Raw genomic sequence first — 144,179 nt, 5'->3', positions numbered from 1 at the left:
ATTCCACCATTTCAAGAAGAGAAATGACTATTTGTGCAATGACATTATTCATTGATTTTAGCCATTGAAAACCGTCCTGTCACTCATATACCAGAAATGATTGAAGGTATTGGCTGAACGCAAACAGATAGCAGCTCACCCTCTTTGAATCTTCTTTAGAATGCTAAAAGTAGCAGGAAAAAGCAAAAAATTTCAGGTTTCCACCTTTCCAAGCAGAGAAATGACTGTTTGTGCAATGACCTTATTCATTGATTTTAGCCATTGAAAAAAGGCCTGTTGCTCATATACCAGAACTGGTTGAAGGAATTGGCTGAACATAAAAGGATCAGTTCACGCTCTTTGAATCTTCTTTAGCATGCTTAAAGGAGACGGAAAAATCACAAAATTTCAGAATTCCACCTTTCCAAGCAGAGAAATTACTGTTTGTGTAATGACATTATTCATTCAATTTAGCCATTAAATACCGTCATTTTTCTCATATACCCGAAATGGTTTTAAGGTATTTGGCTGAATTCCAACAGTTAGCAGCTCACCCTCTTTGATTCTTCTATAGCATGCTAATAGGAGCCAGAAAAAGCAAAAAAATTCAGAATTCCACCTTTCCAAGCAGAAAAATGACTGTTTGTGCAATGACATTATTCATTGATTTTAGACATTGAAAACTGTCTTGTTACTTATATATCAGAAATGGTTGAAAATATTGGCTGAATGCAAACAGGTAGCAGCTCACCCTCTTTGAATCTTCTTTAGCATGCTTAAAGGACCAGGAAAAAGCAAAACATTTCAAAATTCCACCTTTCCAAGCAGAGAATAGCCTGTTTGTGCAAAGAAAATATTCATTCATTTTAGCCATTGAAAACCGTCCTGTTACTCATATAGAAGAAATGGATGAAGATATTCGCTGAAAGCAACCAGACAGCACACACTCTCTGAATCTTCTTTAGCATGCTTAAAGGAGAAGGAAAAAACAAAAAATTTCAGAATTCCACCTTTCCAAGCAGAGAAATGACTATTTCTGCAATGACATTATTCATTGATTTTAGCCATTGAAAACCGTCCTGTTACTCTTATACCAGAAATGGTTGAAGGTATTGGCTGAACGCAAACAGATAGCAGCTCACCTTCTTTGAATCTTCTTTAGCACGCTAAAAGAAGCAGGAAAAAGCTAAATAAATTCAGAATTACACCTTTCCAAGAAGAGAAATCACTGTTTGTGCAATGACATTATTCATTGATTTTAACCATTGAAAAACATTCTGTTACTCATAAACCAGAAATGGTTGAAGGCATTGGCTGAACGTAAACAGACAGCAACTCACCCTCTTTGAATCTTCTTTAGCACGCTAAAAGAAGCAGGAAAAAGCAAAATAAATTCAGAATTCCACCTTTCCAAGAAGAGAAATCACTGTTTGTGCAATGATATTATTCATTGATTTTAGCCATTTAAAAACGTTCTGTAACTCATACACCAGAAATTGTTGAAGCTATTGGCTGAACGCAAACAGAAAGCAGCTCACCCTCTTTGAATCTTCTTTAGCATGCTAAAAGGAGCAGGAGAAAGCAAAACATTTCAGAAATCCACCTTTCCAAGCAGAGAAATGACTGATTGTGTAATGACATTATTCATTTAATTTAGCCATTGAATACCGTCATTTTTCTCATATACAAGAAATGGTTTTAAGGTATTGGCTGAATGCAAACAGATAGCAGCTCACCCTCTTTGAATCTTCTTTAGCATGCTAAAAGGAGAAGGAAAAAGCAAAAAAATTCAGGTTTCCACCTTCCCAAGCAGAGAAATGACTGTTTGTGCAATGACCTTATTCATTGATTTTAGCCATTGAAAAAAGTCCTGTTGCTCATATACCAGAACTGGTTGAAGGAATTGGCTGAACATAAACAGATAGCAGTTCACGCTCTTTGAATCTTCTTTAGCATGCTTAAAGGAGACGGAAAAAGCACAAAATTTCAGAATTCCACCTTTCCAAGCAGAGAAATTACTGTTTGTGTAATGACATTATTCATTCAATTTAGCCATTAAATACCGTCATTTTTCTCATATACCCGAAATGGTTTTAAGGTATTTGGCTGAATTCCAACAGATAGCAGCTCACCCTCTTTGAATCTTCTATAGCATGCTAAAAGGAGCCAGAAAAAGCAAAAAAATTCAGAATTCCACCTTTTCAAGCAGAAAAATGACTGTTTGTGCAATGACATTATTCATTGATTTTAGACATTGAAAACTGTCTTGTTACTCATATACCAGAAATGGTTGAAAATATTGGCTGAATGCAAACAGATAGCAGCTCACCCTCCTTGAATCTTCTTTAGCATGCTTAAAGGAGCAGGAAAAAGCAAAACATTTCAATATTCCACCTTTCCAAGCAGAGAATAGCATGTTTGTGCAATGACATTATTCATTGATTTTAGCCATTGAAAACCGTCCTGTCACTCATATACCAGAATTGGTTGAAGGTATTGGCTGAACACAAACAGCAGCTCACCCTCTTTGAATCTTCTTTAGCATATTAAAAGTAGCAGGAAAAAGCAAAAAATTTCAGATTTCCACCTTTCAAAGCAGAGAAATGACTGTTTGTGCAATGACATGATTCAATGATTTTAGCCATTGAAAAACATCCTGTTAGTCATATACCAGAAATGGTTGAAGGTATTGGCTGAACGCAAACAGATTGCAGCTCACCCTCTTTGAATCTTCTTTAGCATGCTAAAAGGGGCAGGAAAAAGCAAAAAATTTCAGAATTCCAACTTTCAAAACAGAGAATTGACTGTTTGTGCAATGACATTATTCATTGATTTTAGCCATTGAAAACAGTCCTGTTACTCTTATACCAGAAATTGTTGAAGGTATTGGCTGAACACAAAGAGATAGCAGCTCACCATCTTTGAATCTTCTTTAGCATGATAAAAGAAGCAGGAAAAGCAAAAAATTTCAGAATTCCACTTTTACAAGCAGAGAAATGACTGTTTGTGCAATGACATTATTCATTAATTTTAGCCATTGTAAAACATTCTGTTACTCATACACCAGAAATGGTTGAAGGCATTGGCTGATTGTAAACAGACAGCAACTCACCCTCTTTGAATCTTCTTTAGCACGCTAAAAGGAGCAGGAAAAAGAAAAATAATTTCAGAATTTCCTCTTTCCAAGCAGAGAAATGACTGTTTGTGCAATGACATTATTCATTGATTTTAGCCATTGAAAAACGTTCTGTTACTCATATACCAGAAATGGTTGAAGGTATTGGCTGAACGCAAACAGATAGAAGCTCACCCTCTTTGAATCTTCTTTATCATGCTAAAAGGAACAGGAAAAAGCAAAAAATTTCAGAATTCCACCTTTCCAAGTAGAGAAATGACTCTTTGTGCATTGACATTATTCATTGATTTTAGCCATTGAAAACCATCCTGACTCCCATATACCAGAAACGGTTGAAGGTATTGGCTGAACGCAAACAGATAGCAGCTCACTCTCTTTGAATCTTCTTTAGCATGCTAAAAGGAGCAGGAAAAAGCAAAAAATATCAGAATTCTACTTTTACAAGCAGAGAACTGACTGTTTGTGCAATGACATTATTCATTGATTTTAGCCATTGAAAAATATTCTGTTACTAATACACCAGAAATGGATGAAGGCATTGACTGAACGTAAGCAGACAGCAACTCACCCTCTTTGAATCTTCTTTAGCACACTAAAAGGAGCAGGAAAAAGCAAAATAATTTCAGAATTCCACCTTTCCAAGCAGAGAAATGTCTGTTTGTGTAATGACATTATTCATTGATTTTAGCCATTGAAAAACGTCTTGTTGCTCATGTACCAGAACTGGTTGAAAGAATTGGCTGAACAAAAACAGATAGCAGCTCACCCTCTGTGAATCTTCTTTAGTATGCTAAAACGAGCAGGAAAAAGCAAAACATTTCAGAATTCCTCCTTTCGAAGCAGAGAAATGACTGTTTGTGTAATGACATTACTCATTCAATTTAGCCATTGAATACCGTCATTTTTCTCATATACCCGAAATGGTTTTAAGGTATTTGGCTGAATTCCAACAGATAGCAGCTCACCCTCTTTCAATCTTCTTTATCATGCTAAAAGGAACAGGAAAAAGCAAAAAATTTCAGAATTCCACCTTTCCAAGCACAGAAATGACTCTTTGTGCAATGACATTATTCATTGATTTTAGCCATTGAAAACAATCATGCCTCCCATATACCAGAAACGGTTGAAGGTATTGGCTGAACGCAAACAGATAGCAGCTCACCCTCTTTGAATCTTCTTTAGCATGCTAAAAGTAGCAGGAAAAAGCAAAAAACTTCAGATTTCCACCTTTCAAAGCAGAGAAATGACTGTTTTTGCAATGACATTATTCATTGATTTTAGTCATTGAAAAATATCCTGTTACTCATATACCAGAAAAGGTTGAAGGTATTGGCTGAACGCAAACAGACAGCAACTCTCACTCTTTGAATCTTCCTTAGCACGCTAAAAGGAGCAGGAAAATCAAAATTATTTCAGAATACCACTTTTCCAAGCAGAGAAATGACTGTTTGTTCAATGATAATATTCATTGATTTTAGACATTGAAAACCGTCCTGTTACTCATATACCAGAAATTGTTGAAGGTATTGGCTGAACTCAATCAGATAGAAGATCACCCTCTTTGAATCTTCTTTAGCATGCTAAAAGGAGAAGGAAAAAGCAAAACAATTTCAGAAATCCACCTTTCCAAGCAGACAAATGTCTTAATGAGCAATGACATTATTCATTGATTTTAGCCATTGAAAAACATCCTGTTACTCATGTACCAGAAATGGTTGAAGGCATCGGCTGAACGCAAACAGATAGCAGCTCACCCTCTTTGAATTTTCTTTAGCATGCTAAAAGGAGCAGGTAAAAGCAAAAAATTTCAGAATTCCGCCGTTCCAAGCAGAGAAATGACTGTTTGTGCAATGACATTATTCATTGATTTTAGACATTGAAAATTGTCCTGTTACTCTTATACCAGAAATGTTTGAAGGTATTGGCTGAACGCAAAGAGATAGCAACCCACCATCTTTGAATATTCTTTAGAATGCTAAAAGTAGCAGGAAAAATCAAAAAATTTCAGAATTCCACCATTATAAGCAGAGAAATGACTGTTTGTGCAATGACATTATTCATTGATTTTAGCCATTGAAAACCATCCTGTTACTCATATACCAGAAATGGTTGAAGGTATTGGCTGAACGCAAACAGATAGCAGCTCACCCTCTTTGAATCTCCTTTAGCATGCTAAAAGTAGCAGGAAAAAGCAAAAAATTTCAGAATTCCACCTTTCAAAGCAGAGAAATGACTTTTTGAGCAATGACATTATTCATTGATTTTAGCCATTGAAAAACGTCTTGTTGCTCATATACCAGAACTGGTTGAAGGAATTGGCTGAACATAAACAGATAGCAGCTCACCCTCTTTGAATCTTCTTTAGCATGCTAAAAGGAGCAGGAAAAAGCAAAAAATTTCAGAATTCCACCTTTCCAAGCAGAAAAATGACTGCTTGTGCAATGACATTATTCAATGATTTTAGACATTGAAAACCATCCTGTTACTCATATACCAGAAATGGTTGAAGGTATTGGCTGAATACAAACAGATAGCAGCTCACTCTCTTAGAATCTTCTTTAGCATGCTAAAAGGAGCAGGAAAAAACAAAACATTTCAGAATTCCACCTTTCCAAGCAGAGAATAGACTGTTTGTGCAAAGACAATATTCATTCATTTTATCCATTGAAAACCTTCCTGTTACTCATATATAGAGATGAGCGTTGTTCTACTCGAACTGTTCGCCAATCTCAAATTCGAGCTGTTTTGGGCGGTGTTCGAGCCGGTCGGCGAACACGAACAATTTGAGAATAATTCGGCTGTTCGAGGTTATGTTCGATAACTGTTCGTGCACCAAAATCATAACTGGATTTTTTCTCAGTAATGATGAAAATTAATGTTAATACGCAGTTTGAGTGTACAGCGGGGCGGGGGGAGGGGCAGGGGATGGATCTCTGCAGGAACAATGAAGATCTCCATTTTTTTTTCTCTTTCCCGCATTTGCAGTGGGGAGGTGCAATCTGTCAGCCTATCAGCAGCGCACACACGGAGCGAAGTGCTTTTTTTCACACAAGCAAGGGCATGTGTGATTGGCAGTGTATGTCACATGTCCTTGCCCTATAAGACCAAGCCATTTTCCCCGTCGCCACCATTTTCTCACTGCTGCAGCTGCGTGTTAGACGGCACCGCTGTTGCTGTGTGCGCTATACCTTGTTAATTTCAAGCCAATTTTCGCACAAATATACAGATAGCTTGGGAGTAGGGAATAGTTGTGATTGCAGTCCTTTTAAGGACTAGGTTACAGCATTTCCTATGACTTTTATCAGGCAGGTCTGTGCTCTTAAATAGATAGATTGTGGGAGTAAAGACTAATTGTAATTGGAGTCCTTTTCAGGACTAGGTTACATCAGTTCCTATCAGTTTTTGCCAGGCAGGTCTGTGCCAGTGCTTTGCAAGTTTTTTTCACAGCATTTGGCTGAATCTAGCAAAGCTAATCCTTTTTGGCCTATTGCAGAGTGTGTTAGTCAGTGGAGTAGCCTATCTGTGTTGCAAGATATACCACCTGTGTATAGAATACCAATTTTTTTACTGCACCTAGTGAAGTAAAATCTTTTGGGCATAGCATCATTCTATTAGTCCATCTATACTGACCTCCATCAGGTTGCAAACTGAATATAATTTTTTTCTGCATCTAGCTCTGAAAAAATATTTGGGCTTCTAGCGGTGTGTGGGACTTGGTCTATTAGTCCATCTATACTGACCTCCATCAGGTTGCAAATTAAAAATAATTTTTTTCTGCATCTAGCTCTGAAAAAATATTTGGGCTTCTAGCAGTGTGTGGGACTTGGTCTATTAGTCCATCTATACTGACCTCCATCAGGTTGCAAATTAAAAATAATTTTTTTCTGCATCTAGCTCTGAAAAAATATTTGGGCTTCTAGCAGTGTGTGGGACTTGGTCTATTAGTCCATCTATACTGACCTCCATCAGGTTGCAAATTAAAAATAATTTTTTTCTTCATTTATCTCTGAAAAAATATTTGGGCTTCTAGCAGCGTGTGGGACTTGTTCTATTAGTCCATCTATACTGACCTCCATCAGGTTGCAAATTAAAAATAATTTTTTTCTGCATCTAGCTCTGAAAAAATATTTGGGCTTCTAGCAGTGTGTGGGACTTGGTCTATTAGTCCATCTATACTGACCTCCATCAGGTTGCAAATTAAAAATAATTTTTTTCTGCATCTAGCTCTGAAAAAATATTTGGGCTTCTAGCAGTGTGTGGGACTTGGTCTATTAGTCCATCTATACTGACCTCCATCAGGTTGCAAATTAAAAATAATTTTTTTCTTCATTTATCTCTGAAAAAATATTTGGGCTTCTAGCAGCGTGTGGGACTTGTTCTATTAGTCCATCTATACTGACCTCCATCAGGTTGCAAATTAAAAATAATTTTTTTCTGCATGTAGCTCTGAAAAAATATTTGGGCTTCTAGCAGTGTGTGGGACTTGGTCTATTAGTCCATCTATACTGACCTCCATCAGGTTGCAAATTAAAAATAATTTTTTTCTTCATTTATAGCTGAAAAAATATTTGGGCTTCTAGCAGCGTGTGGGACTTGTTCTATTAGTCCATCTATACTGACCTCCATCAGGTTGCAAATTAAAAATACTTTTTTTCTGCATCTAGCCCAGCCAATAGTTTTGGCCTAATACCACAGTTTGGCCACTCAGCTCTGCTCGGTTACCATCCATTGTTTTTTGTGCAAACAACTCCAGAGTTGTGAATTAGTTAACCACCAAAATGAGTGGAAAAAGGCCTGCTGCTGGTGGAAAGGGGAATAGGCGTGTTGGGAAGGGGAAAAAAGGTTGTGTCCGTGGGGTAGGTGCAGAAGAAAGACCATCTTCCAGCCAAACTAAAATGTCTACTTCTTTTAGCGGACAATGTGATAAGATCCCTTTCTTACGGCCACGCCAATTGCTACAAATTCCAGATGAGGCACAAAAACAGCAGGTGCTTCAACGGATATCAAGTGCTCCTTTAAGTGGGCTCTCCTCCACATCAACTTCAACATCACAAATACTCCAGTCCTCAAAGGTGTCACCCAAATCGCACTTGTTCACAGCTCCCAAATCTCCAGCTGCCCGTCTGAGTATGAGGTAGAACAGATGGTTGAGTCTGCAGAGCTGTTTACTCATACTATAGCCTGGGAATCAGAGGTCGACTCCAGCACTTCTGTGAATCCAGACGAGGAAATGATCTGCACTGATGCCCAGAATCTTTATGAGTCGGATCCAGGACCAGACGCAGAAGGTTCTGACCATAATGTAGACCCTCATTCCCAAACTGTAACTCCTGTTGGTGGAGACAATGAGGAAGACGATGATAAGAATCAAATACCTGATTGGAGCGACAACTTTAGTTTTTTGTCAGGGCAGGAACAGGTTGGCTCTGAGGACGACAGGTGTGATAACGCACAGGGTGATGATGATGAGGTCGGAGATCCCACTTACTGTCAACCCACAGTCAGCCAAGAGATGAGGTCAGCAGAGGAGGTGGAGGAAGATGCTAGTGACGACGAGGTCAGGTTGGCCTTCCTGGACAGAGAGGTAGTACTGGAAGCATGTCAACAACTGCATCCTCAAACACAACTCTGCCTCTCACCACAAGTCGTGGTGGCTCTTCAGGTCGCATGGGTGCTAAGCCTTGCATAGCCTGGGCATTTTTTCAGATCGATAAAGATGACCCAACTCGTGTTATCTGTAACATTTGTCAGCAAAAGCTAAGTAGAGGCCAAAAAATACATAGTTTGAGTACTTCATGCATGAACCGGCACATGGACATGAAGCATAAGTTGCAGTGGGAAGCTCAGTGTGCTACAATGCGGCCTAGCCGGCCGGGCCAATCACCGTCTGCCATATCTTGTGCATCCGCGGCCTCTTCATCCTCTGTGACTGGGGGGACAGCAGTGACACCTGTTTTGGGGCGCAGACCTGCCACCTCTTTACCCGCAACAGCCAGCGTGATTGGCAGGTCATCATTTTCTTTGGAGGTGGTAACACCAGCTGGTGTTGAGCGCTGTCCGACATCGATAGCACCACCTTTGGATCAAGGCAACCTAACATGTCCGCCTGCATCTTCCTCACAGACTGGCAGTTTGCCGGGGACACCCTTATCAACCCCGTCTAAGCACAATAGCCAGCCCTCGGTCCTTCAGATGTGGACAAGTAAAAGACCATTTCCTTGTAGCCATGAGAAAGCTAAGAGGTTGAATTTCACCATCTGCAAGCTCTTGGCTACAGAAATGCTGCCTTTCCGCCTGGTGGACACAGAGGATTTTCGAGACCTTATGTCTGTCGCAGTGCCCCAGTACCAGATGCCCAGTCGGCACTACTTCTCAAAGAAAGGTGTGCCTGCGCTCCACCAGCATGTCGCACACAACATCACCGCTTCTTTGAGAAACTCTGTGTGTGACAGGGTGCATTTCACCACAGACACTTGGACGAGTAGGCATGGACAGGGGCGTTACATGTCGCTGACTGGGCACTGGGTAACTATGGTGACAGCAGGACAAGGGGCTGCTGTCCAAGTCTTGCCGTCCCCACGAGTTGTGCGTCAATCCTCTTTATGTCAAAGTTCCTCTACTGCTTCTGCCTCCTCAACCTCCTCTCGGTCTTCCACCTGCACCCAAAGCCTGTCTGGTCATGCCACAAGCTTTCTAACTGCGCAGAAGGGATCCTGCACACCTCCTTACTATGCTGGCAGTAGGGCTCAACGTCATCAGGCGGTTTTTACATTGAAATGTCTGGGAAATGTGAGTCACACAGCTGAGGAGTTGTGGTCAGCTCTGGAGAACCAATTTCATGAATGGTTGTCTCCACTGGACCTGAAACCAGGGAAGGCCGTGTGCGACAATGCTGCAAACCTGGGTGCGGCCCTTCGCCGGGGCAATGTCACACACGTGCCTTGTATGGCTCACGTGTTGAACCTGGTTGTCCAGCAATTTTTAGCCCACTATCCCAGATTAGATGGCCTTCTGCAGAGGGCACGGTCGCTGTGTGCTCACTTCCGCCGTTCGCATCCCGCAGCTCAGCGACTTACATCTCTACAGAAGTCGTTGGGCCTGCCACTTCACCGGCTAAAATGCGATGTGCCTACCCGGTGGAATTCAACTCTGCACATGTTGCAGCGACTGTGGCAGCACCGACAAGCCCTGGTGCAATACGTTCTGACGTATAGCCTGGGCCAACGAGATTCAGAGGTGGGGCAAATCACGCTGGAGGAGTGTTCTCAGATCAGGAACCTATGCACCCTTCTGCACAGTTTTGAAATGGCGACGAAGATGTTTAGTGCTGACGATGCCATTATCAGCATGACTATTCCGGTGATTTACATGCTGGAGCACATGTTAAACAGAATTCGGAGTCAGGTGGTGGCACAAGAGGAGGTGGAGGAAGTAGAGGAGGAGGAGTTGTATGCGGAAGGGCTAACATCTGCAAGGTCCAGACGGTCGGCAGCACCAAGGCGGCAGGCATGTGAGGGTGGGGGAGATGGTTTTACCAGGGCGCATGGTAGCAGCCAAACTAGTGAGGAAGGTGCAGGAGCCCAGGAAGAAGTGGAGGACGAACTGATGGAAGACTCATCAGATGAGGGAGACCTTGATCACATTTCTGTTGTGCGAGGTTGAGGGGAGAGGACAGAGGAAGGAAGCATGATTGTTACCTCGCCACCAACACAACAGGGACTTGGTGCTCCTGGATGCGCAACACACATGAGTGCCTTCTTGCTGCACTACCTGCAACATGACCCTCGAATTGTGAGAATTAGAAATAATCCTGACTACTGGGTTGCCACACTGTTAGATCCCCGGTACAAAAGTAAATTTGCAGAAATTATTCCTGCCATAGAAAGGGATGCACGCATGCAGGAGTATCAGCAGAGACTGTTGCAGAATCTTACATGTGCTTTTCCACAAAATACCAGTGGTGCACGTAGTGAATCTCACAGTTCCAACTTGCCAACCGTGGGACCGTCAAGTGTTCAGCACTCAAACCGTAACAGAACCACAGTATCTGCTGGTAACATCAATTTTGCGGAATCATTTCACCACTTTTTTAGCCCATCCTTTGCAAGGCCACAGGAGACAAGAAGTCTGACACATAGTCAACGCCTAGAGACGATGGTACAGGAGTATCTCCAAGTAAACATTGAAGCCACGACTGTGTCACTGGACCCTTGCTCTTTTTGGGCTTCCAATCTGGATAAATGGCCGGAGCTAGCCACTTACGCCTTGGAGATCTTGTCATGCCCCGCAGCCAGCGTTCTGTCTGAACGTGTGTTCAGCGCTGCTGGTGGTGTGCTGACAGATAAGCGCACGCGGCTCTCCACTGATAATGTAGACAGACTCACGTTCATAAAGATGAACAAATCATGGATCCGAAACGACTTTTCTACCCCTGTGTCATCCTGGGGAGAGTAAAAGCTTGATGATTGGTTAAAATCACCCTACCAACCGTTTTAAGCTTTCAAATTACTAATCATGTTTATCTGTATCTTGACTGGAAAATAATTTGGGCTTTGTAGCAGTGTGCAGCACTGATCCTATTAGGCCATCTATAATAAGCTTCACCAGATTTAAAATTAAAAATAATTTTTAGCTGCATCTAGCCCGGAAAATAATTTTGGGGCTCCGAGATGCGCAAGACACATAAGTGCCTTCTTGCTGCACTACCTGCAGCATGACCCTCATATTGTCAGAATTCGAAGTAATCATGACTACTGGGTTGCCACACTCTTAGATCCCCCAAACTTTTCGATCAACCTTTTCATTTTAATAAAGACCAAAAAAATGGTCATTTTTGAAATTATAAGCATTAGCAGGTTGTTAGAAACTGAAATCAAACAGTTTTCAACTCAAAACTTTATTCTAGGTGATGTTACATTTTCACATAGGACCCCTTGTTCGAAAGGAGCTTCTGAACTCTCTCGTCCATTGAATTTGTCAGGTTTTGGATGGTTTCTGCTTCAATTGTTTTGCATGAGGACAGAATACCCTCCCAGAGCTGTTGCTTAGATGTGAACTGCCTCCTGCCATCATAGACACTCCTTTTAATGATGCTCCAAAGGTTCTGAATGGGGTAGAGGTCAGGGGAGCATGGGGGTCACACCATAAGTTTGTCCCCTTTTATGCCCATATCAGCCAGAGATGCAGATGTTTTATGTGCAGCATGAGATGGTGCATTATCATGCAGAAAAATGATCTTGCTGTGAAATACACGGTTCTTCTTCTTGAACCATGGCAGGAAGTGCTGTTTGAGAAAATCCACATACATTATGGAGTTCATCTTTAGCGCCTTCAGGGATCCTAAAGGGGCCGACAATCTCTCTCCCCATGATTCCAGCCCAAAACATTACTCCACCTCCTCCTTGTTGGCGCTGTAGCCGTGTTTGCGTGGGGTGTCCATCAACCAGCCATCCTCCACTCCATTCATCTGGACCATCGAGCGCTGCATGGCACTCATCCGTGAACAAAACAGTTTTGAAATCAGTCTTCATGTAATGTTTGGCCCACTGGAGCCGTTTCTGCTTGTGTGAAGTGGATAGAGGAGGTCGACAGGATGGCATATGCACAGCTGCAAACCTCTGAAGGACCCTGCATCTTGTTGTTCGGGGGACGTTGGAGGCACAAGCAGCTTCAAAAACTTGTCTGCTGCTATGACAAGGCTTTTTTGCCGCTGCTGTTTCAACCTGACGTAATTGCCTGTAGGAAAGAGTCCTCAATTTGCCCTTATCAGCACGCACACGTGTGTACTGTGAATCAGCTACATACTTCTTGATTGCCAAGACACTTCATCCTGATCATCGCACAATGTTGATTGTAGTCATGCCTTGACCTAAACACTCCACAATTTGTTGCTTCTCAGCAGCCGACACATCCTTTTTCTTTCCCATTTTGGCAGAAAATGTAGGCTGCTTAATAATGTGAGAGAGCCTTCTTAAGTAGTCTTGCCTTTCATTGGACACACCTGCCAAACTAATTAGCACAGGTGTCTGCAATTGCTTACAGTGATATAAAGAGCCCTGACACACATCACCATCAATGAGTTTAACTGACAAACAAACAAATTCTTCCCTTATCACTCCTAAACACTTTTTGCATAATAATTTGGAACGCGGTGTACATGTGCTTTTCCACAAAACACCAGTGGTTCACGTAGTGAATCTTACAGTTCTAACTTGCCAACCGTGGTCTGTATGGAATTGTTCAATAAAGGGCCCAAAATTAAGATAACATAGATGGGAGAGGTCTCTATGAATAGGAATTCCTAAGTATTTGATACCCTGTGAGGGCCAGGCAAAGGGAAAGTTGGACTGGATGGAATCCTATATGGATTTAGGGAGGGAGACATCGAGGGCCTCAGACTTCGCTGCATTGATTTTAAAATTTTACCATGTAACAAAGTGATCTATTTCAGCCATAACAGCAGGGATGGATATATGTGATTGAGTGATATATACTAGGACATCATCAGCAAATAGAGAGCACTTGTACTAGGTGCCTCCCACCTCAATCCACCTAATATTGGGGTTATGGCGAATTGATGAGAGCAGGTGCTCCGTCACTAGGATGTATAAGAGAGGGGACAGAGGACATCCCTGCCTTGTCCCATTGGTGATTGTGAAAGGTGATGAAAATGTTCTGACGCACCCCCTGGGCCTTGGGACACCCGGAGCCGGACACTTTTTGGTGGATGCTGGTGGTTGTAGTCTTCGTGGCGGCGATCCGGTTCCATGGCTCAGGGCGGTCAAACCAGTGGCGGAACTATTTATGTGGTTTTGATGTTTAAATGTCCGACTACGCCACCCGTGGATTGCGGTCAGAGTGAACCGCCGCTACAGGGCAGACCGCTAAGGCTGGTGTTGTGGGTGCAGCAGAGCGTAGCATAACTCCCCACGGGAGGAGTATAGCCTCAGGGCAGTGTATGCGGAGGATGGGGGTGATGGTGCAGGGCAGCAGCAGTAACGACACGGAGTCAGTGATGCAGTTCAGGGCCTTTACTCACAGTTCTTATTATCCAGACCACGTCTGCAGGTAACGGCTGCCCACGTCGTACTGTGCTCACCAGGTGAGGGGCTCAGACAACTCCCAGATAACTTTTGAGCGCTTCACAGGACCCCCTTTGTGTGTCCTTTGTCTGGCCTTTCTTACCAACACTTCTGTCCGGCTGCCTCGGGCCTCCTCTTGGTAAACTTGGCGCCAATTTCCCTGACCCTATGTGGTGCCTTCCTAGCGGGTGGAGCAAGGGGCTGCGCCACATAAAATGTCAGAGCCTCCGGTTTCTAGCTGAGGGTCGTTTCCTGCCTCCACTAGTTCAGGGACCGGTCTCCCCCTTTTGCCTGACCCCTCCACGCAGGTGGATTCGGGCGTGCGGTGGCGACTCGCCCGTCCGCACCCCTGGGATCCCTTCATTCCTCGTTCCTGGAGCCGTCTCCGCTCCTCTTCCTTCCTTCTCCCGCTTGCAGGCCTGGGCCTCTGTTACTAGGCCCGCCTCCGGAGCAGAGCTCATGCAGAGCCCCTGCTCCCTGCCACTTCTGCTCAGACTTCTCTGCACTGAACTAAGATGGTGCCCACCTTTTATACTCCCTTCTCAATGCACCCAGGAACTGCTTCCTCCCTGCTCCTGCACTGCAGGGTTCCCCTTCCTCAGTGTTCCCTCCCCCCACTCCAGCCAGGGACAGGGACTGTAGTGCCCATCTCAGGGGCATATTGGTCGCCCTGCCCCACGGCAATGTGGTGTAATGCATGCAGGTGTCGGGTCCTGATCCACACTCCATCCTTATCTGAGAGTGAGATATCACACCTCTGGGTGAGGTGCAATACGTCTGTAGCAACCGAGCCCTCGGTGCTACAGTTCCATTTATCTTCAGCCTAGGTGACGTATTGTGATACAGGGCCGTGATTTTGGCTATAAAAGGGTCCCCTAGACCCCTACCCCAAGCTTTTTAAGAGAATCATATATGGCGTGCCAGGAGACTCTATGGAATGCTTTCTCAGCATCCAACGAGAGTATCTACTTACAAATTTTTAACTGCATCTAGCCCAGGAAATACTTTGTGCCTAGTAGCAGTGTCTGCTAGTCAGCGGATTATCCCGGCTGTTAAGCAAGCTACACCACCTGTAGTTTGGACACTTAATTTTTTCAAAGGAAATGCTTCGGGACCACGGGATACTTAGTGAAGAGCATCAGGAGGCACCCCAAGGCATAGGGGCTGGGACTGGCACTAGGATGCCTTGCGGTGGACAGCCAAGCTCGATCCTTATAAAAGCTTTTTAACTGCAGCAGCTTTAGTGGACGCTACTGGAGCTGGAATTACGCGGCTGCTGGCATGAGACTTGCCCTCCAATAGATCCTTGTAAATGGATTTAAAGTGTATTCATTCAAATTAGAGGGACAATTTAAATTAAAAAGCTTAGCGCTGCCTCCACCACAGGGGGGCTCTCTCGACCCACCAGCGGACAGGCACCAGTATTGGGAGAGGGGGGCTGGCCGTCAGGGTTCACCGCGGCTCTGGCACAAACCCGGCAAAACGGAGGTGGCACGGGCAGGAGCGGACTGGCCGTCTCGGCTTCTCACTTTTTGGATTTTAGAAGGGCATGACATGCCTATATCTGTGTCTCCCCCTCCTTTTACTCCTCCACCTCTTTTCTTTTCGCATGACTATATGTACTTGTCACTTTTCCATGTGTTAGTTGTGTCTTCTGAGCAGTTTGTCAGCTTTTGGACACCTTTGAAGGTGTTTTCTATGTGTTTCTATGTGTTTTTGTTTGCCTGCCATTGGTTTTAACGGTGTTCGAAGGTGTTCGACGAACAGTTCGACGAACAGTTCGGCGAACACACGGGTGTTCGACGAACCGAACCGAACTCGAACACTACGGGGGTGGCTCAACACTACTCATATACAAGAAATGGATGAAGGTATTGGCTGTTCGCAACCAGACAGCTCACACTCTTTGAATCTTCTTTAGCATTCTAAAAGGAACAGGAAAAAGCAAAAAAATTCAGAATTCCACCTTTCCAAGCAGAGAAATGACTGTTTGTGTAATGACATTATTCATTCAATTTAGCCATTGAATACCGTCATTTTTCCCATATAACCTAAATGTTTTTAAGGTATTGGCTGAATGCAAACACATAGCAGCTCACCCTCTTTGAATTTTCTTTAGCATGCTAAAAGGAGCAGGAAAAAGCAAGAATGTCAGAATTCCACCTTTCAAAGCAGAGAAATGACTTTTTGAGCAATGACATTATTCATTGATTTTAGCCATTGAAAAACATCCTGCTACTCATATACCAGAAATGGTTGAAGGTATTGGCTGAACGCAAACAGATAGCAGCTCACTCTCTTTAAATCTTCTTTAGCATGCTAAAAGGAGCAGGAAAAAGCAAAAAATGTCAGAATTCCACTTTTACAAGCAGAGAATTGACTGTTTGTGTAATGACATTATTCATTGATTTTAGCCATTGAAAAACATTCTGTTGCTCATACACCAGAAATGGTTGAAGGTATCGGCTGAACGCAAACAGATAGCAGCTCACCCTCTTTGAGTCTTCTTTAGCATGCTAAAAGGTGCAGGTAAAAGCAAAAAATTTCAGAATCCCACCATTCCAAGCAGAGAAATCACTGTTTGGGCAATGACATTATTCATTGATTTTAGAATTTGAAAACCGTCCTGTTACTCTTATACCAGAAATGGTTGAAGGTATTGGCTGAACGCAAAGAGATAGCAGCCCACCATCTTTGAATCTTCTTTAGTATGCTAAAAGGAGCAGGGAAAAGCAAAAAATGTCAGAATTCCACTTTTACAAGCAGAGAAATGACTGTTTGTGCAATGACATTATTCATTGATTTTAGCCATTGAAAAACATTCTGTTACTCATATACCAGAAATGGTTGAAGGTATTTGCTGAACGCAAACAGATAGCAGCTCACCCTCTTTGAATCTTCTTTAGCATGCTAAAAGTAGCAGGAGAAAGCAAAATATTTCAGAATTCCACCTTTCCAAGCAGAGAAATGACTGTTTGCGTAATGACATTATTCATTGATTTTAGCCATTGAAAAATGTCTTGTTGCTCATATACCAGAACTGGTTGAATGAATTGGCTGAACTTAAACAGATAGCAGCTCACCCTCTGTGAATCTTCTTTAGCATGCTAAAAGGAGCATGAAAAAGCAAAAAATTTCAGAATTCCTTCTTTCCAAGAAGAGAAATGACTGTTTGTGTAATGACATTATTCATTCATTTTAGCCATTGAATACCGTCATTTTTCTCATATACCCGAAATGGTTTTAAGGTATTTGGCTGAATTCCAACAGATAGCAGCTCACCCTCTTGAATCTTCTTTAGCATGCTAAAAGGAGCAGGAAAAAGCAAAAAATTTCAGAATTCCACCTTTCCAAGCAGAGAGATGACTCTTTGTGCAATGACATTATTCAGTGATTTTAGCCATAGAAAACCATCCTGTTACACATACACCTGAAGTGGTTGAAGGTATTGGCTGAACGCAAACAGATAGCAGCTCACCCTCTTTGAATCTCCTTTAGCATGCTAAAAGTAGCAGGAAAAACAAAAAATTTCAGAATTCTACCTTCCAAAGCAGAGAAATAACTTTTTGAGCAATGACATTATTCATTGATTTTAGCCATTGAAAAACATCCTGTTACTCATATACCAGAAATGGTTGAAGGTATCGGCTGAACGCAAACAGATAGCAGCTCACTCTCTTTGAATCTTCTTTAGTATGCTAAAAGGAGCAGGTAAAAGCAAAAAAATTCAGAATTCCACCATTCCAAGCAGAGAAATGACTGTTTGTGCAATGACATTATTCATTGATTTTAGCCATTGAAAACCATCCTGTTACTCTTATACCAGAAATGGTTGAAGGTATTGCCTGAACACAAAGAGATAGAAGCCCACCATCTTTGAATCTCCTTTAGCATGCTAAAAGGAGCAGGAAAAAGCAAAAAATGTCAGAATTCCACTTTTACAAGCAGAGAATTGACTGTTTGTGCATTGACATTATTCATTGATATTAGCCATTGAAAAACTTTCCGTTACTTATACACCAGAAATGGTTGAAGGCATTGGCTGAACGTAAACAGACAGCAACTCACCCTCTTTGAATCTTCTTTAGCACACTAAAAGGAGCAGGAGAAAGCAAAATAATTTCAGAATTCCAACTTTCCAAGAAGAGAAATGACTGTTTGTATAATGACATTATTCATTGATTTTAGCCATTGAAAAACGTCTTGTTGCTCATATACCAGAACTGGTTGAAGGAATTGGCTGAACATAAACAGATAGCAGCTCACACTCTTTGAATCTTCTTTATCATGCTAAAAGGAACAGGAAAAAGCAAAAAAATTCAGAATTCCACCTTTCCAAGCAGAGAAATGACTGTTTGTTCATTGACATTATTCATTGAATGTAGACATTGAAAACCGTCATGTTACTCATATACCCGAAATGGTTGAAGGTATTGGCTGAACGCAAACAGATAGCAGCTCACCCTCTTTGAATCACCGTTAGCATGCTAAAAGTAGCAGGAAAAAGCAAAAAATTTCAGAATTCCACCTTTCAAAGCAGAGAAATGACTTTTTGAGTCATGACATTATTCATTGATTTTAGCCATTGAAAAACATCCTGCTACTCATATACCAGAAATGGTTGAAGGTATCGCCTGAACGCAAACAAATAGCAGCTCACGCTCTTGGAATCTACTTTAGCATGCTAAAAGGAGCAGGAAAAAGCAAAACATTTCAGAATTCTACCTTTCCAAGCAGAGAATAGACTGTTTGTGCAAAGACAATATTCTTTCATTTTAGCCATTGAAAACCGTCCTGTTACTCATATACAAGAAATAGATGAAGGTATTGGCTGTACGCAACCAGACAACTCATACTCTTTGAATCTTCTTTAGCATGCTAAAAGGAACAGGAAAAAGCAAAAAATTTCAGAATTCCACCTTTCAAGCAGAGAAATGACTCTTTCTGTAATTACATTATTCATTCAATTTAGCCATTGAATACCATCATTTTTCCCATATAACCGAAATGGTTTTAAGGTATTGGCTGAATGCAAACACATAGCAGCTCACCCTCTTTGAATCTTCTTTAGCATGCTAAAAGGAGTAGTAAAAAGTAAAAAAAATTCAGAATTCCACCTTTCCAAGCAGAGAAATGACTCTTTGTGCAATGACATTATTCATTGATTTTAGCCATTGAAAACCATCCTGTTACTCATATACCAGCAATGGTTGAAGGTATTGGCTGAACGCAAACAGATAGCAGCTGACCCTCTTTGAATCTTCTTTAGCATGCTAAAAGGAGCAGGAAAAAGCAAAAAATGTCAGAATTCCACCTATCAAAGCAGAGAAATGACATTTTGAGCAATGACATTATTCATTGATTTTAGCCATTGAAAAACATCCTGTTACTTATATACCAGAAAAGGTTGAAGGTATCGGCTGAACGCAAACAGATAGCAGCTCTCCCTCTTTGAATATTCTTTAGCATGCTAAAAGGAGCAGGTTAAAGCAAAAAATGTCAGAATTACACCTTTCCAAGCAGAGAAATGTGTAATGACATTATTCATTGATTTTAGCCATTGAAAACCGTCCTGTTAATCTTATACCAGAAATGGTTGAAGGTATTGGCTGAACGCAAAGAGATAGTTGCCCACCATCTTTGAATCTTCTTTAGCATGCTAAAAGGAGCAGGAAAAAGCAAAAAAATTCAGAATTCCACTTTTACAAGCAGAAAAATAACTGTATGTGCAATGACATTATTCATTGATTTTAGCAATTGAAAAACATTCTGTTACTCATACACCAGAAATGGTTGAACGCATTGGCTGAACATAAACAGACAGCAACTCACCCTCTTTGAATCTTCTGTAGCACGCTAAAAGGAGCAGGAAAAAGCAAAATAGTTTCAGAATTCCACCTTTCCAAGCAGAGAAATGAATGTGCAATGACATTATTCATTGATTTTAGCCATTGAAAAACGTTCTGTTACTCATATACCAGAAATTGTTGAAGGTATTGTCTGAACGCAAACAGATAGAAGCTCACCCTCTTTGAATATTCTTTAGCATGCTAAAAGGAACAGGAAAAAGCAAAAAATTTCAGTTTTCCACTTTATCAAGCAGAGAAATAACTGTTTGTGCCATGACATTATTCATTGATTTTTGCCATTGAAAACCGTCCTGTAACTCATATACCAGAAATTGTTGAAGGTATTGTCTGAACGCAAACAGATAGAAGCTCTCCCTCTTTGAATATTCTTTAGCATGCTAAAAGGAGCAGGAAAAAGCAAAAAAATTCAGAATTCCACCTTTCAAAGTAGAGTAATGACTTTTTGAGCAATGACATTATTCATTGATTTTAGCCATTGAAAAACATCCTGTTACTCATATACCAGAAATGGTTGTAGGTATCGGCTGAACGCAAACAGATAGCAGCTCACCCTCTTTGAATCTTCTTTAGCATGCTAAAAGGAGCAGGTAAAAGCAAAACATTTCAGAATTCCACCTTTCCAAGCAGAGAAACGACTGTTTGTGCAAAGACATCATTCACTGACTTTACCCGTTGAAAACCATCCTATTACTCTTATACCAGAAAGGTTGAACGTATTGGCTGTACGCAAACAGATAGCAGCCCACCATCTTTGAATCATCTTTAACATGCTAAAAGAAGCAGGAAAAAGCAAAACATTACAGAATTCCACTTTTACAAGCAGAGAAATGACTGTTTGTTCAATGACATTATTGATTGATTTTAGCCAATGGAAAACATCGTGTTACTCATGCACCAGAAGTGGTTGTAGGCATTGGCTGAACGTAACAGACAGCAACTCACACTCTTTGAATCTTCTTTAGTACGCTAAAAGGAGCAGGAAAAATCAAAAGAATTTCAGAATTCCACCTTTCCAAGCAGAGAAATGACTGTTTGTGCAATAACATTATTCATTGATTTTAGACATTGAAAAGCGTCCTGTTACTCATATACCAGAAATGGTTGAAGGTATTGGCTGAACGCAAACAGATAGCATCTCACCCTCTTTGAATCTTCTTTAGCATGCTAAAAGGAGCAGGATAAAGCAAAAAATTTCAGAATTCCACCATTCAAAGCAGAGAAATGACTTTTTGAGCAATGACATTATTCATTGATTTTAGCCATTGAAAAACATCCTGCTACTCATATACCAGAAATGGTTAAAGGTATCGGCTGAACGCAAACAGTTAGCAGCTCGCTCTCTTTGAATCTTCTTTAGCATGCTAAAAGGAGCAGGTAAAAGCAAAAAATTTCAGAATTCCACCATTCCAAGCAGAGAAATGTCTGTTTGTGCAATAACATTATTCATTGATTTTAGACATTGAAAACCGTCCTGTTACTCTTATACCAGAAATGGTTGAAGGTATTGGCTGAACGCAAAAAGATAGCAGCCCACCATTTTGAATCTTCTTTAGCATGCTAAAAGGAGCAGGAAAAAACAAAACATTTCAGAATTCCTCCTTTCCAAGCAGAGAAGAGACTGTTTGTGCAAAGACAATATTCATTCATTTTAGCCATTGAAAACCGTCCTGTTACTCATATAAAAGAAATGGATGAAGGCATTGGCTGTTCGCAACCAGATAGCTCACACTCTTTGAATCTTCTTTAGCATGCTAAAAGGAACAGGAAAAAGCAAAAAAATTCAGAATTCCACCTTTCCAATCAGAGAAATGATTGTTTGTGTAATGACATTATTCATTCAATTTAGCCATTGAATACCATCATTTTTCCCATATAACCGAAATGTTTTTAAGGTATTGGCTGAATGCAAACACATAGCAGATCACCCTCTTTGAATCTTCTTTAGCATGCTAAAAGGAGCAGGAAAAAGCAAAAAATGTCAGAATTCCACCTTTCAAAGCAGAGAAATGACATTTTGAGCAATGACATTATTGATTGATTTTAGCCATTGAAAAACATCCTGTTACTCATATACCAGAAATGGTTGAAGGTATCGGCTGAACGCTAACAGATAGCAGCTCACCCTCTTTGAATCTTTTTTAGAATGCTAAAAGGAGCAGGTAAAAGCAAAAAATTTCAGAATTCCACCATTTCAAGCAGAGAAATGACTGTTTGGGCAATGACATTATTTATTGATTTTAGAAATTGAAAACCGTCTTGTTACTCTTATACCAGAAATGGTTGAAGGTATTGGCTGAACGCAAAGAGATAGCAGCCCACCATCTTTGAATCTTCTTTAGCATGCTAAAAGGAGCAGGGAAAAGCAAAAAATGTCAGAATTGCACTTTTACAATCAGAGAAATGACTGTTTGTGCAATGACATTATTCATTGATTTTAGACATTGAAAAACATTCTATTACTCATACACCAGAAATGGTTGAAGGCACTGGCTGAACGTAAACAGACAGCAACTCACCCTCTTTGAATCTTCTTTAGCACGCTAAAAGGAGCAGGAAAAAGCAAGATAATTTCAGAATTCCACCTTTCCAAGAAGAGAAATGACTGTTTGTGCAATGACATTATTCATTGATTTTAGCCATTGAAAAATGTTCTGTTACTCATATACCAGAAATGGTTGAAGATATTGGCTGAACGCAAACAGATAGCAGCTCACCATCTTTGAATCTTCTTTAGCATGCTAAAAGGGGCAGGAAAAAGCAAAAACATTTCAGAATTCCACCTTTCCAAGCAGAGAAATGACTGTTTGTGCAATGACAATATTCATTGATTTTATCCATTGTAAAACGACCTGTTACTCATATACCAAAAAGGTTTGCAAGGTATTGGCTAAACGCAAACAGATAGCAGCTCACCCGCTTTGAATTTTCTTTAGCATGCTAAAAGGAGCAGGAAAAAGCAAAACATTTCAGAATTCCACCTTTCCAAGCAGAGAATAGACTATTTGTGCAAAGACAATATTCATTCATTTTAGCCATTGAAAAACATCCTGTTACTTATATACCAGAAATGGTTGTAGGTATCGGCTGAACGCAAACAGATAGCAGCTCACCCTCTTTGAATCTTCTTTAGCATGCTAAAAGGAGCAGGTAAAAGCAAAACATTTCAAAATTCCACCTTTCCAAGCAGAGAAACGACTGTTTGTGCAATGACATCATTCACTGACTTTAGCCGTTGAAAACCATCCTGTTACTCTTATACCAGAAATGGTTGAAGGTATTGGCTGTACGCAAACAGATAGCAGCCCACCATCTTTGAATCGTCTTTAACATGCTAAAAGGAGCAGGAAAAACTAAAACATTACAGAATTCCACTTTTACAAGCAGAGAAATGACTGTTTGTTCAATGACATTATTGATTCATTTTAGCCAATGGAAAACATCCTGTTACTCATACACCAGAATTGGTTGTAGGCATTGGCTGAACGTAAACAGACAGCAACTCACCCTCTTTGAATCTTCTTTAGCACGCTAAAAGGAGCAGGAAAAAGCAAGATAATTTCAGAATTCCACCTTTCCAAGTAGAGAAATTACTGTTTGTGCAATGACATTATTCATTGATTTTAGCCATTGAAAAATGTTCTGTTACTCATATACCAGAAATGGTTGAAGATATTGGCTGAACGCAAACAGATAGCAGCTCACCCTCTTTGAATCTTCTTTAGCATGCTAAAAGGGGCAGGAAAAAGCAAAAACATTTCAGAATTCCGCCATTCAAAGCAGAGAAATTACTTTTTGAGCAATGATATTATTCATTGATTTTAGCCATTGAAAAACATCCTGCTGCTCATATACCAGAAATTGTTGAAGGTATCGGCTGAACGCAAAGAGATAGCAGCTCGCTCTCTTTGAATCTTCTTTAGCATGCTAAAAGGAGCAGGTAAAAGCAAAAAATTTCAGAATTCCACCATTCCAAGCAGAGTAATGACTGTTTGTGCAATGACATTATTCATTGATTATAGCCATGGAAAACCGTCCTGTTACTCTTATACCAAAATTGGTTGAAGGTTTTGGCTGAACGCAAAGAGATAGCAGCCCACCATCTTTAAATCTTCTTTAAGATGCTAAAAGGAGCAGGAAAAAGCAAAAAATGGCAGAATTCCACTTTTACAAGCAGAGAATTGACAGTTTGTGCAATGACATTATTCATTGATTTTAGCCATTGAAAAACATTCTGTTACTCATACACCAGAAATGGTTGAACGCATTGGCTGAACATAAACAGACAGCAACTCACCCTCTTTGAATCTTCTGTAGCACGCTAAAAGGAGCAGGAAAAAGCAAAATAGTTTCAGAATTCCACCTTTCCAAGCAGAGAAATGAATGTGCAATGACATTATTCATTGATTTTAGCCATTGAAAAACGTTCTGTTACTCATATACCAGAAATTGTTGAAGGTATTGTCTGAACGCAAACAGATAGAAGCTCACCCTCTTTGAATATTCTTTAGCATGCTAAAAGGAACAGGAAAAAGCAAAAAATTTCAGTTTTCCACTTTATCAAGCAGAGAAATAACTGTTTGTGCCATGACATTATTCATTGATTTTTGCCATTGAAAACCGTCCTGTAACTCATATACCAGAAATTGTTGAAGGTATTGTCTGAACGCAAACAGATAGAAGCTATCCCTCTTTGAATATTCTTTAGCATGCTAAAAGGAGCAGGAAAAAGCAAAAAAATTCAGAATTCCACCTTTCCAAGCAGAGAAATGACTGTTTGTGCAATGACAATATTCATTGATTTTATCCATTGTAAAACGTCCTGTTACTCATATACCAAAAATGTTTGCAAGGTATTGGCTAAACGCAAACAGATAGCAGCTCACCCGCTTTGAATTTTCTTTAGCATGCTAAAAGGAGCAGGAAAAAGCAAAACATTTCAGAATTCCACCTTTCCAAGCAGAGAATAGACTATTTGTGCAAAGACAATATTCATTCATTTTAGCCATTGAAAAACATCCTGTTACTTATATACCAGAAATGGTTGTAGGTATCGGCTGAACGCAAACAGATAGCAGCTCACCCTCTTTGAATCTTCTTTAGCATGCTAAAAGGAGCAGGTAAAAGCAAAACATTTCAGAATTCCACCTTTCCAAGCAGAGAAACGACTGTTTGTGCAAAGACATCATTCACTGACTTTAGCCGTTGAAAACCATCCTATTACTCTTATACCAGAAAGGGTTGAACGTATTGGCTGTACGTAAACAGATAGCAGCCCACCATCTTTGAATCGTCTTTAACATGCTAAAAGAAGCAGGAAAAAGCAAAACATTACAGAATTCCACTTTTACAAGCAGAGAAATGACTGTTTGTTCAATGACATTATTGATTGATTTTAGCCAATGGAAAACATCGTGTTACTCATACACCAGAAGTGGTTGTAGGCATTGGCTGAACGTAACAGACAGCAACTCACACTCTTTGAATCTTCTTTAGTACGCTAAAAGGAGCAGGAAAAATCAAAAGAATTTCAGAATTCCACCTTTCCAAGCAGAGAAATGACTGTTTGTGCAATAACATTATTCATTGATTTTAGACATTGAAAAGCGTCCTGTTACTCATATACCAGAAATGGTTGAAGGTATTGGCTGAACGCAAACAGATAGCAGCTCACCCTCTTTGAATCTTCTTTAGCATGCTAAAAGGAGCAGGAAAAAGCAAAAAATTTCAGAATTCCACCATTCAAAGCAGAGAAATGACTTTTTGAGCAATGACATTATTCAGTGATTTTAGCCATTGAAAAACATCCTGCTACTCATATACCAGAAATGGTTAAAGGTATCGGCTGAACGCAAACAGATAGCAGCTCGCTCTCTTTGAATCTTCTTTAGCATGCTAAAAGGAGCAGGTAAAAGCAAAAAATTTCAGAATTCCACCATTCCAAGCAGAGAAATGTCTGTTTGTGCAATAACATTATTCATTGATTTTAGACATTGAAAACCGTCCTGTTACTCTTATACCAGAAATGGTTGAAGGTATTGGCTGAACGCAAAAAGATAGCAGCCCACCATCTTTGAATCTTCTTTAGCATGCTAAAAGGAGCAGGAAAAAACAAAACATTTCAGAATTCCTCCTTTCCAAGCAGAGAAGAGACTGTTTGTGCAAAGACAATATTCATTCATTTTAGCCATTGAAAACCGTCCTGTTACTCATATACAAGAAATGGATGAAGGCATTGGCTGTTCGCAACCAGATAGCTCACACTCTTTGATTCTTCTTTAGCATGCTAAAAGGAACAGGAAAAAGCAAAAAAATTCAGAATTCCACCTTTCCAATCAGAGAAATGACTGTTTGTGTAATGACATTATTCATTCAATTTAGCCATTGAATACCATCATTTTTCCCATATAACCGAAATGTTTTTAAGGTATTGGCTGAATGCAAACACATAGTAGCTCACCCTCTTTGAATCTTCTTTAGCATGCTAAAAGGAGCAGGAAAAATCAAAAAATGTCAGAATTCCACCTTTCAAAGCAGAGAAATGACATTTTGAGCAATGACATTATTGATTGATTTTAGCCATTGAAAAACATCCTGTTACTCATATACCAGAAATGGTTGAAGGTATCGGCTGAACGCTAACAGATAGCAGCTCACCCTCTTTGAATCTTCTTTAGAATGCTAAAAGGAGCAGGTAAAAGCAAAAAATTTCAGAATTCCACCATTTCAAGCAGAGAAATGACTGTTTGGGCAATGACATTATTTATTGATTTTAGAAATTGAAAACCGTCTTGTTACTCTTATACCAGAAATGGTTGAAGGTATTGGCTGAACGCAAAGAGATAGCAGCCCACCATCTTTGAATCTTCTTTAGCATGCTAAAAGGAGCAGGGAAAAGCAAAAAATGTCAGAATTGCACTTTTACAATCAGAGAAATGACTGTTTGTGCAATGACATAATTCATTGATTTTAGACATTGAAAAACATTCTATTACTCATACACCAGAAATGGTTGAAGGCACTGGCTGAACGTAAACAGACAGCAACTCACCCTCTTTGAATCTTCTTTAGCACGCTAAAAGGAGCAGGAAAAAGCAAGATAATTTCAGAATTCCACCTTTCCAAGAAGAGAAATTACTGTTTGTGCAATGACATTATTCATTGATTTTAGCCATTGAAAAATGTTCTGTTACTCATATACCAGAAATGGTTGAAGATATTGGCTGAACGCAAACAGATAGCAGCTCACCCTCTTTGAATCTTCTTTAGCATGCTAAAAGGGGCAGGAAAAAGCAAAAACATTTCAGAATTCCACCTTTCCAAGCAGAGAAATGACTGTTTGTGCAATGACAATATTCATTGATTTTATCCATTGTAAAACGTCCTGTTACTCATATACCAAAAATGTTTGCAAGGTATTGGCTAAACGCAAACAGATAGCAGCTCACCCGCTTTGAATTTTCTTTAGCATGCTAAAAGGAGCAGGAAAAAGCAAAACATTTCAGAATTCCACCTTTCCAAGCAGAGAATAGACTATTTGTGCAAAGACAATATTCATTCATTTTAGCCATTGAAAAACATCCTGTTACTTATATACCAGAAATGGTTGTAGGTATCGGCTGAACGCAAACAGATAGCAGCTCACCCTCTTTGAATCTTCTTTAGCATGCTAAAAGGAGCAGGTAAAAGCAAAACATTTCAAAATTCCACCTTTCCAAGCAGAGAAACGACTGTTTGTGCAATGACATCATTCACTGACTTTAGCCGTTGAAAACCATCCTGTTACTCTTATACCAGAAATGGTTGAAGGTATTGGCTGTACGCAAACAGATAGCAGCCCACCATCTTTGAATCATCTTTAACATGCTAAAAGGAGCAGGAAAAACTAAAACATTACAGAATTCCACTTTTACAAGCAGAGAAATGACTGTTTGTTCAATGACATTATTGATTCATTTTAGCCAATGGAAAACATCCTGTTACTCATACACCAGAATTGGTTGTAGGCATTGGCTGAACGTAACAGACAGCAACTCACACTCTTTGAATCTTCTTTAGTACGCTAAAAGGAGCAGGAAAAAGCAAAAGAATTTCAGAATTCCACCTTTCCAAGCAGAGAAATGACTGTTTGTGCAATGACATTATTCATTGATTTTAGACATTGAAAACCGTCCTGTTACTCATATACCAGAAATGGTTGAAGGTATTGGCTGAATGCAAACAGATAGCAGCTCACCCTCTTTGAATCTTCCTTAGCATGCTAAAAGGAGCAGGAAAAAGCAAAACATTTCAGAATTCCGCCATTCAAAGCAGAGAAATGACTTTTTGAGCAATGATATTATTCATTGATTTTAGCCATTGAAAAACATCCTGCTACTCATATACCAGAAATTGTTGAAGGTATCGGCTGAACGCAAAGAGATAGCAGCTCACTCTCTTTGAATCTTCTTTAGCATGCTAAAAGGAGCAGGTAAAAGCAAAAAATTTCAGAATTCCACCATTCCAAGCAGAGAAATGACTGTTTGTGCAATGACATTATTCATTGATTTTAGCCATGGAAAACCGTCCTGTTACTCTTATACCAGAAATGGTTGAAGGTATTAGCTGAACGCAAAGAGATAGCAGCCCACCATCTTTAAATCTTCTTTAAGATGCTAAAAGGAGCAGGAAAAAGCAAAAAATGTCAGAATTCCACTTTTACAAGCAGAGAATTGACAGTTTGTGCAATGACATTATTCATTGATTTTAGCCATTGAAAAACATTCTGTTACTCATACACCAGAAATGGTTGAAGGCATTGGCTGAACATAAACAGACAGCAACTCACCCTCTTTGAATCTTCTTTAGCACACTAAAAGGAGCAGGAAAAGCAAAATAATTTCAGAATTCCACCTTTCCAAGAAGAGAAATGACTGTTTGTGTAATGACATTATTCATTGATTTTAGCCATTGAAAAACATCTTGTTGCTCATATACCAGAACTGGTTGAAGGAATTGGCTGAACATAACAGATAGCAGCTCACCCTCTGTGAATCTTCTTTAGTATCTTAAAAGGAGGAGGAAAAAGCAAACATTTCAGAATTCCTACTTTGCAAGCAGAGAAATGACTGTTTGTGAAATGACATTATTCATTCAATTTAGCCATTGAATACCGTCATTTTTCCCATATAACCGAAATGTTTTTAAGGTATTGGCTGAATGCAAACACATAGCAGCTCACCCTCTTTGAATCTTCTTTATTATGCTAAAAGTAGCAGGAAAAAGCAAAAATTTCAAAATTCCACCTTTCCAAGCACAGAAATGACTGTTTGTGCAATGACATTATTCGTTGATTTTAGTCATTGAAAAACGTCCTGTTACTCATATACCAGAAAAGGTTGAAGGTATTGACTGAATGCAAACAGAGAGCATCTCACTCTCTGTGAATCTTCTTTAGCAAGCTAAAAGGAGGGGGAAAATGCATACATTTTTTAGAATTCCACCTTTCCAAGCAGAGAAATGTCTTTTTGTGCAATGACATTATTCATTGATTTTAAACACTGAAAACCGTCCTGTTACTCATATGCCAGAAATGGTTGAAGTTATTGTCTGAACGCAAAGAGAGAGCAGCTCACCCTTTTTGACTCTTCTTTAGCATGTTTAAAGGAACAGGAAAAAGCAAAAAATTTCAGAATTCCACCTTTCCAAGCAGAGAAAAGGCTGTTTGTGCAATGACATTATTCATTGATTTTAGCCATTGAAAAATGTCCTGTTACTCATATACCATAAATGGTTCAAGGTATTGGCTGAACACAAACAGATAGCAGCTTACCCTCTTTGAATCTTCTTTAGCATGCTAAAAGGAGCAGGAAAAATCAAAACATTTCAGAATTCCACCTTTCCAAGCAGAGAATTGACTGTTTGTGCAATGACATTATTCATTCATTTTAGACATTGAAAACAGTCCTGTTACTCATATACCAGAAATGGATAAAGGTATTGGCAGAAGGCAAACAGATTGCAGCTCACCCTCTTTGAGTCTTCATTAGCATGCTAAAAGGAGCAGGAAAAATCAAAACATTTCAGAATTCCATCTTTCCAAGCAGAGAATTGACTGTTTGTACAATGGCATTATTCAATAATTTTAGTTATTGAAAACCGTCTTGTTACTCATATACCAGAAATGGATGAAGGTATTGGCTGAACGCAAACAGATAGCAGCTCACCCTCTTTGAATCTTCTTTAGCATACTAAAATGAGCAGGAAAAAGCAAAAAATTTCAGAATTCCACCTTTCCAAGCAGAGAAATGACAGTTTGTGCAATGACATTATTCGTTGATTTTAGCCATTGAAAAACGTCCTGTTACTCATATACCTGAAATGGTTGAAGGTATTGTCTGAACGTAAACAGATAGCAGCTCACATTTTTTGAATTTTCTTTGGCATGATAAAAGGAGTAGGAAAAAGCAAAAAAATTTCAGAATTCCACCATTCCAAGTAGAGAAATGACTGTTTGTGCAATGACATTGTTCATTGATTTTAGCCATTGAAAACCGTCCTGTTACTGATATACCAGAAATCGTTGAAGGTATTGACTGAACGCAAACAGATAGCATCTCACTCTCTTTGAATCTTCTTTAACATGCGAAAGGAGAGGGAAAATGCATACATTTTTGAGAATTCCACCTTTCCAAGCAGAGAAATGACTGTTTGTTCAATGACATTATTCATTGATTTTAGACATTGAAAACCGTCCTGCTACTCATATACCAGAAATGGTTGAAGGTATTGGCTGAGTGCAAACAGATAGCAACTCACCCACTTTGAATCTGCTTTAGCATGCTAAAAGAGCAGGAAAAAGCAAAACATTTCAGAATTCCACCTTTCCAAGCAGAGAATTGATTGTTTGTGCAATGACATCATTCATTCATTTTAGCCGTTGAAAAGCGTCCTGTTACTCATATACCACAAATGGATGAAGGTGTTGGCAGAAACCAAACACATTGCAGCTCACCCTCTTTGAATCTTCTTTAGCATGCTGATAGGAGCAGGAAAATCAAAACATTTCAGAATTCCATCTTTCCAAGCAGAGAATTGACTGTTTGTGCAATGGCATTATTCAAACATTTTAGCCATTGAAAACCGTCTTGTTACTCATATACCAGAAATGGATGAAGGTATTGGCTGAATGCAAACAGAAAGCAGCTCACCCTCTTTGAATCTTCTTTAGCATACTAAAATGAGCAGGAAAAAGCAAAAAATTTCAGAATTCCACCTTTCCAAGCAGAGAATTGACTGTTTGTGCAGTGACATTATTCATTCATTTTAGACATTGAAAACCATGCTGTTACTCATATACCAGAAATGGATGAAGGTATTGGCAGAAAGCAAACAGTTGCAGCTCATCCTCTTTGAATCTTCTTTAGCATGCTAAAAGGAGCAGGAAAATCAAAACATTTCAGAATTCCATCTTTACAAGCAGAGAATTGACTGTTTGTGCAATGGCACTATTAATTCATTTTAGCCATTGAAAACCGTCCTTTTACTCGTATACCAGAAATGGATGAAGGTATTAGCAGAAAGCAAACAGATTGCAGCTCACCCTCTTTGAGTCTTCTTTAGCATGCTAAAGGGAGCAGGAAAAAGCAAAACATTTCAAAATTCCACCTTTCCAATCAGAGAATTGACTGTTTGTGCAATGGCATTATTCAATCACTTTAGCGATTGAAAACCGTCCCTTACTCATATACCAGAAATGGATGAAGGTATTGGCAGAAAGCAAACAGATTGCAGCTCACACTCTTTGAGGCTTCATTCGCATGCTAAAAGGAGCAGGAAAAAGAAAACCATTTCAGAATTCCATCTTTCCAAGCAGAGAATTGACTGTTTGTACAATGGCATTATTCAATCATTTTAGCCATTGAAAACCGTCTTGTTACTCATATACCAGAAATGGATGAAGGTATTGGCAGAAAGCAAACAGATTGCAGCTCACCCTCTTTGGAGCTTCTTTAGCATACTAAAATGAGCAGAAAAAAGTAAAAAATTTCAGAATTCCACCTTTCCAAGCAGAGAAATGACAGTTTGTGTAATGACATTATTCATTCAATTTAGCCATTGAATACCGTTATTTTTCTCATATACCCGAAATTGTTTTAAGGTATTGGCTGAATGCAAACACATAGCAGCTCACCCTCTTTGAATCTTCTTTAGAATGCTAATAGAATCAGGAAAAAGCCAAAAATTTTCAGAATTCCACCTTTCCAAGCAGAGAAATGACTGTTTGTGCAATGACATTATTCGTTGATTTTAGCCATTGAAAAAAGTCCTGTTACTCATATACCAGAAATGGTTGAAGGTACTGTTTGAACGTAAAAAGATAGCAGCTCACCCTTTTTGAATTTTCTTTAGCATGATAAAAGGAGTAGGAAAAAGCAAAAAAATTTCAGAATTCCACCATTCCAACCAGAGAAATGACTGTTTGTGCAATGACATTATTCATTGATTTTAGGCATTGAAAAACGTCCTGTTACTGATAAACCAGAAATGGTTGAAGGTATTGACTGAACGCAAACAGAAAGCATCTCACTCTCTCTGAATCTTCTTTAGCATGCTAAAAGGAGAGGGAAAATGCATAAATTTTTGAGAATTCCAACTTTCCAAGCAGAGAAATGACTGTTTGTGCAATGACATTGTTCATTGATTTTAGCCATTGAAAACCGTCCTGTTACTCATATACCAGAAATGGTTGAAGGTATTGGCTGAACGCAAAGAGAGAGCAGCTCACCCTCTTTGAATCTATTTTAGCATCCTAAAAGTGGCAGTAAAAAGCAAAAACATTTCAGAATTCCACCTTTCCAAGCAGAGAAATGACTGTTTGTGCAATGACAATATTCATTGATTTTAACCATTGAAAAACGTCCTGTTACTCATATGCCATAAATGTTTGCAAGGTATTGGCTAAACGCAAACAGATAGCAGCTCACCGGCTTTGAATCTTCTTTAGCATGCTAAAAGGAGAAGGAAAAAGCCAAAAATTTCAGAATTCCACCTTTCCAAGCAGAGAAATGACTATTTGTTCAATGACATTATTCATTGATTTTAGACATTGAAAATCATCCTGCTACTCATATACAAGAAATGGTGGAAGGTATTGGCTGAATGCAAACAGATAGCAGCTCACCCTCTTTGAATCTTCTTTAGCATGCTAAAAGGAGCAGGAAAAAGCAAAACATTTCAGATTTCCACCTTTCCAAGCAGAGAATTGATTGTTTGTGCAATGACATCATTCATTCATTTTAGCCATTGAAAAGCGTCTTGTTACTCATATACCAGAAATGGATGAAGGTTTTGGCAGAAACCAAACAGATTACAGCTGACCCTCTTTGAATCTTCTTTAGCATGCTAAAAGGAGCAGTAAAATCAAAACATTTCAGAATTCCATCTTTTCAAGCAGAGAATTGACTGTTTGTGTAATGACATTATTCATTCAATTTAGCCATTGAATACCGTTATTTTTCTCATATACCCGAAATTGTTTTAAGGTATTGGCTGAATGCAAACACATAGCAGCTCACCCTCTTTGAATCTTCTTTAGAATGCTAATAGAATCAGGAAAAAGCAAAAAATTTTCAGAATTCCACCTTTCCAAGCAGAGAAATGACTGTTTGTGCAAAGACATTATTCGTTGATTTTAGCCATTGAAAAAAGTCCTGTTACTCATATACCAGAAATGGTTGAAGGTATTGTTTGAACGTAAAAAGATAGCAGCTCACCCTTTTTGAATTTTCTTTAGCATGATAAAAAGAGTAGGAAAAAGCAAAAAAATTTCAGAATTCCACCATTCCAACCAGAGAACTGACTGTTTGTGCAATGACATTATTCATTGATTTTAGCCATTGAAAAACGTCCTGTTACTGATAAACCAGAAATGGTTGAAGGTATTGACTGAACGCAAACAGAAAGCATCTCACTCTCTTTGAATCTTCTTTAGCATGCTAAAAGGAGAGGGAAAATGCATAAATTTTTGAGAATTCCAACTTTCCAAGCAGAGAAATGACTGTTTGTGCAATGACATTGTTCATTGATTTTAGCCATTGAAAACCGTCCTGTTACTCATATACCAGAAATGGTTGAAGGTATTGGCTGAACGCAATTAGAGAGCAGATCACCCTCTTTGAATCTATTTTAGCATGCTAAAAGGGGCAGGAAAAAGCAAAAACATTTCAGAATTCCACCTTTCCAAGCAGAGAAATGACTGTTTGTGCAATGACAATATTCATTGATTTTAACCATTGAAAAACGTCCTGTTACTCATATACCATAAATGTTTGCAAGGTATTGGCTAAACGCAAACAGATAGCAGCTCACCGGCTTTGAATTTTCTTTAGCATGCTAAAAGGAGCAGGAAAAAGCCAAAAAATTCAGAATTCCACCTTTCCAAGCAGAGAAATGACTGTTTGTTCAATGACATTATTCATTGATTTTAGACATTGAAAACCATCCTGCTACTCATATACAAGAAATGGTGGAAGGTATTGGCTGAATGCAAACAGATAGCAGCTCACCCTCTTTGAATCTTCTTTAGCATGCTAAAAGGAGCAGGAAAAAGCAAAACATTTCAGAATTCCACCTTTCCAAGCAGAGAATTGATTGTTTGTGCAATGACATCATTCATTCATTTTAGCCATTGAAAAGCGTCCTGTTACTCATATACCAGAAATGGATGAAGGTTTTGGCAGAAACCAAACAGATTACAGCTCACCCTCTTTGAATCTTCTTTAGCATGCTAAAAGGAGCAGTAAAATCAAAAACATTTCAGAATTCCATCTTTCCAAGCAGAGAATTGACTGTTTGTGCAATGGCACTATTAATTCATTTTAGCCATTGAAAACAGTCCTTTTACTCGTATACCAGAAATGGATGAAGGTATTTGCAGAAAGCAAACAGATTGCACCTCACCCTCTTTGAGTCTTCTTTAGCATGCTAAAGGGAGCAGGAAAAAGCAAAACATTTCAGAATTCCATCTTTCCAAGAAGAGAATTGACTGTTTGTGCAATAGCATTATTCAAACATTTTAGCCATTGAAAACCGTCTTGTTACTCATATACCAGAAATGGATGAAGGTATTGGCTGAACGCAAACAGAAAGCAGCTCACCCTCTTTGAATCTTATTTAGCATACTAAAATGAGCAGGAAAAAGCAAAAAATTTCAGAATTCCACCTTTCCAAGCAGAGAAATGACAGTTTGTGTAATGAAATTATTAATTCAATTTAGCCATTGAATACCGTTATTTTTCTCATATACCCAACATTGTTTTAAGGTATTGGCTGAATGCAAACAGATAGCAGCTCACCCTCTTTGAATCTTCTTTAGCATGCTAAAAGGAGCAGGGAAAGGCAAAACATTTCAGAATTCCACCTTTCCAAGAAGATAATTGACTGTTTGTGCAATGACATTATTCATTCATTTTAGACATTGAAAACCATCCTGTTACTCATATACCAGAAATGGATGAAGGTCTTGGCAGAAAGCAAACAATTTCAGCTCACCCTCTTTGAATCTTATTTAGCATGCTAAAAGGAGCAGGAAAATCAAAACATTTCAGAATTCCATCTTTCCAAGCAGAGAATTGACTGTTGTTGCAATGACATTATTCATGGATTTTAGACATTGAAAACCGTCCTGTTACTCATATACCAGAAATGGTTGAAGGTATTGACTGAATGCAAACAGATAGCAGCTCACCCTCTTTGAATATTCTTTAGCATGCTAAAAGGAGCAGGAAAAAGCAAAACATTTCACAATTCCATCTTTCCAATCAGAGAATTGACTGTTTGTGCAATGGCATTATTCAATCATTTTAGCCATTGAAAACCGTCTTGTTACTCATATACCAGAAATGGATGAAGGTATTTGCTGAACGCAAACACATAGCAGCTCAACCTCTTTGATTCTTCTTTAGCATACTAAAATGAGCAGGAAAAAGCTAAAAATTTCAGAATTCCACCTTTCCAAGCAGAGAAATGACTGTTTGTGCAATGCCATTATTCATAGATTTTGGCCATTGAAAACCGTCCTGTTACTCATATACCAGAAATGGTTGAAAGTATTGACTGAATGCAAACAGATAGCATCTCACGCTCTTTGAATCTACTTTAGCATGCTAAAAGTAGAGGGAAAATGCATAAATTTTTTAAAATTCCACCTTTCCAAGCAGAGAAAAGTCTGTTGGTGCAATGACATTTTTCATTGATTTTAGCCATTGAAAACCGTCCTGTTACTCATATACCAGAAATGGTTGAAGGTATTGGCTGAACGCAAACAGACAGCAACTCACCCTCTTTGAATCTTCTTTATCACGCTAAAAGAAGCAGGAAAAAGCAAAAAAATTTCAGAATTCCACATTTACAAGCAGAGAAATGACTGTTTGTGCAATGACATTATTCATTGATTTTAGCCATTGAAAAATGTCCTGTTACTCATATACCATAAATGGTTCAAGGTATTGGCTGAACGCAAACAGGTAGCAGGTCAACCTCTTTAAATCTTCTTTAGCATGCTAAAAGGACCAGGAAAAAGCAAAAAATTTCAGAATTTCACCTTTCCAAGCAGATAGAAAACTGTTTGTTCAATGACATTATTCATTGATTTTAGACATTGAAAGCCATCCTGTAACTCTTATACCAGAAATGGTTGAAGGTATCGGCGGAATGCAAACATAGCAGCTCACCCTCTTTGAATCTTCTTTAGCATGCTAAAAGGAGCAGGAAAAAGCAAAACATTTCAGAATTCCATCTTTCCAAGCAGAGAATTTACTGTTTGTGCAATGTCATTATTCAATCATTTTAGCCATTGAAAACCGTCCTGTTACTCATATACCAGAAATGGATGAAGGTATTAACTGAACGCAAACAGATAGCAGCTCAACCTCTATGAATCTTCTTTAGCATGCTAAAAAGAACAGGAAAAAGAAAAAAATTTCCAGAATTCCACCTTTCCAAGTAGAGAAATGACTGTTTGTGCAATGAGATTATTCATTGATTTTAGCCATTGAAAACCGTTCTGTTACTCATATACCAGAAATGGTTGAAGGTATTGGCTGAATGCAAACAGATAGCAAATCACCCTCTTTGAATCTTTTTCAGCATGCTAAAAAGAGCAGGAAAAAGCAAAAAATTTCAGAATTCTACCTTTCAAAGCAGAGAAATTACTGTTTGTGCAGTGACATTATTCATTGATTTTAGCTATTGAAAAACGTCCTGTTACTCATATACCAGAAATGGTTGAAGGTATTGGCTGTACGCAAACAGATAGCAGCTCACCCACTTTGAATCAAGTTTCGCATGCTAAAAGGAGCAGGAAAAAGCAAAAAATTTAAGAATTCCACCTTTCCAAGCAGAGAAAAGACTGTTTGTTCAATGACATTATTCTTTGATTTTCGACATTGAAAACAGTCCTGTTACTCATATACCAGAAATGGTTGAAGGTATTGACTGAATGCAAACAGATAGCAGCTCACCCTCTTTGAATCTTCTTTAGCATGCTAAAAGGAGCACTAAAAAGCAAAGCATTTCAGAATTCCACCTTTCCAAGCAGACAATTGACTGTTTGTGCAAAGACAATATTCATTCATTTTAGCCATTGAAAACCATCCTGTTACTCATATACAAGAAATGGATGAAGGTATTGGCTGAACACAACCAGACAGCTCACAATCTTTGAATCTTCTTTAGCATGCTTAAAGGAGAAGGAAAAAACAAAAAATTTCAGAATTCCACCTTTCCAAGCAGAGAAATGACTCTTTGTTCAATGACATTCTTCATTGATTGTAGACATTGAAAACCGTCCTGTTACTCATATACCAGAAATGGTTAAAGGTATTGGCTGAATTGAAACAGACAGCAGCTCACTCTCTTTGAATCTTCTTTAGCAGGCTAAAAGGAGCAGGAAAAAGCAAAACATTTCAGAATTCCATCTTTCCAAGCAGAGAATTGACTGTTTGTGAAATTGCATTATTCAATCATTTTAGCCATTGAAAACAGTCCTGTTACTCATATACCAGAAATGGATGAATATATTGGCTGAGCACAAACAGATAGCAGCTCACCCTCTTTGAATCTTCTTTAGCATGCTAAAAGGAGCTGGAGAGAGCAAAACTTTTCAGAATTCCACCTTTCCAAGCAGAGAATTGACTGTTTGTGTAATGACATTATTCATTTAATTTAGCCATTGAATACCATCATTTTTCTCATATACCACAAATGGTTGAAGATATTGGCTGAAAGCAAACAGATAGCAGCTCACCCTCTTTGAATCTTCTTTAGAATGCTAAAAGTAGCTGGAAATATCAAAAAATTTCAGGTTTCCACCTTTCCAAGCAGAGAAATGACTGTTTGTGCAATGACATTATTCTTTGATTTTCGACATTGAAAACAGTCCTGTTACTCTTATACCATAAATGTTTGCAAGGTATTGGCTAAACGCAAACAGATAGCAGCTCACTGGCTTTGAATTTATTTTAGCATGCTAAAAGGAGCAGGAAAAAGCAAAACATTTCAGAATTTCACCTTTCCAAGCAGAGAATTGATTGTTTGTGCAATGACATCATTCATTCATTTTAGCCATTGAAAAGCGTCCTGTTACTCATATACCAGAAATGGATGAAGGTGTTGGCAGAAACCAAATAGATTGCAGCTCACCCTCTTTGAATCTTCTTTAGCATGCTAAAAGGAGCAGCAAAATCAAAACATTTCAGAATTCCATCTTTCCAAGCAGAGAATTGACTGTTTGTGCAATGGCACTATTAATTCATTTTAGCCATTGAAAACCGTCCTTTTACTCGTATACCAGAAATGGATGAAGGTATTGGCAGAAAGCAAACAGATTGCACCTCACCCTCTTTGAGTCTTCTTTAGCATGCTAAAGTGAGCAGGAAAAAGCAAAACATTTCAGAATTCCATCATTCCAAGCAGAGAATTGACTAATTGTGCAATGGCATTATTCAAACATTTTAGCCATTGAAAACCGTCTTGTTACTCATATACCAGAAATGGATGAAGGTATTGGCTGAACGCAAACAGAAAGCAGCTCACCCTCTTTGAATCTTCTTTAGCATACTAAAATGAGCAGGAAAAAGCAAAAAATTTCAGAATTCCACCTTTCCAAGCAGAGAAATGACAGTTTGTGTAATGAAATTATTCATTCAATTTAGCCATTGAATACCGTTATTTTTCTCATATACCCAACATTGTTTTAAGGTATTGGCTGAATGCAAACAGATAGCAGCTCACCCTCTTTGAATCTACTTTAGCATGCTAAAAGGAGCAGGAAAAGGCAAAACATTTCAGAATTCCACCTTTCCAAGAAGATAATTGACTGTTTGTGCAATGACATTATTCATTCATTTTAGACATTGAAACCGTCCTGTTACTCATATACAAGAAATGGATGAAGGTCTTGGCAGAAAGCAAACAATTTCAGCTCACCCTCTTTGAATCTTATTTAGCATGCTAAAAGGAGCAGGAAAATCAAAACATTTCAGAATTCCATCTTTCCAAGCAGAGAATTGACTGCTGTTGCAATGACATTATTCATTGATTTTAGACATTGAAAACCGTCCTGTTACTCATATACCAGAAATGGTTGAAGGTATTGACTGAATGCAAACAGATAGCAGCTCACCCTCTTTGAATCTTCTTTAGCATGCTAAAAGGAGAGGGAAAATGCATAAATTTTTTAGAATTCCACCTTTCCAAGCAGAGAAAAGTCTGTTGGTGCAATGACATTTTTCATTGATTTTAGCCATTGAAAACCGTCCTGTTACTCATATACCAGAAATGGTTGAAGGTATTGGCTGAACGCAAACAGACAGCAACTCACCCTCTTTGAATCTTCTTTATCACGCTAAAAGAAGCAGGAAAAAGCTAAAAAATTTCAGAATTCCACCTTTACAAGCAGAGAAATGACTGTTTGTGCAATGACATTATTCATTGATTTTAGCCATTGAAAAATGTCCTGTTACTCATATACCATAAATGGTTCAAGGTATTGGCTGAACGCAAACAGGTAGCAGCTCAACCTCTTTGAATCTTCTTTAGCATGCTAAAGGGAGCAGGAAAAAGCCAAAATTTTCAGAATTTCACCTTTCCAAGCAGATAAAAAACTGTTTGTTCAATGACATTATTCATTGATTTTAGACATTGAAAGCCATCCTGTAACTCTTATACCAGAAATGGTCGAAGGTATCGGCTGAATGCAAACATAGCAGATCACCCTCTTTGAATCTTCTTTAGCATGCTAAAAGGAGCAGGAAAAAGCAAAACATTTCAAAATTCCATCTTTCCAAGCTGAGAATTTACTGTTTGTGCAATGTCATTATTCAATCATTTTAGCCATTGAAAACCGTCCTGTTACGAATATACCAGAAATGGATGAAGGTATTAACTGAACGCAAACAGATAGCAGCTCAACCTCTATGAATCTTCTTTAGCATACTAAAATAAGCAGGAAAAAGCAAAAAAATTCAAAATTCCACCTTTCCAAGCAGAGAAATTACTATTTGTGCAATGACATTATTCATTGATTTTAGCCATTGCGAAACGTGCTGTTACTCATATACCCGAAATGATTTTAAGATATTGGCTGAATGCAAACAGATAGCAAATCACCCTCTTTGAATCTTCTTTAGCATGCTAATAGGAGCAGAAAAAAGCAAAAAATTTTCAGAATTCCACCTTTCCAAGTAGAGAAATGACTGTTTGTGCAATGACATTATTCATTGATTTTAGCCATTGAAAACCCTCCTGTTACTCATATACCAGAAATGGTTGAAGGTATTTTATTGAATGCAAACAGATAGCAAATCACCCTCTTTGAATCTTTTTTAGCATGCTAAAAGGAGTGGGAAAAAGCAAAACATTTCAGAATTCCACCTTTCCAAGCAGACAATTGACTGTTTGTGCAATGACAATATTCATTCATTTTAGCCATTGAAAACCGTCCTGTTATTCATATACAAGAAATGGATGAAGGTATTGGCTGAACACAACCAGACAGCTCACAATCTTTGAATCTTCTTTAGCATGCTTAAAGGAGAAGGAAAAAGCAAAAATCTTCAGAATTCCACCTTTCCAAGCAGACAAATGATTGTTTGTTCAATGACATTCTTCATTGATTGTAGACATTGAAAACCGTCCTGTTACTCATATACCAGAAATGGTTGAAGGTATTTTCTGAATTGAAACAGATAGCAGCTCACTTTCTTTGAATCTTCTTTAGCAGGCTAAAAGGAGCAGGAAAAAGCAAAACATTTCAGAATTCCATCTTTCCAAGCAGAGAATTGACTGTTTGTGAAATTGCATTATTTAATCATTTTAGCCATTGAAAACAGTCCTGTTACTCATATACCAGAAATGGATGAAGATATTGGCTGAGCACAAACAGATAGCAGCTCACCCTCTTTGAATCTTCTTTAGCATGCTAAAAGGAGCTGGAGAAAGCAAAACATTTCAGAATTCCACCTTTCCAAGCAGAGAATTGACTGTTTGTGTAATGACATTATTCATTTAATTTAGCCATTGAATACCATCATTTTTCTCATATACCAGAAATGGTTGAATGTATTGGCTGAAAGCAAACAGATAGCAGCTCACCCTCTTTGAATCTTCTTTAGAATGCTAAAAGCAGCTGGAACTACAAAAAAATTTCAGGTTTCCACCTTTCTAAGCAGAGAAATGACTGGTTGTGCAATGACCTTATTCATTGCTTTTAGCCATTGAAAAAGTCCTGTTGCTCATATACCAGAACTGGTTGAAGGAATTGGCTGAACATAAACAGATAGCAGCTCACCCTCTTTGAATCTTCTTTAGCATGCTAAAAGGAGCAGGAAAAAGCAAAAAATTTCAGAATTCCACCTTTCCAAGCAGAGAAATGACTGTTTGTGTAATGACATTATTCATTCAATTTAGCCATTGAATACCGTCATTTTTCTCATATACCCGAAATGGTTTTAAGGTATTTGGCTGAATTCCAACAGATAGCAGCTCACCCTCTTTGAATCTTCTTTAGCATGCTAAAAGAAGCAGGAAAAAGTAAAAATTTCAGAATTCCTCCTTTCAAAGCAGAGAAATGACTTTTTGAGCAATGACATTATTCATTGGTTTTAGCCATTGAAAAACATTCTGTTACTCATATACCAGAAATGGTTGAATTTATCGGCTGAATGCAAACAGATAGCAGCTCACCCTATTTGAATCTTCTTTATCATGCTAAATGGAACAGGAAAAAGCAAAAAATTTCAGAATTCCACCTTTCCAAGCATAGAAATTAGTGTTTGTGTAATGACACTATTCATTCAATTTAGCCATTGAATACCATAATTTTTCTCATATACCCAAAATGGTTTTAAGGTATTGGCTAAATGCAAACAGATAGCAGCTCACCCTCTTTGAATCTTCTTTAGCATGCTAAAAGTAGCAGGAAAAAGCAAAATAATTTCAGAATTCCACCTTTCCAAGCAGAGAAATGACTGTTTGTTCAATGACATTATTCATTGATTTTAGACATTGAAAACCGTCCTGTTACTCATATACCAGAATTGGTTGAAGGTATTGGCTGAAGTCAAACACATAGCAGCTCACCCTTTTTGAATCTTCTTTAGCATGCTAAAAGGAGCAGGAAAAAGCAAAACAATTTCAGAAATCCACCTTTCCAAGCAGAGAAATGACTGTTTGTACAATGACATTATTCTTTGATTTTAGCCATTGAAAAACGTCCTGTTACTCATACACAAGAAATGGTTGAAAGTATTGGCTGAACACTCACAGATAGCAGCACACCCTCTTTAAATCTTCTTTAGCATGCAAAAGGAGCAGGAAAAAGCAAAAAATTTCAGAATTCCACCTTTCCAAGTAGAGAAATGACTGTTTGTTCAATGACGTTCTTCATTGATTTTAGACATTGAAAACCGTCCTGTTACTCATATACCAGAAATGGTTGAAGGTATTGGCTGAATAGAAACAGATAGCAGCTCACTCTCTTTGAATCTTGTTTAGCAGGCTAAAAGGAGCAGGAAAAAGCAAAACATTTCAGAATTCCATCTTTCCAAGCAGAGAATTGACTCATTGTGCAATGATGTTATTCATTCATTTTAGTCATTGAAAACCGTCGTCTTACTCATATACCAGAAATGTATGAAGGTATTGGCAGAAAGCAAACAGATTGCAGCTCACCCTCTTTGAGACTTCTTTAGCATGCTAAAAGGAGCAGGAAAAAGCAAAACATTTCAGAATTCCATCTTTCCAAGCAGAGAATTGACTGTTTGTGAAAAGGCATTACTCAATCATTTTAGCCATTGAAAACAGTCCAGTTACTCATATACCAGAACTGGTTGAAGGTATTGGCTGAATGCAAACAGATAGCAGCTCACCCTCTTTGAATCTTCTTTAGCATTCTAAAAGGAGCAGGAAAAAGCAAAAAATTTCAGAATTCCACCTTTCCAAGCAGAAAAATGACTGTTTGTGCAATGACATTATTCATCGATTTTAGACATTGAAACCCATCCTGTTACTCATATACCAGAAATGGTTGAAGGTATTGGCTGAATGCAAACAGATAGCAGCTCACCCTCTTTGAATTTTCTTTAGCATGCTAAAAGGAGCAGGAAAAAGCAAAAAATTTCAGAATTCCACCTTTCAAAGCAGAGAAATTACTGTTTGTGCAGTGACATTATTCATTGATTTTAGCCATTGAAAAACGTCCTGTTACTCATATACCAGAAATGTTTGAAGTTATTGGCTGTACGCAAACAGATAGCAGCTAACCCACTTTGAATCATCTTTCGCATGCTAATAGGAGCAGGAAAAAGTAAAAAATTAAAGAATTCCACCTTTCCAAGCAGAGAAAAGACTGTTTGTTCAATGACATTATTATTTGATTTTCAACAATGAAAACAGTCCTGTTACTCATATACCAGAAATGGTTGAAGGTATTGCCTGAATGCAAACATATAGAAGCTCACCCTCTTTGAATCTTCTTTAGCATGCTAAAAGGAGCAGGAAAAAGCAAAACATTTCAGAATTCCACCTTTCCAAGCAGAGAAATGACTCTTTGTGCAATGGCAATATTCATTCATTTTAGCCATTGAAAACCGTCCTGTTACTCGTATACCAGATATGGTAGAAGGTATTGGCTGAACACAAACAGATAGCAGCTCACCCTCTTTGAATCTTCTTTATCATGCTAAAATTTCAGAATTCCACCTTTCCAAGCATAGAAATTACTGTTTGTGTAAAGACATTATTCATTCAATTTAGCCATTGAAAACTGTCATTTTTCTCATATACCCGAAATGGTTTTAAGGTATTGGCTGAATGCAAACAGATAGCAGCTCACCCTCTTTGAATCTTCTTTAGCATGCTAAAAGGAGCAGGAAAAAGCAAAAAAAATCAGAATTCCACCTTTCCAAGCAGAGAAATGACTCTTTGTGCAATGACATAATTCCTTGATTTTAGCCATTGAAAACCGTCCAGCCTCCCATATACCAGAAATGGTTGAAGGTATTGGCTGAACGCAAACAGATAGCAGCTCAACCACTTTGAATCTTCTTTAGCATGCTAAAAGGAGAAGGAAAAAGCAAAAAATTTCAGAATTGCACCTTTCCAAGCAGAGAAATGACTGTTCGTGCAATGACATTATTCATTGATTGTAGACATTGAAAACCGTCCTGTTACTCATATACCAGAAATGGTTGAAGGTATTGGCTGAATTGAAACAGATAGCAGCTCACTCTCTTTGAATCTTCTTTAGCAGGCTAAAAGGAGCAGGAAAATGCAAAACATTTCAGAATTCCGTCTTTCCAAGCAGAGAATTGACTGTTTGTGAAATTGCATTATTCAATCATTTTAGCCATTGAAAACAGTCCTGTTACTCATATACCAGAAATGGATGAAGATATTGGCTGAACACAAACAGATAGCAGCTCACCCTCTTTGAATCTTCTTTAGCATGCTAAAAGGAGCTGGAGAAAGCAAAAAATTTCAGAATTCCACCTTTCCAAGCAGAGAAATGACTGTTTGTGCAATGACCTTATTCATTGATTTTAGCCATTTGAAAATGTCCTGTTGCTCATATACCAGAACTGGTTGAAGGAATTGGCTGAACATAAACAGATAACAGCTCAACCTCTTTGAATCTTCTTTAGCATGCTAAAAGGAGCAGGAAAAAGCAAATAATTTCAGAATTCCACCTTTCCAAGCAGAGAAATGACTGTTTGTGTAATGACATTATTTATTCAATTTAGCCATTGAATACCGTCATTTTTCTCATATACCCGAAATGGTTTTAAGGTATTTGGCTGAATTCCAACAGATAGCAGCTCACCCTCTTTGAATCTTCTTTAGCATGATAAAAGAAGCAGGAAAAAGTAAAAAATTTCAGAATTCCTCCTTTCAAATCAGAGAAATGACTTTTTGATTAATGACATTATTCATTGGTTTTAGCCATTGAAAAACATTCTGTTACTCATATACCAGAAATTGTTGAAGGTATCGGCTGAACGCAAACAGATAGCAGCTCACCCTCTTTAAATCTTCTTTATCATGCTAAAAGGAACAGGAAAAAGCAAAAAATTTCAGAATTCCACCTTTCCAAGCATAGAAATTAGTGTTTGTGTAATGACATTATTCATTCAATTTAGCCATTGAATACCGTCATTTTTCTCATATGCCCAAAATGGTTTTAAGGTATTGGCTGAATGCAAACAGATAGCAGCTCACCTCTTTGAATCTTCTTTAGCATGCTAAAAGTAGCAGGAAAAAGCAAAACAATTCAGAATTCCACCTTTCCAAGCAGAGAAATGACTCTTTGTGCAATGACATAATTCCTTGATTTTAGCCATTGAAAACCGTCCTGTTACCCATAAACCAGAAATGGCTGAAGGTATTGGCTGAACGCAAGCAAACAGCAACTCAATCTCTTTGAGTCTTCTTTGGCATGCTAAAAGTAGCAGGAAAAAGCAAAAAATTTCAGATTTCCACCTTTCAAAGCAGAGAAATGACTGTTTGTGCAATGACATTAATCATGAATTTTAGACATTGAAAAACATCCTGTTACTCATAAACCAGAAATGGTTGAAGGTATTGGCTGAACGCAAGCAAACAGTAACTCAATCTCTTTGAATCTTCTTTGGCACGGTAAAAAGAGCAGGAAAAAGCAAAATAATTTCAGAATTCCACCTTTCCAAGCAGAGAAATGACTGCTTGTTCAATGACATTATTCTTTGATTTTAGCCATTGAAAAAAGTCCTGTTACTCATACACCAGAAATGGTTGAAGGTATTGGCTGAACACTCACAGATAGCAGCTCACCCTCTTTGAATCTTCTTTAGCATGCAAAAGGAGCAGGAAAAAGCAAAAAATTTCAGAATTCCACCTTTCCAAGCAGAGAATTGACTCATTGTGCAGTGACTTTATTCATTCATTTTAGTCATTGAAAACCGTCCTCTTACTCATATACCAGAAATGGATGAAAGTATTGGCTGAGCGCAAACAGAGAGCAGCTCATCCTCTTTGAATCTTTTTAAGAATGCTAAAAGTAGCAGGAAATGGCAAAAAAAATTCAGGTTTGCACCTTTCCAAGCAGAGAAATGACTGTTTGTGCATTGACCTTATTCATTTAATTTAGCCATTGAAACCCATCCTGTTACTCATATACCACAAATGTTTGAAGGTATTGGCTGAATGCAAACAGATAGCAGCTCACCCTCTTTGAATCTTCTTTAGCATGCTAAAAGGAGCAGGAAAAAGCAAAACATTTCAGATTTGCAATTTTCCAAGCAGACAATTGACTGTTTGTGCAAAGACAATATTCATTAATTTAAGCCATTGAAAACCATCCTGTTACTCATATACAAGAAATGGATGAAGGTATTGGCTGAACACAACCAGACAGCTCACAATCTTTGAATCTTCTTTAGCATGCTTAAAGGAGAAGGAAAAAACAAAAAAAAAATCAGAATTCCACCTTTCCAAGCAGAGAAATGAGTGTTTGTGCAATGACATTATTCAATGATTTTAGCCATTGAAAACGATCCTATTACTCATTAACCAGAAATGGTTGAAGGTATTGGCTGAACGCAAACAGATAGCAGCTCACCCTCTTTGAATCTTCTTTAGCATGCAAAAAGAAGCAGGAAAAAGCAAACATTTTCTGAATTCCACCGTTGGAAGCAGAGAAATGACTGTTTGTTCAATGACACTCATCATTGATTGTAGACATTGAAAACAGTCCTGTTACTCATATACCAGAAATGGTTGAAGGTATTTACTGAATTGAAACAGATAGCAGCTCACTCTCTTTGAATCTTCTTTAGCAGGCTAAATGGAGCAGGAAAAAGCAAAACATTTCAGAATTCCATCTTTCCAAGCAGAGAATTGACTCTTTATGCAATGACATTATTCATTCATTTTAGCCATTGAAAACCGTCCCTTACTCATATACCAGAAATGGATGAAGGTATTGGCAGAAAGCAAACAGATTGCAGCTCACCCTCTTTGAATCTTCTTTAGCATGCTAAAAGGAGCAGGAAAAAGCAAAACATTTCAGAATTCAATCTTTCCAAACAGAGAATTGACTGTTTGTGAAATGGCATTATTCAATCATTTTAGCCATTGAAAACAGTCCTGTTACTCATATACCAGAAATGGATGAAGATATTGGCTGAGCACAAACAGATAGCAGCTCACCCTCTTTGAATCTTCTTTAGCATGCTAAAAGGATCAGGAGAAAGCAAAACATTTTAGAATTCCACCTTTCCAAGCAGAGAATTGACTGTTTGTGTAATGACATTATTCATTTAATTTAGCCATTGAATACCGTCATTTTTCTCATATACCAGAAATGGTTGAAGATATTGGCTGAGCACAAACAGATAGCAGCTCATCCTCTTTGAATCTTCTTTAGAATGCTAAAAGTAGCTGGAAATAGCAAAAAAATTCAGGTTTCCACCTTTCCAAGCAGAGAAATGACTGTTTGTGTAATGACATTATTCATTCAATTTAGCCATAGAATACCATCATTTTTCTCATATACCCGAAATGGTTTTAAGGTATTTGGCTGAATTCCAACAGATAGCAGCTCACCCTCATTGAATCTTGTTTAGCATGCTAAAAGAAGCAGGAAAAAGTAAAAAATTTCACAATTCCTCCTTTCAAAGCAGAGAAATGACTTTTTGAGCAATGACATTATTCATTGGTTTTAGCCATTGAAAAACATTCTGTTACTCATATACCAGAAATGGTTGAAGGTATCGGCTGAACGCAAACAGATAGCAGCTCACCCTCTTTGAATCTTCTTTAGCATGCTAAAAGGAGCAGGAAAAAGCAAAACATTTCAGAATTCCACTTTTCCAAGCAGAGAAAAGACTATTTGTGCAAAGACAATATTCATTCATTTTAGCCATTGAAAACCGTCCTGTCATTCATATACCAGATATGGATGAAGGTATTGGCTGAACGCAAATAGATAGCAGCTCAAACTCTTTGAATCTTCTTTAGCATGCTAAAATGAGCAAGAAAAAAAAAAAAAATTCAGAATTCCACCTTTATAAGCAGAGAAATGACTATTTGTGCAATGACATTATTTATTGATTTTATCCATTGAAAACCATCCTGTTACTCATATACCAGAAATGGTTGAAGGTATTGGATGAACGCAAACAGATAGCAGCTCACTCTCTTTGAATCTTCTTTAGCATGCTAAAAGTCGCAGGAAAAAGCAAAAAAATTCAGAATTCCACATTTCAAATCAGAGAAATGACTTTTTGAGCCATGACATTATTCATTGATTTTAGCCATTGAAAAACATCCTGTTGCTCATATACCAGAAATGGTTGAAGGTATCGGCTAAACCCAAACAGACAGCAGCTCACCCTCTTCCAATCTTCTTTAGCATGCTAAAAGGAGCAGGCAAAAGCAAAAAATTTCAGAATTCCACCTTTCCAAGCAGAGAAATGACTGTTTGTGCAATGACATTATTCATTGATTTTAACCATTGAAAACCGTCCTGTTACTCTTATAACAGAAATGGTTGATGGTATTGGCTGAACCCAAATAGATAGCAGCCCAACATCTTTGAATCTTCTTTAGTATGCTAAAAGGAGCAGGAAAAAGCAAAAAATATCAGAATTCCACTTTTACAATCAGAGAAATGACTGTTTGTGCAATGACATTATTCATTGATTTTAGCTATTGAAAAACATTCTGTTACTCATACACCAGAAATGGTTGAAGGCATTGGCTGAACGTAAATAGACAGCAACTCACCCGCTATGAATCTTCTTTAGCACGCTAAAAGGAGCAGGAAAACGCAAAATAATTTCAGAATTCCACCTTTCCAAGTAGAGAAATGGCTGTTTGTGCAATGATATTATTCATTCATTTTAGCCATTGAAAAACGTTCTGTTACTCAAATACCAGAAATGGTTGAAGGTATTGGCTGAACGCAAACAGATAGCAGCTCACACTCTTTGAATCTTCTTTAGCATGCTAAAAGAAGCAGGAGAAAGCAAAACAATTCAGAATTCCACCTTTCCAAGCAGAGAAATGACTGTTTGTGTAATGACAATATTCATTTAATTTAGCCATTGAATACCATCATTTTTCTCATATACCAGAAATGGTTTTAAGGTATTGGCTGAATGCAAACAGATAGCAGCTCACCCTCTTTGAATCTTCTTAAGCATACTAAAAGTAGCAGGAAAAAGCAAAAAAATTCAGATTTCCACCTTTCAAAGCAGAGAAATGACTGTTTGTGCAATGACATTTTTCACTGATTTTAGCCATTGAAAAACATCCTGTTATTCATATACCAGAAATGGTTGAAGGTATTGGCTGAACGCAAACAGATAGCAGCTCACCCTATTTGAATATTTTTTAGCATGCTAAAAGGAGCAGGAAAAAGCAAAAAATTTCAGAATTCCACCTTTCCCAGCAGAGAATTGACTGTGTGTGCAGTGACAATATTCATTCATTTTAGCCATTGAAAACCGTCCTGCTACTCATATATCAGAAATGGATGAAGGTATTGGCTGAAAGCAAACAGATAGCAGCTCAAACTCTTTGAATCTTCTTTAGCATGCTAAAATGAGAAGGAAAAAACAAAAAATTTCAGAATTCCACCTTTATAAGCAGAGAAATGACTGTTTGTGCAATGACATTATTCATTGATTTTAGACATTGAAAACCGTCCTGTTACTCATATACCAGAAATGGTTGAAGGTATTGGCTGAATGCAAACAGATAGCAGCTCACCCTCTTTGAATCTTCTTTAGCATGCTAAAATGAGCAGGAAAAAACAAAAAATTTCAGAATTCCACCTTTATAAGCAGAGAAATGACTGTTTGTGCAATGAAATTATTCATTGATTTTAGCCATTGAAAAACATCCTGTTACTCATATACCAGAAATGATTGAAGGTAATGGCTGAACGCAAACAGACAGCAACTCTCCCTCTTTGAATCTTCTTTAGTACGCTAAAAGGAGCACAAAAAAGCAAAATAATTTCAGAATTTCACCTTTCCAAGCAGAGAAATGACTGTTTGTGCAATGACATTATTCATTGATTTTAGACATTGAAAACCGTCCTGTTACTCATATACCATAAGTGGTTGAAGGTATTGGCTGAAGGCAAACAGATAGCAGCTCACCCTCTTTGAATCTTCTTTAGCATGCTAAACGGAGCAGGAAAAAGCAAAACATTTCAGAATTCCACCTTTCCAAGCAGAGAATTGACTTTTTGTGCAATGACATTATTCATTGATTTTAGCCATTGAAAAACATTCTGTTACTCATACACCAGAAATGGTTGGAAGCATTGGCTGAACGTAAATAGATAGCAGCTCACCCTAATTGAATCTTCTTTAGAATGCTAAAAGTAGCAGGAAAAAGCAAAAAATTTCAGGTTTCCACCTTTCCAAGCAGAGAAATGACTGTTTGTGCAATGACATTATTCATTGATTTTAGCCATTGAAAAACGTCCTGTTGCTCATATACCAGAACTGGTTGAAGGAATTGGCTGAACAAAAACAGATAGCAGCTCAGCCTCTTTGAATCTTCTTTAGCATGCTAAAAGGAGCAGGAAAAAGCAAAAAAATTCAGAATTCCACCCTTCCAAGCAGAGAAATGACTGTTTGTGTAATTACATTATTCATTCAATTTCTCCATTGAATAACGTCATTTTTCTCATATACCCGAAATGGTTTTAAGGTATTTGGCTGGATTCCAACAGATAGCAGCTCACCCTCTTTGAATCTTCTTTAGCATGCTAAAAGGAGCAGAAGAAAGCAAAACATTTCAGAATTCCACCTTTCCAAGCAGAGAAATGACTGTTTGTGTAATGACATTATTCATTTAATTTAGCCATTGAATACCGTCATTTTTCTCATATACCAGAAATGGTTTTAAGGTATTGGCTGAATGCAAACAGATAGCAGCTCACCCTCGTTGAATCTTCTTTAGCATGCTAAAAGGAGAAGGAAAAAGCAAAACATTTCAGAATTGCACCTTTCCAAGCAGAGAAATGACTGTTTGTGCAATGACACTATTCATTGATTTTAGCCATTGAAAAACATCCTGTTACTCATGTACCAGAAATGGTTGAAGGTATTGGCTGAACGCAAACAGACAGCAACTCACCCTCTTTGAATCTTCTTTAGTACGCTAAAAGGAGCAGGAAAAAACAAAAAACTTCAGAATTCCACCTTTATAAGCAGAGAAATGTCTGTTTGTGCAAAGACATTATTCTTTGATTTTAGACATTGAAAACCATACTGTTACTCATATACCAGAAATGGTTGAAGATATTGGCTGAACACAAACAGATAGCAGCTCACCCTCTTTGAATCTTCTTTAGCATGCTAAAAGTAGCAGGAAAAAGCAAAAAATTTCAGAAATCCACCTTTCAAAGCAGAGAAATGACTGTTTGTGCAATGACATTATTCATTGATTTTAGACATTGAAAACCGTCCTGTTACTCATATACCATAAGTGGTTGAAGGTATTGGCTGAAGGCAAACAGATAGCAGCTCACCCTCTTTGAATCTTCTTTAGCATGCTAAACGGAGCAGGAAAAAGCAAAACATTTCAGAATTCCACCTTTCCAAGCAGAGAATTGACTTTTTGTGCAATGACATTATTCATTGATTTTAGCCATTGAAAAACATTCTGTTACTCATACACCAGAAATGGTTGGAAGCATTGGCTGAACGTAAATAGATAGCAGCTCACCCTAATTGAATCTTCTTTAGAATGCTAAAAGTAGCAGGAAAAAGCAAAAAATTTCAGGTTTCCACCTTTCCAAGCAGAGAAATGACTGTTTGTGCAATGACATTATTCACTGATTTTAGCCATTGAAAAACGTCCTGTTGCTCATATACCAGAACTGGTTGAAGGAATTGGCTGAACAAAAACAGATAGCAGCTCAGCCTCTTTGAATCTTCTTTAGCATGCTAAAAGGAGCAGGAAAAAGCAAAAAAATTCAGAATTCCACCCTTCCAAGCAGAGAAATGACTGTTTGTGTAATTACATTATTCATTCAATTTCTCCATTGAATAACGTCATTTTTCTCATATACCCGAAATGGTTTTAAGGTATTTGGCTGGATTCCAACAGATAGCAGCTCACCCTCTTTGAATCTTCTTTAGCATGCTAAAAGGAGCAGAAGAAAGCAAAACATTTCAGAATTCCACCTTTCCAAGCAGAGAAATGACTGTTTGTGTAATGACATTATTCATTTAATTTAGCCATTGAATACCGTCATTTTTCTCATATACCAGAAATGGTTTTAAGGTATTGGCTGAATGCAAACAGATAGCAGCTCACCCTCGTTGAATCTTCTTTAGCATGCTAAAAGGAGAAGGAAAAAGCAAAACATTTCAGAATTGCACCTTTCCAAGCAGAGAAATGACTGTTTGTGCAATGACACTATTCATTGATTTTAGCCATTGAAAAACATCCTGTTACTCATGTACCAGAAATGGTTGAAGGTATTGGCTGAACGCAAACAGACAGCAACTCACCCTCTTTGAATCTTCTTTAGTACGCTAAAAGGAGCAGGAAAAAACAAAAAACTTCAGAATTCCACCTTTATAAGCAGAGAAATGACTGTTTGTGCAAAGACATTATTCTTTGATTTTAGACATTGAAAACCATACTGTTACTCATATACCAGAAATGGTTGAAGATATTGGCTGAACACAAACAGATAGCAGCTCACCCTCTTTGAATCTTCTTTAGCATGCTAAAAGTAGCAGGAAAAAGCAAAAAATTTCAGAAATCCACCTTTCAAAGCAGAGAAATGACTTTTTGAGCAATGACATTATTAATTGATTTTAGCCATTGAAAAACATCCTGTTACTCATATACCAGGAATGGTTGAAGGTATCGGCTGAACACAAACAGATAGCAGCTCACCCTCTTTGAATCTTCTTTAGCATGCTAAAAGTAGCAGGAAAAAGCAAAAAATTTCAGAATTCCACCTTTCAAAGCAGAGAAATGACTTTTTGAGCAATGACATTATTAATTGATTTTAGCCTTTGAAAAACATCCTGTTACTCATATACCGGAAATGGTTGAAGGTATTGGCTGAACGCAAACAGGTAGCAGCTGAACGTCTTTGAATCTTCTTTAGCATAATAAAAGTAGCAGGAAAAAGCAAAAAATTTCAGATTTCCACCTTTCAAAGCAGAGAAATGACTGTTAGTGCAGTGACATTATTCATTGTTTTTAGCCATTGAAAACCGTCCTGTTACTCTTATACCAGAAATGGTTGAAGGTTTTGGCTGAACGCAAAGAGATAGCAGCCAACCATCTTTGAATCTTTTTTAGCATGCTAAAAGGAGCAGGAAAAAGGAAAAAATTTCAGAATTCCACCTTTATAAGCAGAGAAATGACTGTGCAATGACATTATTCATTGATTTTAGCCAATGAAAACCATCCTGTTACTCATATACCAGAAAACGTTGAAGGTATTGGCTGAACTCAAACATATAGCAGCTCACCCTCTTTGAATCTTCTTTAGCATGCTAAAAGGAGCAGGTAAAAGCAAAAAATTTCAGAATTTCACCATTCCAAGCAGAGAAATGACTGTTTGTGCAATGACATTATTCATTGATTTTAGCCATTGAAAACCGTCCTGTCACTCATATACCAGAAATGGTTGAAGGTATTGGCTGAACGCAAACAGGTAACAACTCAACGTCTTTGAATCTTCTTTAGCATACTAAAAGTAGTAGGAAAAAGCAAAAAAATTCTGATTTCCACCTTTCAAAGCAGAGAAATGACTGTTAGTGCAGTGACATTATTCATTGATTTTAGCCATTTAAAAACGTCCTGTTACTCATATACCAGAAATGGTTTTAAGGTATTGGCTGAATGCAAACAGATAGCAGCTCACCCTCGTTGAATCTTCTTTAGCATGCTAAAAGGAGAAGGAAAAAGCAAAAAATTTCAGAATTGCAACTTTCCAAGCAGAGAAATGACTGTTTGTGCAATGACACTATTCATTGATTTTAGCCATTGAAAAACATCCTGTTACTCATGTACCAGAAATGGTTGAAGGTATTGGCTGAACGCAAACAGACAGCAACTCACCCTCTTTGAATGTTCTTTAGTACGCTAAAAGGAGCAAGAAAAAGCAAAATAATTTCAGAATTTCACCTTTCAAAGCAGAGAATTGACTGTTGGTGCAATGACTATATTCATTCATTTTAGCCATTGAAAACCGTCCTGTTACTCATATACCAGAAATGGATGAATGTATTGGCTGAACGCAAACAGATAGCAGCTCAAACTCTTTGAGCCTTCTTTAGCATGCTAAAATGAGCAGGAAAAAACAAAAAAAATCAGAATTCCACCTTTCAAAGCAGAGAAATGAATGTTTGTGCAATGACATTATTCATTGATTTTAGACATTGAAAACCATCCTGTTACTCATATACCAGAAATGGTTGAAGGTATTGGCTGAACGCAAACAGATAGCAGCTCACCCTCTTTGAATCTTCTTTAGCTTGCTAAAAGGAGCAGGAAAAAGCAAACAATTTCAGAATTCCACCTTTCCAAGCAGAAAAATGACTATTTGTGCAATGACATTATTCATTGATTTTAGACATTGAAAACCGTCCTGTTACTCATATACCAGAAATGGTTGAAGGTATTGGCTGAATGCAAACAGATAGCAGCTCACCCTCTTTGAATCTTCTTTAGCATGCTAAAAGGAGCAGAAGAAAGCAAAACATTGCAGAATTCCACCTTTCCAAGCAGAGAAATGACTCTTTGTGTAATGACAATATTCATTTAATTTAGCCATTGAATACCGTCATTTTTCTCGAACACCAGAAATGGTTTTAAAGTATTGGCTAAATGCAAACAGATAGCAGCTCACCCTCATTGAATCTTCTTTAGCATGCTAAAAGGAGAAGGAAAAAGCAAAACATTTCAGAATTGCACCTTTCCAAGCAGAGAAATGACTGTTTGTGCAATGACATTATTAATTGATTTTAGCCATTGATAACCGTCCTGTCACTCGTATACCAGAAATGGTTGAAGGTATTGGCTGAACGCAAACAGATAGCAGCTCACCTTGAATCTTCTTTAACATACTAAAAGTAGCAGGAAAAAGCAAAAAATTGCAGATTTCCACCTTTCAAAGCAGAGAAATGAATGTTTGCGCAATGACATTATTCATTGATTTTAGCCATTGAAAAACATCCTGTTACTCATATACCAGAAATGATTGAAGGTATTGGCTGAACGCAAAAAAACAGCAACTCTCCCTCTTTGAATCTTCTTTAGTACTCTAAAAGGAGCAAGAAAAAACAAAATAATTTCAGAATTCCACCTTTCCAAGCAGAGAAATGACTGTTTGTGCAATGATATTATTCATTGATTTTAGACATTGAAAACCGTCCTGTTACTCATATACCAGAAGTGGTTGAAGGTATTGGCTGAAGGCAAACAGATAGCAGCTCACCCTCTTTGAATCTTATTTAGCATGCTAAAAGGAGCATGAAAAAGCAAAACATTTCAGAATTCCACCTTTCCAAGCAGAGAATTGACTGTTGTTGCAATGACTATATTCATTCATTTTAGCCATTGAAAACCGTCCTGTTACTCATATACCAGAAATGGATGAAGGTATTGGCTGAACGAAAACAGATAGCAGCTCAAACTCTTTGAGTCTTCTTTAGCATGCTAAAATGAGCAGGAAAAAACAAAAAAATTCAGAATTCCACCTTTATAAGCAGAGAAATGACTGTTTGTGCAATGACATTATTCATTGATTTTAGCCATTGAAAACCATCCTGTTACTCATACACCAGAAATGGTTGAAGGTATTGGCTGAACGCAAACAGACAGCAGCTCACCCACTTTGAATCTTCTTAAGCATGCTAAAAGTAGCAGGAAAAAGCAAAAAATTTCAGAATTCCACCTTTCAAAGCAGAGAAATGACTTTTTGAGCAATGACATTATTCATTGATTTTAGCCATTGAAAAACATCCTGTTACTCATATACCAGAAATGGTTGAAGGTATCGGCTGAACGCAAACAGATAGCAGCTCACCCTCTTTGATTCTTCTTTAGCATGCTAAAAGGAGCAGGTAAAAGCAAAAAATTTCAGAATTCCACCTTTCCAAGCAGAGAAATGACTGTTTGTGCAATGACATTATTCATTGATTTTAGCCATTGAAAAACATCCTGTTACTCATATATCAGAAATGGTTGAAGGTATCGGCTGAACGCAAACAGATAGCAGCTCACCCTTTTTGAATCTTCTTTAGCATGCTACAAGTAGCAGGAAAAAGCAAAAAATTTTAGATTTCCCCCTTTCAAAGCAGAGAAATGACTGTTTTTGCAATGACATTATTCATTGATTTTAGCCATTGAAAAACATCCTGTTACTTATACACCAGAAGTGGTTGAAGGCATTGGCTTAACGTAAACAGACAGCAACTCACCCTCTTTGAATCTTCTTTAGCACGCTAAAAGGAGCAGAAAAAAGCAAAATAATTTCAGAATTCCACCTTTTCAAGCAGAGAAATGACTGTTTGTGCAATGACATTATTCATTGATTTTAGCCATTGAAAAATGTTTTGTTACTCATATACCAGAAATGGTTGAAGGTATTGGCTGAACGCAAACATATAGCAGCTCACCCTCATTGAATCTTCTTTATCATGCTAAAAGGAATGGGAAAAAGCAAAACATTTCAGAATTCCACCTCTCCGAGCAGAGAAATGACTCTTTCTATAATGACATTATTCATTGATTTTAGCCATTGAACACCATCCTGTTACTCATATACCAGAAATGGTTGAAGGTATTGGCTGAACGCAAACATATAGCAGCTCACCCTCATTGAATCTTCTTTAGCATGCTAAAAGGAGCAGGAAAAAACAAAAAACTTCAGAATTCCACCTTTATAAGCAGAGAAATGACTGTTTGTGCAAAGACATTATTCTTTGATTGTAGCCATTGAAAACCATACTGTTACTCATATACCAGAAATGGTTGAAGGTATTGGCTGAACACAAACAGATAGCAGCTCACCCTCTTTGAATCTTCTTTAGCATGCTAAAAGTAGCAGGAAAAAGCAAAAAATTTCAGAATTCCACCTTTCAAAGCAGAGAAATGACTTTTTGAGCAATGACATTATTAATTGATTTTAGCCTTTGAAAAACATCCTGTTACTCATATACCAGAAATGGTTGAAGGTATTGGCTGAACGCAAACAGGTAGCAGCTGAACGTCTTTGAATCTTCTTTAGCATAATAAAAGTAGCAGGAAAAAGCAAAAAATTTCAGATTTCCACCTTTCAAAGCAGAGAAATAACTGGTAGTGCAGTGACAATATTCATTGTTTTTAGCCATTGAAAACCGTCCTGTTACTCTTATACCAGAAATGGTTGAAGGTTTTGGCTGAACGCAAAGAGATAGCAGCATACCATCTTTGAATCTTTTTTAGCATGCTAAAAGGAGCAGGAAAAAGGAAAAAATTTCAGAATTCCACCTTTATAAGCAGAGAAATGACTGTGCAATGACATTATTCATTAATTTTAGCCATTGAAAACCATCCTGTTACTCATATACCAGAAATCGTTGAAGGTATTGGCTGAACGCAAACATATAGCAGCTCACCCTCTTTGAATCTTCTTTAGCATGCTAAAAGGAGCAGGTAAAAGCAAAAAATTTCAGAATTTCACCATTCCAAGCAGAGAAATGACTGTTTGTGCAATGACATTATTCATTGATTTTAGCAATTGAAAACCGTCCTGTCACTCATATACCAGAAATGGTTGAAGGTATTGGCTGAACGTAAACAGGTAGCAACTCAACGTCTTTGAATCTTCTTTAGCATACTAAAAGTAGCAGGAAAAAGCAAAAAATTTCTGATTTCCACCTTTCAAAGCAGAGAAATGACTGTTAGTGCAGTGACATTATTCATTGATTTTAGCCATTGAAAAACGTCCTGTTACTCATATACCAGAAATGGTTTTAAGGTATTGGCTGAATGCAAACAGATAGCAGCTCACCCTCGTTGAATCTTCTTTAGCATGCTAAAAGGAGAAGGAAAAAGCAAAAAATTTCAGAATTGCACCTTTCCAAGCAGAGAAATGACTGTTTGTGCAATGACACTATTCATTGATTTAAGCCATTGAAAAACATCCTGTTACTCATGTACCAGAAATGGTTGAAGGTATTGGCTGAACGCAAACAGACAGCAACTCACCCTCTTTGAATCTTCTTTAGTACGCTAAAAGGAGCAAGAAAAAGCAAAATAATTTCAGAATTCCACCTTTCAAAGCAGAGAAATGACTGTTTGTGCAATGACTTTATTCATTGATTTTAGACAATGAAAACCGTCCTGTTACTCATATACCTGAAGTAATTGAAGGTATTGGCTAAAGGCAAACAGATAGCAGCTCACCCTCTTTGAATCTGTTTTAGCATGCTTAAAGGAGCAGGAAAAAGCAAAACATTTCAGAATTGCACCTTTCCAAGCAGAGAATTGACTGTTGGTGCAATGACTATATTCATTCATTTTAGCCATTGAAAACTGTCCTGTTACTCATATACCAGAAATGGATGAAGGTATTGGCTGAACGCAAACAGATAGCAGCTCAAACTCTTTGAGCCTTCTTTAGCATGCTAAAATGAGCAGGAAAAACAAAAAAATTCAGAATTCCACCTTTCAAAGCAGAGAAATGAATGTTTGTGCAATGACATTATTCATTGATTTTAGACATTGAAAACCATCCTGTTACTCATATACCAGAAATGGTTGAAGGTATTGGCTGAACGCAAACAGATAGCAGCTCACCCTCTTTGAATCTTCTTTAACATACTAAAAGTAGCAGGAAAAAGCAAAAAATTTCAGATTTCCACCTTACAAAGCAGAGAAATGAATGTTTGCGCACTGACATTATTCATTGATTTTAGCCATTGAAAAGCATCCTGTTACTCATATACAAGAAATGATTGAAGGTATTGGCTGAACGCAAACAGACAGCAACTCTCCCTCTTTGAATCTTCTTTAGTACTCTAAAAGGAGCAAGAAAAAACAAAATAATTTCAGAATTCCACCTTTCCAAGCAGAGAAATGACTGTTTGTTCAATGATATTATTCATTGATTTTAGCCATTGAAAACCGTCCTGTTACTCATATACCAGAAGTGGTTGAAGGTATTGGCTGAAGGCAAACAGATAGCAGCTCACCCTCTTTGAATCTTCTTTAGCATGCTAAAAGGAGCAGGAAAAAGCAAAACATTTCAGAATTACACCTTTCCAAGCAGAGAATTGACTGTGGGTGCAATGACTATATTCATTCATTTTAGCCATTGAAAACCATCCTGTTACTCATATGCCAGAAATGGTTGAAGGTATTGGCTGAACGCAAACAGACAGCAGCTCACCCTCTTTGAATCTTCTTAAGCATGCTAAAAGTAGCAGGAAAAAGCAAAAAATTTCAGAATTCCACCTTTCAAAGCAGAGAAATGACATTTTGAGCAATGACATTATTCACTGATTTTATCCATTGAAAAACATCCTGTTACTCATATACCAGAAATGGTTGAAGGTATCGGCTGAACGCAAACAGACAGCAGCTCACCCTCTTTGATTCTTCTTTAGCATGCTAAAAGGAGCAGGTAAAAGCAAAAAATTTCAGAATTCCACCTTTCCAAGCAGAGAAATGACTGTTTGTGCAAAGACATTATTCTTTGATTTTAGACATTGAAAACCATACTGTTACTCATATACCAGAAATGGTTGAAGATATTGGCTGAACACAAACAGATAGCAGCTCACCCTCTTTGAATGTTCTTTAGCATGCTAAAAGTAGCAGGAAAAAGCAAAAAATTTCAGAAATCCACCTTTCAAAGCAGAGAAATGACTTTTTGAGCAATGACATTATTAATTGATTTTAGCCATTGAAAAACATCCTGTTACTCATATACCAGGAATGGTTGAAGGTATCGGCTGAACACAAACAGATAGCAGCTCACCCTCTTTGATTCTTCTTTAGCATGCTAAAAGGAGCAGGAAAAAACAAAAAATTTCAGAATTCCACCTTCATAAGCAGAGAAATGACTGTTTGTGCAAAGACATTATTCTTTGATTTTAGCCATTGAAAACCATACTGTTACTCATATACCAGAAATGGTTGAAGGTATTGGCTGAACACAAACAGATAGCAGCTCACCCTCTTTGAATCTTCTTTAGCATGCTAAAAGTAGCAGGAAAAAGCAAAAAATTTCAGAATTCCACCTTTCAAAGCAGAGAAATGACTTTTTGAGCAATGACATTATTAATTGATTTTAGCCTTTGAAAAACATCCTGTTACTCATATACCAGAAATGGTTGAAGGTATTGGCTGAACGCAAACAGGTAGCAGCTGAACGTCTTTGAATCTTCTTTAGCATAATAAAAGTAGCAGGAAAAAGCAAAAAATTTCAGATTTCCACCTTTCAAAGCAGAGAAATGACTGTTAGTGCAGTGACATTATTCATTGTTTTTAGCCATTGAAAACCGTCCTGTTACTCTTATACCAGAAATGGTTGAAGGTTTTGGCTGAACGCAAAGAGATAGCAGCCAACCATCTTTGAATCTTTTTTAGCATGCTAAAACGAGCAGGAAAAAGGAAAAAATTTCAGAATTCCACCTTTATAAGCAGAGAAATGACTGTGCAATGACATTATTCATTGATTTTAGCCATTGAAAACCATCCTGTTACTCATATACCAGAAATCGTTGAAGGTATTGGCTGAACTCAAACATATAGCAGCTCACCCTCTTTGAATCTTCTTTAGCATGCTAAAAGGAGCAGGTAAAAGCAAAAAATTTCAGAATTTCACCATTCCAAGCAGAGAAATGACTGTTTGTGCAATGACATTATTCATTGATTTTAGCCACTGAAAACCGTCCTGTCACTCATATACCAGAAATGGTTGAAGGTATTGGCTGAACGCAAACAGGTAACAACTCAACGTCTTTGAATCTTCTTTAGCATACTAAAAGTAGCAGGAAAAAGCAAAAAATTTCTGATTTCCACCTTGCAAAGCAGAGAAATGACTGTTAGTGCAGTGACATTATTCATTGATTTTAGCCATTGAAAAACGTCCTGTTACTCATATACCAGAAATGGTTTTAAGGTATTGGCTGAATGCAAACAGATAGCAGCTCACCCTCGTTGAATCTTCTTTAGCATGCTAAAAGGAGAAGGAAAAAGCAAAAAATTTCAGAATTGCAACTTTCCAAGCAGAGAAATGACTGTTTGTGCAATGACACTATTCATTGATTTTAGCCATTGAAAAACATCCTGTTACTCATGTACCAGAAATGGTTGAAGGTATTGGCTGAACGCAAACAGACAGCAACTCACCCTCTTTGAATCTTCTTTAGTACGCTAAAAGGAGCAAGAAAAAGCAAGATAATTTCAGAATTTCACCTTTCAAAGCAGAGAAATGACTGTTTGTGCAATGACATTATTCATTGATTTTAGACATTGAAAACCGTCCTGTTACTCATATACCTGAAGTAATTGAAGGTATTGGCTAAAGGCAAACAGATAGCAGCTCACCCTCTTTGAATCTGTCTTAGCATGCTTAAAGGAGCAGGAAAAAGTAAAACATTTCAGAATTGCACCTTTCCAAGCAGAGAATTGACTGTTGATGCAATGACTATATTCATTCATTTTAGCCATTGAAAACCGTCCTGTTACTCATATACCAGAAATGGATGAATGTATTGGCTGAACGCAAACAGATAGCAGCTCAAACTCTTTGAGCCTTCTTTAGCATGCTAAAATGAGCAGGAAAAAACAAAAAATTCAGAATTCCACCTTTCAAAGCAGAGAAATGAATGTTTGTGCAATGACATTATTCATTGATTTTAGACATTGAAAACCATCCTGTTACTGATATACCAGAAATGGTTGAAGGTATTGGCTGAACGCAAACAGATAGCAGCTCACCCTCTTTGAATCTTCTTTAGCTTGCTAAAAGGAGCAGGAAAAAGCAAACAATTTCAGAATTCCACCTTTCCAAGCAGAAAAATGACTATTTGTGCAATGACATTATTCATTGATTTTAGACATTGAAAACCGTCCTGTTACTCATATACCAGAAATGGTTGAAGGTATTGGCTGAATGCAAACAGATAGCAGCTCACCCTCTTTGAATCTTCTTTAGCATGCTAAAAGGAGCAGAAGAAAGCAAAACATTGCAGAATTCCACCTTTCCAAGCAGAGAAATGACTCTTTGTGTAATGACAATATTCATTTAATTTAGCCATTGAATACCGTCATTTTTCTCATATACCAGAAATGGTTTTAAAGTATTGGCTAAATGCAAACAGATAGCAGCTCACCCTCATTGAATCTTCTTTAGCATGCTAAAAGGAGAAGGAAAAAGCAAAACATTTCAGAATTGCACCTTTCAAAGCAGAGAAATGACTGTTTGTGCAATGACATTATTAATTGATTTTAGCCATTGATATCCATCCTGTCACTCATATACCAGAAATGGTTGAAGGTATTGGCTGAACGCAAACAGATAGCAGCTCACCTTGAATCTTCTTTAACATACTAAAAGTAGCAGGAAAAAGCAAAAAATTGCAGATTTCCACCTTTCAAAGCAGAGAAATGAATGTTTGCGCAATGACATTATTCATTGATTTTAGCCATTGAAAAACATCCTGTTACTCATATACCAGAAATGATTGAAGGTATTGGCTGAACGCAAACAGACAGCAACTCTCCCTCTTTGAATCTTCTTTAGTACTCTAAAAGGAGCAAGAAAAAACAAAATAATTTCAGAATTCCACCTTTCCAAGCAGAGAAATGACTGTTTGTGCAATGATATTATTCATTGATTTTAGACATTGAAAACCGTCCTGTTACTCATATACCAGAAGTGGTTGAAGGTATTGGCTGAAGGCAAACAGATAGCAGCTCACCCTCTTTGAATCTTCTTTAGCATGCTAAAAGGAGCAGGAAAAAGCAAAACATTTCAGAATTCCACCTTTCCAAGCAGAGAATTGACTGTTGGTGCAATGACTATATTCATTCATTTTAGCCATTGAAAACCGTCCTGTTACTCATATACCAGAAATGGATGAAGGTATTGGCTGAACGCAAACAGATAGGTGCTCAAACTCTTTGAGTCTTCTTTAGCATGCTAAAATGAGCAGGAAAAAACAAAAAAATTCAGAATTCCACCTTTATAAGCAGAGAAATGACTGTTTGTGCAATGACATTATTCATTGATTTTAGCCATTGAAAACCATCCTGTTACTCATATACCAGAAATGGTTGAAGGTATTGGCTGAACGCAAACAGACAGCAGCTCACCCACTTTGAATCTTCTTAAGCATGCTAAAAGTAGCAGGAAAAAGCAAAAAATTTCAGAATTCCACCTTTCAAAGCAGAGAAATGACTTTTTGAGCAATGACATTATTCATTGATTTTAGCCATTGAAAAACATCCTGTTACTCATATACCAGAAATGGTTGAAGGTATCGGCTGAACGCAAACAGATAGCAGCTCACCCTCTTTGATTCTTCTTTAGCATGCTAAAAGGAGCAGGTAAAAGCAAAAAATTTCAGAATTCCACCTTTCCAAGCAGAGAAATGACTGTTTGTGCAATGACATTATTCATTGATTTTAGCCATTGAAAACCGTCCTCTTACTCTTATACCCGAAACGGTTGAAGGTATTGGGTGAACGCAAAGAGATAGCAGCCCACCATCTCTGAATCTTCTTTAGCATGCTATAAGGAGCAGGAAAAAGCAAAAAATTTCAGAATTCCACTTTTACAAGCAGAGAAATGACTGTTTGTGCAATGACATTATTCATTGATTTTAGCCATTGAAAAACATCCTGTTACTCATATATCAGAAATGGTTGAAGGTATCGGCTGAACGCAAACAGATAGCAGCTCACCCTTTTTGAATCTTCTTTAGCATGCTACAAGTAGCAGGAAAAAGCAAAAAATTTTAGATTTCCCCCTTTCAAAGCAGAGAAATGACTGTTTTTGCAATGACATTATTCATTGATTTTAGCCATTGAAAAACATCCTGTTACTCATACACCAGAAGTGGTTGAAGGCATTGGCTTAACGTAAACAGACAGCAACTCACCCTCTTTGAATCTTCTTTAGCACGCTAAAAGGAGCAGAAAAAAGCAAAATAATTTCAGAATTCCACCTTTTCAAGCAGAGAAATGACTGTTTGTGCAATGACATTATTCATTGATTTTAGCCATTGAAAAATGTTTTGTTACTCATATACCAGAAATGGTTGAAGGTATTGGCTGAACGCAAACATATAGCAGCTCACCCTCTTTGAATCTTCTTTATCATGCTAAAAGGAATGGGAAAAAGCAAAACATTTCAGAATTCCACCTCTCCGAGCAGAGAAATGACTCTTTCTATAATGACATTATTCATTGATTTTAGCCATTGAACACCATCCTGTTACTCATATACCAGAAATGGTTGAAGGTATTGGCTGAACGCAAACATATAGCAGCTCACCCTCATTGAATCTTCTTTAGCATGCTAAAAGGAGCAGGAAAAAACAAAAAACTTCAGAATTCCACCTTTATAAGCAGAGAAATGACTGTTTGTGCAAAGACATTATTCTTTGATTGTAGCCATTGAAAACCATACTGTTACTCATATACCAGAAATGGTTGAAGGTATTGGCTGAACACAAACAGATAGCAGCTCACCCTCTTTGAATCTTCTTTAGCATGCTAAAAGTAGCAGGAAAAAGCAAAAAATTTCAGAATTCCACCTTTCAAAGCAGAGAAATGACTTTTTGAGCAATGACATTATTAATTGATTTTAGCCTTTGAAAAACATCCTGTTACTCATATACCAGAAATGGTTGAAGGTATTGGCTGAACGCAAACAGGTAGCAGCTGAACGTCTTTGAATCTTCTTTAGCATAATAAAAGTAGCAGGAAAAAGCAAAAAATTTCAGATTTCCACCTTTCAAAGCAGAGAAATGACTGTTAGTGCAGTGACATTATTCATTGTTTTTAGCCATTGAAAACCGTCCTGTTACTCTTATACCAGAAATGGTTGAAGGTTTTGGCTGAACGCAAAGAGATAGCAGCATACCATCTTTGAATCTTTTTTAGCATGCTAAAAGGAGCAGGAAAAAGGAAAAAATTTCAGAATTCCACCTTTATAAGCAGAGAAATGACTGTGCAATGACATTATTCATTGATTTTAGCCATTGAAAACCATCCTGTTACTCATATACCAGAAATCGTTGAAGGTATTGGCTGAACGCAAACATATAGCAGCTCACCCTCTTTGAATCTTCTTTAGCATGCTAAAAGGAGCAGGTAAAAGCAAAAAATTTCAGAATTTCACCATTCCAAGCAGAGAAATGACTGTTTGTGCAATGACATTATTCATTGATTTTAGCCATTGAAAACCGTCCTGTCACTCATATACCAGAAATGGTTGAAGGTATTGGCTGAACGCAAACAGGTAGCAACTCAACGTCTTTGAATCTTCTTTACCATACTAAAAGTAGCAGGAAAAAGCAAAAAATTTCTGATTTCCACCTTTCAAAGCAGAGAAATGACTGTTAGTTCAGTGACATTATTCATTGATTTTAGCCATTGAAAAACGTCCTGTTACTCATATACCAGAAATGGTTTTAAGGTATTGGCTGAATGCAAACAGATAGCAGCTCACCCTCGTTGAATCTTCTTTAGCATGCTAAAAGGAGAAGGAAAAAGCAAAAAATTTCAGAATTGCACCTTTCCAAGCAGAGAAATGACTGTTTGTGCAATGACACTATTCATTGATTTTAGCCATTGAAAAACATCCTGTTACTCATGTACCAGAAATGGTTGAAGGTATTGGCTGAACGCAAACAGACAGCAACTCACCCTCTTTGAATCTTCTTTAGTACGCTAAAAGGAGCAAGAAAAAGCAAAATAATTTCAGAATTCCACCTTTCAAAGCAGAGAAATGACTGTTTGTGCAATGACATTATTCATTGATTTTAGACAATGAAAACCGTCCTGTTACTCATATACCTGAAGTAATTGAAGGTATTGGCTAAAGGCAAACAGATAGCAGCTCACCCTCTTTGAATCTGTTTTAGCATGCTTAAAGGAGCAGGAAAAAGCAAAACATTTCAGAATTGCACCTTTCCAAGCAGAGAATAGACTGTTGGTGCAATGACTATATTCATTCATTTTAGCCATTGAAAACCGTCCTGTTACTCATATACCAGAAATGGATGAAGGTATTGGCTGAACGCAAACAGATAGCAGCTCAAACTCTTTGAGCCTTCTTTAGCATGCTAAAATGAGCAGGAAAAACAAAAAAATTCAGAATTCCACCTTTCAAAGCAGAGAAATGTATGTTTGTGCAATGACATTATTCATTGATTTTAGACATTGAAAACCATCCTGTTACTCATATACCAGAAATGGTTGAAGGTATTGGCTGAACGCAAACAGATAGCAGCTCATCTTCTTTGAATCTTCTTTAACATACTAAAAGTAGCAGGAAAAAGCAAAAAATTTCAGATTTCCACGTTACAAAGCAGAGAAATGAATGTTTGCGCAATGACATTATTCATTGATTTTAGCCATTGAAAAACATCCTGTTACTCATATACCAGAAATGATTGAAGGTATTGGCTGAACGCAAACAGACAGCAACTCTCCCTCTTTGAATCTTCTTTAGTACTCTAAAAGGAGCAAGAAAAAACAAAATAATTTCAGAATTCCACCTTTCCAAGCAGAGAAATGACTGTTTGTGCAATGATATTATTCATTGATTTTAGACATTGAAAACCGTCCTGTTACTCATATACCAGAAGTGGTTGAAGGTATTGGCTGAAGGCAAACAGATAGCAGCTCACCCTCTTTGAATCTTCTTTAGCATGCTAAAAGGAGCAGGAAAAAGCAAAAAATTTCAGAATTCCACCTTTCCAAGCAGAGAATTGACTGTTGATGCAATGACTATATTCATTCATTTTAGCCATTGAAAACCGTCCTGTTACTCATATACCAGAAATGGATGAAGGTATTGGCTGAACGCAAACAGATAGCAGCTCAAACTCTTTGAATCTTCTTAAGCATGCTAAAAGTAGCAGGAAAAAGCAAAAAATTTCAGAATTCCACCTTTCCAAGCAGAGAAATGACTTTTTGAGCAATGACATTATTCATTGATTTTAGCCATTGAAAAACATCCTGTTACTCATATACCAGAAATGGTTGAAGGTATCGGCTGAACGCAAACAGATAGCAGCTCACCCTCTTTGATTCTTCTTTAGCATGCTAAAAGGAGCAGGTAAAAGCAAAAAATTTCAGAATTCCACCTTTCCAAGCAGAGAAATGACTGTTTTTGCAATGACATTATTCATTGATTTTAGCCATTGAAAAACATCCTGTTACTCATACACCAGAAGTGGTTGAAGGTATTGGCTTAACGTAAACAGACAGCAACTCACCCTCTTTGAATCTTCTTTAGCACGCTAAAAGGAGCAGAAAAAAGCAAAATAATTTCAGAATTCCACCTTTTCAAGCAGAGAAATGACTGTTTGTGCAATGACATTATTCATTGATTTTAGCCATTGAAAAATGTTTTGTTACTCATATACCAGAAATGGTTGAAGGTATTGGCTGAACGCAAACATATAGCAGCTCACCTTCATTGAATCTTCTTTATCATGCTAAAAGGAACAGGAAAAAGCAAAACATTTCAGAATTCCACCTCTCCGAGCAGAGAAATGACTCTTTCTATAATGACATTATTCTTTGATTTTAGCCATTGAAAACCATACTGTTACTCATATACCAGAAATGGTTGAAGATATTGGCTGAACACAAACAGATAGCAGCTCACCCTCTTTGAATCTTCTTTAGCATGCTAAAAGTAGCAGGAAAAAGCAAAAAATTTCAGAAATCCACCTTTCAAAGCAGAGAAATGACTTTTTGAGCAATGACATTATTAATTGATTTTAGCCATTGAAAAACATCCTGTTACTCATATACCAGGAATGGTTGAAGGTATCGGCTGAACACAAACAGATAGCAGCTCACCCTCTTTGATTCTTCTTTAGCATGCTAAAAAGAGTAGGTAAAAGCAAAAAATTTCAGAATTCCACCTTTCCAACCAGAGAAATGACTGTTTGCGCAATGACATCATTCATTGATTTTAGCCATTGAAAACCGTCCTGTTACTCTTATACCCGAAATGGTTGAAGGTATTGGGTGAACGCAAAGAGATAGCAGCCCACCATCTCTAAATCTTCTTTAGCATGCTAAAAGTAGCAGGAAAAAGCAAAAAATTTCAGAATTCCACTTTTACAAGCAGAGAAATGACTGTTTGTGCAATGACATTATTCATTGATTTTAGCCATTGAAAAACATCCTGTTACTCATATACCAGAAATGGTTGAAGGTATCGGCTGAACGCAAACAGATAGCAGCTCACCCTCTTTGAATCTTCTTTAGCATGCTAAAAGTAGCAGGAAAAAGCAAAAAATTTCAGAAATCCACCTTTCAAAGCAGAGAAATGACTTTTTGAGCAATGACATTATTAATTGATTTTAGCCATTGAAAAACATCCTGTTACTCATATACCAGGAATGGTTGAAGGTATCGGCTGAACACAAACAGATAGCAGCTCACCCTCTTTGATTCTTCTTTAGCATGCTAAAAAGAGTAGGTAAAAGCAAAAAATTTCAGAATTCCACCTTTCCAACCAGAGAAATGACTGTTTGCGCAATGACATCATTCATTGATTTTAGCCATTGAAAACCGTCCTGTTACTCTTATACCCGAAATGGTTGAAGGTATTGGGTGAACGCAAAGAGATAGCAGCCCACCATCTCTAAATCTTCTTTAGCATGCTAAAAGTAGCAGGAAAAAGCAAAAAATTTCAGAATTCCACTTTTACAAGCAGAGAAATGACTGTTTGTGCAATGACATTATTCATTGATTTTAGCCATTGAAAAACATCCTGTTACTCATATACCAGAAATGGTTGAAGGTATCGGCTGAACGCAAACAGATAGCAGCTCACCCTTTTTGAATCGTCTTTAGCATGCTACAAGTAGCAGGAAAAAGCAAAAAATTTTAGATTTCCACCTTTCAAAGCAGAGACATGACTGTTTTTGCAATGACATTATTCATTGATTTTAGCCATTGAAAAACATCCTGTTACTCATACACCAGAAGTGGTTGAAGGCATTGGCTTAACGTAAACAGACAGCAACTCACCCTCTTTGAATCTTCTTTAGCACGCTAAAAGGAGCAGAAAAAAGCTAAATAATATCAGAATTCCACCTTTTCAAGCAGAGAAATGACTGTTTGTGCAATGACATTATTCATTGATTTTAGCCATTGAAAAATGTTTTGTTACTCATATACCAGAAATGGTTGAACGTTTTGGCTGAACGCAAACATATATCAGCTCACCCTCATTGAATCTTCTTTATCATGCTAAAAGGAACAGGAAAAAGCAAAACATTTCAGAATTCCACCTTTCAAAGCAGAGAAATGACTTTTTGAGCAATGACATTATTAATTGATTTTAGCCTTTGAAAAACAACCTGTTACTCATATACCAGAAATGGTTGAAGGTATTGGCTGAACGCAAACAGGTAGCAGCTGAACGTCTTTAAATCTTCTTTAGCATACTAAAAGTAGCAGGAAAAAGCAAAAAATTTCAGATTTCCACCTTTCAAAGCAGAGAAATGACTGTTAGTGCAGTGACATTATTCATTGATTTTAGCCATTGAAAACCGTCCTGATACTCTTATACCAGAAATGGTTGAAGGTTTTGGCTGAACTCAAAGAGATAGCAGCCAACCATCTTTGAATCTTCTTAAGCATGCTAAAAGTAGGAGGAAAAAGCAAAAAATTTCAGAATTCCACCTTTCCAAGCAGAGAAATGACTTTTTGAGCAATGACATTATTCATTGATTTTAGCCATTGAAAAACATCCTGTTACTCATATACCAGAAATGGTTGAAGGTATCGGCTGAACGCAAACAGATAGCAGCTCACCCTCTTTGATTCTTCTTTAGCATGCTAAAAGGAGCAGGTAAAGGCAAAAAATTTCAGAATTCCACCTTTCCAAGCAGAGAAATGACTGTTTGTGCTATGACATTATTCATTGATTTTAGCCATTGAAAACCGTCCTGTTACTCTTAAACCCGAAACGGTTGAAGATATTGGGTGAACGCAAAGAGATAGCATCCCACCATCTCTGAATCTTCTTTAGCATGCTAAAAGGAGCAGGAAAAAGCAAAAAATTTCAGAATTCCACTTTTACAAGCAGAGAAATGACTGTTTGTGCAATGACATTATTCATTGATTTTAGCCATTGAAAAACATCCTGTTACTCATATATCAGAAATGGTTGAAGGTATCGGCTGAACGCAAACAGATAGCAGCTCACCCTTTTTGAATCTTCTTTAGCATGCTACAAGTAGCAGGAAAAAGCAAAAAATTTTAGATTTCCCCCTTTCAAAGCAGAGAAATGACTGTTTTTGCAATGACATTATTCATTGATTTTAGCCATTGAAAAACATTATGTTACTCATACACCAGAAGTGGTTGAAGGCATTGGCTTAACGTAAACAGACAGCAACTCACCCTCTTTGAATCTTCTTTAGCACGCTAAAAGGAGCAGAAAAAAGCAAAATAATTTCAGAATTCCACCATTTCAAGCAGAGAAATGACTGTTTGTGCAATGACATTATTCATTGATTTTAGCCATTGAAAAATGTTTTGTTACTCATATACCAGAAATGGTTGAAGGTATTGGCTGAACGCAAACATATAGCAGCTCACCCTCATTGAATCTTCTTTATCATGCTAAAAGGAACAGGAAAAAGCAAAACATTTCAGAATTCCACCTCTCCGAGCAGAGAAATGACTCTTTCTATAATGAAATTATTCTTTGATTTTAGCCATTGAAAACCATACTGTTATTCATATACCAGAAATGGTTGAAGATATTGGCTGAACACAAACAGATAGCAGCTCACCCTCTTTGAATCTTCTTTAGCATGCTAAAAGTAGCAGGAAAAAGCAAAAAATTTCAGAAATCCACCTTTCAAAGCAGAGAAATGACTTTTTGAGCAATGACATTATTAATTGATTTTAGCCATTGAAAAACATCCTGTTACTCATATACCAGGAATGGTTGAAGGTATCGGCTGAACACAAACAGATAGCAGCTCACCCTCTTTGATTCTTCTTTAGCATGCTAAAAGGAGTAGGTAAAAGCAAAAAATTTCAGAATTCCACCTTTCCAAGCAGAGAAATGACTGTTTGCGCAATGACATCATTCATTGATTTTAGCCATTGAAAACCGTCCTGTTACTCTTATACCCGAAATGGTTGAAGGTATTGGGTGAACGCAAAGAGATAGCAGCCCACCATCTCTAAATCTTCTTTAGCATGCTAAAAGTAGCAGGAAAAAGCAAAAAATTTCAGAATTCCACTTTTACAAGCAGAGAAATGACTGTTTGTGCAATGACATTATTCATTGATTTTAGCCATTGAAAAACATCCTGTTACTCATATACCAGAAATGGTTGAAGGTATCGGCTGAACGCAAACAGATAGCAGCTCACCCTTTTTGAATCGTCTTTAGCATGCTACAAGTAGCAGGAAAAAGCAAAAAATTTTAGATTTCCACCTTTCAAAGCAGAGACATGACTGTTTTTGCAATGACATTATTCATTGATTTTAGCCATTGAAAAACATCCTGTTACTCATTCACCAGAAGTGGTTGAAGGCATTGGCTTAACGTAAACAGACAGCAACTCACCCTCTTTGAATCTTCTTTAGCACGCTAAAAGGAGCAGAAAAAAGCTAAATAATTTCAGAATTCCACCTTTTCAAGCAGAGAAATGACTGTTTGTGCAATGACATTATTCATTGATTTTAGCCATTGAAAAACGTTTTGTTACTCATATACCAGAAATGGTTGAACGTTTTGGCTGAACGCAAACATATATCAGCTCACCCTCATTGAATCTTCTTTATCATGCTAAAAGGAACAGGAAAAAGCAAAACATTTCAGAATTCCACCTCTCCGAGCAGAGAAATGACTCTTTCTATAATGACATTATTCATTGATTTTAGCCATTGAACACCATCCTGTTACTCATATACCAGAAATGGTTGAAGATATTGGCTGAACGCAAACATATAGCAGCTCACCCTCATTGAATCTTCTTTAGCATGCTAAAAGGAGCAGGAAAAAACAAAAAACTTCAGAATTCCACCTTTATAAGCAGAGAAATGACTGTTTGTGCAAAGACATTATTCTTTGATTTTAGCCATTGAAAACCATACTGTTACTCATTTACCAGAAATGGTTGAAGGTATTGGCTGAACACAAACAGATAGCAGCTCACCCTCTTTGAATCTTCTTTAGCATGCTAAAAGTAGCAGGAAAAAGCAAAACATTTCAGAATTCCACCTTTCAAAGCAGAGAAATGACTTTTTGAGCATTGACATTATTAATTGATTTTAGCCTTTGAAAAACAACCTGTTACTCATATACCAGAAATGGTTGAAGGTATTGGCTGAGCGCAAACAGGTAGCAGCTGAACGTCTTTGAATCTTCTTTAGCATACTAAAAGTAGCAGGAAAAAGCAAAAAATTTCAGATTTCCACCTTTCAAAGCAGAGAAATGACTGTTAGTGCAGTGACATTATTCATTGATTTTAGCCATTGAAAACCGTCCTGATACTCTTATACCAGAAATGGTTGAAGGTTTTGGCTGAACGCAAAGAGATAGCAGCCAACCATCTTTGAATCTTCTTTAGCATGCTAAAAGGAGCAGGAAAAAGGAAAAAAATTCAGAATTCCACCTTTATAAGCAGAGAAATGACTGTGCAATGACATTATTCATTGATTTTAGCCATTGAAAACCATCCTGTTACTCATATACCAGAAATCGTTGAAGGTATTGGCTGAACGCAAACATATAGCAGCTCACCCTCTTTGAATCTTCTTTAGCATGCTAAAAGGAGCATTTAAAAGCAAAAAATTTCAGAATTCCACCATTCCAAGCAGAGAAATGACTGTTTGTGCAATGACATTATTCATTGATTTTAGCCATTGAAAACCGTCCTGTCACTCATATACCAGAAATGGTTGAAGGTACTGGCTGAAAGTAAACAGATAGCAGCTCACCCTCTTTGTATCTTCTTTAGCATGCTAAAAGAAGCAGGAAAAAGCAAACAATTTCAGATTTCCACCTTTCAAAACAGAGAAATGACTGTTTGTGCAATGACATTATTCATTGATTTTAGCCGTTGAAAAACATCCTGTTACTCATACACCAGAAATGGTTGAAGGCATTGGCTGAACGTAAACAGACAGCAACTCTCCCTCTTTGAATCTTCTTTAGCACGCTAAAAGGAGCAGGAAAATGCAAAATAATTTCACATTTCCACCTTTATAAGCAGAGAAATTACTGTTTGTGCTATGACATTATTCATTGATTTTAGCCTTTGAAAACCATCCTGTTACTCATATACCATAAATGGTTGAAGGTATTGGCTGCACGCATACAGATAGCAGCTCACCATCTTTGAATCTTCTTTAGCATGTTAAAAGTAGCAGGAAAAATCAAAAAATTTCAGAATTCCACCTTTCAAAGCAGAGAAATGACTTTTTGAGCAATGACATTATTCATTGATTTTAGCCATTGAAAAGCAACCTGTTACTCATATAGCAGAAATGGTTGAAGGCATTGGCTGAACACAAACAGATAGCAGCTCACCATCTTTGAATCTTTTTTAGCATGCTAAAATGAGCAGGAAAAAACAAAAAATTTCAGAATTCCACCTTTATAAGCAGAGAAATGACTGTGCAATGACATTATTCATTGATTTTAGCCATTGAAACCCATCCTGTTACTCATATACCAGAAATGGTTGAAGGTATTGGCTGAACGCAAACAGACAGCAGCTCACTCTCTTTGAATGTTCTTTAGCACGCTAAAAGGAGCAAGAAAAAGCAAAATAATTTAATAATTCCACCATTCAGAGCAGCGAAATGACTGTTCATGCAATGACATTATTCATTGATTTTAGCCATTGAAAACCATCCTGTTACTCATATACCAGAAATCGTTGAAGGTATTGGCTGAACGCAAACATGTAGCAGCTCACCCTCTTTGAATCTTCTTTAGCATGCTAAAAGGAGCAGGTAAAAGCAAAAAATTTCAGAATTCCACCATTCCAAGCAGAGAAATGACTGTTTGTGCAATGACATTATTCATTGATTTTAGCCATTGAAAACCGTCCTGTCATTCACATACCAGAAATGGTTGAAGGTATTGGCTGAACGCAAACAGGTAGCAGCTCAACGTCTTTGAATCTTCTTTATCATATTAAAAGTAGCAGGAAAAAGCAAAAAATTTCAGATTTCCACCTTTCAAAGCAGAGAAATGACTGTTAGTGCAGTGACATTATTCATTGATTTTAGCCATTGAAAAACGTCCTGTTACTCATATACCAGAAACGGTTGAAGGCATTGGCTGAACGCAAACAGACAGCAGCTCACCCTCTTTGAATGTTCTTTAGCACGCTAAAAGGAGCAAGAAAAAGCAAAATAATTTCAGAATTCCACCATTCAGAGCAGCGAAATGACTGTTCATGCAATGACATTATTCATTGATTTTAGCCATTGAAAAACATCCTGCTACTCATACACCAGAAATGGTTGAAGGCATTGTCTGAATGTAAACAGACAGCAACTCACCCTCTTTGAATCTACTTTAGCACGCTAAAAGGAGCAGGAAACAACTAAATAATTTCAGAATTCCACCTTTCCAAGCAGAGAAATTACTGTTTGTGCAATGACATAATTCATTGATTTTAGCCATTGAAAAATGTTCTGTTGCTCATATACCAGAAATGGTTGAAGGTACTGGCTGAAAGTAAACAGATAGCAGCTCAACCTCTTTGAATCTTCTTTAGCATGCTAAAAGAAGCAGGAAAAAGCAAACAATTTCAGATTTCCACCTTTCAAAGCAGAGAAATGACTGTTTGTGCAAGGACATTATTCATTGATTTTAGCCGTTGAAAAACATCCTGTTACTCATACACCAGAAATGGTTGAAGGCATTGGCTGAACGTAAACAGACAGCAACTCTCCCTCTTTGAATCTTCTTTAGCACGCTAAAAGGAGCTGGAAAATGCAAAATAATTTCACATTTCACCTTTATACGCAGAGAAATTACTGTTTGTGCTATGACATTATTCATTGATTTTAGCCATTGAAAATCATCCTGTTACTCATATACCATAAATGGTTGAAGGTATTGGCTGCACGCATACAGATAGTATCTCACCATCTTTAAATCTTCTTTAGCATGTTAAAAGTAGCAGGAAAAATCAAAAAATTTCAGAATTCCACCTTTCAAAGCAGAGAAATGACTTTTTGAGCAATGACATTATTCATTGATTTTAGCCATTGAAAAGCAACCTGTTACTCATATAGCAGAAATGGTTGAAGGTATTGGCTGAACACAAACAGATAGCAGCTCACCATCTTTGAATCTTTTTTAGCATGCTAAAATGAGCAGGAAAAAACAAAAAATTTCAGAATTCCACCTTTATAAGCAGAGAAATGACTGTGCAATGACATTATTCATTGATTTTAGCCATTGAAAACCATCCTGTTACTCATATAGCAGAAATGGTTGAAGGTATTGGCTGAACACAAACAGATAGCAGCTCACCCTCTTTGAATCTTCTTTAGCATGCTAAAAGTAGAAGGAAAAAGCAAAAAATTTCAGAATTCCAACTTTCAAAGCAGAGAAATGACTTTTTGAGCAATGACATTATTCATTGATTTTAGCCATTGAAAACCGTCCTTTTTCTCTTATACCAGAAATGGTTGAAGGTTTTGGCTGAACGCAAACAGATAGCAGCTCACCCTCTTTGAATCTTCTTTAGCATGCTAAAAGGAGCCGGTAAAAGAAAAAAAATTCAGAATTCCACCATTCCAAGCAGAGAAATGACTGTTTGTGCAATGACATTATTCATTGATTTTAGCCATTGAAATCCGTCCTGTCACTCATATACCAGAAATGGTTGAAAGCATTGGCTGAACGCAAACAGGTAGCAGCTCACCCTCTTTGAATCTTCTTTAGCATACTAAAAGTAGGCGGAAAAGGCAAAAAATTTCAGATTTCCACCTTTCAAAGCAGAGAAATGACTGTTTGTGCAATGACATTATTCATTGATTTTAGCCATTGAAAAACGTCCTGTTACTCATATACCAGAAATGGTTGAAGGTATTGGCTGAACGCAAACAGGTAGCAGCTCAACGTCTTTGAATCTTCTTTAGCATACTAAAAGTAGCAGGAAAAAGCAAAAAATTTCAAGTTTCCACCTTTCAAAGCAGAGAAATGACTGTTAGTGCAGTGACATTATTCATTGATTTTAGCCATTGAAAAATGTCCTGTTACTCATACACCAGAAATGGTTGAAGGCATTGTCTGAATGTAAACAGACAGCAACTCACCCTCTATGAATCTTCTTTAGCACGCTAAAAGGAGCAGGAAAAAACTAAATAATTTCAGAATTCCACCTTTCAAAGCAGAGAAATGACTGTTTGTGCAATGACATAATTCATTGATTTTAGCCATTGAAAAATGTTCTGTTACTCATATACCAGAAATGGTTGAAGGTACTGGCTGAAAGTAAACAGATAGCAGCTCACCCTCTTTGAATCTTCTTTAGCATGCTAAAAGAAGCAGGAAAAAGCAAACAATTTCAGATTTCCACCTTTCAAAGCAGAGAAATAACTGTTTGTGTAATGACATTATTCATTGATTTTAGCCGTAGAAGAACATCCTGTTACTCAAACACCAGAAATGGTTGAAGGCATTGGCTGAACGTAAACAGTCAGCAACTCTCCCTCTGAATCTTCTTTGGCACGCTAAAAGGAGCTGGAAAATGCAAAATAATTTCACATTTCCACCTTTATAAGCAGAGAAATTACTGTTTGTGCTATGACATTATTCATTGATTTTAGCCATTGAAAACCATCCTGTTACTCATATACCATAAATGGTTGAAGGTATTGGCTGCACGCATACAAATAGTAGCTCACCATCTTTGAATCTTCTTTAGCATGTTAAAAGTAGCAGGAAAAATCAAAAAATTTCAGAATTCCACCTTTCAAAGCAGAGAAATGACTTTTTGAGCAATGACATTATTCATTGATTTTAGCCATTGAAAAGCAACCTGTTACTCATATACCAGAAATGGTTGAAGGTATTGGCTGAACGCAAAGAGATAGCAGCCCACCATCTTTGAATCTTCTTTAGCATGCTAAAAGGAGAAGAAAAAAAATTAAAAAATTCAGAATTCCACCTTAATAAGCAGAGAAATGACTGTTTGTGCAATGACATTATTCATTGATTTTAGCCATTGAAAACCATCCTGTTACTCATATACCAGAAATGGTTGAAGGTATTGGCTGAACGCAAAGAGACAGCAGCTCATCCTCTTTGAATGTTCTTTAGCACGCTAAAATGAGCAAAAAAAGCTAAATAATTTCAGAATTCCACCATTCAAAGCAGCGAAATGACTGTTTGTCCAATGACATTATTCATTGATTTTAACCATTGAAAAACATTTTGTTACTCATACACCAGAAATGGTTGAAGGTATTGACTGAACGCAAACAGATAGCAGCTCACCCTCTTTGAATCTTCTTTAGCATGCTAAAAGGAGCAGGAGAAAGCAAAACATTTCAGAATTCCACCTTTCCAAGCAGAGAAATGACTGTTTGTCCAATGACATTATTCATTCATTTTAGCCATTGAAAACCGTCCTGTTACTCATATTCCAGAAATTGATGAAGGTATTGGCTGAAAGCAAACAGATAGCAGCTCAAACTCTTTGAATCTTTTTTAGCATGCTAAAATGAGCAGGAAAAAACAAAAAATTTCAGAATTCCACCTTTATAAGCAGAGAAATGACTGTGCAATGACATTATTCATTGATTTTAGCCATTGAAAACCATCCTGTTACTCATATAGCAGAAATGGTTGAAGGTATTGGCTGAACACAAACAGATAGCAGCTCACCCTCTTTGAATCTTCTTTAGCATGCTAAAAGTAGAAGGAAAAAGCAAAAAATTTCAGAATTCCACCTTTCAAAGCAGAGAAATGACTTTTTGAGCAATGACATTATTCATTGATTTTAGCCATTGAAAACCGTCCTTTTTCTCTTATACCAGAAATCGTTGAAGGTTTTGGCTGAACGCAAACATATAGCAGCTCACCCTCTTTGAATCTTCTTTAGCATGCTAAAAGGAGCAGGTAAAAGAAAAAAAATTCAGAATTCCACCATTCCAAGCAGGGAAATGACTGTTTGTGCAATGACATTATTCGTTGATTTTAGCCATTGAAAACCGTCCTGTCACACATATACCAGAAATGGTTGAAAGCATTGGCTGAACGCAAACAGGTAGCAGCTCACCCTCTTTGAATCTTCTTTAGCATAAAAAAAGTAGGCGGAAAAGGCAAAAAATTTCAGATTTCCACCTTTCAAAGCAGAGAAATGACTGTTTGTGCAATGACATTATTCATTGATTTTAGCCATTGAAAAACGTCCTGTTACTCATATACCAGAAATGGTTGAAGGTATTGGCGGAACGCAAAGAGACAGCAGCTCATCCTCTTTGAATGTTCTTTAGCACGCTAAAATGAGCAAGAAAAAGCAAAATAATTTCAGAATTCCACCATTCAAAGCAGAGAAATGACTGTTTGTGCAATGACATTATTCATTGATTTTAGACATTGAAAACCGTCCTGTTACTCATATACCAGAAATGGTTGAAGATATTGGCTGAATGCAAACAGATAGCAGCTCACCCTCTTTGAATCTTTTTTAGCATGCTAAAAGGAGCAGGAAAAAGCAAAACATTTCAAAATTCCACCTTGCCAAGCAGAGAAATGACTGTTTGTCCAATGACATTATTCATTCATTTTAGCCATTGAAAACCGTCCTGTTACTCATATTCCAGAAATTGATGAAGGTATTGGCTGAAAGCAAACAGATAGCAGCTCAAACTCTTTGAATCTTTATTAGCATGCTAAAATGAGCAGGAAAAAACAAAAAATTTCAGAATTCCACCTTTATAAGCAGAGAAATGACTGTGCAATGACATTATTCATTGATTTTAGCCATTGAAAACCATCCTGTTACTCATATAGCAGAAATGGTTGAAGGTATTGGCTGAACACAAACAGATAGCAGCTCACCCTCTTTGAATCTTCTTTAGCATGCTAAAAGTAGAAGGAAAAAGCAAAAAATTTCAGAATTCCACCTTTCAAAGCAGAGAAATGACTTTTTGAGCAATGACATTATTCATTGATTTTAGCCATTGAAAACCGTCCTTTTTCTCTTATACCAGAAATCGTTGAAGGTTTTGGCTGAACGCAAACATATAGCAGCTCACCCTCTTTGAATCTTCTTTAGCATTGTAAAAGGAGCAGGTAAAAGAAAAAAAATTCAGAATTCCACCATTCCAAGCAGGGAAATGACTGTTTGTGCAATGACATTATTCATTGATTTTAGCCATTGAAAACCGTCCTGTCACACATATACCAGAAATGGTTGAAAGCATTGGCTGAACGCAAACAGGTAGCAGCTCACCCTCTTTGAATCTTCTTTAGCATACTAAAAGTAGGCGGAAAAGGCAAAAAATTTCAGATTTCCACCTTTCAAAGCAGAGAAATGACTGTTTGTGCAATGACATTATTCATTGATTTTAGCCATTGAAAAACGTCCTGTTACTCATATACCAGAAATGGTTGAAGGTATTGGCGGAACGCAAAGAGACAGCAGCTCATCCTCTTTGAATGTTCTTTAGCACGCTAAAATGAGCAAGAAAAAGCAAATAATTTCAGAATTCCACCATTCAAAGCAGAGAAATGACTGTTTGTGCAATGACATTATTCATTGATTTTAGACATTGAAAACCGTCCTGTTACTCATATACCAGAAATGGTTGAAGATATTGGCTGAATGCAAACAGATAGCAGCTCACCCTCTTTGAATCTTTTTTAGCATGCTAAAAGGAGCAGGAAAAAGCAAAACATTTCAAAATTCCACCTTTCCAAGCAGAGAATAGACTGTTTGTGCAAAGAGAATATTCATTCATTTTAGCAATTGAAAACCGTCCTGTTACTCATATACAAGAAATGGATGAAGGTATTCGCTGAACGCAACCAGACAGCTCACACTCTTTGAATCTTCTTTAGCATGCTTAAAGGAGAAGGAAAAAACAAAAAATTTCAGAATTCCACGTTTCCAAGCAGAGAAATGACTATTTCTGCAATGACATTTTTCATTGATTTCAGGGATTGAAATCCATCCTATTACTCATATACCAGAAATGGTTGAAGGTGTTGGCTGAACGCAAACAGATAGCAGGTCACCCTCGTTGAATCTTCTTTAGCATGCTTAAAAGAGAAGGAAAAAACAAAAAATTTCAGAATTCCATCTTTATAAGAAGAGAAATGACTGTTTGTGCAATGACATTATTCATGATAATAGCCATTGAAAACCATCCTGTTACTCATATAACAGAAATCGCTGAAGGTATTGGCTGAACGCAAACAGATAGCAGATCACCCTCTTTGAATCTTCTTTAGCATGCTAAAAGTAGCAGGAAAAAGCAAAAAATTTCAGAATTCCACCTTTCAAAGCAGAGAAATGACTTTTTGAGCAAAGATATTATTCATTGATTTTAGCCATTGAAAACCATCCTGTTACTCATATACAAGAAATGGTTGAAGGTATCGGCTGAACGCAAACAGATAGCAGCTCAACCTCTTTGAATCTTTTTTAGCATACTAAAAGGAGCAGGTAAAAGCAAAAAAATTCAGAATTCCACCATTTCAAGCAGAGAAATGACTGTTTGTGCAATGACATTATTCTTTGATTTTAGCCATTGAAAACCGTCCTGTCACTCATATACCAGAAATGGTTGAAGGTATTGGCTGAACGCAAACAGACAGAAACTCACCCTCTTTGAATCTTATTTAGCACGCTAAAAGGAGCAAGAAAAAGCAAAATAATTTCAGAATTCCACCATTCAAACAGAGAAATGACTGTTCGTGCTATGACATTATTTATTAATTTTAGCCATTGAAAACCATATACCAGAAATGGTTGAAAGAGTTGGCTGAACATAAACAGATAGCAGTTCACCCTCTTTGAATATTCTTTAGCATGCTTAAAGGAGACGGAAAAAGCACAAAATTTCAGAATTCCACCTTTCCAAGCAGAGAAATTACTGTTTGTGTAATGACATTATTCATTCAATTTAGCTATTGAATACCATCATTTTTCGCATATACCCGAAATTTTTTTAAGGTATTTGGCTGAATTCCAACAGATAGCAGCTCACACTCTTTGAATGTTCTATAGCATGCTAAAAGGAGCAGCAAAAAGCAAAAGAATTCAGAATTCCACCTTTCCAAGCAGAAAAATGACTGTTTGTGCAATGACATTATTCATTGATTTTAGACATTGAAAACCGTCCAGTTACTCATATTCCAGAAATGGTTGAAGATATTGGCTGAATGCAAACAGATAGCAGCTCACTGTCTTTGAATCTTCTTTAGCATGCTAAAAGGAGCAGGAAAAAGCAAAACATTTCAAAATTCCACTTTTCCAAGCAGAGAATAGACTGTTTGTGCAAAGAAAATATTCATTCATTTTAGCCATTGAAAAAGTCCTGTTACTCATATACAAGAAATGGATGAAGGTATTATCTGAACGCAACCAGACAGCTCACACTCTTTGAATATTCTTTAGCATGCTTAAAGGAGAAGGAAAAAACAAAAAAATTTCAGAATTGCACCTTTCCAAGCAGAGAAAAGACTATTTGTGCAATGACATTATTCATTGATTTTAGCCATTGAAAAACGTTCTGTTACTCATAAACCAGAAATGGTTGAAGCTATTGGCTGAACGCAAACATATAGCAGCTCACCCTCTTTGAATCTTCTTTAGCATGCTAAAAGGAGCAGGAAAAAGCAAAAAATTTTAGAATTCCACCTTTCCAAGCAGAAAAAAGACTGTTTGTGCAATGACATTATTCATTGATTTTAGACATTGAAAACCGTCCTGTTACTCATATACCAGAAATAGTTGAAGATATTGGCTGAATGCAAACAGAGAGCAGCTCACTCTCTTTGAATCTTCTTTAGCATTCTAAAAGGAGCAGGAAAAAGCAAAATATTTCAGAATTCCACCTTTCAAAGCAGAGAATTGACTTTTTGAGCAATGACATTATTCATTGATTTTAGCCATTGAAAAACATCCTGTTACTCTTATACCAGAAATGGTTGAAGGTATCGGCTGAACGCAAACAGATAGCAGCTCACCCTCTTTGAATCTTCTTTAGCATGCTAAAAGAAGCAGGAAAAAGCAAAAAATTTCAGATTTCCACCTTTCAAAGCAGAGAAATGACTGTTTGTGCAATGACATCATTCATTGATTTTAGCCATTGAAAAACATCCTGTTACTCATACACCAGAAATGGTTGAATGCATTGGCTGAACGTAAACAGACAGCAACTCTCCCTTTTTGAATCTTCTTTAGCACGCTAAAAGGAGCAGGAAAAAGCAAAAAATTTCAGATTTCCACCTTTCCAAGCAGAGAAATTACTGTTTGTGCAATGACATTATTCATTGATATTAGCCATTGAAAAATGTTCTGTTACTCATATACCAGAAATGGTTGAAGGTATTGGCTGAACGCAAACAGATAGCAGCTCACCCTATTTGAATATTCTTCAGCATGCTAAAAGGAGTAGGAAAAAGCAAAAAAATTCAGAATTCCACCTTTCCAAGCAGGGAAATGACTGTTTGTGCAATGACATTAATCATTGATTTTAGACATTGAAAACCGTCCTGTTACTCATATACAAGAAATGGTTGAAGGTATTGGCTGAACACAAACAGATAGCAGATCAAACTGTTTGAATCTTCTTTAGCATGCTAAAAGGAGCAGGAAAAAACAAAAAATTTCAGAGTACCACCTTTATAAGCAGAGAAATGATTGTTTGTGCAATGACATTATTCATTGATTTTACCATTGAAAACCATCCTGTTACTCATATACCAGAAATGGTTGAAGGTATTGGCTGAACGCAAACAGATAGCAGCTCACCCTCTTTGAATCTTCTTTAGCTTACTAAAAGTAGCAGGAAAAAGCAAAAAATTTCAGATTTCCACCTTTCAAAGCAGAGAAATGAGTGTTTGTGCAATGACATTATTCATTGATTTTATCCATTGAAAAACATCATGTTACTCATATACCAGAAATGGTTGAAGGTATTGGCTGAACGCAAACAGACAGAAACTCACCCTCTTTGAATCTTCTTTAGCACGGTAAAAGGAGCAAGAAAAAGCAAAATTATTTCAGAATTCCACCAGTCAAACAAAGAAATGACTGTTCTTGCAATGACATTATTCATTGATTTTAGCCATTGAAAACCATCCTGTCACTCATATAGCAGAAATGGTTGAAGGTATTTTCTGAACGCAAACAGATAGCAGCTCACCCTCTTTGAATCTTCTTTAGAATGCTAAAAGTAGCAGGAAAAAGCAAAAAATTTCAGAATTCCACCTTTCCAAGCAGAAAAATGACTGTTTGTGCAATGACAATATTCATTGATTTTAGACATTGAAAAACATCCTGTTACTCATATACCAGAAATGGTTGAAGATATTGGCTGAATGCAAACAGATAGCAGCTCACCCTCTTTGAATCTTCTTTAGCATGTTAAAAGGAGCAGGAAAAAGCAAAACATTTCAAAATTCCCCCTTTCCAAGCAGAGAATAGACTGTGCAAAGAAAATATTCATTCATTTTAGCCATTGAAAACCGTCCTGTTACTCATATACAAGAAATGGATGAAGGTATTCGCTGAACGCTACCAGACAGCTCACACTCTTTGAATCTTCTTTAGCTTGCTTAAAGGAGAAGAAAAAAACAAAAAAATTCAGAATTCCACCTTTCCAAACAGAGAAATGACTATTTGTGCAATGACATTATTCATTGATTTTAGCCATTCAAAACCATCCTATTACTCATATACCAGAAATGGTTGAAGGTATTGGCTGAACGCAAACAGATAGCAGCTCACCCTCTTTGAATCTTCTTTAGCATGCAAAAAGTAGCAGGAAAAACCAAAAAATTTCAGATTTTCACCTTTCAAAGCAGAGAAATGACGGTTTGTGCAATGACATTATTCATTGATTTTAGCCATTGAAAACCATCCTGTTAATCATATACCAGAAATGGTTGAATGTATTCGCTGAACGCAAACAGATAGAAGCTCACCCTCTTTGAATCTTCTTTAGCATGCTAAAAGGAGCAGGTAAAAGCAAAAAAATTTCAGAATTCCACCATTCCAAGCAGAGAAATGACTTTTTGTGCAATGACATTATTCATTGATTTTAGCCATTGAAAGCGGTCCTGTTACTCTTATACCAGAAGTGGTTGTAGGTATTGGCTGAACGCAAACAGATAGCAGTCCACCATCTTTGAATCTTCTTTAGCATGCTAAAAGTAGCAGGAAAAATAAAAAAATTTCAGAATTCCACCTTTCAAAGCAGAGAAATGACTTTTTGAGCAATGATATTATTCATTGATTTTAGCCATTGAAAAGCATCCTGTTACTCATATACCAGAAATGGTTGAAGGTATCGGCTGAACGCAAACAGATAGCAGCTCAACCTCTTTGAATCTTCTTTAGCATGCTAAAAGGAGCAGGAAAATGCAAAATAATTTCAGAATTCCACCTTTCCAAGCAGAGAAATTACTGTTTGTGCAATGACATTATTCTTTGATTTTAGCCATTGAAAACCGTCCTGTCACTCATATACCAGAATTGGTTGAAGGTATTGGCTGAACGCAAACAGATAGCAGCTCACTCTCTTTGAATCTTCTTTAGAATACTAAAAGTAGCAGGAAAAATCAAAAAATTTCAGATTTCCACCTTTCAAAGCAGAGAAATTACTGTTTGTGCAATGACATTATTCATTGATTTTAACCATTGAAAAACATCCTGTTACTCATATCCCAGAAATGGTTGAAATTATTGGCTGAACGCAAACAGATAGCAGTTCACCCTCTTTGAATCTACTTTAGCATACTAAAAGTAGCAGGAAAAAGCAAAAAATTTCAGATTTCCACCTTTCAAAGCAGAGAAATGACGGTGTGTGCAATGACATTATTTATTGATTTTAGCCATTGAAAAACATCCTGTTACTCATACACCAGAAATGGTTGAATGCATTGGTTGAACTTAAACAGACAGCAACTCTCCCTCTTTGAATCTTCTTTAGCACGCTAAAAGGAGCAAGAAAAAGCAAAATAATTTCAGAATTCCACCATTCAAACAGAGAAATGACTGTTCGTGCAATGACATTATTCATTGATTTTAGCCATTGAAAACCGTCCTGTCACTCATATACCAGAAATGGTTGAAGGTATTGCCTGAGCAAAAACAGATAGCAGCTCACCCTCTTTCAATCTTTAGAATGCTAAAAGAAGCAGGAAAAAGCAAAAAATTTCAGGTTTCCACCTTTCCAAGCAGAGAAATTATTGTTTGTGCAATGACCTTATTCATTGATTTTAGCCATTGAAAAATGTCCTGTTGCTCATATACCAGAACTGGTTGAAGGAATTGGCTGAACATAAACAGATAGAAGTTCACCCTCTTTGAATCTTCTTTAGCATGCTTAAAGGAGACGCGAAAAGCACAAAATTTCAGAATTCCACCTTTCCAAGAAGAAAAATGACTGTTTGTGTAATGACATTATTCATTCAATTTAGCCATTGAATACCGTCATTTTTCTCATATACCCGAAATAGTTTTAAGGTATTTGGCTGAATTCCAACAGATAGCAGCTCACCCTCTTTGAATCTTCTATAGCATTCTAAAAGGAGCAGGAAAAAGCAAAAAATTTCAGAATTCCACCTTTCCAAGCAGAAAAATGACTGTTTGTGCAATGACATTATTCATTGATTTTAGACATTGAAAACCATCCTGTTACTCATATACCAGAAATGGTTGAAGGTATTGGCTGAATGCAAACAGATAGCAGCTCACCCTCTTTGAATCTTCTTTAGCATGCTAAAAGGAGCAGGAAAAAGCAAAACATTTCAAAATTCCACCTTTACAAGCAGAGAATAGACTGTTTGTGCAAAGAAAATATTCATTCATTTTAGCCATTGAAAACCATCCTGTTACTCATATACAAGAAATGGATGAAGGTATTCGCTGAACGCTACCAGACAGCTCACACTCTTTCAATCTTCTTTAGCATGCTTAAAGGAGAAGGAAAAAACAAATAAATTTAGAATTCCACCTTTCCAAGCAGAGAAATGACTATTTGTGCAATGACATTATTCATTGATTTTAGCCATTCAAAACCATCCTATTACTCATATACCAGAAATGGTTGAAGGTATTGGCTGAACGCAAACAGATAGCAGCTCACCCTCTTTGAATCTTCTTTAGCATGCTAAAAGTATCAGGAAAAAACAAAAAAATTCAGATTTCCACCTTTCAAAGCAGAGAAATGACGGTTTGTTCAATGACATTATTCATTGATTTTAGCCATTGAAAACCATCCTGATAATCATATACCAGAAATGGTTGAATGTATTTGCTGAACGCAAACAGATAGAATCTCACCCTCTTTGAATCTTCTTAAGCATGCTAAAAGGAGCAGGTAAAAGCAAAAAATTTCAGAATTCCACCATTCCAAACAGAGAAATGACTGTTTGTGCAATGACATTATTCATTGATTTTAGTCATTGAAAGCCGTCCTGTTACTCTTATACCAGAAATGGTTGTAGGTATCGGCTGAAAGCAAACAGACAGCAACTCACACTCTTTGAATCTTCTTTAGCACGCTAAAAGGAGCAAGAAAAAGCAAAATACTTTCAGAATTCCACCATTCAAACAGAGAAATGACTGTTCGTGCAATGACATTATTCATTGATTTTAGCCATTGAAAACCGTCCTGTCACTCATATACCCTAAATGGTTGAAGGTATTGGCTGAACGCAAACAGATAGCAGCTCACCCTCTTTGAATCTTCTTTAGCATACTAAAAGTAGCAGGAAAAAGCAAAAAATTTCATATTTCCACCTTTCAAAGCAGAGAAATTACGGTGTGTGCAATGACATTGTTTATTGATTTTAGCCATTGAAAAACATCCTGTTACTCATACACCAGAAATGGTTGAATGCATTGGCTGAACTTAAACAGACAGCAACTCTCCCTATTTGAATGTTCTTTAGCACGCTAAAAGGAGCTGGAAAATGCAAAATAATTTCAGAATTCCACCTTTCCAAGCAGAGAAATTACTGTTTGGCAATGACATTATTCATTGATATTAGCCATTGAAAACCATCCTGTTACTCATATACCAGAAATGGTTGAAGGTATTGGCTGAACGCAAACAGAGAGGAGCTCACCCTCTTTGAATCTTCTTTAGCATGCTAAAAGTAGCAGGAAAAAGCAAAAAAAATCAGAATTCCACCTTTCAAAGCAGACAAATGACTTTTTGAGCAATGATATTATTCATTGATTTTAGCCATTGAAAAGCATCCTGTTACTCATATACCAGAAATGGTTGAAGGTATAGGCTGAACTCAAACAGATAGCAGCTCAACCTCTTTGAATCTTCTTTAGCATGCTAAAAGGAGCAAGAAAAAGCAAAATAATTTCAGAATTCCACCATTCAAACAGAGAAATGACTGTTCGTGCAATGACATTATTCATTGATTTTAGCCATTGAAAACCATCCTGTCAGTCGTATACCAGAAATGGTTGAAGGTACTGCCTGAACACAAACAGATAGCAGCTCACCTTCTTTGAATCTTCTATAGCATGCTAAAAGGAGCAGGAAAAAGCAAAAAATTTCAGAATTCCACCTTTCCAAGCAGAAAAATTACTGTTTGTGCAATGACATTATTCATTGATTTAAGACATTGAAAACCATCCTGTTACTCATATACCAGAAATGGTTGATGGTATCGGCTGAACGCAAACACATTGCAGCTCACCCTCTTTGAATCTTCTTTAACATGCTAAAAGGAGCAGGATAAAGCAAAAAAATTTCAGAATTCCACTTTTACAAGCAGAGAAATGACTGTTTGTGCAATGACATTATTCATTGATTTTAGCCATTGAAAAACATTCTGTTATTCATACACCAGAAATGGTTGAAGGTATCGGCTGAACGCAAACAGACAGCAACTCACACTCTTTGAATCTTCTTTAGCACGCTAAAAGGAGCAGGAAAAAACAAAATAATTTCAGAATTCCACCTTTCCAAGCAGAGAAATGATTGTGCAATGACATTATTCATTGATTTTAGCCTTTGAAAACCATCCTGTTACTCATATACCAGAAATGGTTGAAGGTATTGACTGAACGCAAAGAGATAGCAGCCCATCATCTTTGAATCTTCTTTCTCATGCTAAAAGGAACAGGAAAACGCCAAAAAGTTCAGAATTCCGCCTTTCCAAGCAGAGAAATGACTGTTAGTGCAATGACCTTATTCATTGATTTTAGCCATTGAAAAACGTCCTGTTACTCATATACCAGAAATGGTTGAAGGTATCGGCTGAACGAAAACAGATAGCAGCTCACCCTCTTATATTTTTCTTTAGCATGCTAAAAGGGGCAGGTAAAAGCAAAAAATTTCAGAATTCCACCTTTCCAAGCAGAGAAATGACTGTTTGTGCAATGACATTATTCATTGATTTTAGCCATTGAAAAACATTCTGTTATTCATACACAAGAAATGGTTGAAGGTATCGGCTGAAAGCAAACAGACAGCAACTCACACTCTTTGAATCTTCTTTAGCACGCTAAATGGAGCAAGAAAAAGCAAAATACTTTCAGAATTCCACCATTCAAACAGAGAAATGACTGTTCGTGCAATGACATTATTCATTGATTTTAGCCATTGAAAACCGTCCTGTCACTCATATACCCTCAATGGTTGAAGGTATTGGCTGAACGCAAACAGATAGCAGTTCACCCTCTTTGAATCTTCTTTAGCATACTAAAAGTAGCAGGAAAAAGCAAAAAATTTCATATTTCCACCTTTCAAAGCAGAGAAATTACGGTGTGTGCAATGACATTATTTATTGATTTTAGCCATTGAAAAACATCCTATTACTCATACACCAGAAATGGTTGAATGCATTGGCTGAACTTAAACAGACAGCAACTCTCCCTCTTTGAATCTTCTTTAGCACGCTAAAAGGAGCAGGAAAATGCAAAATAATTTCAGAATTCCACGTTTCCAAGCAGAGAAATTACTGTTTAGCAATGACATTATTCATTGATTTTAACCATTGAAAAACATCCTGTTACTCATATCCCAGAAATGGTTGAAATTATTGGCTGAACGCAAACAGATAGCAGTTCACCCTCTTTGAATCTACTTTAGCATACTAAAAGTAGCAGGAAAAAGCAAAAAATTTCAGATTTCCACCTTTCAAAGCAGAGAAATGACGGTGTGTGCAATGACATTATTTATTGATTTTAGCCATTGAAAAACATCCTGTTACTCATACACCAGAAATGGTTGAATGCATTGGTTGAACTTAAACAGACAGCAACTCTCCCTCTTTGAATCTTCTTTAGCACGCTAAAAGGAGCAAGAAAAAGCAAAATAATTTCAGAATTCCACCATTCAAACAGAGAAATGACTGTTCGTGCAATGACATTATTCATTGATTTTAGCCATTGAAAACCGTCCTGTCACTCATATACCAGAAATGGTTGAAGGTATTGCCTGAGCAAAAACAGATAGCAGCTCACCCTCTTTCAATCTTTAGAATGCTAAAAGAAGCAGGAAAAAGCAAAAAATTTCAGGTTTCCACCTTTCCAAGCAGAGAAATTATTGTTTGTGCAATGACCTTATTCATTGATTTTAGCCATTGAAAAATGTCCTGTTGCTCATATACCAGAACTGGTTGAAGGAATTGGCTGAACATAAACAGATAGAAGTTCACCCTCTTTGAATCTTCTTTAGCATGCTTAAAGGAGACGCGAAAAGCACAAAATTTCAGAATTCCACCTTTCCAAGAAGAAAAATGACTGTTTGTGTAATGACATTATTCATTCAATTTAGCCATTGAATACCGTCATTTTTCTCATATACCCGAAATAGTTTTAAGGTATTTGGCTGAATTCCAACAGATAGCAGCTCACCCTCTTTGAATCTTCTATAGCATTCTAAAAGGAGCAGGAAAAAGCAAAAAATTTCAGAATTCCACCTTTCCAAGCAGAAAAATGACTGTTTGTGCAATGACATTATTCATTGATTTTAGACATTGAAAACCATCCTGTTACTCATATACCAGAAATGGTTGAAGGTATTGGCTGAATGCAAACAGATAGCAGCTCACCCTCTTTGAATCTTCTTTAGCATGCTAAAAGGAGCAGGAAAAAGCAAAACATTTCAAAATTCCACCTTTACAAGCAGAGAATAGACTGTTTGTGCAAAGAAAATATTCATTCATTTTAGCCATTGAAAACCATCCTGTTACTCATATACAAGAAATGGATGAAGGTATTCGCTGAACGCTACCAGACAGCTCACACTCTTTCAATCTTCTTTAGCATGCTTAAAGGAGAAGGAAAAAACAAATAAATTTAGAATTCCACCTTTCCAAGCAGAGAAATGACTATTTGTGCAATGACATTATTCATTGATTTTAGCCATTCAAAACCATCCTATTACTCATATACCAGAAATGGTTGAAGGTATTGGCTGAACGCAAACAGATAGCAGCTCACCCTCTTTGAATCTTCTTTAGCATGCTAAAAGTATCAGGAAAAAACAAAAAAATTCAGATTTCCACCTTTCAAAGCAGAGAAATGACGGTTTGTTCAATGACATTATTCATTGATTTTAGCCATTGAAAACCATCCTGATAATCATATACCAGAAATGGTTGAATGTATTTGCTGAACGCAAACAGATAGAATCTCACCCTCTTTGAATCTTCTTAAGCATGCTAAAAGGAGCAGGTAAAAGCAAAAAATTTCAGAATTCCACCATTCCAAACAGAGAAATGACTGTTTGTGCAATGACATTATTCATTGATTTTAGTCATTGAAAGCCGTCCTGTTACTCTTATACCAGAAATGGTTGTAGGTATCGGCTGAAAGCAAACAGACAGCAACTCACACTCTTTGAATCTTCTTTAGCACGCTAAAAGGAGCAAGAAAAAGCAAAATACTTTCAGAATTCCACCATTCAAACAGAGAAATGACTGTTCGTGCAATGACATTATTCATTGATTTTAGCCATTGAAAACCGTCCTGTCACTCATATACCCTAAATGGTTGAAGGTATTGGCTGAACGCAAACAGATAGCAGCTCACCCTCTTTGAATCTTCTTTAGCATACTAAAAGTAGCAGGAAAAAGCAAAAAATTTCATATTTCCACCTTTCAAAGCAGAGAAATTACGGTGTGTGCAATGACATTGTTTATTGATTTTAGCCATTGAAAAACATCCTGTTACTCATACACCAGAAATGGTTGAATGCATTGGCTGAACTTAAACAGACAGCAACTCTCCCTATTTGAATGTTCTTTAGCACGCTAAAAGGAGCTGGAAAATGCAAAATAATTTCAGAATTCCACCTTTCCAAGCAGAGAAATTACTGTTTGGCAATGACATTATTCATTGATATTAGCCATTGAAAACCATCCTGTTACTCATATACCAGAAATGGTTGAAGGTATTGGCTGAACGCAAACAGAGAGGAGCTCACCCTCTTTGAATCTTCTTTAGCATGCTAAAAGTAGCAGGAAAAAGCAAAAAAAATCAGAATTCCACCTTTCAAAGCAGAGAAATGACTTTTTGAGCAATGATATTATTCATTGATTTTAGCCATTGAAAAGCATCCTGTTACTCATATACCAGAAATGGTTGAAGGTATAGGCTGAACTCAAACAGATAGCAGCTCAACCTCTTTGAATCTTCTTTAGCATGCTAAAAGGAGCAAGAAAAAGCAAAATAATTTCAGAATTCCACCATTCAAACAGAGAAATGACTGTTCGTGCAATGACATTATTCATTGATTTTAGCCATTGAAAACCATCCTGTCAGTCGTATACCAGAAATGGTTGAAGGTACTGCCTGAACACAAACAGATAGCAGCTCACCTTCTTTGAATCTTCTATAGCATGCTAAAAGGAGCAGGAAAAAGCAAAAAATTTCAGAATTCCACCTTTCCAAGCAGAAAAATTACTGTTTGTGCAATGACATTATTCATTGATTTAAGACATTGAAAACCATCCTGTTACTCATATACCAGAAATGGTTGATGGTATCGGCTGAACGCAAACACATTGCAGCTCACCCTCTTTGAATCTTCTTTAACATGCTAAAAGGAGCAGGATAAAGCAAAAAAATTTCAGAATTCCACTTTTACAAGCAGAGAAATGACTGTTTGTGCAATGACATTATTCATTGATTTTAGCCATTGAAAAACATTCTGTTATTCATACACCAGAAATGGTTGAAGGTATCGGCTGAACGCAAACAGACAGCAACTCACACTCTTTGAATCTTCTTTAGCACGCTAAAAGGAGCAGGAAAAAACAAAATAATTTCAGAATTCCACCTTTCCAAGCAGAGAAATGATTGTGCAATGACATTATTCATTGATTTTAGCCTTTGAAAACCATCCTGTTACTCATATACCAGAAATGGTTGAAGGTATTGACTGAACGCAAAGAGATAGCAGCCCATCATCTTTGAATCTTCTTTCTCATGCTAAAAGGAACAGGAAAACGCCAAAAAGTTCAGAATTCCGCCTTTCCAAGCAGAGAAATGACTGTTAGTGCAATGACCTTATTCATTGATTTTAGCCATTGAAAAACGTCCTGTTACTCATATACCAGAAATGGTTGAAGGTATCGGCTGAACGAAAACAGATAGCAGCTCACCCTCTTATATTTTTCTTTAGCATGCTAAAAGGGGCAGGTAAAAGCAAAAAATTTCAGAATTCCACCTTTCCAAGCAGAGAAATGACTGTTTGTGCAATGACATTATTCATTGATTTTAGCCATTGAAAAACATTCTGTTATTCATACACAAGAAATGGTTGAAGGTATCGGCTGAAAGCAAACAGACAGCAACTCACACTCTTTGAATCTTCTTTAGCACGCTAAATGGAGCAAGAAAAAGCAAAATACTTTCAGAATTCCACCATTCAAACAGAGAAATGACTGTTCGTGCAATGACATTATTCATTGATTTTAGCCATTGAAAACCGTCCTGTCACTCATATACCCTCAATGGTTGAAGGTATTGGCTGAACGCAAACAGATAGCAGTTCACCCTCTTTGAATCTTCTTTAGCATACTAAAAGTAGCAGGAAAAAGCAAAAAATTTCATATTTCCACCTTTCAAAGCAGAGAAATTACGGTGTGTGCAATGACATTATTTATTGATTTTAGCCATTGAAAAACATCCTATTACTCATACACCAGAAATGGTTGAATGCATTGGCTGAACTTAAACAGACAGCAACTCTCCCTCTTTGAATCTTCTTTAGCACGCTAAAAGGAGCAGGAAAATGCAAAATAATTTCAGAATTCCACGTTTCCAAGCAGAGAAATTACTGTTTAGCAATGACATTATTCATTGATATTAGCCATTGAAAACCATCCTGTTACTCATATACCAGAAATGGTTGAAGGTATTGGCTGAACGCAAACAGAGAGGAGCTCACCCTCTTTGAATCTTCTTTAGCATGCTAAAAGTAGCAGGAAAAAGCAAAAAGATTCAGAATTCCACCTTTCAAAGCAGAGAAATGACTTTTTGAGCAATGATATTATTCATTGATTTTAGCCATTGAAAAGCATCCTGTTACTCATATACCAGAAATGGTTGAAGTTATCGGCTGAACTCAAACAGATAGCAGCTCAACCTCTTTGAATCTTCTTTAGCATGCTTAAAGGAGCAAGAAAAAGCAAAATAATTTCAGAATTCCACCATTCAAACAGAGAAATGACTGTTTGTGCAATGACATTATTCATTGATTTTAGCCATTGAAAACCATCCTGTCACTCATATACCAGAAATGGATGAAGGTATTGCCTGAACACAAACAGATAGCAGCTCACCTTCTTTGAATCTTCTATAGCATGCTAAAAGGAGCAGGAAAAAGCAAAAAATTTCAGAATTCCACCTTTCCAAGCAGAAAAATGAATGTTTGTGCAATGACATAATTCATTGATTTAAGACATTGAAAACCAACCTGTTAATCATATACCAGAAATGGTTGAAGATATTGGCTGAATGCAAACAGATAGCAGCTCACCCTCTTTGAATCTACTTTAGCATGCTAAAAGGAGCAGGAAAAAGCAAAACATTTCAAAATTCCACCTTTACAAGCAGAGAATAGACTTTTTGTGCAAAGAAAATATTCATTTATTTTAGCCATTGAAAACCATCCTGTTACTCATATACAAGAAATGGATGAAGGTATTCGCTGAACGCTACCAGACAGCTCACACTCTTTGAGTCTTCTTTAGCATGCTTAAAGGAGAAGGAAAAAACAAAAAAATTCAGAATTCCACCTTTCCAAGCAGAGAAATGACTATTTGTGCAATGACATTATTCATTGATTTTAGCCATTCAAAACCATCCTATTACTCATATACCAGAAATGGTTGAAGGTATTGGCTGAACCCAAACAGATAGCAGCTCACCCTCTTTGAATCTTCTTTAGCATGCTAAAAGTAGCAGGAAAAACCAAAAAATTTCAGATTTCCACCTTTCAAAGCAGAGAAATGACGGTTTGTGCAATGACATTATTCATTGATTTTAGCCATTTAAAACCATCCTGTTAATCATATACCAGAAATGGTTGAATGTATTCGCTGAACGCAAATATATAGAAGCTCACCCTCTTTGAATGTTCTTTAGCATGCTAAAAGGAGCAGGTAAAAGCAAAAAATTTCAGAATTCCTCCATTCCAAGCAGAGAAATGACTGTTTGTGCAATGACATTATTCATTGATTTTAGCCATTGAAAGCCGTCCTGTTACTCTTATACCAGAAATGGTTGTAGGTATTGGCTGATTGCAAACAGATAGCAGTCCACCATCTTTGAATCTTCTTTAGTATGCTAAAAGGAGCAGGAAAAAGCAAAAAATGTCATAATTCCACTTTTACAAGCAGAGAAATGATTGTTTGAGCAATGACATTATTCACTGATTTTAACCATTGAAAAACATTCTTTTACTCATACACCAGAAATGGTTGAAGGCATTGGTTGAACTTAAACAGATAGCAGCTCACCCTCTTTCAATTTTCTTTAGAATACTAAAAGTAGCAGGAAAAAGAAAAAAATTTCAGATTTCCACCTTTCAAAGCAGAGAAATGACTGCTTGTGCAATGACATTATTCATTGATTTTAACCATTGAAAAACATCCTATTACTCATATACCAGAAATGGTTGAAAGTATTGGCTGAACGCAAACAGACAGAAACTCACCCTCTTTGAATCTTCTTTAGCACGCTAAAAGGAGCAAGAAAAAGCAAAATAATTTCAGAATTCCACCATTCAAACAGAGAAATGACTGTTCGTGCAATGACATTATTCATTGATTTTAGCCATTGAAAACCATCCTGCCACTCATATACCAGAAATGGTTGAATGTAATTGCTGAACGCAAACAGATAGCAGCTCACCCTCTTTGAATCTTCTTTAGAATGCTAAAAGTAGCAGTAAAAAGCAAAAAATTTCAGGTTTCCACCTATCCAAGCAGAGAAATGACTGTTTGTGCAATGACCTTATTCATTGATTTTAGCCATTGAAAAAAGTCCTGTTGCTCATATACCAGAACTGGTTGAAGGAATTGGCTGAACATAAACAGATAGCAGTTCACCCTCTTTGAATCTTCTTTAGCATGCTTAAAGGAGACGGAAAAAGCACAAAACTTCAGAATTCCACATTTCCAAGCAGAGAAATTACTGTCTGTGTAATGACATTATTCATTCAATTTAGCCATTGAATACCGTCATTTTTCTCATATACCCGAAATGGTTTTAAGGTATTTGGCTGAATTCCAACAGATAGCAGCTCACCCTCTTTGAATCTTCTATAGCATGCTAAAAGGAACAGGAAAAAGCAAAAAATTTCAGAATTCCACCTTTCCAAGCAGAAAAATGACTCTTTGTGCAATGACATTATTCATTGATTTTAGCCATTGAAAACCGTCCTGCCTCCCATATACAAGAAATGGTTGAAGGTATTGACTGAACGCAAACAGATAGCAGCTCACCCTCTTTGAATCTTCTTTAGCATGCTAAAAGTAGCAGGAAAATGCAAAAAATTTCAGATTTCCTCATTTCAAAGCAGAGAAATGACTGTTTGTGTAATGACATTATTCATTTATTTTAGACATGGAAAAACATCCTGTTACTCATATACCAGAAATGGTTTAAGGTATTGGCTGAACGCAAACAGACAGCAACTCTCCCTCTTTGAATCTTCTTTAGCACACTAAAAGGTGCAGGAAAAAGCAAAACAATTTCAGAAATCCACCTTTCCAAGCATTGAAATGACTGTTTGTACAATGACATTATTCATTGATTTTAGCCTTTAAAAACGTCCTGTTACTCATATACCAGAAATGGTTGAAGGTATTGGCTGAACGCTAACAGATAGCAGCTCGCCCTCTTTGAATCTTCTTTAGCATGCAAAAAGGAGAGGGAAAAAGCAAAAAATTTCAGAATTCGACCTTTCCAAGCAGAGAAATAACTGTTTGTTCATTGACATTGTTCATTGATTGTGGACATTGAAAACCGTCATGTTACTCATATACCAGAAATGGATGAAGGTATTTTCAGAAAGCAAACTGATTGCAGCTCATCCTCTTTGAGTCTTCTTTAGCATGCTAAAAGGAGCAGGAAAAAGCAAAACATTTCAGAATTCCATTTTTCCAAGCAGAGAATTGACTGTTTGTGCAATGACATTATTCATTGATTTTAGCCATTGAAAAACATCCTGTTAGTCATATACCAGAAATGTTTGAAGGCATTGACTGAATGCAAACAGACAGCAACTCACCCTCTTTGAATCTTCTTTAGCATGCTAAAAGTAGCAGGAAAAAGCAAAAAGTTTCAGAATTACACCTTTCAAGCAGAGAAATGACTTTTTGAGCAATGACATTATTCATTGATGTTAGCCATTGAAAAACATCCTGCTACTCATATACCAGAAATGGTTGAAGGCATTGGCTGAATTTAAATAGATAGCAGCTCATCCTCTTTGAATCTTCTTTAGCATGCTAAAAGGAGCAGGAGAAAGCAAAACATTTCAGAATTCCAACTTTCCAAACATAGAAATGAATTTTTGTGTAATGACATTATTCATTTAATTTAGCCATTGAATACCGTCATTTTTCTCATATACCAGAAATAGTTTTAAGGTATTGGCTGAATGCAAACAGATAGCAGCTCACCTTCTTTGAATCTTCTTTAACATGCTAAAAGGAGAAGGACAAAGCAAAAATTTCAGAATTGCACCTTTTCAAGCAGAGAAATGACTGTTTGTGCAATGACATTATTCATTGATTTTAGTCATTGAAAACCGTCCTGTCACTCATATACCAGAAATGGTTGAAGGTATTGGCTGAATGCAAACAGATTGCAGCTCACCCTCTTTGAATCTTCTTTAGCATACTAAAAGTAGCAGGAAAAAGCAAAAAATTTCAGATTTCCACTTTTCAAAGCAGAGAAATGACTGTTTGTGCAATGACATTATTCATTGATTTTAGCCATTGAAAAACATCCTGTTACTCATATACCAGAAATGGATGAAGGTATTTTCAGAAAGCAAACTGATTGCAGCTCACCTTCTTTGAGTCTTCTTTAGCATGCTAAAAGAAGCAAGGAAAAACCAAAACATTTCAGAATTCCATCTTTCCAAGCCGAGAATTTACCTTTTGTGCAATGACATTATTCATTGATTTTAGCCATTGAAAAACATCCTGCTACTCATATACCAGAAATGGTTGAAGGTATTGGCTGAACGCAAACAGATAGCAGCTCACCCTCTTTGAATCTTCTTTAGCATGCTAAAAGGAGCGGGTAAAAGCAAAAAATTTCAGAATTCCACAATTCCAAGCAGAGAAATGACTGTTTGTGCAATGACATTATTCATTGATTTTAGACATTGAAAACTGTCCTGTTACTCTTATACCAGAAATGGTTGAAGGTATTGGCTGAACGCAAAGAGATAGCAGCCCACCATCTTTGAATCTTCTTTAGCATGCTAAAAATAGCAAGGAAAAGCAAAAAATTTCAGAATTCCACTTTTACAAGCAGAGAAATGACTGTTTGTGCAATGACATTATTCATTGATTTTAGCCATTGAAAAGCATTCTGTTACTCATACACCAGAAATGGTTGAAGGCATTGGCTGAACGTAAACCGACAGCAACTCATCCTCTTTGAATCTTCTTTAGCATGCTAAAAGGAGCAGGAAAAAGCAAAATAATTTTGGAATTCCACCTTTCCAAGAAGAGAAATGACTGTTTGTGAAATGACATTATTCATTGATTTTAGCCATTGAAAAACGTTCTGTTACTCATATACCAGATATGGTTGAAGGTATTGGCTGAACGCAAACAGATAACAGCTCACCCTCTTTGAATCTTCTTTAGCATGCTAAAAGGAGCAGGAGAAAGCAAAACATTTCAGAATTCCACCTTTCCAAGCAGAGAAATGACTGTTTGTGTAATGATATTATTCATTTAATTTAGCCATTGAATACCGTCATTTTTCTCATATACCAGAAATGCTTTTAAGGTATTGGCTGAATGCAAACAGATAGCAGCTCAACCTCTTTGAATCTTCTTAAGCATGCTAAATGAGAAGGAAAAAGCAAAAAATTTCAGAATTCAACCTTTCCAAGCAGAGAAATGACTGTGCAATGACATTATTCATTGATTTTAGCCATTGAAAACCGTCCTGTCACTCATATACCAAAAATGGTTGAAGGTATTGGCTGAACACAAACAGATAGCAGCTCACCCTCTTTGAATCTTCTTTAGCATGCTAAAAGTAGCAGGAAAAAGCAAAACATTTCAGGTTTCCACCTTTTCAAAGCAGAGAAATGACTGTTTGTGCAATGACCTTATTCATTGATTTTAGCCATTGAAAAACGTCCTGTTGCTCATATACCAGAACTGTTTGAAGGAATAGGCTGAACATAAACAGATAGCAGCTCACCCTCTGTGAATCTTCTTTCGCATGCTAAAAGGAGCAGGAAAAAGCAAAAAAATTCAGAATTCCACCTTTTCAATCAGAGAAATGACTGTTTGTGTAATGACATTATTCATTCAATTTAGCGATTGAATAACGTCATTTTTCTCATATACCCGAAATGGTTTTAAGGTATTTGGCTGAATTCCAACAGATAGCAGCTCACCCTCTTTGAATCTTCTATAGCATGCTAAAAGGAACAGGAAAAAGCAAAAAATTTCAGAATTCCACCTTTCCAAGCAGAAAAATGACTGTTTGTGCAATGACATTATTCATTGATTTTAGACATTGAAAACCGTCCTGTTACTCATATACCAGAAATGGTTGAAGATATTGGCTGAATGCAAACAGATAGCAGCTCACCCTCTTTGAATCTTCTTTAGCATGCTAAAAGGAGCAGGAAAAAGCAAAACATTTCAAAATTCCACCTTTCCGAGCAGAGAATAGACTGTTTGTGCAAAGAAAATATTCATTCATTTTAGCCATTGAAAACCATCCTGTTACTCATATACAAGAAATGGATGAAGGTATTCGCTGAATGCATCCAGACAGCTCACACTCTTTGAATCTTCTTTAGCATGCTTAAAGGAGAAGGAAAAAACAAAAAATTTCAGAATTCCACCTTTCCAAGCAGAGAAATGACTATTTGTGCAATGACATTATTCATTGATTTTAGCCATTCAAAACCATCGTATTACTCATATACCAGAAATGGTTGAAGGTATTGGCTGAACGCAAACAGATAGCAGCTCACCCTCTTTGAATCTTCTTTAGCATGCTTAAAGTAGCAGGAAAAAACAAAAAAATTCAGATTTCCACCTTTCAAAGCAGAGAAATGACGGTTTGTGCAATGACATTATTCATTGATTTTAGCAATTGAAAACCATCCTGCTACTCATATACCAAAAATGGTTGAAGGTGTTCGCTGAACACAAACAGATAGAAGCTCACCCTCTTTGAATCATCTTTAGCATGCTAAAAGGAGCAGGTAAAAGCAAAAAATTTCAGAAATCCACCATTCCAAGCAGAGAAATGACTGTTTGTGCAATGACATTATTCATTGATTTTAGCCATTGAAAACCGTCCTGTCACTCATATCCAAGAAATGGTTGAAGGTATTGGCTGAACGCAAACAGATAGCAGCTCACCCTCTTTGAATCTTCTTTAGCGTACTAAAAGTAGCAGGAAAAGCAAAAAATTTCAGATTTCCACCTTTCAAAGCAGAGAAATAACAGTTTGTGCAATGACATTATTCATTGATTTTAGCCATTGAAAACCATTCTGTTACTCATACACGAGAAATGGTTGAAGGCATTGGCTGAATGTAAACAGACAGAAACTCACCCTCTTTGAATCTTCTTTAGCATGCTAAAAGGAGCAGGAGAAAGCAAAACATTTCAGAATTCCACCTTTCCAAACATAGAAATGAATTTTTGTGTAATGACATTATTCATTTAATTTAGCCATTGAATACGGTCATTTTTCTCATATACCATAAATACTTTTAAGGTATTGGCTGAATGCAAACAGATAGCAGCTCACCTTCTTTGAATCTTCATTAACATGCTAAAAGGAGAAGGACAAAGCAAAAATTTCAGAATTGCACCTTTTCAAGCAGAGAAATGACTGTTTGTGCAATGACATTATTCATTGATTTTAGTGATTGAAAAACGTCCTGTCACTCATATACCAGAAATGGTTGAAGGTATTGGCTGAATGCAAACAGTTAGCAGCTCACCCTCTTTGAATCTTCTGTAGCATACTAAAAGTAGCAGGAAAAAGCAAAAAATTTCAGATTTCCACTTTTCAAAGCAGAGAAATGACTGTTTGTGCAATGACATTATTCATTGATTTTAGCCATTGAAAAACATCCTGTTACTCATATACCAGAAATGGATGAAGGTATTTTCAGAAAGCAAACTGATTGCAGCTCACCCTCTTTGAGTCTTCTTTAGCATGCTAAAAGAAGCAAGGAAAAACCAAAACATTTCAGAATTCCATCTTTCCAAGCCGAGAATTTACCTTTTGTGCAATGACATTATTCATTGATTTTAGCCTTTGAAAAACATCCTGTTACTCATATGCCAGAAATGGTTGAAGGTATTGGCTGAACGCAAACAGATAGCAGCTCACCCTCTTTGAGTCTTCTTTAGCATGCTAAAAGTAGCAGGAAAAAGCAAACAATTTCAGAATTCCACCTTTCAAAGCAGAGAAATTACTTTTTGAGCAATGACATTATTCATTGATTTTAGCCATTGAAAAACATCCTGTTACTCATATACCAAAAATGGTTGAAGGTATCGGCTGAACGCAAACAGATAGCAGCTCACCCTCTTTGAATCTTCTTTAGCATGCTAAAAGGAGCGGGTAAAAGCAAAAAATTTCATAATTCCACAATTCCAAGCAGAGAAATGACTGTTTGTGCAATGACATTATTCATTGATTTTAGACATTGAAAACTGTCCTGTTACTCTTATACCAGAAATGGTTGAAGGTATTGGCTGAACGCAAAGAGATAGCAGCCCACCATCTTTGAATCTTCTTTAGCATGCTAAAAATAGCAAGGAAAAGCAAAAAAATTCAGAATTCCACTTTTTCAAGCAGAGAAATGACTGTGTGTACAATGACATTATTCATTGATTTTAGCCATTGAAAAACATTCTGTTACTCATACACCAGAAATGGTTGAAGGCATTGGCTGAACGTAAACCGACAGCAACTCATCCTCTTTGAATCTTCTTTAGCATGCTAAAAGGAGCAGGAAAAAGCAAAATAATTTCGGAATTCCACCTTTCCAAGAAGAGAAATGACTGTTTGTGAAATGACATTATTCATTGATTTTAGCCATTGAAAAACATTCTGTTACTCATATACCAGATATGGTTGAAGGTATTGGCTGAACGCAAACAGATAGCAGCTCACCCTCTTTGAATCTTCTTTAGCATGCTAAAAGGAGCAGGAGAAAGCAAAACATTTCAGAATTCCACCTTTCCAAGCAGAGAAATGACTGTTTGTGTAATGACATTATTCATTTAATTTAGCCATTGAATACCGTCATTTTTCTCATATACCAGAAATGCTTTTAAGGTATTGGCTGAATGCAAACAGATAGCAGCTCAACCTCTTTGAATCTTCTTAAGCATGCTAAAGGAGCAGGAAAAAGCAAACAATTTCAGAATTCCACCTTTCAAAGCAGAGAAATGACTTTTTGAGCAATGACATTATTCATTGATTTTAGCCATTGAAAAACATCCTGTTACTCATGTACCAGAAATGGTTGAAGGTATCGGCTGAACGCAAACAGATAGCAGCTCACCCTCTTTGAATCTTCTTTAGCATGCTAAAAGGAGCGGGTAAAAGCAAAAAATTTCATAATTCCACAATTCCAAGCAGAGAAATGACTCTTTGTGCAATGACATTATTCATTGATTTTACACATTGAAAACTGTCCTGTTACTCTTATACCAGAAATGGTTGAAGGTATTGGCTGAACGCAAAGAGATAGCAGCCCACCATCTTTGAATCTTCTTTAGCATACTAAAAATAGCAAGGAAAAGCAAAAAATTTCAGAATTCCACTTTTACAAGCAGAGAAATGACTGTTTGTGAAATGACATTATTCATTGATTTTAGCCATTGAAAAACGTTCTGTTACTCATATACCAGATATGGTTGAAGGTATTGGCTGAACGCAAACAGATAGCAGCTCACCCTCTTTGAATCTTCTTTAGCATGCTAAAAGGAGCAGGAGAAAGCAAAACATTTCAGAATTCCACCTTTCCAAGCAGAGAAATGACTGTTTGTGTAATGACATTATTCATTTAATTTAGCCATTGAATACCATCATTTTTCTCATATACCAGAAATGCTTTTAAGGTATTGGCTGAATGCAAACAGATAGCAGCTCAACCTCTTTGAATCTTCTTAAGCATGCTAAATGAGAAGGAAAAAGCAAAAAATTTCAGAATTCAACCTTTCCAAGCAGAGAAATGACTGTGCAATGACATTATTCATTGATTTTAGCCATTGAAAACCGTCCTGTCACTCATATACCAAAAATGGTTGAAGGTATTGGCTGAAAGCAAACAGATAGCAGCTCACCCTCTTTGAATCTTCTTTAGCATGCTAAAAGTAGCAGGAAAAAGCAAAAAATTTCAGGTTTCCACCTTTTCAAAGCAGAGAAATGACTGTTTGTGCAATGACCTTATTCATTGATTTTAGCCATTGAAAAACGTCCTGTTGCTCATATACCAGAACTGTTTGAAGGAATAGGCTGAACATGAACAGATAGCAGCTCACCCTCTGTGAATCTTCTTTCGCATGCTAAAAGGAGCAGGAAAAAGCAAAAAAATTCAGAATTCCACCTTTTCATTTAGAGAAATGACTGTTTGTGTAATGACATTATTCATTCAATTTAGCCATTGAATACCGTCATTTTTCTCATATACCCGAAATGGTTTTAAGGTATTTGGCTGAATTCCAACAGATAGCAGCTCACCCTCTTTGAATCTTCTATAGCATGCTAAAAGGAACAGGAAAAAGCAAAAAATTGCAGAATTCCACCTTTCCAAGCAGAAAAATGACTGTTTAGGCAATGACATTATTCATTGATTTTAGACATTGAAAACCGTCCTGTTACTCATATACCAGAAATGGTTGAAGATATTGGCTGAATGCAAACAGATAGCAGCTCACCCTCTTTGAATCTTCTTTAGCATGCTAAAAGGAGCAGGAAAAAGCAAAACATTTCAAAATTCCACCTTTCCGAGCAGAGAATAGACTGTTTGTGCAAAGAAAATATTCATTCATTTTAGTCATTGAAAACCATCCTGTTACTCATATACAAGAAATGGATGAAGGTATTCGCTGAATGCATCCAGACAGCTCACACTCTTTGAATCTTCTTTAGCATGCTTAAAGGAGAAGGAAGAAACAAAAAATTTCAGAATTCCACCTTTCCAAGCAGAGAAATGACTATTTGTGCAATGACATTATTCATTGATTTTAGCCATTCAAAACCATCCTATTACTCATATACCAGAAATGGTTGAAGGTATTGGCTGAACGCAAACAGATAGCAGCTCACCCTCTTTGAATCTTCTTTAGCATGCTAAAAGTAGCAGGAAAAAACAAAAAATTTCAGATTTCCACCTTTCAAAGCAGAGAAATGACGGTTTGTGCAATGACATTATTCATTGATTTTAGCCATTGAAAACCATCCTGCTACTCATATACCAAAAATGGTTGAAGGTGTTCACTGAACGCAAACAGATAGAAGCTCACCCTCTTTGAATCATCTTTAGCATGCTAAAAGGAGCAGGTAAAAGCAAAAAATTTCAGAAATCCACCATTCCAAGCAGAGAAATGACTGTTTGTGCAATGACATTATTCATTGATTTTAGCCATTGAAAACCATCCTGTTACTCATATACCAGAAATGGTTGAAGGTATTGGCTGAACGCAAACAGACAGAAACTCACCCTCTTTGAATCTTCTTTAGCACGCTAAAAGGAGCAAGAAAAAGCAAAATAATTTCAGAATTCCACCATTCAAACAGAGAAATGACTGTTTTTGTAATGATATTATTCATTCAATTTAAACATTGAATACCGTCATTTTTCTCATATACCCGAAATGGTTTTAAAGTATTTGGCTGAATTCCAACAGATAGCAGCTCACCCTCTTTGAATCTTCTATAGCATGCTAAAAGGAACAGGAAAAATCAAAAAATTTTAGAATTACACCTTTCCAAGCAGAAAAAAGACAGTTTGTGCAATGACATTATTCATTGATTTTAGACATTGAAAACCGTCCTGAAACTCATATACCAGAAATGGTTGAAGATATTGGCTGAATGCAAACAGATAGCAGCTCACCTTCTTTGAATCTTCTTTAGCATGCTAAAAGGAGCAGGAAAAAGCAAAACATTTCAGAATTCCACCTTTCCAAGCAGAGAATAGACTGTTTGTGCAAAGACAATATTCATTCATTTTAGCCATTGAAAACCGTCGTGTTACGCATATACAAGAAATAAATGAACGTATTCCCTGAGCGCAACCAGACAGCTCAGACTCTTTGAGTCTTCTTTAGCATGCTTAAAGGAGAAGGAAAAAACAAAAAAATTCAGAATTCCACCTTTTCAAGCAGAGAAATGACAGTTTGTGCAATGAAATTATTCATTGATTTTAGCCGTGGAAAACCATCCTATTACTCATGTATCAGAAAAGGTTGAAGGTATTGGCTGAACGCAAAAAGATAGCAGCTCCTACTCCTTGAATCTTCTTTAGCATGCTAAAAGTAGCAGGAAAAACAAAAAAATTTCAGATTTACACCTTTCAAAGCAGAGAAATGACTGTTTGTGCAATGACATTATTCATTGATTTTAACCAATGAAAAACATCCTGTTACTCATACACCAGAAATGGTTGAAGGCATTGGCTGAACGTAAACAGACAGCTACTCACCCTCTTTGAATCTTCTTTAGCACGCTAAAAGGAGCAGGAAAAAGCAAAATAATTTCAGGATTCCACCTTTCCAAGCAGAGAAATGACTGTTTGTGCAATGACATTATTCATTGATTTAGGAATTTGAAAACCGTTCTGTTACTCATATACCAGAAATGGTTGAAGGTATTGGCTGAAAGCAAACAGATAGCAGCTCACCATCTTTGAATCTTCTTTAGCATGCTAAAAGGAGCAGGAAAAAGCAAAACATTTCAGAACTCCAACTTTCCAAGCAGAGAATTGACTGTGTGCAATGACAATATTCATTCATTTTAGCCATTGAAAACCGTCCTGTTACTCATATACCAGAAATGGATGAAGGTATTGGCTAAAAGCAAACAGATAGGAGCTCAAACTCTTTGCATCTTCTTTAGCATGCTAAAATGAGCAGGAAAAAACAAAAAATTTCAGAATTCCACCTTTATAAGCAGAGAAATGACTGTTTGTGCAATGACATTATTCATTGATTTTAGCCATTGAAAACCATCCTGCTACTCATATACCAGAAATGGATGAAGGTATTGGCTGAACGCAAACAGATAGCAGCTCACCCTCTTTGAATCTTCTTTAGCATACTAAAAGTAGCAGGAAAAAGCAAAAAATTTCAGATTTCCACTTTTCAAAGCAGAGAAATGACTGTTTGTGCAATGACATTATTCATTGATTTTAGCCATTGAAAAACATCCTGTTACTCATATACCAGAAATGGTTCAAGGTATCGGCTGAACACAAACAGATAGCAGCTCACCCTCTTTGAATCTTCTTTAGCATGCTAAAAGGAGCGGGTAAAAGCTAAAAAGTTCAGAATTCCACAATTTCAAGCAGAGAAATGACTGTTTGTGCAATGACATTATTCATTGATTTTAGACATTGAAAACTGTCCTGTTACTCTTATACCAGAAATGGTTGAAGGTATTGGCTGAACGCAAAGAGATAGCAGCCCACCATCTTTAAATCTTCTTTAGCATGCTAAAAGGAGCAAGGAAAAGCAAAAAATTTCAGAATTCCACTTTTACAAGCAGAGAAATGACTGTTTGTGCAATGACATTATTCATTGATTTTAGCCATTGAAAAACATTCTGTTACTCATACACCAGAAATGGTTGAAGGCATTGGCTGAACGTAAGCCGACAGCAACTCACCCTCTTTGAATCTTCTTTAGCATGCTAAAAGGAGCAGGAAAAAGCAAAATAATTTTGGAATTCCACCTTTCCAAGCAGAGAAATGACTGTTTGTGAAATGACATTATTCATTGATTTTAGCCATTGAAAAACATTCTGTTACTCATATACCAGATATGGTTGAAGGTATTGGCTGAATGCAAACAGAAAGCAGCTCACCCTCTTTGAATCTTCTTTAGCATGCTAAAAGGAGCACGAGAAAGCAAAACATTTCAGAATTCCACCTTTCCAAGCAGAGAAATGACTGTTTGTGTAATGACATTATTCATTTAATTTAGTCATTGAATACCGTCATTTTTCTCATATACCAGAAATGCTTTTAAGGTATTGGCTGAATGCAAACAGATAGCAGCTCAACCTCTTTGAATCTTCTTAAGCATGCTAAATGAGAAGGAAAAAGCAAAAAATTTCAGAATTCAACCTTTCCAAGCAGAGAAATGACTGTGCAATGACATTATTCATTGATTTTAGCCATTGAAAACCGTCCTGTCACTCAAATACCAGAAATGGTTGAAGGTACTGGCTGAACGCAAAAAGATAGCAGCTCACCCTCTTTGAATCTTCTTTATCATACTAAAAGTGGCAGGAAAAAGCAAAAAATTTCAGGTTTCCACCTTTTCAAAGCAGAGAAATGACTGTTTGTGCAATGACCTTATTCATTGATTTTAGCCATTGAAAAACGTCCTGTTGCTCATATACCAGAACTGTTTGAAGGAATAGGCTGAACATAAACAGATAGCAGCTCACCCTCTGTGAATCTTCTTTCGCATGCTAAAAAGAGCAGGAAAAAGCAAAAAATTTCAGAATTCCACCTTTCCAAGCAGAGAAATGACTGTTTGTGCAATGACATTATTCATTGATTTTAGACATTGAAAACCATCCTGTTACTCATATACCAGAACTGTTTGAAGGAATAGGCTGAACATAAACAGATAGCAGCTCACCCTCTGTGAATCTTCTTTCGCATGCTAAAAGGAGCAGGAAAAAGCAAAAAAATTCAGAATTCCACCTTTTCAAGCAGAGAAATGACTGTTTGTGTAATGACATTATTCATTCAATTTAGCCATTGAATACCGTCATTTTTCTTATATACTCGAAATGGTTTTAAGGTATTTGGCTGAATTCCAACAGATAGCAGCTCACAATCTTTGAATCTTCTTTAGCATGCTAAAAGGAGCAGGAAAAAGCAAAAAATTTCAAAATTCCACCTTTCCGAGCAGAGAAATGACTGTTTGTACAATGACATTATTCATTGATTTTAGCCCTTGAAAAACATCCTGTTACTCATATACCAGAAATGGTTGAAGGTATTGGCTGAATGCTAACAGATAGCAGCTCACCCTCTTTGAATCTTTTTTAGCATGCAACAAGGAGTAGGAAAAAGCAAAAAATTTCTGAATTCGACCTTTCTAAGCAGAGAAATGACTGTTGATTCAATGACATTATTCTTTGATTGTAGACATTGAAAACCATGATGTTACTCATATACCAGAAATGGATGAAGGTATTGGCAGAAAGCAAACTGATTGCAGCTCACCCTCTTTGATTCTTCTTTAGCATGCTAAAAGGAGCAGGAAAAAGCAAAAAAATTCAGAATTCCACCTTTCAAAGCAGAGAAATGATTTTTTGAACAATAACATTATTCATTGTTTCTAGCCATTGAAAAACATCCTGTTACTCATATACCAGAAATGGTTGAAGGTATCGGCTGAACGAAAACAGATAGCAGCATACCCTCTTTGAATCTTCTTTAGCATGCCAGAAGGAGCAGGTAAAAGCAAAAAATTTCAGAATTCCACCTTTCCAAGCAGAAAAATGACTGTGCAATGACATTATTCATTGATTTTAGCCATTGAAAAACATTCTGTTATTCATACACCAGAAATAGTTGAAGGTATCGGCTGAACGCAAACAGACAGCAACTCACACTCTTTGAATCTTCTTTAGCACGCTAAAAGGAGCAGGAAAAAGCAAAATAATTTCAGAATTCCACCTTTCCAAGCAGAGAAATGACTGTGCAATGACATTATTCATTGATTTTAGCCTTTGAATACCATCCTGTTACTCATATACCAGAAATGGTTGAAGGTAATGACTGAACGCAAAGAGATAGCAGCCAACCATCTGTGAATCTTCTTTATCATGCTAAAAGGAACAGGAAAAAGCAAAAAATTTCAGAATTCCACCTTTCCAAGCAGAGAAATGACTCTTTGTGCAATGACATTATTCATTAATTTTAGCTATTGAAAACCGTCCTGCCTCCCATATACAAGAAATGGTCGAAGGAATTGGCTGAACGCAAACAGAGAGCAGCTCACCCTCTTTGAATCTTCTTCAGCATGCTAAAAGTAGCAGGAAAAAGCAAAAAATTTCAGATTTCCACCTTTCAAAGCAGAGAAATGACTGTTTGTGCAATGACATTACTCATTGATTTTAGACATTGAAAAACATCCTGTTACTCATATACCAGAAATGGTTGAAGGTATTGGCTGAACGCAAACAGACCACAACTCTCACTCTTTGAATCTTCTTTAGCATGCTAAAAGGAGAAGGAAAAAGCTAAACAACTTTAGAAATCCACCTTTCCAAGCAGAGAAATGACTGTTTCTACAATGATATTATTCATTGATTTTAGCCACTGAAAAACATACTGTTACTCATATACCAGTAATAGTTGAAGGTATTGGCTGAATGCAAACAGACAACAACTCACCCTCTTTGAATCTTCTTTAGCACGCTAAAAGGAGCAAGAAAAATCAAAATAATTTCAGAATTCCACCATTCAAAGCAGAGAAATGACTGATCGTGCAATGACATTATTCATTGATTTTAGCCATTGAAAACCATCCTGTCACTCATATACCAGAAATAGTTGAAGGTATTGGCTGAACTCAAACATATAGCAGCTCACCCTCTTTGAATGTTCTTTAGAATGCTAAAAGTAGCAGGAAAAATCAAAAAATATCACGTTTCCACCTTTCCAAGCAGAGAAATGACTGTTAGTGTAATGACCTTATTCATTGATTTTAGCCATTGAAAAACGTCCTGTTACTCACATACCAGAACTGGTTGAAGGAATTGGCTGAACATAAACAGATAGCAGCTCACCCTCTTTGAATCTTCTTTAGCATGCAAAAAGGAGCAGGAAAAAGTAAAAAATTTCGGAAGTCCACCTTTCCAAGCAGAGAAATGACTGTTTGTGTAAAGACATTATTCATTCAATTTAGCCATTGAATACCGTCATTTTTCCCATATAACCGAAATGGTTTTAAGGTATTGCCTGAATGCAAACAGATAACAGCTCACCCTCTTTGAATCTTCTATATCATGCTAAAAGGAGCAGGAAAAAGCAAAAAAATCAGAATTCCACCTTTCCAAGCAGAGAAATGACTCTTTGTGCAATGACATTATTCATTGATTTTAGCCATTGAAAATCGTTCTGTCTCACATATACCAAAAATGGTTGAAGGTATTGGCTGAACGCAAAGAGATAGCAGCTCACCCTCTTTGAATCTTCTTTAGCATGCTAAAAGTAGCAGGAAAAAACAAAAAAATTCAGAATTCCACCTTTATAAGCAGAGAAATGACTGTGTAATGACATTATTCATTGATTTTAGCCATTGAAAACCATCCTGTTACTCATATACCAGAAATGGTTGAAGGTATTGGCTGAACGCAAACAGATAGCAGCTCACCCTCTTTGAATCTTCTTTAGCATGCTAAAAGTAGCAGGAAAATGCAAACAATTTCAGAATTCCACCTTTCAAAGCAGAGAAATGACTTTTTGAGCAATGACATTATTCATTGATTTTAGCCATTGAAAAACATCCTGTTACTCATATACCAGAAATGGTTGAAGGTATCGACTGAACGCAAACAGATAGCAGCTCTCCCTCTTTGAATCTTCTTTAACATGCTAAAAGGAGCAGGTAAAAGCAAAAAATTTCAGAATTCCACCTTTCCAAGCAGAGAAATGACTGTTTGTGCAATGACATTATTCATTGATTTTAGCCATTGAAAACCGTCCTGTTACTCTTATGCCAGAAATGGTTGAAGGTATTGGCTGAACGCAAAGAGATAGCAGCCCACCATCTTTGAATGTTCTTTAGCATGCTAAAAGGAGCAGGAAAAAGCAAAAAATTTCAGAATTCCACTTTTACAAGCAGAGAAATAACTGTTTGTGCATTGACATTATTCATTGATTTTAGCCATTGAAAAACATTCTGTTACTCATACACCAGAAATGGTTGAAGGCATTGGCTGAACGTAAACAGACAGCAATTCGCCCTCTTTGAATCTTCTTTAGCATGCTAAAAGGAGCAGGAAAAAGCTAAATAATTTCAGAATTCCCCCTTTCCAAGCAGAGAAATGACTGTTTGTGCAATGACATTATTCATTGATTTTAGCCATTGAAAAATGTTCTGTTACTCATATACCAGAAATGGTTGAAGGTATTGGCCGAACGCAAACAGATAGCAGCTCACCCTCTTTGAAACTACTTTATCATGCTAAAAGGAACAGGAAAAAGCAAAAAAATTCAGAATTCCACCTTTCCAAGCAGAGAAATGACTCTTTGTGCAATGACATTATTCATTGATTTTAGCCATTGAAAACCATCCTGTCACTCATATACCAGAAATAGTTGAAGGTATTGGCTGAACTCAAACAGATAGCAGCTCACCCTCTTTGAATCTTCTTTAGAATGCTAAAAGTAGCAGGAAAAATCAAAAAATATCAGGTTTCCACCTTTCCAAGCAGAGAAATGACTGTTAGTGCAATGACCTTATTCATTGATTTTAGCCATTGAAAAACGTCCTGTTACTCATATACAAGAAATTTTTGAAGGTATCGGATGAACGAAAACAGATAGCAGCTCACCCTCTTATATTCTTCTTTAGCATGCTAAAAGGAGCAGGTAAAAGCAAAAAATTTCAGAATTCCACCTTTCCAAGCAGAGAAATGATTGTTTGTGCAATGACATTATTCATTGATTTTAGCCATTGAAAAACATTCTGTTATTCATACACCAGAAATGGTTGAAGATATCGGCTGAAAGCAAACAGACAGCAACTCACACTCTTTGAATCTTCTTTAGCACGCTAAAAGGAGCAGGTAAAAGCAAAATAATTTCAGAATTCCACCTTTCCAAGCAGAGAAATGACTGTTTGTGCCGTGACATTATTCATTGATTTTAGCCATTGAAAAAAGTTCTGTTACTCATATACCAGAAATGGATGAAGGTATTGGCTGAACGAAAACAGATAGCAGCTCAAACTCTTTGAGTCTTCTTTAGCATGCTAAAATGAGCAGGAAAAAACAAAAAAATTCAGAATTCCACCTTTATAAGCAGAGAAATGACTGTTTGTGCAATGACATTATTCATTGATTTTAGCCATTGAAAACCATCCTGTTACTCATACACCAGAAATGGTTGAAGGTATTGGCTGAACGCAAACAGACAGCAGCTCACCCACTTTGAATCTTCTTAAGCATGCTAAAAGTAGCAGGAAAAAGCAAAAAATTTCAGAATTCCACCTTTCCAAGCAGAGAAATGATTCTTTGTGCAATGACATTATTGTTACAACTCTCCTGTTAGGTTTTTTTTAGTTTGCTGGTCACATGACCAGTTTTGCCTATTTAATCCGGCTCCGCCCTCCTGGCATTGCTGGACTTCATTTGTTTTTACTACTGTTGAGCTAGCTTGGTGCTCTGTTGCCGTTCTCTGTTAGTTTTGCTAGGTCTTCTGACCTCTTTACTTTTTGTTGTGTGTTTGTCTTTGACTGCTACGATTTCTGCTATGAGGTGTCCAACTTTTCCCAGTCCCTAGTTCTTGTAGCGATTCCTCCCTCACATCTATAGGTCTTCGTACAGACTAGCCGAGGACTTTAGCGGGTCTGATCGCAGGATCAGGTTCCCCGTTACATCGTAGGGATCTAGTTTAGTTCTATTGTAGGGACAGATCTCCTGTCTTTCCTTAGTCTCTGTAGCAGATCATAACAGTAAGTCCAGCCATTAAAAAAAAAAAAAAAAAAATTTCTCTAAGGAAAGACCTCCAGTTTTCCATCATGATCTCGGTGCAAGATTTGGCTCAACACTTGCAGGGACTCTCTCTGGAGGTGACCAAGCTCCAACAACACGTGAGTAGCTGTTCTGGAGCGCATTTTGTGGAACCAAAGGTACGTCTGCCTGATCTATTTTTTGGCGAACAACAAGATTTTTTTTCTTTTAAAAATGCTTGTCTATTATATTTTCGTTTGAGACCCGGATCCTCTGGTGATGAATCACAGAGCATAGGGTTCATAATGTCACTTTTGCGCAAAGATCCTCAGGGATGGGCCTTCTCTCTCCAACCTAGTGATCCGTGCTTTAGATCAGTGATTAGTTTTTTTTCTGCTTTGGGTTTGCTGTACGATGATCCTGATCGTGTCTCATCTGCTGAGTCTGAATTAAGACGTTTGAGGCAAGGATCAGGTAATGTGAAAAAATATTGTTCTCACTTCCGTCGGTGGTCTGCCCAGGTGGGGTGGAACGATTCAGCTTTGAAAAGCTTGTTTCTTGCAGGGCTAGGTGAAAGGGTTAAGGATTTACTGATTGCTTATCCCACACCTGGAAACTTGCAGGAGTCAATGCAATTAGCTATATGGGTGGACAGGAGACTGCGTGCAAGGGTTAATGAGAGCAAATCCTCTGCTATGTCAGCTTCGAGTCCTGAGAGGTTCAGTGCTGACAATGGTGAGCCGATGGAAATTGGGGCGATGGCACCCCGCTCTCAGGAAAAAGACCGCCGACTTTCTGAAGGTTTGTGTTTCTATTGCGGAAATTCTGGTCATTTTATTAAGAGCTGTGTGCTTCGTATGAAGAAAGAAAAAAAAATGGTCAGTCATGCCCGTATTGCCTGTTTAAATTCTAAGGGAGTATTCCTATATGCCACTACTGCTGCTCAGGATGAATTAATTGAATTTCGGGTATTTGTGGATTGTGGATCTACTCTGAATGTGATTGATGGGGGATTCTTGGAAAAACTTAGATTAGAACCTAAAACTTTGTCATCCCCTATTGCTGTGGTTTCTGTCGATGGCTCTCCCTTGAAGAGTGTTACTCACAAGGTCTGTGAATTTCCCCTCACTATTAATGGTATTCATCAAGAGAATTTGGATTTGGTGGTATTGGATAATTTGCCTTCTCCAGTAATATTGGGGTTACCCTGGTTAAAATTGCACAATCCTGTACTGGATTGGTCTACCAATAAAATTAAGTCCTGGAGCCCTAAGTGTTATGACAAGTGTTGTAACGGGCGCATTGCTGCTGTGGATAGAGGGGAATTGCCTGTACCTATTCAGGATTTTTGGAGAGTTTTTTCTGAGGAGGAGTCGCAGGTTTTGCCTCCTCATAGAGACTATGATTGTACCATTGAATTCGTCCCTGGAGCAACTCTTCCTAAGAGTCGTTTATTTAATCTTACTATTCCTGAGAGAAAGGCTTTGGAGGAATACATACAGGCAAGCTTGGCCGCTGGTCACATTAGGCCTTCCAAGTCTCCTGTGGCTGTTGGATTTTTTTTTGTAAAAAAAAAAGATGGCGGTTTACGTCCTTGTCTGGACTTTCGTGAGATTAATAAAATTACTGTACGCAATCCTTACCCACTGCCATTGATTCCTGATTTATTTAACCAGTTAGTGGGGGCCAAGTGGTTCTCTAAAATTGATCTCCGGGGGGCATACAATTTGTTGCGCATGAAGGAGGGTGATGAATGGAAGACTGCTTTTAACACTCCTGTGGGTCATTTTGAGAATCTGGTTATGCCATTTGGTCTCACCAATGCTCCAGCATTTGTTCAGAATCTTATTAATGATATCCTTAGACCTTTAATCGGCAAAAATGTGGTTGTGTATTTGGATGACATTTTGATTTATTCGCCGGATCTGGAGTCTCATTGGCGGAGCGTACGTGAGGTATTACAGTTATTGATGGACAATTCGCTTTTTGCTAAGCTGGAGAAATGTGAGTTCGCTGTACAGAGAATTAGTTTTTTGGGCTACATTATCTCCAGTGAAGGTTTTGAGATGGACCCGGTTAAGGTTCAAGCTGTGCAGGAATGGCCTAGGCCTATTGGTTTGAAATCGATACAGAGGTTTTTGGGTTTCGCCAATTATTACAGAAAATTCATAAAAAATTTTTCTATTATTGTCAAACTGCTGACCGATCTCACCAGGAAAGGTGCTAATGCGGTTCAGTGGACTTCTGAGGCCATTGAAGCTTTTGTGTTTTTAAAGGAGAGGTTCACCTCTGCTCCCATCCTTATGCAGCCTGATGTGACTAAGCCGTTTTTGGTTGAGGTTGATGCTTCTTCGGTGGGGGTTGTTGCGGTGTTGTCTCAGGAAAACAAGAATGGAATACATCCCTGTGCCTTTTTTTCAAAAATTTTTTCCGAGACTGAAATAATTACGATATTGGTAATCGGGAATTGCTGGCGATTAAACTCGCATTTGAACACTGGCATCACCTCTTGGAAGGTGCTGATTTTCCCATTCAGGTTTTCACTGATCATAAAAATCTGATCTATCTTGATGCTGCCAAGCGCTTGAATGCCCGTCAGGCTAGGTGGGCACTTTTTTTCTCGCGGTTTAATTTTTCCGTTACTTACATCCCGGGTACCAAGAATGTTAAAGCGGATGCTTTGTCTCGCAGCTTTTCGCCCATGGTCAGTGTTGAGGAGGAAGAGGAGACCATTTTACAAGAAGGTGTTGTGATTGCTGCTTTGGACTCCGTTTTGGAGGATGAGATTCTTAAAGCACAGGAGAATGCCCCATCTAACACTCCCCATGGGAGGTTGTTTGTGCCTAGGACCTTTAGGAGAGATTTGTTTGTTGAGTGTCATGAGTCTCGGTTGGCAGGTCATCCAGGAATTTCTGAGACCAAGAGACTTGTGGGTCGCAGTTTTTGGTGGCCTGGATGGCAGAAGGAAGTCATTAAGTGGATGCGCCAATGTACTGTGTGTGCAAGATCCAAGTCTTCGCATGCTCCTGCTACGGGGTTGCTTTGCCATCTGGAGGTTCCTAGTGCACCTTGGACACATCTGGCTATGGACTTTATTACTGACCTTCCTCCCTCTGAAGGTTTCACGGTCATCTGGGTGGTCGTGGACCGTTTTAGCAAGATGTGTCACTTGGTTCCCTTCATCAAACTGCCTTGCGCTAAGACACTCGCTAAGGCCTTTGTCAAGGAAATTGTCAGACTACATGGTGTTCCTACTGACATTGTTTCTGATAGGGGACCTCAGTTCGTGGCTCGTTTTTGGCGTGCCTTTTGTGACAGGTTGGGAGTCCATTTGTCGTTTTCATCCGGATATCATCCTGAGTCTAATGGTCAGACAGAAAGGAAGAACCAGGATGTTGAGCAGTTCTTGCATTGTTTTGTGGCAGACAATCAAGAGGGGTGGTCTGAGTTTCTGCCACTTGCTGAATTTGCTCTTAACAACCATACATCCTCTTCTGCTGGGTGTTCGCCTTTTTTTTGTTGTTCTGGGAGACATCCGTCTTTTGGGTCATTCTCCAAATTGGTTTCGGCTGTGCTTGAGGAGGAGAGTTTTTCCGGTGATTTGGAGAGAGTTTGGACGGATGTGCGTGGTAATCTTCAGGAGGCTAACAAAAAATCTAAGAGGTACTTTGATAGGAAACGGCAAGAGGTTTTGTTTGCTGTTGGTGACATGGTTTGGTTGTCCTCGAAGAATCTGCGATTGAGGATTCCTTCTAAAAAATTGGGTCCCAAGTTCGTAGGGCCCTTTAAGGTGCTTCAGATAGTTAACCAATCTGCTGTTAGGCTGGAGGTTCCTACGTCCTGGAGGATTAATCCGGTGTTTCATGTTTCTCTGTTGAAAAAAGCTGATGTGTCGGATGGTGACGCCTCTGCCACTGTTCCTCCGGTGGTGGAGGACGGGGAATATGAAATTTCCCGCATCCTAAATTCTAGACGGTATAGAGGGAGTTTGCAGTATCTCGTCGCTTGGAAGGGTTTCGGACCTGAGGATAACTCATGGGTGAGGGCGGATGATGTTTTTGCTTCCAAACTTGTCCGAGCGTTTCACAGGAGGTTTCCTGGTAAGCCTGGGCCTAGGGGATCCGGAGGATCCTCTTAGAAGAGGGGGTACTGTTACAACTCTCCTGTTAGTTTTTTTTTAGTTTGCTGGTCACATGACCAGTTTTGCCTATTTAATCTGGCTCCGCCCTCCTGGCATTGCTGGACTTCATTTGTATTTACTACTGTTGAGCTAGCTTGGTGCTCTGTTGCCGTTCTCTGTTAGTTTTGCTAGGTCTTCTGACCTCTTTACTTTTTGTTGTGTGTTTGTCTTTGACTGCTACGATTTCTGCTAGGAGGTGTCCAACTTTTCCCAGTCCCTAGTTCTTGTAGGGATTCCTCCCTCACATCTATAGGTCTTCGTACAGACTAGCCGAGGACTTTAGCGGGTCTGATCGCAGGATCAGGTTCCCCATTAAATCATAGGGATCTAGTTTAATTCTATTGTAGGGACAGATCTCCTGTCTTTCCTTAGTCTCTGTAGCAGATCATAACAGTTATTCATTGATTTTAGCCATTGAAAACCGTTCTGTCTCCCATATACCAGAAATGGTTGAAGGTATTGGCTGAACGCAAACATATAGCAGCTCACCCTCTTTGAATCTTCTTTAGCATGCTAATAGTAGCAGGAAAAAGCAAAAAAAATCAGAATTCCCCCTTTATAAGCAGAGAAATGACATTGCAATGACATTATTCATTGATTTTAGCCATTGAAAACCATCCTGTTACTCATATACCAGAAATGGTTGAAGGTATTGGCTGAACGCAAACAGATAACAGCTCACCCTCTTTGAATCTTCTTTAGCATGCTAAAAGTAGCAGGAAAAAGCAAACAATTTCAGAATTCCACCTTTCAAAGCAGAGAAATGACTTTTTGAGCAATGACATTATTCATTGATTTTAGCCATTGAAAAACATCCTGTTACTCATATACCAGAAATGGTTGAAGGTATCGGCTGAACGCAAACAGATTGCAGCTCACCCTCTTTGAATCTTCTTTAACATGCTAAAAGGAGCAGGAAAAATCAAAACATTTCAGAATTACACCTTTCCAAGCAGAGAAATGACTGTTTGTGCAATGACATTATTCATTGATTTTAGCCATTGAAAACAGTCCTGTTACTCTTATGCCAGAAATGGTTGAAGGTATTGGCTGAACGCAAAGAGATAGCAGCCCACCATCTTTGAATCTTCTTTAGCATGCTAAAAGGAGCAGGAAAAAGCAAAAAATTTCAGAATTCCACTTTTACAAGCAGAGAAATGACTGTTTGTGCAATGACATTATTCATTGATTTTAGCCATTGAAAAACATTCTGTTACTCATACACCAGAAATGGTTGAAGGCATTGGCTGAACGTAAACAGACAGCAACTTACCCTCTTTGAATCTTCTTTAGCATGCTAAAAGGAGCAGGAAAAAGCTAAATAATTTCAGAATTTCCCCTTTCCAAGCAGAGAAATGACTGTTTGTGCAATGACATTATTCATTGATTTTAGCCATTGAAAAATGTTCTGTTACTCATATACCAGAAATGGTTGAAGGTATTGGCCGAACGCAAACAGATAGCAGCTCACCCTCTTTGAAACTACTTTATCATGCTAAAAGGAACAGGAAAAAGCAAAAAAATTCAGAATTCCACCTTTCCAAGCAGAGAAATGACTCTTTGTGCAATGACATTATTCATTGATTTTAGCCATTGAAAACCATCCTGTCACTCATATACCAGAAATAGTTGAAGGTATTAGCTGAACTCAAACAGATAGCAGCTCACCCTCTTTGAATCTTCTTTAGAATGCTAAAAGTAGCAGGAAAAATTAAAAAATATCAGGTTTCCACCTTTCCAAGCAGAGAAATGACTGTTAGTGCAATGACCTTATTCATTGATTTAAGCCATTGAAAAACGTCCTGTTACTCATATACCAGAAATTGTTGAAGGTATCGGCTGAACGAAAACAGATAGCATCTCACCCTCTTATATACTTCTTTAGCATGCTAAAAGGAGCAGGTAAAAGCAAAAAATTTCAGAATTCCACCTTTCCAAGCAGAGAAATGACTGTTTGTGCAATGACATTATTCATTGATTTTAGCCATTGAAAAACATTCTGTTATTCATACACCAGAAATGGTTGAAGGTATCGGCTGAAAGCAAACAGACAGCAACTCACACTCTTTGAATCTTCTTTAGCACGCTTAGAGGAGCAGGTAAAAGCAAAATAATTTCAGAATTCCACCTTTCCAAGCAGAGAAATGACTGTTTGTGCAGTGACATTATTCATTGATTTTAGCCATTGAAAAAAGTTCTGTTACTCATATAATGGTTGAAGGTATTGGCTGAACGCAAACAGATAATAGCTCAACCTCTTTGAATCTTCTTTATCATGCTAAAAGGAACAGGAAAAATCAAAAAATTTCAGAATTCCACCTTTCCAAGCAGAGAAATGAGTGTTTGTGTAAAGACATTATTCATTCAATTTAGCCATTGAATACCGTCATTTTTCACATATAACCGAAATGGTTTTAAGGTATTGCCTGAATTCAAACAGATAACAGCTCACCCTCTTTGAATCTTCTTTAGCATGCTAATAGTAGAAGGAAAAAACAAAAAAATTCAGAATTCCACCTTTATAAGCAGAGAAATGACATTGAAATGACATTATTCATTGATTTTAGCCATTGAAAACCATCCTGTTACTCATATACCAGAAATGGTTGAAGGTATTGGCTGAACGCAAACAGATACCAGCTCACCCTCTTTGAATCTTCTTTAGCAAGCTAAAAGTAGCAGGAAAAAGCAAACAATTTCAGAATTCCACCTTTCAAAGCAGATAAATGACTTTTTGAGCAATGACATTATTCATTGATTTTAGCCATTGAAAAACATCCTGTGACTCATATACCAGAAATGGTTGAAGGTATCGGCTGAACGCAAACAGATTGCAGCTCACCCTCTTTGAATCTTCTTTAACATGCTAAAAGGAGCAGGAAAAAGCAAAAAATTTCAGAATTCCACTTTTACAAGCAGAGAAATGACTGTTTGTGCAATGACATTATTCATTGATTTTGGCCATTGAAAAACATTCTGTTATTCATACATCAGAGATGGTTGAAGGTATCGGCTGAACGCAAACAGACAGCAACTCACACTCTTTGAATCTTCTTTAGGACGCTAACAGGAGCAGAAAAAAGCAAAATAATTTCAGAATTCCACCTTTCCAAGCAGAGAAATGACTGTGCAATGACATTATTCATTGATTTTAGCCTTTTAAAACCATCCTGTTACTCATATACCAGAAATGGTTGAAGGTATTGACTGAACGCAAAGAGATAGCAGCCCACCATCTTTGAATCTTCTTTAGCATGCTAAAAGGAGCAGAAAAAAGAAAAAAATTTCAGAAATACACCTTTGCAAGCAGAGAAATGACTGTTTGTCCAATGACATTATTCATTGATTTTAGCCATTGAAAAATGTTTTGTTACTCATATACCAGAAATGGTTGAAGGTATTGGCTGAACGCAAACAGATAGCAGCTCAAACTCTTTGAATCTTCTTTATCATGCTAAAAGGAACAGGAAAAAGCAAAAAAATTCAGAATTCCACCTTTCCAAGCAGAGAAATGACTCTTTGTGCAATGACATTATTCATTGATTTTAGCCATTGAAAACCATCCTGTCACTCATATACCAGAAATAGTTGAAGGTATTAGCTGAACTCAAACAGATAGCAGCTCACCCTCTTTGAATCTTCTTTAGAATGCTAAAAGTAGCAGGAAAAATTAAAAAATATCAGGTTTCCACCTTTCCAAGCAGAGAAATGACTGTTAGTGCAATGACCTTATTCATTGATTTAAGCCATTGAAAAACGTCCTGTTACTCATATACCAGAAATTGTTGAAGGTATCGGCTGAACGAAAACAGATAGCATCTCACCCTCTTATATACTTCTTTAGCATGCTAAAAGGAGCAGGTAAAAGCAAAAAATTTCAGAATTCCACCTTTCCAAGCAGAGAAATGACTGTTTGTGCAATGACATTATTCATTGATTTTAGCCATTGAAAAACATTCTGTTATTCATACACCAGAAATGGTTGAAGGTATCGGCTGAAAGCAAACAGACAGCAACTCACACTCTTTGAATCTTCTTTAGCACGCTTAGAGGAGCAGGTAAAAGCAAAATAATTTCAGAATTCCACCTTTCCAAGCAGAGAAATGACTGTTTGTGCAGTGACATTATTCATTGATTTTAGCCATTGAAAAAAGTTCTGTTACTCATATAATGGTTGAAGGTATTGGCTGAACGCAAACAGATAATAGCTCAACCTCTTTGAATCTTCTTTATCATGCTAAAAGGAACAGGAAAAATCAAAAAATTTCAGAATTCCACCTTTCCAAGCAGAGAAATGAGTGTTTGTGTAAAGACATTATTCATTCAATTTAGCCATTGAATACCGTCATTTTTCACATATAACCGAAATGGTTTTAAGGTATTGCCTGAATTCAAACAGATAACAGCTCACCCTCTTTGAATCTTCTTTAGCATGCTAATAGTAGAAGGAAAAAACAAAAAAATTCAGAATTCCACCTTTATAAGCAGAGAAATGACATTGAAATGACATTATTCATTGATTTTAGCCATTGAAAACCATCCTGTTACTCATATACCAGAAATGGTTGAAGGTATTGGCTGAACGCAAACAGATACCAGCTCACCCTCTTTGAATCTTCTTTAGCAAGCTAAAAGTAGCAGGAAAAAGCAAACAATTTCAGAATTCCACCTTTCAAAGCAGATAAATGACTTTTTGAGCAATGACATTATTCATTGATTTTAGCCATTGAAAAACATCCTGTGACTCATATACCAGAAATGGTTGAAGGTATCGGCTGAACGCAAACAGATTGCAGCTCACCCTCTTTGAATCTTCTTTAACATGCTAAAAGGAGCAGGAAAAAGCAAAAAATTTCAGAATTCCACTTTTACAAGCAGAGAAATGACTGTTTGTGCAATGACATTATTCATTGATTTTGGCCATTGAAAAACATTCTGTTATTCATACATCAGAGATGGTTGAAGGTATCGGCTGAACGCAAACAGACAGCAACTCACACTCTTTGAATCTTCTTTAGGACGCTAACAGGAGCAGAAAAAAGCAAAATAATTTCAGAATTCCACCTTTCCAAGCAGAGAAATGACTGTGCAATGACATTATTCATTGATTTTAGCCTTTTAAAACCATCCTGTTACTCATATACCAGAAATGGTTGAAGGTATTGACTGAACGCAAAGAGATAGCAGCCCACCATCTTTGAATCTTCTTTAGCATGCTAAAAGGAGCAGAAAAAAGAAAAAAATTTCAGAAATACACCTTTGCAAGCAGAGAAATGACTGTTTGTCCAATGACATTATTCATTGATTTTAGCCATTGAAAAATGTTTTGTTACTCATATACCAGAAATGGTTGAAGGTATTGGCTGAACGCAAACAGATAGCAGCTCAAACTCTTTGAATCTTCTTTATCATGCTAAAAGGAACAGGAAAAAGCAAAAAAATTCAGAATTCCACCTTTCCAAGCAGAGAAATGACTCTTTGTGCAATGACATTATTCATTAATTTTAACCATTGAAAACCGTCCTGCCTCCCATATACAAGAAATGGTTGAAGGAATTGGCTGAACCAAAAGATATAGCAGCTCACCCTCTTTGAATCTTCTTTAGCATGCTAAAAGTAGCAGGAAAAAACAAAAAAATTCAGAATTCCACGTTTATAAGCAGAGAAATGACATTGCAATGACGTTATTCATTGATTTTAGCCATTGAAAACCATCCTGTTACTCATATACCAGAAATGGTTGAAGATATTGGCTGAACACAAACAGATACCAGCTCACCCTCTTTGAATCTTCTTTAGCATGCTAAAAGTAGCAGGAAAAAGCAAACAATTTCAGAATTCCACCTTTCAAAGCAGAGAAATGACTTTTTGAGCAATGACATTATTCATTGATTTTAGCCATTGAAAAACATCCTGTTACTCATATACCAGAAATGGTTGATGGTATCGGCTGAACGCAAATAGATTGCAGCTCACCCTCTTTGAATCTTCTTTAACATGCTAAAAGGAGCAGGAAAAAGCAAAACATTTCAGAATTCCACTTTTACAAGCAGAGAAATGACTGTGTGTGCAATGACATTATTCATTGATTTTAGCCATTGAAAAACATTCTGTTATTCATACACCAGAAATGGTTGAAGGTATCGGCTGAACGCAAACAGACAGCAACTCACACTCTTTGAATATTCTTTAGCACGCTAAAACGAGCAGGAAAAAGCAAAATAATTTCAGAATTCCACCTTTCCAAGCAGAGAAATGATTGTGCAATGACATTATTCATTGATTTTAGCCTTTGAAAACCATCCTGTTACTCATATACCAGAAATGGTTGAAGGTATTGACTGAACGCAAAGAGATAGCAGCCCACAATCTTTGAATCTTCTTTAGCATGCTAAAAGGAGCAGAAAGAAGAAAAAAATTTCAGAATTCCACTTTTCCAAGCAAAGAAATGACTGTTTGTGCAATGACATTATTCATTGATTTTAGCCATTGAAAAACGTTTTGTTACTCATATACCAGAACTGGTTGAAGGTATTGGCTGAACGCAAACAGATAGCAGCTCAAACTCTTTGAATCTTCTTTATCATGCTAAAAGGAACAGGAAAAAGCAAAAAATTTCAGAATTCCACCTTTCCAAGCAGAGAAATGACTGTTAGTGCAATGACCTTATTCATTGATTTTAGCCATTGAAAAAAGTCCTGTTACTCATATACCAGAAATTGTTGAAGGTATCGGCTGAACGAAAACAGATAGCAGCTCACCCTCTTATATTCTTCTTTAGCATGCTAAAAGGAGCAGGTAAAAGCAAAAAATTTCAGAATTCCACCTTTCCAAGCAGAGAAATGACTGTTTGTGCAATGACATTATTTATTGATTTTAGCCATTGAAAAACATTCTGTTATTCATACACCAGAAATGGTTGAAGGTATCGGCTGAAAGCAAACAGACAGCAACTCACACTCTTTGAATCTTCTTTAGCACGCTAAAAGGAGCAGGTAAAAGCAAAATAATTTCAGAATTCCACCTTTCCAAGCAGAGAAATGACTGTTTGTGCAGTGACATTATTCATTGATTTTAGCCATTGAAAAAAGTTCTGTTACTCATATACCAGAAATGGTTGAAGGTATTGGCTGAACGCAAACAGATAATAGCTCAACCTCTTTGAATCTTCTTTATCATGCTAAAAGGAACCGGAAAAATCAAAAAATTTCAGAATTCCACCTTTCCAAGCAGAGAAATGACTATTTGTGTAAAGACATTATTCATTCAATTTAGCCATTGAATACCGTTATTTTTCCCATATAACCGAAATGGTTTTAAGGTATTGCCTGAATTCAAACAGATAACAGCTCACCCTCTTTGAATCTTCTTTAGCATGCTAATAGTAGCAGGAAAAAACAAAAAAATTCCGAATTCCACCTTTATAAGCAGAGAAATGACATTGCAATGACATTATTCATTGATTTTAGCCATTGAAAACCATCCTGTTACTCATATAGCAGAAATGGTTGCAGGTATTGGCTGAACCCAAACATGTAGCTGCTCACCCTCTTTGAATCTTCTTTAACATGCTAAAAGTAGCAGGAAAAAACAAAAAAATTCAGAATTCCACCTTTATAAGCAGAGAAATGACATTGCAATGACATTATTCATTGATTTTAGCCATTGAAAAACTTCCTTTTACTCATATACCAGAAATGGTTGCAGGTATTGGCTGAACGCAAACAGATACCAGCTCACCCTCTTTGAATCTTCTTTAGCATGCTAAAAGTAGCAGGAAAAAGCAAACAATTTCAGAATTCCACCTTTCAAAGCAGAGAAATGACTTTTTGAGCAATGACATTATTCATTGATTTTAGCCATTGAAAAACATCCTGTTACTCATATACCAGAAATGGTTGATGGTATCGGCTGAACGCAAACAGATTGCAGCTCACCCTCTTTGAATCTTCTTTAACATGCTAAAAGGAGTAGGAAAAAGCAAAAAATTTCAGAATTCCACTTTTACAAGCAGAGAAAGGACTGTTTGTGCAATGACATTATTCATTGATTTTAGCCATTGAAAAAAGTTCTGTAACTCATATACCAGAAATGGTTGAAGGTATTGGCTGAACGCAAACAGACAGCAACTCACACTCTTTGAATCTTCTTTAGCACGCTAAAAGGAGCAGGAAAAAGCAAAATAATTTCAGAATTCCACCTTTCCAAGCAGAGAAATGATTGTGCAATGACATTATTCACTGATTTTAGCCTTTGAAAACCATCCTGTTACTCATATACCAGAAATGGTTGAAGGTATTGACTGAACGCAAAGAGATAACAGCCCACCATCTTTGAATCTTCTTTAGCATGCTAAAAGGAGCAGAAAAAATAAAAAAAATTCAGAATTCCACCTTTCCAAGCAGAGAAATGACTGTTTGTGCAATGACATTATTCATTGATTTTAGCCATTGAAAAACGTTTTGTTACTCATATACCAGAACTGGTTGAAGGTATTGGCTGAACGCAAACAGATAGCAGCTCAAACTCTTTGAATCTTCTATATCATGCTAAAACGAACAGGAAAAAGCAAGACATTTCAGAATTTAACCTTTCCAAGCAGAGAAATGACTCTTTGTGCAATGACATTATTCATTAATTTTAGCCATTGAAAACCGTCCTGCCTCCCATATACAAGAAATGGTTGAAGGAATTGGCTGAACCCAAATAGATAGCAGCTCACCCTCTTTGAATCTTCTTTAGCATGCTAAAAGTTGCAGGAAAAAGCAAAAAAATTCAGATTTCCACCTTTCAAAGCAGAGAAATGACTGTTTGTTAATGACATTACTCATTGATTTTAGACATTGAAAAACATCCTGTTAGTCATACACCAGAAATGGTTGAAGGTATTGGCTGAACGCAAAAAGACAGCAATTCTCCCTCTATGAATCTTCTTTAGCACGCTAAAAGGAGCAGGAAAAAGCAAAACAACTTTAGAAATCCACCTTTCCAAGCAGAGAAATGACTGTTTGTATAATGATATTATTCATTGAATTTAGTCATTGAAAAACATCCTGTTACTCATATACCAGTAATGGTTGAAGGTATTGGCTGAATGCAAACAGACAACAACTCACCCTCTTTGAATCTTCTTTAGCACGCTAAAAGGAGCAAGAAAAATCAAAATAATTTCAGAATTCCACCATTCAAAGCAGAGAAATGACTGATCGTGCAATGACATTATTCATTGATTTAAGCCATTGAAAACCATCCTGTCACTCATATACCAGAAATAGTTGAATGTATTGGCTGAACTCAAACAGATAGCAGCTCACCCTCTTTGAATCTTCTTTAGAATGCTAAAAGCAGCAGGAAAAATCAAAAAATATCAGGTTGCCACCTTTCCAAGCAGAGAAATGACTGTTAGTGCAATGACCTTATTCATTGATTTTAGCCATTGAAAAACGTCCTGTTACTCATATACCAGAACTGGTTGAAGGAATTGGCTGAACATAAACAGATAGCAGCTCACCATCTTTCAATCTTCTTTAGCATGCAAAAAGGAGCAGGAAAAAGCAAAAAATTTCAGAATTCCACCTTTCAAAGCAGAGAAATGACTTTTTGAGCAATGACATTATTCATTGTTTTTAGCCATTGAAAAACATCCTGTTACTCATATACCAGAAATGGTTGAAGGTATCGGCTGAGCGAAGACAGATAGCAGCTCACCCTCTTTGATTCTTCTTTAGCATGCTAATAGTAGCAGGAAAAAACAAAAAAATTCTGAATTCCACCTTTATAAGCAGAGAAATGACATTGCAATGACATTATTCATTGATTTTAGCCATTGAAAACCATCCTGTTACTCATATACCAGAAATGTTTGCAGGTATTGGCTGAACGCAAACAGATACCAGCTCACCCTCTTTGAATCTTCTTTATCATGCTAAAAGGAACAGGAAAAAGCAAAAAAATTCAGAATTCCACCTTTCCAAGCAGAGAAATGACTCTTTGTGCAATGACATTATTCATTAATTTTAACCATGGAAAACCGTCCTGCCTCCCATATACAAGAAATGGTTGAAGGAATTGGCTGAACCCAAACATATAGCTGCTCACCCTCTTTGAATCTTCTTTAACATGCTAAAAGTAGCAGGAAAAAACAAAAAAATTCAGAATTCCACCTTTATAAGCAGAGAAATGACATTGCAATGACATTATTCATTGATTTTAGCCATTGAAAACCATCCTGTTACTCATATGCCAGAAATGGTTGCAGGTATTGGCTGAACGCAAACAGATACCAGCTCACCCTCTTTGAATCTTCTTTAGCATGCTAAAAGTAGCAGGAAAAAGCAAACAATTTCAGAATTCCACCTTTCAAAGCAGAGAAATGACTTTTTGAGCAATGACATTATTCATTGATTTTAGCCATTGAAAAACATCCTGTTACTCATATACCAGAAATGGTTGATGGTATCGGCTGAACGCAAACAGATTGCAGCTCACCCTCTTTGAATCTTCTTTAACATGCTAAAAGGAGCAGAAAAAAGCAAAAAATTTCAGAATTCCACCTTTACAAGCAGAGAAAGGACTGTTTGTGCAATGACATTATTCATTGATTTTAGCCATTAAAAAACATTCTGTTATTCTTACACCAGAAATGGTTGAAGGTATCGGCTGAATGCAAACAGACAGCAACTCACACTCTTTGAATCTTCTTTAGCACGCTAAAAGGAGCAGGAAAAAGCAAAATAATTTCAGAATTCCACCTTTCCAAGCAGAGAAATGATTGTGCAATGACATTATTCATTGATTTTAGCCTTTGAAAACCATCCTGTTATTCATATACCGGAAATGGTTGAAGGTATTGACTGAACGCAAAGAGATAGCAGCCCACCATCTTTGAATCTTCTTTAGCATGCTAAAAGGAGCAGAAAAAATAAAAAAAAATTCAGAATTTCACCTTTCCAAGCAGAGAAATGACTGTTTGTGCAATGACATTATTCATTGATTTTAGACATTGAAAAACGTTTTGTTACTCATATACCAGAACTGGTTGAAGGTATTGGCTGAACGCAAACAGATAGCAGCTCAAACTCTTTGAATCTTCTATATCATGCTAAAAGGAACAGGAAAAAGCAGGACATTTCAGAATTCCACCTTTCCAAGCAGAGAAATGACTCTTTGTGCAATGACATTATTCATTAATTTTAGCCATTGAAAACCGTCCTGCCTCCCATATACAAGAAATGGTTGAAGGAATTGGCTGAACCCAAATAGATAGCAGCTCACCCTCTTTGAATCTTCTTTAGCATGCTAAAAGTTGCAGGAAAAAGCAAAAAAATTCAGATTTCCACCTTTCAAAGCAGAGAAATGACTGTTTGTGCAATGACATTACTCATTGATTTTAGACATTGAAAAACATCCTGTTAGTCATATACCAGAAATGGTTGAAGGTATTGGCTGAACACAAACAGACAGCAACTCTCCCTCTTTGAATCTTCTTTAGCACGCTAAAAGGAGCAGGAAAAAGCAAAACAACTTTAGAAATCCACCTTTCCAAGCAGAGAACTGACTGTTTGTATAATGATATTATTCATTGATTTTAGCCATTGAAAAACATCCTGTTACTCATATACCAGTAATGGTTGAAGGTATTGGCTGAATGCAAACAGACAACAACTCACCCTCTTTGAATCTTCTTTAGCACGCTAAAAGGAGCAAGAAAAATCAAAATAATTTCAGAATTCCACCATTCAAAGCAGAGAAATGACTGATCGTGCAATGACATTATTCATTGATTTTAGCCATTGAAAACCATCCTGTCACTCATATACCAGAAATAGTTGAATGTATTGGCTGAACTCAAACAGATAGCAGCTCACCCTCTTTGAATCTTCTTTAGAATGCTAAAAGCAGCAGGAAAAATCAAAAAATATCAGTTTTCCACCTTTCCAAGCAGAGAAATGACTGTTAGTGCAATGACCTTATTCATTGATTTTAGCCATTGAAAAACGTCCTGTTACTCATATACCAGAACTGCTTGAAGGAATTGGCTGAACATAAACAGATAGCAGCTCACCATGTTTGAATCTTCTTTAGCATGCAAAAAGGAGCAGGAAAAAGCAAAAAATTTCAGAATTCCACCTTTCAAAGCAGAGAAATGACTTTTTGAGCAATGACATTATTCATTGTTTTTAGCCATTGAAAAACATCCTGTTACTCATATACCAGAAATGGTTGAAGGTATCGGCTGAGCGAAAACAGATAGCAGCTCACCCTCTTTGAATCTTCTTTAGCATGCTAAAAGGAGCATGTAAAAGCAAAAAATTTCAGAATTCCACCTTTCCAAGCAGAGAAATTACTGTTTGTGTAAAGACATTATTCATTCAATTTAGCCATTGAATAGCGTCATTTTTCCCATATAACCAAAATGGTTTTAAGGTATTGCCTGTATGCAAACAGATAACAGCTCACCCTCTTTGAATCTTCTATATCATGCTAAAAGGAGCAGGAAAAAGCAAAAAATTCAGAATTCCACCTTTCCAAGCAGAGAAATGACTCTTTGTGCAATGACAATATTCATTGATTTTAGCCATTGAGAACCGTTCTGTCTCCTATATACCAGAAATGGTTGAAGGTGTTGGCTGAACGCAAACAGATAGCAGCTCACCCTCTTTGAATCTTCTTTAGCATGCTAAAAGTAGCAGGAATAAAAAAAAATTCAGAATTCCACCTTTATAGGCAGAGAAATGACTGTGCAATGACATTATTCATTGATTTTAGCCATTGGAAACCATCCTGTTACTCATATGCCAGAAATGGTTGAAGGTATTGGCTGAACGCAAACAGATAGCAGCTCACCCACTTTGAATCTTCTTTAGCATGCTAAAAGTAGCAGGAAAAAGCAAACAATTTCAGAATTCCACGTTTCAAAGCAGAGAAATGACTTTTTGAGCAATGACATTATTCACTGATTTTAGCCATTGAAAAACATTCTGTTACTCATATAACAGAAATGGTTGAAGGTATTGGCTGAACGCAAACAGATAGCAGCTCAAACTCTTTGAATCTTCTATATCATGCTAAAAGGAACAGGAAAAAGCAAAACATTTCAGAATTCCACCTTTCCAAGCAGAGAAATGACTCTTTGTGCAATGACATTATTCATTAATTTTAGCCATTGAAAACCGTCCTGCCTCCCATATACAAGAAATGGTTGAAGGAATTGGCTGAACCCAAATAGATAGAAGCTCACCCACTTTGAATCTTCTTTAGCATGCTAAAAGTTGCAGGAAAAAGCAAAAAAATTCAGATTTCCACCTTTCAAAGCAGAGAAATGACTGTTTGTGCAATGACATTACTCATTGATTTTAGACATTGAAAAACATCCTGTTAGTCATATACCAGAAATGGTTGAAGGTATTGGCTTAACACAAACAGACAGCAACTCTCCCTCTTTGAATCTTCTTTAGCATGCTAAAAGGAGCAGGAAAAAGCAAAACAACATTAGAAATCCACCTTTCCAAGCAGAGAAATGACTGTTTGTATAATGATATTTTTCATTGATTTTAGCCATTGAAAAACATCCTGTTACTCATATACCAGTAATGGTTGAAGGTATTGGCTGAATGCAAACAGACAACAACTCACCCTCTTTGAATCTTCTTTAGCATGCTAAAAGTAGCAAGAAAAATCAAAATAATTTCAGAATTCCACCATTCAAAGCAGAGAAATGACTGATCGTGCAATGACATTATTCATTGATTTTAGCCATTGAAAACCATCCTGTCACTCATATACCAGAAATAGTTGAATGTATTGGCTGAACTCAAACAGATAGCAGCTCACCCTCTTTGAATCTTCTTTAGAATGCTAAAAGCAGCAGGAAAAATCAAAAAATATCAGGTTTCCACCTTTCCAAGCAGAGAAATGACTGTTAGTGCAATGACCTTATTCATTGATTTTAGCCATTGAAAAACTTCCTGTTACTCATATACCAGAACGGGTTGAAGGAATTGGCTGAACATAAACAGATAGCAGCACACCATCTTTGAATCTTCTTTAGCATGCAAAAAGGAGCAGGAAAAAGCAAAAAATTTCAGAATTCCACCTTTCAAAGCAGAGAAATGACTTTTTGAGCAATGACATTATTCATTGTTTTTAGCCATTGAAAAACATCCTGTTACTCATATACCAGAAATGGTTGAAGGTATCGGCTGAGCGAAAACAGATTTCAGCTCACCCTCTTTGAATCTTCTTTAGCATGCTAAAAGGAGCATGTAAAAGCAAAAAATTTCAGAATTCCACCTTTCCAAGCAGAGAAAGTACTGTTTGTGTAAAGACATTATTCATTCAATTTAGCCATTGAATAGCATCATTTTTCCCATATAACCAAAATGGTTTTAAGGTATTGCCTGTATGCAAACAGATAACAGCTCACCCTCTTTGAATCTTCTATATCATGCTAAAAGGAGCAGGAAAAAGCAAAAAATTCAGAATTCCACCTTTCCAAGCAGAGAAATGACTCTTTGTGCAATGACAATATTCATTGATTTTAGCCATTGAGAACCGTTCTGTCTCCTATATACCAGAAATGGTTGAAGGTGTTGGCTGAACGCAAACAGATAGCAGCTCACCCTCTTTGAATCTTCTTTAGCATGCTAAAAGTAGCAGGAATAAAAAAAAATTCAGAATTCCACCTTTATAGGCAGAGAAATGACTGTGCAATGACATTATTCATTGATTTTAGCCATTGGAAACCATCCTGTTACTCATATGCCAGAAATGGTTGAAGGTATTGGCTGAACGCAAACAGATAGCAGCTCACCCACTTTGAATCTTCTTTAGCATGCTAAAAGTAGCAGGAAAAAGCAAACAATTTCAGAATTCCACGTTTCAAAGCAGAGAAATGACTTTTTGAGCAATGACATTATTCACTGATTTTAGCCATTGAAAAACATTCTGTTACTCATATAACAGAAATGGTTGAAGGTATTGGCTGAACGTAAACAGACAGCAACTCACCCTCTTTGAATCTTCCTTAGCACGCTAAAAGGAGCAGGAAAAAGCTAAATAATTTCAGAATTCCATCATTCAAAGCAGAGAAATGACTGATCGTGCAATGACATTATTCACTGATTTTAGCCATTGAAAAACGTCCTGTTACTCATATACAGGAACTGGTTGAAGGAATTGGCTGAACATAAACAGATAGCAGCTCACCCTCTTTGAATCTTCTTTAGCATGCTAAAAGGAGCAGGTAAAAGCAAAAAAATTCAGAATTCCACCTTTCCAAGCAGAGAAATGACTGTTTGTGCAGAGACATTATTCATTGATTTTAGCCATTGAAAAACATTCTGTTATTCATACACCAGAAATGGTTGAAGGTATCGGCTGAAAGGAAAAAGACAGCAACTCACACTCTTTGAATCTTCTTTAGCACGCTAAAAGGAGCAGGAAAAAGCAAAATAATTTCAGAATTACACCTTTCCAAGCAGAGAAATGACTGTTTGTGTAAAGACATTATTCATTCAATTTAGCCATTGAATATCCTCATTTTTCCCATATAACCGAAATGGTTTTAAGGTATTGCCTGAATGCAAACAGATAACAGCTCACACTCTTTGAATCTTCTTTATCATGCTAAAAGGAGCAGGAAAAAGCAAAAAAATTCAGAATTCCACCTTTCCAGGCCGAGAAATGACTCTTTGTGCAATGACATTATTCATTGATTTTAGCCATTGAAAACCGTTCTGTCTCCCATATACCAGAAATGGTTGAAGGTATTGGCTGAACGCAAACAGATAGCAGCTCACCATCTTTGAATGTTCTTTAGCATGCTAAAAGTAGCAAGTAAAAACAAAAAAATTCAGAATTCCACCTTTATAAGCAGAGAAATGACTGTGCAATGACATTATTCATTGATTTTAGCCATTGAAAAAAGTTCGGTTACTCATATACGAGAAATGGTTGAAGGTATAGGCTGAACACAAACAGATAGCAGCTCACCCTCTTTCAATCTTCTTTATCATGCTAAAAGGAACAGGAAAAGCAAAAAATGTCAGAATTCCACCTTTCCAAGCAGAGAAATTACTGTTTGTGTAAAGACATTATTCATTCAATTTAGCCATTGAATAGCGTCATTTTTCCCATATAACCAAAATGGTTTTAAGGTATTGCCTGAATGCAAACAGATAACAGCTCACCCTCTTTGAATCTTCTATATCATGCTAAAAGGAGCAGGAAAAAGCAAAAAATTCAGAATTCCACCTTTCCAAGCAGAGAAATGACTCTTTGTGCATTGACATTATTCATTGATTTTAGCCATCGAGAACCGTTCTGTCTCCTATATACCAGAAATGGTTGAAGGTATTGGCTGAACGCAAACAGATAGCAGCTCACCCTCTTTGAATCTTCTTTAGCATGCTAAAAGTAGCAGGAAAAAACAAAAAAATTCAGAATTCCACCTTTATAGGCAGAGAAATGACTGTGCAATGACATTATTCATTGATTTTAGCCATTGAAAACCATCCTGTTACTCATATACCAGAAATGGTTGAAGGTATTGGCTGAACGCAAACAGATAGCAGCTCACCCACTTTGATTCTTCTTTAGCATGCTAAAAGTAGCAGGAAAAAGCAAACAATTTCAGAATTCCACCTTTCAAAGCAGAGAAATGACTTTTCGAGCAATGACATTATTCACTGATTTTAGCCATTGAAAAACATTCTGTTACTCATATAACAGAAATGGTTGAAGGTATTTTCTGAATGTAAACAGACAGCAACTCACCCTCTTTGAATCTTCCTTAGCACGCTAAAAGGAGCAGGAAAAAGCTAAATAATTTCAGAATTCCATCATTCAAAGCAGAGAAATGACTGATGGTGCAATGACATTATTCACTGATTTTAGCCATTGAAAAATGTCCTGTTACTCATATACCAGAACTGGTTGAAGGAATTGGCTGAACATAAACAGATAGCAGCTCACCCTCTTTGAATCTTCTTTAGCATGCTAAATGGAGCAGGTAAAAGCAAAAAAATTCAGAATTCCACCTTTCCAAGCAGAGAAATTACTGTTTGTGCAGTGACATTATTCATTGATTTTAGCCATTGAAAAACATTCTGTTATTCATACACCAGAAATGGTTGAAGGTATCGGCTGAAAGCAAAAAGACAGCAACTCACACTCTTTGAATCTTCTTTAGCATGCTAAAAGGAGCAGGAAAAAGCAAAATAATTTCAGAATTCCACCTTTCCAAGCAGAGAAATTACTGTTTTTGCAGTGACATTATTCATTGATTTTAGCCATTGAAAAAATTTGTGTTACTCATATACCAGAAATGGTTGAAGGTATTGGCTGAACGCAAACAGATAGCTGCTCAACCTCTTTGAATCTTCTTTATCATGCTAAAAGGAACAGGAAAAAGCAAAAAATGTCAGAATTCCAGCTTTCCAAGCAGAGAAATGACTGTTTGTGTAAAGACATTATTCATTCAATTTAGAAATTGAATACCGTCATTTTTCCCATATAACCGAAATGGTTTTAAGGTATTGCCTGAATGCAAACAGATAACAGCTCACACTCTTTGAATCATCTTTATCATGCTAAAAGGAGCAGGAAAAAGCAAAAAAAATTCAGAATTCCACCTTTCCAGGCCGAGAAATGACTCTTTGTGCAATGACATTATTCATTGATTTTAGCCATTGAAAACCGTTCTATCTCCCATATACCAGAAATGGTTGAAGGTATTGGCTGAACGCAAACAGATAGCAGCTCACCATCTTTGAATCTTCTTTAGCATGCTAAAAGTAGCAGGAAAAAACAAAAAAATTCAGAATTCCACCTTTATAAGCACAGAAATGACTGTGCAATGACATTATTCATTGATTTTAGCCATTGAAGACCATCCTCTAACTCATATACCAGAAATGGTTGAAGATATTGGCTGAACGCAAACAGATACCAGCTCACCCTCTTTGAATCTTCTTTAGCACGCTAAAAGTAGCAGGAAAAAGCAAACAATTTCAGAATTCCACCTTTCAAAGCAGAGAAATGACTTTTTGAGCAATGACATTATTCATTGATTTTAGCCATTGAAAAACATCCTGTTACTCATATACCAGAAATGGTTGAAGTTATCGGCTGAACGCAAACAGATAGCAGCTCACCCTCTTTGAATCTTCTTTAGCATGCTAAAAGGAGCAGGAAAAAGCAAAACATTTCAGAATTCCACTTTTACAAGCAGAGAAATGTCTGTTTGTGCAATGACATTATTCATTGATTTTAGCCATTGAAAAACATCCTGTTACTCATATACCAGAAATGTTTGAAGGTATCGGCTGAACGCAAACAGACAGCAACTCACACTCTTTGAATCTTCTTTAGCACGCTAAAAGGTGCAGGAAAAAGCAAAATAATTTCAGAATTCCACCTTTCCAAGCAGAGAAATGACTGTACAATGACATTATTCATTGATTTTAGCCTTTTAAAACCATCCTGTTACTCATATACCAGAAATCGTTGAAGGTTTTGACTGAACGCAAAGAGATAGCAGCCCACCATCTTTGAATCTTCTTTAGCATGCTAAAAGGAGCAGAAAAAAAAATAATTCAGAATTCCACCTTTCCAAGCAGAGAAATGACTGTTTGTGCAATGACATTATTCATTGATTTTAGCCATTGAAAAACGTTTTGTTACTCATATACCAGAAATGGTTGAAGGTATTGGCTGAACGCAAACAGATAGCAGCTCAAACTCTTTGAATCTTCTTTATCATGCTAAAAGGAACAGGAAAAAGCAAAAAAATTCAGAATTCCACCTTTCCAAGCAGAGAAATGACTCTTTGTGCAATGACATTATTCATTAATTTTAACCATTGAAAACCGTCCTGCCTCCCAAATACAAGAAATGGTTGAAGGAATTGGCTGAACCCAAACATATAGCAGCTCACCCTCTTTGAAGCTTCTTTAGCATGCTAAAAGTAGCAGGAAAAAACAAAAAAATTCATAATTCCACCTTTATAAGCAGAGAAATGACATTGCAATGACATTATTCATTGATTTTAGCCATTGAAAACCATCCTGTTATTCATATACCAGAAATGGTTGAAGGTATTGGCTGAACACAAACAGATATCAGCTCACCCTCTTTGAATCTTCTTTAGCATGCTAAAAGTAGCAGGAAAAAGCAAACAATTTCAGAATTCCACCTTTCAAAGCAGAGAAATGACTTTTTGAGCAATGACATTATTCATTGATTTTAGCCATTGAAAAACATCCTGTTACTCATATACCAGAAATGGTTGATGGTATCGGCTGAAAGCAAACAGGTTGCAGCTCACCCTCTTTGAATCTTCTTTAACATGCTAAAAGGAGCAGGAAAAAGCAAAAAATTTCAGAATTCCACCTTTACAAGCAGAGAAAGGACTGTTTGTGCAATGACATTATTCATTGATTTTAGCCATTGAAAAACATTCTGTTATTCATACACCAGAAATGTTTGAAGGTATCGGCTGAACGCAAACAGACAGCAAATCACACTCTTTGAATCTTCTTTAGCACGCTAAAAGGAGCAGGAAAAAGCAAAATAATTTCAGAATTCCACCTTTCCAAGCAGAGAAATGATTGTGCAATGACATTATTCATTGATTTTAGCCTTTGAAAACCATCCTGTTACTCATATACCAGAAATGGTTGAAGGTATTGACTGAACGCAAAGACATAGCAGCCCACCATCTTTGAATCTTCTTTAGCATGCTAAAAGGAGCAGAAAAAAGAAAAAAAATTCAGAATTCCACCTTTCCAAGCAGAGAAATGACTGTTTGTGCAATGATATTATTCATTGATTTTAGCCATTGAAAAATGTTTTGTTACTCATATACCAGAACTGGTTGAAGGTATTGGCTGAACGCAAACAGATAGCAGCTCAAACTCTTTGAATCTTCTTTATCATGCTAAAAGGAACAGGAAAAAGCAAAAAATTTCAGAATTCCACCTTTCCAAGCAGAGAAATGACTCATTGTGCAATGACATTATTCATTAATTTTAGCCATTGAAAACCGTCCTGCCTCCCATATACAAGAAATGGTTGAAGGAATTGGCTAAACCCAAATAGATAGCAGCTCACCCTCTTTGAATCTTCTTTAGCATGCTAAAAGTAGCAGGAAAAAGCAATAAATTTCAGAATTCCACCTTGCAAAGCAGAGAAATGACTTTTTGAGCAATGACATTATTCATAGAGATGAGCGTTGTTCGACACGAACTTTTCGCCAATCTCAAATTCGATCTGTTTTGGGCGGTGTTCGAGCCGTTCGGCGAACACGAACGATTTGAGAAAAATTCGGCTGTTCGAGGTTATGTTCGATAAGTGTTCGTGCACCAAAATCATAACTGGATTTTTTCTCAGTAATGATGAAAATTAATGTTAATACGCAGTTTGAGTGTACAGCGGGGTTGGGGGAGGGGCAGGGGCTGGATCTCTGCAGGAATAATGAAGATCTCCATTTTTTTTTCTCTTTCCCGCATTTACAGTGGGGAGGTGCAATCTGTCAGCCTATCAGCAGCGCACACACGGAGCGATGTGCTTTTTTTCACACAAGCAAGGGCATGTTTCATTGGCAGTGTATGTCACATGTCCTTGACATATAAGACCCAACCATTTTCCCCGTCGCCACCATTTTCTCACTGCTGCAGCTGCGTGTTAGACGGCACCGCTGTTGCTGTGTGTGCTATACCTTGTTAATTTCATGCCAATTTTAGCACAAATCTACAGATAGCTTGGGAGTAGGGAATAGTTGTGATTGCAGTCCTTTTAAGGACTAGGTTACAGCATTTCCTACGACTTTTATCAGGCTGGTCTGTGCTCTTAAATAGATAGGTTGTGGGAGTAAAGACTAATTGTAATTGCAGTCCTTTTCAGGACTAAGATACATCAGTTCCTATCAGTTTTTGCCAGGCAGGTCTGTGCCAGTGCTGTGCAAGTTTTTTTCACAGCATTTGGCTGAATCTAGCAAAGCTAATCCTTTTTGGCCTATTGCAGAGTGTGTTAGTCAGTGGAGTAGCCTATCTGTGTTGCAAGATACACCACCTGTGTATAGAACACCAATTTTTTTACTGCACCTAGTGAAGTAAAACCTTTTGGGCATAGCATCATTCTATTAGTCCATCTATACTGACCTCCATAAGGTTGCAAATTGAATTTAATTTTTTTCTGCATCTAGCTCTGAAAAAATATTTGTCCTTCTAGTAGTGTGTGGGACTTGTTCTATTAGTCCATCTATACTGACCTCCATCAGGTTGCAAATTAAAAATCATTTTTATCGGCATCTAGCTGTGAAAAAATATTTGGCCTTCTAGCAGTGTGTGGGACTTGTTCTATTAGTCCATCTATACTGACCTTCATCAGGTTGCAAACTGAATATAATTTTTTTCTGCATCTACCTCTGAAAAAATATTTGTCCTTCTAGCAGTGTGTGGGGCATGTTCTACTAGTCCATCTATACTGACCTCCATCAGGTTGCAAACTGAATATAAATTTTTTCTGCATCTACCTCTGAAAAAATATTTGTCCTTCTAGCAATGTGTGGGACTTGTTCTACTAGTCCATCTATACTGACCTCCATCAGGTTGCAAACTTAATATAATATTTTTCTGCATCTAGCTCTGAAAAAATATTTGGCCTTCTAGCAGTGTGTGGGACTTGTTCTATTAGTCGATCTATACTGACCTCCATCAGGTTGCAAACTGAATATAATTTTTTTCTGCATCTACCTCTGAAAAAATATTTGGCCTTCTAGCAGTGTGTGGGACTTGTTCTACTAGTCCATCTATACTGACCTCCATCAGGTTGCAAACTGAATATAATTTTTTTCTGCATCTACCTCTGAAAAAATATTTGTCCTTCTAGCAATGTGTGGGACTTGTTCTACTAGTCCATCTATACTGACCTCCATCAGGTTGCAAATTCAAAATAAATTTTTGTCTGCATCTAGCTCTGAAAAAATATTTGGCCTTTTAGCAGTGTGTGGGACTTGATCTATTAGTCCATCTATACTGACCTCCATCAGGTTGCAAATTGAAAATAATTTTTTTCTGCATATAGCTCTGAAAAAATATTTGTCCTTCTAGCAGTGTGTGGGGCATGTTCTACTAGTCCATCTATACTGACCTCCATCAGGTTGCAAACTGAATATAAATTTTTTCTGCATCTACCTCTGAAAAAATATTTGTCCTTCTAGCAATGTGTGGGACTTGTTCTACTAGTCCATCTATACTGACCTCCATCAGGTTGCAAATTGAATATAATTTTTTTCTGCATATAGCTCTGAAAAAATATTTGGGCTTCTAGCAGTGTGTGGGACTTGGTCTATTAGTCCATCTATACTGACCTCCATCAGGTTGCAAACTTAATATAATATTTTTCTGCATCTAGCTCTGAAAAAATATTTGGCCTTCTAGCAGTGTGTGGGACTTGTTCTATTAGTCCTTCTATACTGACCTCCATCAGGTTGCAAACTGAATATAATTTTTTTCTGCCTCTACTTCTGAAAAAATATTTGTGCTTCTAGCAATGTGTGGAACTTGTTTTATTAGTCCATCTATACTGACCTCCATCAGGTTGCAAGTTAAAAATAATTTTTATCTGCATCTAGATCTGAAAAAATATTTGGCCTTCTAGCAGTGTGTGGGACTTGTTCTATTAGTCCATCTATACTGACCTCCATCAGGTTGCAAACTGAATATAATTTTTTTCTGCATCTTCCTCTGAAAAAATATTTCTCCTTCTAGCAGTATGTGGGACTTGTTCTATTAGTCCATCTATACTGACCTCCATCAGGTTGCAAACTGAATATAATTTTTTTCTGCATCTACCTCTGAAGAAATATTTGTCCTAATAGCAGTGTGTGGGACTTGTTCTACTAGTCCTTCTATACTGACCTCCATCAGGTTGCAAATTCAAAATAATTTTTTGTCTGCCTCTAGCTCTGAAAAAATATTTGGCCTTCTAGCAGTGTGTGGGACTTGTTCTATTAGTCCATCTATACTGACCTCCATCAGGTTGCAAATTGAATATAATTTTTTTCTGCATCTAGCTCTGAAAAAATATTTGGGCTTCTAGCAGTGTGTGGGACTTGATCTATTAGTCCATCTATACTGACCTCCATCAGGTTGCAAATTGAATATAATATTTTTCTGCATCTAGCTCTGAAAAAATATTTGGCCTTCTAGCAGTGTGTGGGACTTGTTCTATTAGTCCATCTATACTGACCTCCATCAGGTTGCAAACTGAATATAATTTTTTTCTGCATCTACCTCTGAAAAAATATTTGTCCTTCTAGCAGTGTGTGGGACTTGTTCTACTAGTCCATCTATACTGACCTCCATCAGGTTGCAAATTCAAAATAATTTTTTGTCAGCATCTAGCTCTGGAAAATTATTTGGCCTTCTAGCAGTGTGTGGGACTTGTTCTATTAGTCCATCTGTACTGACCTCCATCAGCTTGCAAACTGAATATAATTTTTTTCTGCCTCTACTTCTGAAAAAATATTTGTGCTTCTAGCAGTGTGTGGAACTTGTTTAATTAGTCCATCTATACTGACCTCCATCAGGTTGCAAGTTAAAAATAATTTTTATCTGCATCTAGCTCTGAAAAAATATTTGGCCTTCTTGCAGTGTGTGGGGCTTGTTCTATTAGTCCATCTATACTGACCTCCATCAGGTTGCAAACTGAATATAATTTTTTTCTGCATCTACCTCTGAAAAAATATTTGTCCTTCTAGCAGTGTGTGGGACTTGTTCTATTAGTCCATCTATACTGACCTCCATCAGGTTGCAAATTGAATATAATTTTTTTCAGCATCTACCTCTGAATAAATATTTGTCCTAATAGCAGTGTGTGGGACTTGTTCTACTGGTCCATCTATACTGACCTCCATCAGGTTGCAAATTCAAAATAATTTTTTGACTGCATCTAGCTCTGAAAAAATATTTGGCCTTCTAGCAGTGTGTGGGACTTGTTCTATTAGTCCATATATACTGACCTCCATCAGGTTGCAAATTGAATATAATTTTTTTCTGCATACAGCTCTGAAAAAATATTTGGGCTTCTAGCAGTGTGTGGGACTTGGTCTATTAGTCCATCTATAATGACCTCCATCAGGTTGTAAATTGAATATAATATTCTTCTGCATCTAGCTCTGAAAAAATGTTTGGCCTTCTAGCAGTGTGTGGGACTTGTTCTATTAGTCCATCTATACTGACCTCCATCAGGTTGCAAACTGAATATAATTTTTTTCTGCATCTACTTCTGAAAAAATATTTGTGCTTCTAGCAGTGTGTGGGACTTGTTTTATTAGTCCATCTATACTGACCTCCATCAGGTTGCAAATTAAAAATAATTTTTATCTGCATCTAGCTCTGAAAAAATATTTGGCCTTCTAGCAGTGTGTGGGACTTGTTCTATTAGTCCATCTATACTGACCTCCATCAGGTTGCAAACTGAATATAATTTTTTTCTGCATCTACCTTTGAAAAAATATTTGTCCTTCTAGCAGTGTGTGGGACTTGTTCTACTAGTCCATCTATACTGACCTCCATCAGGTTGCAAATTCAAAATAATTTTTTGTCAGCATCTAGCTCTGAAAAAATATTTGGCCTTCTCGCAGTGTGTGGGACTTGTTCTATTAGTCCATCTGTACTGACCTCCATCAGGTTGCAAACTGAATATAATTTTTTTCTGCCTCTACTTCTGAAAAAATATTTGTGCTTCTAGCAGTGTGTGGAACTTGTTTTATTAGTCCATCTATACTGACCTCCATCAGGTTGCAAGTTAAAAATAATTTTTATCTGCGTCTAGCTCTGAAAAAATATTTGGCCTTCTTGCAGTGTGTGGGGCTTGTTCTATTAGTCCATCTATACTGACCTCCATCAGGTTGCAAACTGAATATAATTTTTTTCTGCATCTAGCTTTGAAAAAATATTTGTCCTTCTAGCAGTGTGTGGGACTTGTTCTATTAGTCCATCTATACTGACCTCCATCAGGTTGCAAACTGAATATAATTTTTTTCGGCATCTACCTCTGAATAAATATTTGTCCTAATAGCAGTGTGTGGGACTTGTTCTACTAGTCCATCTATACTGACCTCCATCAGGTTGCAAATTCAAAATAATTTTTTGACTGCATCTAGCTCTGAAAAAATATTTGGCCTTCTAGCAGTGTGTGGGACTTGTTCTATTAGTCCATATATACTGACCTCCATCAGGTTGCAAATTGAATATAATTTTTTTCTGCATACAGCTCTGAAAAAATATTTGGGCTTCTAGCAGTGTGTGGGACTTGGTCTATTAGTCCATCTATACTGACCTACATCAGGTTGAAAATTGAATATAATATTTTTCTGCATCTAGCTCTGAAAAAATATTTGGCCTTCTAGCAGTGTGTGGGACTTGTTCTATTAGTCCATCTATACTGACCTCCATCAGGTTGCAAACTGAATATAATTTTTTTCTGCATCTACTTCTGAAAAAATATTTGTGCTTCTAGCAGTGTGTGGGACTTGTTTTATTAGTCCATCTATACTGACCTCCATCAGGTTGCAAATTAAAAATAATTTTTATCTGCATCTAGCTCTGAAAAAATATTTGGCCTTCTAGCAGTGTGTGGGACTTGTTGTATTAGTCCATCTATACTGACCTCCATCAGGTTGCAAACTGAATATAATTTTTTTCTGCATCTACCTCTGAAAAAATATTTGTCCTTCTAGCAATGTGTGTGACTTGTTCTACTAGTCCATCTATACTGACCTCCATCAGGTTGCAAATTCAAAATAATTTTTTGTCTGCATCTAGCTCTGAAAAAATATTTGGCCTTTTAGCAGTGTGTGAGACTTGTTCTATTAGTCCATCTATACTGACCTCCATCAGGTTGCAAATTGAAAATAATTTTTTTCTGCCTATAGCTCTGAAAAAATATTTGGGCTTCTAGCAGTGTGTGGGACTTGGTCTATTAGTCCATCTATACTGACCTCCATCAGGTTGCAAACTTAATGTAATATTTTTCTGCATCTAGCTCTGAAAAAATATTTGGCCTTCTAGCAGTGTGTGGGACTTGTTCTATTAGTCCATCTATACTGACCTCCATCAGGTTGCAAACTGAATATAATTTTTTTCTGCCTCTACTTCTGAAAAAATATTTGTGCTTCTAGCAGTGTGTGGAACTTTTTTTATTAGTCCATCTATACTGACCTCCATCAGGTTGCAAGTTAAAAATAATTTTTATCTGCATCTAGATCTGAAAAAATATTTGGCCTTCTAGCAGTGTGTGGGACTTGTTCTATTAGTCCATCTATACTGACCTCCA

The sequence above is a fragment of the Phyllobates terribilis genome, unplaced genomic scaffold (genome assembly GCF_046119375.1).
Source record: "Phyllobates terribilis strain yellow unplaced genomic scaffold, ASM4611937v1 Scaffold_11__3_contigs__length_659146591, whole genome shotgun sequence".
NCBI classification, from domain to species: domain Eukaryota; kingdom Metazoa; phylum Chordata; class Amphibia; order Anura; family Dendrobatidae; genus Phyllobates; species Phyllobates terribilis.
The sequence above is the reverse complement of the archived record's forward strand: the minus strand, read 5'-3'. Positions refer to the sequence as shown.